General features: G+C 37.5%; 8 protein-coding genes across 10 annotated transcripts; 4 read left to right on the top strand and 4 right to left on the bottom strand.

Moving 5' to 3' along the window:
• Nucleotides 1–817: 817 nt before the first annotated feature.
• On the top strand, nucleotides 818–81,211 carry LOC6562545 (neural cell adhesion molecule 1-B). The gene is made up of 19 exons (XM_001987925.3): nucleotides 818–890; nucleotides 38,062–38,188; nucleotides 42,034–42,151; nucleotides 44,338–44,431; nucleotides 44,549–44,662; nucleotides 45,146–45,349; nucleotides 46,213–46,358; nucleotides 48,806–48,950; nucleotides 53,719–53,849; nucleotides 54,568–54,727; nucleotides 68,384–68,486; nucleotides 70,306–70,417; nucleotides 70,489–70,570; nucleotides 71,720–71,861; nucleotides 73,640–73,821; nucleotides 74,933–75,120; nucleotides 75,218–75,326; nucleotides 76,217–76,440; nucleotides 79,401–81,211. Exons 1-19 carry the CDS (start codon nucleotides 833–835, stop codon nucleotides 80,061–80,063), a joined length of 3,102 nt encoding a protein of 1,033 aa, XP_001987961.2. The 5' UTR covers nucleotides 818–832; the 3' UTR covers nucleotides 80,064–81,211.
• Nucleotides 25,568–26,478, bottom strand: LOC116805246. Its single transcript, XM_032735975.2, has 2 exons — nucleotides 26,413–26,478; nucleotides 25,568–26,350 (listed from the first exon to the last, which is right to left on the bottom strand). Exons 1-2 carry the CDS (start codon nucleotides 26,452–26,454, stop codon nucleotides 25,805–25,807), a joined length of 588 nt encoding a protein of 195 aa, XP_032591866.1. The 5' UTR covers nucleotides 26,455–26,478; the 3' UTR covers nucleotides 25,568–25,804.
• LOC6561386 (N-acetylgalactosaminyltransferase 4) lies at nucleotides 30,229–32,586 on the bottom strand. The gene is made up of 4 exons (XM_001987927.2): nucleotides 32,020–32,586; nucleotides 31,611–31,953; nucleotides 31,061–31,489; nucleotides 30,229–30,995 (listed from the first exon to the last, which is right to left on the bottom strand). Exons 1-4 carry the CDS (start codon nucleotides 32,550–32,552, stop codon nucleotides 30,342–30,344), a joined length of 1,959 nt encoding a protein of 652 aa, XP_001987963.2. The 5' UTR covers nucleotides 32,553–32,586; the 3' UTR covers nucleotides 30,229–30,341.
• LOC6561385 (N-acetylgalactosaminyltransferase 4) lies at nucleotides 33,537–36,044 on the bottom strand. Its single transcript, XM_032735974.2, has 5 exons — nucleotides 36,014–36,044; nucleotides 35,272–35,885; nucleotides 34,863–35,205; nucleotides 34,313–34,741; nucleotides 33,537–34,247 (listed from the first exon to the last, which is right to left on the bottom strand). Exons 1-5 carry the CDS (start codon nucleotides 36,026–36,028, stop codon nucleotides 33,594–33,596), a joined length of 2,055 nt encoding a protein of 684 aa, XP_032591865.2. The 5' UTR covers nucleotides 36,029–36,044; the 3' UTR covers nucleotides 33,537–33,593.
• On the bottom strand, nucleotides 57,815–59,851 carry LOC6562544. Its single transcript, XM_001987924.3, has 2 exons — nucleotides 59,500–59,851; nucleotides 57,815–59,439 (listed from the first exon to the last, which is right to left on the bottom strand). Exons 1-2 carry the CDS (start codon nucleotides 59,660–59,662, stop codon nucleotides 57,923–57,925), a joined length of 1,680 nt encoding a protein of 559 aa, XP_001987960.2. The 5' UTR covers nucleotides 59,663–59,851; the 3' UTR covers nucleotides 57,815–57,922.
• A 28,832-nt stretch (nucleotides 81,212–110,043) lies between the features above and the next one.
• On the top strand, nucleotides 110,044–110,919 carry LOC6571478 (protamine). Its single transcript, XM_001997639.2, has 3 exons — nucleotides 110,044–110,071; nucleotides 110,462–110,692; nucleotides 110,764–110,919. The coding sequence occupies exons 2-3, from the start codon at nucleotides 110,468–110,470 to the stop codon at nucleotides 110,818–110,820; spliced, it is 282 nt and encodes a 93-aa protein (XP_001997675.1). The 5' UTR covers nucleotides 110,044–110,071; nucleotides 110,462–110,467; the 3' UTR covers nucleotides 110,821–110,919.
• Nucleotides 110,920–121,730: 10,811 nt separating this feature from the next.
• On the top strand, nucleotides 121,731–123,134 carry LOC6562410. 2 transcript variants are annotated; one of them, XM_032736516.2, is made up of 5 exons: nucleotides 121,731–121,809; nucleotides 121,868–121,964; nucleotides 122,043–122,233; nucleotides 122,632–122,823; nucleotides 122,889–123,134. In XM_032736516.2, the coding sequence occupies exons 1-5, from the start codon at nucleotides 121,741–121,743 to the stop codon at nucleotides 122,910–122,912; spliced, it is 573 nt and encodes a 190-aa protein (XP_032592407.2). In that variant the 5' UTR covers nucleotides 121,731–121,740; the 3' UTR covers nucleotides 122,913–123,134. The 2 variants fall into 2 exon arrangements, with proteins under 2 accessions (XP_032592407.2, XP_043070512.1); XM_043214577.1 differs by lacking the exons at nucleotides 121,868–121,964; nucleotides 122,043–122,233 and having other exon boundaries at nucleotides 122,889–123,133.
• A 5,420-nt stretch (nucleotides 123,135–128,554) lies between these two features.
• On the top strand, nucleotides 128,555–130,125 carry LOC6562409 (protein rolling stone). 2 transcript variants are annotated; one of them, XM_032736359.1, is made up of 4 exons: nucleotides 128,555–128,725; nucleotides 128,784–128,997; nucleotides 129,506–129,813; nucleotides 129,871–130,125. In XM_032736359.1, exons 1-4 carry the CDS (start codon nucleotides 128,591–128,593, stop codon nucleotides 130,024–130,026), a joined length of 813 nt encoding a protein of 270 aa, XP_032592250.1. In that variant the 5' UTR covers nucleotides 128,555–128,590; the 3' UTR covers nucleotides 130,027–130,125. The 2 variants fall into 2 exon arrangements, with proteins under 2 accessions (XP_032592250.1, XP_001987953.1); XM_001987917.2 differs by having other exon boundaries at nucleotides 129,506–129,809.
• Nucleotides 130,126–144,179: the final 14,054 nt, after the last annotated feature.

Here is a 144,179-nt window from a genome sequence, read left to right on the forward strand (position 1 = left end):
TAAGAACATTTTCAACAGCTTGACAAACTGAACACTTACTTAAAAATTTGTTTTAGTCCAATGGGGCTTAGCTGGGAAACAGCACAACTGTGTGTGTGTGTGTGTGTGTAGGTGAGTCTGAGTGGGCGTATCTCGCCTTACAACTCGATAATTGTGGCTTCAATTTGACTTTAACAAAAACTTGAACAACTTTTTAACTAGCTACCCCCTCGAAAAAGTTTTCAACGCACTCACAACTGATGGCAATTTTTTTTCTCTGTGTTCTGCTTACTTTCAGCTGCTGACTGCGCGGCACCATCAAAATGTGCTTTCACTAGGCGGAAGAAGCTGGAGCTGCAGCAGGTGGAGCACTGGGGGAGAGCTGAAAGGGAGGAGAAGAGAGTGAGAAGTGAAGCATAAACTGGCAAACACAGAAGCACGGGGAAAACTACAGCGTCTGCAACTGGCGAAATCTGCAAACCAAATCCAACTTAAGTCACATCAAATTAAAATCAACAAGCGGCGAACAAAAAATATAGAAGAACGGGCCAACTGCTGCTTTTGGCCAAAAGAAATTACAAGAAAAACAAAAAAAAAAAGAATGAAAAAAGAAGAAGACATAGAAAAAAGTATATACTATAATCTCGAGAAAAGGCAGCGCATGAAAATGAAGTGCAATAAAAGTCAAATGGCCACGTTAACAATGTGGAAAATTTTTATGGCCCTGCTGGCCGTGGCGTTCGTAATGCCGGTCACATTAGCGCACCAGCACTCCATGCTCGGTGGAGGATCTGCAGGTGGCGGCGGCGGCAACGGTGGTGGTGGTGCTGCTGCTGCTGGACACGGCGGTGTCATGGGCATGGGCATGGGCGGGTCTGGACTTGGCTCTGGACTTGGCAAAGATGCACACGGTAAGTTTATTCTCTGCATTTCCTTCAACTATTTTCTAGTTGTTGTTGCTGTTTCCTGATTATTTTTAATGGGCGTTGTGGCCCTAGGCGCCTCTGCCTGTGAGGCACTTCGCCAATAAATAAATTTAAATATTTAACTAACTCGTATTCGGAGTTAGCCGAAACTTTAACACCTCGTTGCCAGCCAAGACAAAATGCAATGCTTGCAACTTGCAAGTGGAGCATGTGGCACGAGTCTCTGTGACTCCCATGGCGCTGGCACGGCACGTGTCCAGCCATTTATGATTTCATTTCGCTTGGTTGCACTCAGAGCTCTTTTATCGCACCACTCGCTCGCACAAAGCTCTCCAAACGCTTCTGGAATTTATAAAGGCATAACACCGTGCCGCGAAACTTGATTATACTAGTGACGCTATCACCATAATTCCGGTTAAATTAAATGCATTTCCGAGTGCTGCATATATTTGAGGATTCTTTTCATTTTAGTTTAATGTTCAATTGGCACAGTTGTAAAATTAGGTCGATAGATGAATAATTACTGGCAAGCACTCAGTTAAACTGTTGTCTCAAGTTTGGGATTATTATGGAAACGTGTTCGTGCAAAGTTGGAATATATCACAAGAAGTGAGCCATAACATGCCATTAACATACATTATCAAACTTATTGCCTGAATCCACTACCAAAGTATCTTTCATTCTCGAATATGAACAGTATGTACCTATCCCTTAATGCACAACATTCTATACATTCAACATTCGTAAAGTATGTTGCGAATTTGAAAATAGACACTCTGTTTTTTTTTTACGATAATATATTGAGTTTGTTTGGAAAGTTGGTCAATATCACAAACAGCGGATATTCTAAGATTGGTAAGCAATTATTATAAATTAAAATTATAATTTAATTAATCGGATTTTTTTTTGTGGATTTTTTATAATTTATTATAATTGATTTTCTTTTTAATTTTCAAGCTTGTTTCTTATTTACTGGGTTGTTTACAGGAAAATGGTTTATCGCCTGTCTTATAGTTGTATTTATTGTTTTATTATTAATTTAGCAAATAAGTAGCAGAGTTCAAGCTTAATACTGTTTTTGGAATGATTTATTAAAAGCCGAATTCCTGTTGAAGAATGTTTAAACTGTGTTAATCTTATGCATATTTAATATAACTGATTGAGGAGCATCAGTTAAGAATATTAAATGGGTCAGAGTTTGGTGGAAGTTGCTGTTTCTCAGATTGAGTATTAAATTACTTTCTAAACGTCATGCAAATTGTTTGGCTGACAAACTCGAGTGGTCCAAAAGAGCCACAACAGCAAAAGGCAACTAGATTGAAAAGTTGTTGGTCAACTGGTGGAGACTAGTTTAGTGTATAGAGGGGGGAAGAGCTGTAGGGGGAAGGGGTATACGATGGCTCTGGGTGTATTTTCTAACAGTTGGCTCTAAGCTCTACAGTTCCACTCTCTCTCTCTCTCTTTCTCTCTCTGTCTCTCTTTGTCTCGCTCTCTCTCTCTTTCCATCGCTCAGGTAACTTTTAGCAAAACACTTTGCACATGTTTTCAAGTCGATGCGAGCTATTTGACAAAAATGCCAGGCCAAAAGCTGGGCTATTTATTATGCTTGGCACTTTGGGACACACACACACACGAATACACACACACACACATACACACATATACAAGTGGGCAACTGCGTAAATCATTTCCACTTTATGCGCTCTGTAAGCCAGACAATGTCAACAAACTGCAAGGACAGAGGAAGCTGAGCGTGGGGGCAACATCAGCAAGAGACAAGCATTATAACGCATTAAAAAGTAGCTGCATGAGATGAAAGGGGATTGTGCGGGTTGTGGGATGCGGGTTGCGGGCTGCGGGTTGCCGGGTGGCAATGTGCAGCAAGCGACAATCTCTTCTGCTAGCCAAAAACTTTGGCCGTTTAGAAAAGTGTCAAGCATTTTATCACACCAAGCAAAATGCACAGCAACAAAAACATCAACAACATCAACAACAGCAACAAGAGCAACAACAGCAGCGAGAGATGAGGCAAGTAAGCAACGAGTGCCGTAATGCATTGCAGCTAAGCAGCCGCTTAAAAGTATGCAACGTAACGGTAAACAGCGACTGACTTACAGACTGCCTGACTGAATGACTGGGTGACTGAATGACTGGGTGACTGAATGACTGGGTGACTGAGTGAGTGGCCATTTGCTAAGTTTGTCCGCACAAGCCGAAAAACTTGTCAACATGTTGAGTGCAGCAGTTGGCAGTCGCTCTGGGCACACCGCAGTTGCCCGCACAAACTTTGTGGCAAGCAGCAAAAACCCAAACAAAATACACACAAAAAAAAAAAAAACAAACAAAAAAAATCTACTTAAAATAAATCAGTTGAGAGTTGAGAATGTTCGTCTGCGAGGTGCCCTACACAAAGACATCCAATAATGAATATCTACTGAAATTGATATGTTTATGGAATATTTGCAGTTCAGTGAATTCATTTTCGCTTAAGATCAGTATACACAGAATATTATCATGGATCTAAATGTAAAAAAAAGATCTATCTACAAACATAGACTGTTGCCTGCCCACGCACTGAATTAAATAATGAATCTAATTTGGTGGTGTCCCTTACAGCCGCAAGGAATATTTTAAGGGCCACTTTGAGTGTCTACAGGGTATTCACAAAAATTCACCAAAAAGGAAAAACTAATAAGAATAAACCAAACAAACAAAAAAAAACTGTCATCAAAAATGAGAGCGTGTTTGTTATTTGTTCGCTGGTAGCCCTTTTTTCATTCTTGTGGTTTTTGTTAGTGAGTGAATTGTTGATTTTTCCACATATAAAATGAAGAGCAACAACAACCACGCCTTGGGCACTAGCTAATTGCACATGTGAAACACAAATAGATCAAAATAAACATAAAATAAAAATAAAATAAAATAACACTCAAGTTTTTAAGATCTTGGAATTTATTTTCAATTCGTTAAGTTCGCTTTATTTTGCTTGACAGCTGATGGGTTACAACTATAAATCTTCGGCTAAATCTGGGCGTCAATCTCTGGCGAAGACGAAGCCTGTCCTAATGGCTAATAAAAAGAGTTGACGTTGAGGCTGTTGACGAATTTTCATTGAATTTTTAATTACCGCTGGGATGAATTGACAAGCGGTTGGCAGGTGTTTCATGTTGCCCACCTGCGGCCTTAATTAATTAAGACAGGAGCCTCGCATACCACGCAGAGGGAAAGAAAGTGAGAATGAGAAAGTGAGAGAGATTTGGGTGGAATGGGAGGAAGGATATCTACTTTCTTTAGGCTATTTTAAAATGCCAACAGATGCGTCGACAAACACCTGTAAGATATTAAAATGGCTTTGCGAATGAGTTGGAATTTAATAGGGCCATTAAATTGTGGTGAGGTGTAACTAGCTTTAATTAACAATTTCTGATACTCTTTAAAAGAGTATGCAAAATGATGAGAAATTTATGTTATAACTTGATTTTCTTAATTAACTTTTGATCATCTTTAATACTAAGGGAAAGTACGCAAAATTAAGAGAAATTGGGTAAAAGATTAAGTTTCTGAATTTTCGATTTTTAATGCACTTTAATAAATGTGTTCAGAGAAGTATGCAATATTTTGGTATAGTAAATAGGCAAAATAAATAAAAATAAGTTTTTACTCAGTATTTCAGTTTACCAATAACAATAGTCAAAAGAAATATGCCAATAGTCAGCTTAAACTATACGTTTAATAAATTATTTAAGGTTTAAATACCATCCATATTAATTATTATTTCTTAAGAACCTTATTTTTCTTCTTTAAAACCTTCTCCCCATTCAGTAAGCTTCAACTGGAAAAGTGTATTATCCGATACCGGCCTCATTTAATAAGTTACCCAAACTAAAGTGAGAAAAAGTGAATGCAAATTGCATGTTATAAATTATAAGGGGTGTCATACAGTTGATCATTGCCAACAGCTGGGTAATATAATTTTTGCACATTATTATGGCCGTTGCCGAGTTGGCGTGTCGAGACAAAAAGCAAATTGCGTTGCTTATCTGCACAATTTACGTGCCGGCGCACAAAGGACACTGTCCGCCGATCCTTTTGTCCTTTTGTCTGCAGCGACGCTGCTGCGCTGCATTTTTGGCGACGCGCAGCGCTTGGGAATTCGGCGTGAACAACATTAAATGCAGCGCGTGCCACAAATTCAAAGGATTCAAAGCGTTTGCCTTAAAACAAAAGCCTTTTGCCCGAAAATGCGAAAAACGACAAACGAGAAACGCCTCGAAGCCAGCCGACTTTGCCACAAGGATGCTAGCACCGTTATAAAGGACGCATCGCTGCAGCCGTTAGAAAAGCGCAGCTTGTTACCCAAAATCCATACAAAATGAAAGTATTCCGCTTTATATATATAAATATAAATATATACATATATATATATATACATATATATTTCCTGTACTTTTATTGTACTTGGGGTTCTATGCGGTGCCAGGCATAGAAATAGCGACTTATTGAGTGTGTGTGTGTATGTGTGTGTGTGTGTGCCTAAAAACATGCTACAAAATTGTAAAGAGCCAACTGAAACGAGTTCACAACTTCTGCCGTTGGCATCTGCGCCGTTGAGGCTAGGCCAATGAGTGTGAGCAGGGGGGTGGTATGGCTTGGCAGTGAGAGTGGTAGCCAGGCCGGCATTTTTGTGACTTTCATGTACCATAAATTATTTTATGTTATTATTACCTACAACATATAACGGATTGAGGAAAAGGCACCGAGTTGGGGACGACAAGCAACAAGCAAATGGTAAATTTTACTTTTATTGCCATTACGTTGACATCGTCTGTGTGTGCGCATTGTTTTTAATCATATGTGAGTCGGGGCGTGGGTAAATAAAAATGCGAAATTATTAAAACACAATGAGTAACATAAACTGAGAGCTGTACTTTCATCAAGCGCAATATAGATATTTTGTCACCAGCTATATAAAATCTACAACGAGCTATGTAAGGCACGCGCACATATACTTAATTATTAATTAGCCAGTCAAGAACTCTGCGCGCTTCGATTTAAGCAAATTTACTTTAAATTTCTTCAAAATATTCATTTCAATAAGATTGAATTAGAAAATCACTATACTTTTGACGACAAGGAAAGTTGTTTTAGTTAACGAATTCTATAAGTATATTCTTACAGTATATTCCTAAGCACTTAAACGGATTTGAAGCACTAGAATTTTCACATTTTAAATTTTTCCAAAATTGAGATCACATATCGAACTCTTACAGTATCCATTTTGGTATATAACTGTTTAATAAATGATTTTTTTATAGTTTCCAGCTATATTTTAAATAGTTTACAATTGCAAATAGATTAATATAAATAAAAAAGAAAAACGATTTACGAATATTTCTCTCTTATTATTTCCATTAATAATAATCACTGAATGCAATATGTTAATCAATTATAGTGCATTGAACATTATTAATGTTTTTAATTATGTTAAAAGCTAACTTTCATTGCCCATTGTCAGCCTTGAGCTAGTCTTGGGAGGTAAGTTCAAGTTATATTTATTCGCAAAGATTTCATTTGGATAATTAATCGAATTGTCTTGCCACTGGTAATTTGAACAAAAGTTGTTATTAAACCTGACCTGAAACCTTTAATGGCCAATTAACGTTTACGTTCTCAATTCTTTCGAATGAAGCAGTAACAGAAACCAGCAATTATAAGTGTATTTATAGGCAGCAATTGAAAAATATGCCGCGCCCAATCGAACTTTTTGTTCAGACCAACAATTTGTTATCGTCTCAGCCCAAAAAAATAAAAAAATAACAAACAAGCCGTAATATCCATTGAGTAACAGGAAATGTTGTTGCGGCTCAGACGGTCAACCCTTTTGTTGATTATTCGTGCTCGTGTTCATTTGTGTTTTTTTTTCTTCTTTTTTTGGTGTTTTGTTATTTTTGTTTTTAATTAATATTTATGGCTGGCAGCAACATCAAATAATGGCAGTAATATCCACCACTCATATAAATTTAAGCAGCGAGTCAATGCACCTGGAAGCGGTGCTCAGTGTTTGAGGACTGAGGCTTTGAGCGGTTCCCGTGTCGTGCGGACTAGTGATTATGTAATAATTAACTGTACATTAACTATTTGTAACCATGAAATTCCACACAAAAACCAGCTCACGTGGCCACAGGCCGAAAAAAAACACAACAGAACAAAAATAAAAATAGAGAAAAAACATACAATAAAATATTTGTACTTAGTTTTCTGACACGATAGCGAAAGCAAACAAAAGTTTAGCCAGTCATCACGTAACCGTTGTTAAAATACCCTCTAACCAGATGGGTATAATTTATTTCAAAGAAAATATTAATAGGGACATATTGCTGTATTTATTTAGTTCATAACTGTTGCTGTGAATCAGTTTAGTGCCACAGTTTATGACATAGTTCGCGTACTTCAGCCAAGTTGCATATTAGAAGCAGCTTTTAAGCCAATATTTATGTTTAATTTTTGGCACAATTTTTACGTTAAATTTAACACACATCGGAGGAAAAAAATAAGCAGCTGCGTAAATTGCGTATACGTAATGGCAGCTGGAATATGCTGGTGTGAGTGTGAGTGTGTGGGTGTGGGTGTGTTGGGCAACTATAACAATAAATCTTATTTATGTGTTTTTGTGCGATTTTTATGAGTTGATATTTGATATGAGAATATTATTGCCCGGGGGGGGTAGGGGGCGGATTGCCAAATAGTTTAAATAAATGGGCACACAAAAAATGAAAATAATGCTATAAAATACAAATACAGTCGGGAAACGGGAACGGGAACGGAAATGGCAAATGCGCTGGTCACGCTTCACACTCCAACTGTGTTACAAAAAAAAAAAAAAAAAAAAAAAAAAATATATGAAGAGAGGGAGAGAGAAATTCTCTAATCTAATTTAAGCTGCCATTAGTGTTTAACACTCGGCCAGACCCACAATTTCGGGTGGGGATGCCAAGTGCCGCCTCTCTCTCCAACTCTCCAACAACTTCATCAATCAAAGGCTACGCAACGCAGTTTGCATGCCCCAAGACCAGATGAGGGTAGTTGGAGGCGTGTGGTGGGGGTGGAGGGGGTGCTGTATGTGCGTGCCATCAGAACGCGTTCGTTGCGCTATTTAAGTTAAGAACTTGTTCAAAACACGCGCCGCTGCCTTCGGCGTATTCCAAAACGGAGCGAATGCCCAAAAGTAGACATTGAATTTCTCGAGGCACATCCATTTGTGGCAGGGTCGAAACATGCAGATACTTACGGCCAGTTGTGTTGTTCAATGAGTGATGTTGCAGATCTATCATTGTTTCCAGTGGAACTGCTGAACAGCACTGAATCATGCAACGGTTTAGTTAAACCTAATAGGCTGAAAGTTAACATGAACATTTTATATAGTTAGTTGGTTGATCAATCATGAACCCAAGCTTGCACTCATTTATGATTAGAATGATTATGTAATGAAATTGGGACATAATTAATATTTACATAGTATTTTCAATCTTTGACTATTTTTCAACTTTAATTTTAGCGAATTTAGGGAAATAGTTTAAGCTAAAAGTGGGCACACATTATAAATATATAACATCAAATTGTATGCAGTTACCATAAGGGGTTGCCAATTAAACTTGTAAAAGAGTAATCTATATATATGTGTATCTATAAAATATCTTAATTAAGGAACAATATATACGTATACGAAAAAAGCCCTTCAACTTTTTAACTTTTGACTTTACGTTGGCAGTTTTAATTACAAACACAAGTGCAGAGTAATCAGAATTTCTGAGAACAGCTTGAAATTGTTATCTATTGTTCAAACGATAGAAGCAGAGAGGGGCGTAAGTGGGTAAAAGAGGGTGGGTATTTGTCAATTGCAACACTTTCATCGATTGTCTGCGAATCGCGTTTCATGTTTACAAACATTTTCATCCTTTGTCGTACGGGGATACCAAGTTTTGACGGTTCTTGATTTGACGTTAAATGTAGCCTGCGTGTGGGGAGGAGAATGAGACTGGGATGGGGGGGATGGTTATCGGGGGTTGATTTCTTATTGTAATACTTTGGAGTAATTGATTTTTAAACTTGACACCTTGCGCTAAGAGGCTTAGGGATGGAAACGCGCGACCCTCGAGACCTGCCCAACACTGCTGAAGCTTTTGTTAGGTCTGATGACTGAAGGACGCCCCATTTTGTGTTTTTTCTTTTTTGTAATACCCTGTACACAATAAGCATAAGGCTAACGTGAAGTTGCCTAAATGTTGAATGAACCAAAAACCGAGAATCGAGACTATATTACCAGCTATAGCTTTAAACTTGTTTGCTTATTGATATTGTGCAGCTAATAAGTCTTAAGAAATTGTGTAGATAAATAACTGTGAACTTACGTAATGGCTGGGAACAGGGTACCTCCCAGTCAGGCACTCTCGACTAGAGCCAAACAATTCAAATGGCCAGATGCCGAATTTGTAATTGCCGTAACGTGATATGGCTCATTAGTGGATTTGGAGTGAAAAATTGAATGTCTATTCGCATTTGTAGGCGGTTGGGTTTATGTGTATTTGATTACAAAATGCTTTATGCAGCTCAAGCAAAGCGTAAGCAATTTAAATGGCAATTTCTGGTAAGGCTGTGTTGCAATTAGATTTTAGTGCGTTCCTCAACACTGCGAGCAGTGAGTAAATATGAACAGCAAAATGCTTTTAATTTATTGCGACACTAATATACATTAATGTCTTGGCCAACTTCAAAAGGCGATGCGCTGCCAGCAGCAGGTCAAAGCGACGGTCCCAAACTGAGACCCCCGACCCTTAGCCAGGCTCAGACTCAACCAGACAATTAAAAGTCCATGGCCCAGAGAAATGTTAATGACATTTCGCACCAGGCAACCAACGAACCACTTGGACAGCTCTGAAAGGAGCAAAAGAGCCACTGAGTAAGTGAGTAACTGGTGGCAACAAGGGGTGAAGCAGAAGTGAGTTTAAGTCGCGGCAGTCTGCACAAATTTGAAACTACCGTAATTTGCATATTTTAAGTTGACTTTTATTGCATTAAAAATGGCAGTGGCTTTGCCATTTTGGCCGCAGCTGTAAAACTGCCGTTGCCTACCAAGCCCCCATTTCCACAATGGGCTAAGGCGTTTCCAAACTATCCCACTCCCTGCACTGTGGTTAAAAATGCAATCAAATATCGAAAATCAAATTTCGACAAAATTCGATTCGACTGCTGATTGAAGCTAATAAGCCAAATAATCTTTGGGAACTCCATTTTAATCTAATCTAATAAATCTTTCTTAACGCTCTTATATTTTTTTTTTTTATAAATTCTGTTCTGTCTATTTCTAATATCTTCTGATATTTTAGGAGACGTATCATAAAACAGAATACAAATTTTGCATCTGTTCGATCTTCTCATTAGGATGCCGATATAAGTCTGAGTCAGTTCCAATGCAATCCATGAATTTCACATCATTTCTTATTAGCTGGATTATAAGTGGCAAGTCTATTTGTGTTGCAGCTATTTGTGTAGATTTTGTGCCACTGTTCATCAGTTTAGGGCGGCAACTGCTGTCGCCTGCTGGCTGCTCTGCTTGTTTGCCTTGGCCGCATGTAAAACTAGTAGAAGACAGATTACAAAAATACAATTAAAATGTTTTAGTGAAAATTAACTGCAGTTTAAATAAAATGCTACGTTGGCCGGAAAAGCATAGCATAGAATTCCAAAAGTCTCTATCTCTCTTACTACCTCTCTCTCCCTCTCTGTGTCTGGCTCTCTCAAGCCTCGAGCCCGTGCTTGTTTTCTTTAGTGGTTTTAGTGGTTAAGGGTTTTACGTTAAGTATACGCACGATGTGCGCTGTCAAGTTTCAAGGTGGTAGCAGCAAGAGTCGAGTAGTTTTAGTTGCTGCAGTCGAAGCTGTTTGCTCAAGGTGTGGCTTGGCGTGGATTTTGCAATTTGTTAGACTTCTCTTGGTCTGCTGCTTCTCCTGACTCTTGGCTCTTCAACGTCAACTCGTGCCGCTTGGACGCAGTCGCCAACAACAGCAACAACAGCAACAACATTATCATCATTATCATCATCATTATCAACATTATTAACAGCAGCTGCTTGTCTATTTTGTGGCTGTTCTTGCTGTTGTTGTTTGCGGCTGGCCTACAAACTTAATTGAAAATAGCAAACACAGGCTTTCTTAGGCACACCGAAGATTACATACCCTTGTCGACCTGAGTCAACTTTAAAATAGACGTAGAAGTGTTCTTCAGTGCATTACAAACTTTACAACAAAATTATAACACCCTCTGCAAGAGTATAAACTAACACACACACACATACAAGCGCTGGTTTGGAAAAAGGTTTAATTTAAATAAAGTACGTGCACCACCGTGGCTATATTACCAGCTAAATGGGCTTCGCTTCGAGCAGTTTGGGCCATATCTGGGGTTCAGGTGTTGCCAGTTGCTGCGGCTTAGTCGATTAGATCTTCTGGTGTCTTTTGGCCTGGTCATTTGTTGAGTCGACTCATGTCGCCTTAAGGGTCTTCTGGTCGACTGAACCAAACAGCTCAGCGTCTACTCAAAATTGCCTCTTTTTTTTGTGCTACGCATTGACAAAGAGTTAACAACGAGAAAAGGCATATGTGTATTTGCGTAATCAATAGTTGTAATCCTAAAATATAAATATCTATATACATGTGCTTAGTTTCTCACAGAGAGTGTTTGTTATTAAGAGTCAGTAAATATCACATATTACATGAGTTGCAGCATCATATAAAATATATTCCATCAATTTCCAATAAGCAAACAGCAAATAACATGTCAATCAATTTCCATAATGCAGTTAAAGTAATTTTCAATCAAATTACTTTCGCTTACTTATTTAACTTATTGCCTAAAACTTCAGTGTACAGGTTAAATGCCATTGTCCAATTCAATAAATGATAAGTAATATAAAATGAGTTTAAAATTAGCCAAAATTTATTTACATCTTAAGAATGAGACAAAAGTTTCAACAAATTCCGTATTCTGAATTCAACAACACTTTGGAATGCAGCACGTTGAACCAAGCTTAACATTCACATAGAGTCTCAACTTTGTTACATTTCAAGAGTGCTGAAGTCAAATCTTGTTTTAAATTCCGAGCATGACATTTTACAAGTGTTTCTGCAAAACGAAAAAGAATTTATTACACATTCGCTGGCCAAAACTTGTTGGCAAGTTATATATATATACATAAATCCATAACATATTTTTACTCTCGCCCCATTACGCAGAATCCACTTGATGAAACTGAACTCTTTGATCTAAAAACGCACACAGACACCCACAGATAACTTAACACAAATGCCAATGCCCTTGGCTGTCCAGAAATTGGGCACGCCCACTATAAATAGCCCATAAAAATGGTGGCATAACCAGAATCGTTGCCTACTTTGCAGGGCAGCTGTAAAATATGTATGTGCAAATGATGAAACTTTAAATTCAAAGGCGAAGCCAACATTAAGCTGGTATACATAAATTTTTAATAAAGTTTTTCAGATAGAAACTGTTATTTTTAGACAGACATCGAGAAGGAAGAAGGAACTAGCAGGACGAGGTTGGGGAGGTGTACAATGACGCAGCAGCAGCAGCAGCAGCAACAGCAACAGAAGCGGATAAAATATGACATTTATAGCGCCCAAATATGTAAAAGTTGAACGCACCCGTTGAGAAACAGCCACAGGAGCCACAGGAGCAGCGGCACTTTGAGTTTTATGTGGCTTATATAAGGACTGCTTGTGGGTAGCAAATCACAGAGGTTTGGGAAGGAAGGATGTGGTGGGTGGGACGGGGTGATAAGTCTAACTCCAGCTCAGCGGGTGCAAAACGCAAATGGCGTCGGTTTTGATTGAGGTTTCTATTGAAAGGGCAGGGGGAAGTGGATGCATTAGATTGGCAGCTGCTGCCTGCTCTGGGGTTGCGTTTTGTGCATATTTCTGGGAGTTTCTTTTTATTTTTGGAATAATGTGAAATATTTTGAAAATTATATAGTGTATATGAGCTGAGGGTCTGCAGGCCAATATATCGAATATATTGAACCAGTTGTAGCTCACTTTGAAAATCATTCTCGGAACTGCTCTGTATAAATGTATAAATTGCAACATATTTGAAGAGGATCCACTTACAAAAAAGTTATAATTGATTTCTGGAGAGCACATTTGGAACTGCTACATTAAGTAAATATTAATATATATACCAAGGTTTGTTCAAGTAAGTAGATTAAAATAAATTGGCGGAAGAAAACGGCTCAATTTAAAAATATTTCAGCAGGCAGAACTAAAAACAACTTTCTACTTAATCCTAAATGGTATAAAATTGGTAGACTTGACAAAATTATGCGATTGAGTTGATAAAATACTTATGAATAGCTTGGGCAACTGTATGCATATTAATATCAAAGACATCAAGGACACATTGAATCCTTACACAAATGACAGACTACACATTATGAAAGTATTATTAAATTTTTGGCGCCTGTTTGCCATAAAGCACTTGGTAAATGTAAATTACACATGAACGAATAGCACAAGGGCTGGAATAATATTTAAAGCACACACAAACACATACACTTATATATATATATGTATATATATGTTAAAATATATTTGTACATGTGTGCATAGACACACACACACAAAGGACACTTATGGCAACACCTTCTAATCAAGCAAAGAGCTTAAAATAAAGTAAAGCAAAGAATGAAATGAAAGATATTATGAAATTTCAAACACACCCTCCAAAAGACCGCACACAAAAGCAAGTGTGTATATATGCGAACACACACACACGCACGCACACACACACACACACACATACACATGTCAGCTAGACAAGGAAGAAAAAATATTACACACATAACTGTCAAGCAACGCTAAGGGTATCCAACTGGCCCTCATCCCCCCTCCGCCCGCCAGGCCTCCTCTCAACCCACTTTGTGCGTGCTTGTTAATGAAATGTTTGCCTTTCGCATTTAGTTACGCTAGGTTAGACACTTTTGCTTATTAGTGTAAAGCGCAACTTAAACGTTGAAAGACTGACAGAAAAACACAGAGAGAACAAGAGAGAGAGAGAGAGGGGGAGATGGAGAAATTCAGATAGGCAGATAGACTGGCAGACAGACAGACAGACAAACAGACAGAGAGGCCAGCAGGCAGGCAGAGAAAGCATCGCCTAGACAAGGCAAGGACAGTCGAGAGACAATGTCCTTGTCTTATTATTAAAAGAAGATATGGCAAATAATTGTACCCTCATACCCCACTGACAGCTGACAGCAGTCAAGGTTCAAGGTTAGAATTGTGGCTGCCTTCAATTTTGGATTAGAGTCTTCGGCTAACACATATATCCAAATGTCTGCCTCGCTCGCCTTCGTCTCACACTCCCTTCACTCTGTCTATATTTGCCAGCCCAGCTGAGAACTTTTTTGGGGCAATTAAAAAATTAAATTGTGCATATGTCACGTAGTAAATGGGCATCCCTTTAGACAGGCTAAACGGCGCCAGGCAGCCAGCACGACTTCTTGCCTTTTTAAGTTTAATTGGATTTTGAACACAGCGCTGCGAGGCGAGCCTTAACAACAATAATGTTTAATTGAGCACACACACACAATCTCTCTTACACACATTCACACAGTCCTGCACACAATAGACCAATTGTTGCCAAAGTTACAAAGGATTTCTTGTTTATATATATATATATACCCAATTTAAATGTGAGCCTTTTATGCATACACGTATATTAGAGCAGCCTTTAAGTCTATAAGAGTATAACAATAAAGTTGACGTTGAGCTACTCAAATAAATTCAATTAGTTCTAACTAAATTGAATAATGTTTATATTCTGTATTGAATAGACTCCAGAGTATCTTTCCAATCGTCTTGATAGCATTACTTTAAGTTTCCCGTCCTGAGCTCTCTTTAGAAGTATTTAAATGTGAATCCTGTAGGGATGTTGAAAAGGCATCTTCGGTCGGTTTAAGAAACTGTTGGATGGTTTCTCGACTATGGACAACGATTTTAAGGTGAAACTTTAACTGAGTCTGATTCAGGTTATAGAGTTGCATTTGGATCAAATTATTAATAATGAAACTTATATTTTCGATGGGATTTTCATTTTCTATTTCTTTTTATACTCTAAACTAATTAAAATGTATGAACACGCGAGTCTCAGAGACCGTAAGAGCTAGAGATCGATTTCATTGGAATATAGGTTATCGTATACCCTCTCGTATACTCTCAAATATCGATAAGCTTCGAGCTCACTCGACTACAGCATTCTTACTTATTTTCTATTCATTTTAACCAAACTTAAGCAGTATATAAAATATTTTCATTTTGTTAAGTTCACATTGCTTTTATGTTCTAAATGTAATAAGAGATTTTAATAAATAGTTTGCAATATGATATTTGATATACTCAAAGTGTCAAATGGCGAATTCCCATAATTATTATCCCAAAAATATGTGGCACCACAACTCCCCCAGCCCCCCGTAAGCCCGGTTCGAAGCAATATAACTTTCAGTCTGGCAAACAAAATGCCACAAAAGTGTTTGCATAGCGTCAAAGTAAAATATTTTATCGACACGCACATCCCGACACAATTCCAACCACAGATCCCGCACCCTTGGCCTTGTCTTGACTTGATTCGCATGTTAACAACAAGCAGTTGCTAAAAAGAAAAAAATACAATATATATGTATATATATATAGATATATATATGCATATACTACATCTATATGTATATATTGTGTTTTATCTTTAGACTTAACCTTTGTGCGACAAAAGCTTTTAATATGCAAATGACTAAATGAGCGGCCCTGTCGAGCAGTTTAAGGCTCCCATTCCCAGTGGAGGTTTTGGTTGTTGGTATGCGAAATGTGCCTCGGTCAATTGGTACATTTGCACATTTCATTAACGCGACCAGTTTAACATGACCTACCAGCCCCAAACACCACAACTGGCCCCACCCTGCTTGGTATGGCCTCAGTCTGCTCAACTCCACTCTACTCTTAACTAGCTGACGCAGCTGGAAAGGTCCTTGCTTTGATGTTCTTGCTTTAACTTCAGCAAATGGGCTATATGGAAATTCCTTAAATATGTATGGCTTCTTGTGTGTGTGTGTGTGTGTGTGTGGGGTTGTGTGAGTTTGGCTCGCTTACACACTTCAACACACTTATTCATGCACATTTGCATATCATTATGTGTATTTGGGCCAAGCCAAAGCCAAAGCCACCAACACCCACAGCAACAGCAGCCCAATTCTCATAGTTTTCTTGCTGTTCTTGCTTGCTTCTCTCTCACTTTCTTTCTCTCTCTATCTCTCTCTCTCTCTCTCTCTCTCTCTACCTGTCTCTGTCTCTCCATTTCTCTTTCTCTTATGCTCACTCATAACGCCTAGATTTAAGATTATGAGCTGGCTGTGTTTTGTGGCTCGCCGCTAAAACATGTTCGGTATGTCAGTTAGTTAGTAAATCTGTGTGTAGGCCAAGTTAGCAGTCACACTGGGCGCACAGGTGTTGTTTTGGGTTATTAACTTGGCATTCCAGCAGGTGACTTAGGTTGACTTAAAGACTTGACGGCCCTTAACGTATTGGCCACATTGTTGACTTTCCGTTGGGAGTTTCTGGAAAAATGCTGTATTAAATTTGAACATTTTGCAGCTACCTGCCTACAAATGACTCTGTTATTTATTTATTTATTTTTTTCCAATTATTCTTAACTTTATGGTGTATTTCATTATTCAATGAATATTTAAAGAAAATGTATATATACCTATGAAAACAAATGGATGCTTAAGTTGGACCCGAATGAGTTTTGTGAAACTTTTTTATAATATACACAAATACATATTTAATTACAAATTCTACCAACAAAATGTAACTCACCCTAATATTCAGAAAGTATATTTATAAAACGTAGATTGTATCTTCCTGCAAATCAGGGTTTTGGTTTTTTTTTTCTAAGAAATATATTTGTTTTATGTGTACACAGAACATAACCTTTTTTGTTGATTACTTTATTCTTAATTATTGTAATTTGCATTACCGGTATGTGGTAACGCTGACAGTCTTACCTACCACAATCATGAACTAGCTTAACTAATTAATCAAAAAATAAAAAATAAAAATTATATTGGTTAGCGAGATATCCTTGGATATTCTGTACATATTGAAGGTAGAGGTGCATATCAAGGACAAAACTTTGAATTGCTGGCTTCTACCAAAGTAACTGATGTGGAGATTAATAACAAGCCCCTTCTAGAAATCTGCAAACAAATTTCGCATTCAAGCTTATCTCAGATTTCACAAAACCCAAAAAACCTGATATCTTTATATCATCATCCATTAGATCCGATCCAATCCCAATCCAATCCGTACGTGACTTGTATTTTTCAATAATTTTCAATTCTAAAATGATTAACTAAATCCAACTAAACATAATTTAATAATTTCGTTTATATATAACCATGTCGCATAGCAAAACAAAATACTAATTATGAAAAATAATTATGAAAATATTGAGTTGTGGCAACACAATTAGAGGATTCTCTTTTCATATTCATTATGGAGGCCCTAATTATTATCAAATTATTTCGTACTAGCTATAATTATTATTCATTGGGCATTTAACTCTGATAAATGTAACAAAAGCAAGTATTATTTTATTGAATTAAAGTTTGTGGCTGGCGGACTAATAAGGGCGCGTTACCATTTCAATGCTGATGTGTGCCACATTTGCCACAATTGTTGTCAGCTAAAGCTATTTCAATGCCGCACACATACACACACACACGGACATCCACACGGACACACCCACAAACATGTACATGTATTCTATGCGGCTGAGCCGACTTAAAAGGCCGCAACAATCGGTGGCAGCTGCTGCCAGTCAAGGATGCTTAGCTCAGCATAACATAGCGAAATATATATATGTATATATATATATATATAAATATATATATACATATGAATATGTATATTGTATGAACATGTACATTGAGTAAACACATAAAGTTCAATAACTGCGCTTCCACGTCGGCTCCACGTCGTCGCCTCTCTGCTGACAGCTGCGAGCTGTGTTGATATGATGAGCGATTTTAACACTTGTGCGATGACATTTTTAAAGCAAAATGTTGCAATATTCAACCTATTTTTATATGGCCAACAACAGCACCAGCAACAACAACAACAAGAACAACAACCACCACAGTCAGTGTGTAGTTATGACATTTGCCCATTGCGGCTTATGGCAACTTGGTGGCAATAGCAAAACGAAATGGAACAACATTGTTGAGAGCGAGCTGGAGGATAGGAAGTTGGGTTAAAGCCAAGTCATTTTGTATGCCAGCTTTGATATACACTCTATTTTTTTTTTTTTTTAATTATGTTTGTCCTAAATACAAATATGTCGCAGTAACAAGTTGTTCAGCCTTCAAGCTGATATATAATTTTACAATGAATTAAAAATAAAAGTACAGAAAAATATATGAATCATACATTTTTCATTAATTTTCTTTTTTGTATGCGAAAATAAAACAAATTATTAGTAAATTAAATTATGGTTGTTATCTTTTTATTTTACTTCATATTTAAGTTATTATTAATAGCCGGATTCACAATGTCTAACACTTAATTCATTCACATTCTTAGCATTTCGCGATTCCATTATTGATTTAAATAAAACATTGCCTTGCTGTTGTTTTTCTTTGCGAAATGAATAATAAACTAACGAGTTAAGATATAAGAGAGGCGAAGAGCTCTATTCTGCAAACAATATAAATAAATGTTCGATAATGAAAGAAATGTTGTTGTACTGGAATGAGGCTATAAGCTTAGTTTGGATATTGAGGATTCAAATAAATTGTCACAAGCATTTAACCCGATGGAACTGAAGTATTATATACTGAAGTATTTATGCTTGCCTCGCTGCCACACTCAGATGGGGTATTATATATGTACTTGCCTAGCTGCCACACCGATAGGGTATTTCAAATAGTAATCAAATATAAATGCTACTATTTCATTGTTATATGTTGGCGCTGTTGTTGTTGTTGGCGCTGCTGCGTGTTGATCCAAAAGCCACATAACCAACTGGCAATGACATTTGACAGACACAAACAGACACACCCTAACACACACACACACACGCACACACACATACATGTGGGGTATACTTTGTGTACACTCGCTCACATAAGTATACATACATTGATAAGCGCGTGTTTACATTTACACTGGGGAACCACCGAAAACGAAAACGAGGCACAGAAAATGTTATTTATATAAAAAGAAAAAAAATCAAGGAAAAAAAAACGACAGAAGAGATAGCAAGTTATATTATTTTGTTGATGTTATTTTGCTGGTTTATGTTGTGCGTCCTTGGGGGACTTGGCGATAGTCCTGTAGAAATATCATACGCGTTGATTTGCAGCTCGCATTGAAACGAACGGTAATGGAGCGCATGGCTCGCACAACAGGGCGTATGCTTCATATTTGCAACCACACTACCAACACACACACACACACACACACACGCACACACAGTCGCACACACAATCAGTTTTAATTTATTTGCATGCCCTGCTGCAGTAACTAGGTCGGAATCCTTTTAAAATCTGCCACGCAGAGAAAACGAAATGTAATTTAAATTTAATTAGCTCAACGCGAAGCGATCTCGAGAGTAAAATGAAGCGCGGGGAACAGCGGGAGCAGAGCGGGGGAATAGTTGTCAGTGCAATAATTCTTTTAAAGAGAAAAAAATGAAGAAAAAGTAAAGAAATAAAGAGAAAGCGATGCGTCGACTCCAAGAAATAATTACAATACTTAATATTTATCAGCGTGATGTGCGTAAAGAGCAAAATGGCCTTCACCATTATATATATATATATATATATATATATATATATATATATATATATATATATATATATGTATGCATATATCTGCTTCTCACTCGCACTCACTGTGAGATTCTGTGCTCTTTCGCATTGCGTAATTGGATCAGCATTAGCAAAGCCAACACAGGCAGCTTCCTCACTCGAGAACACATGAGAAAGCAGGAAATGATATAGTCAACAGAGGTCACGCCACTAATACGACTACCAACGAGTCGGCTTAGTGCAAGACAAAGCGGGACAGCAGACAGGAGAGTGAGACTGAGTGACTTGCACGGTCAGAGTCCATAAAGCGGCATGTATATGCGACAGCGGCTAACGAGGTCAATTGTAAGTTATTTCCTTCTCCTCGTCAATGAGAACAACAAAAGAGCAGCAGGGAAAAAAGACGAGTGCATAGAATCTTGTGAAGCAGACCAGGAAATAACCAGCATGAATATCATTAATGGCTAAGGAGAACGTTAAAAGTTGTTATGCCTGTAGCCACAAAAGAAAGAGTATGCATGTAGCACATTGTAGTGGAGTATGCAGTATAGAAGCCTAACAATTCAAAATTAGTTTCTATCATACAAACCTTTAGATGTAGTATCCTAGGAAAGATGCTTTAAGCTCGGAGGGCATCAAATCCCTCAAATCTACAAGAATTTTCGCATTCGTCCACGAATTAGGTTTGATGGAAGTGTTATAGGCTGAGAAGGGGGACAATAGATCTGACAGGTCGCATTAATGAATGAATGAGGACCGCCAATAAAAATAAATTTGAAATTACAAAATTATTTCCTCGAACCTCAAAATTGCGCAAAATTTATTTATTTATTTAATGTAATGCTCAATTTTAAACCCAAAATTTTGTTTTTAAAGAATTGAAATCAATTTTTAATGAATCTCATTGTTATTCAACTTTTAACCAATAAAAGGCTTAAATCATTTTTTACACTCACAATTTATAACTCAATTTTTGTTTAAAATATTTTATATCACCTGTTAAAAAATCTTGTTTTTATTTCATTTTTAACCAAATTCTATGCAAGCGTTCATCGATCTACATTAATTTGATATTCATTTAAATGAATTGCGGTTCATTTGGCGTATGAAATGTGTGTTTGTGGATGCCGTTGTATATCATTATAAATAAAGAACCACCTCAGCTGTTATTTTTCGAAATACATCAACATATTCATGCCACATTTAATGTATGCACAATAATTTACGCTCCTGCATGTCTAACGAGACTCATTTAAAATGCTATCAACCGAAATGCATTGTAAATTCCAACAATAAGTTAACTAAAAGCAAAAAAAAAAAAGACGCAAAAATTAAATTGTTAAAAAATGTGAAATTGTGTCACCTAATTTTACAACAGCTCTCAGCCACGCATCATTGCAGAGACACACATACACACACACACAAACACACATTTGTTCTGTCAAACAATTACGCATACGTCAGGTATGCCAGTGTGCAATACAAATATGCAGATATAGAAATATGTGTGCTAAGCATCCAGAACAACAACTGAGCATTTTTGTTTTTTTACCTTTTTTTTTTGGTTTTGTTTTGCACCTAAAGCGAGTTTCAGTCTTGCTTTCAATGCACTTTTGCCTCCATCGCCTCTCTCTGTTGGCTTTGTTTTCACCGCTTCCGCTGTGGGGCACACAGACTGTGAAACAATTGTATGCATATAGCATAATTCATAAGTTTTCGAGTTCAAAAAATATGAATATTCAGCAAAAGAAAGAAAGAAGAAAGGGAAGGCATGAAATAATAAAAAATAAAGTATAAATGTCTGCGAAATCGTTACACGCCAACTCACTCCCCTCGCAGTTTGTTGGTATGCGATATTCCCTAACTGTCAGGTTTAATATCACACGATATTCTCACATTTCTCTCTCTCTCTCTCTCCTCCTGTGGCCCAAATACCGAATACATGTGCAGCCAAAAATGAAAAATGAAACTTGTCCTTTATTTTATGTTATTTGATTTGATTCTTTAAAGTTTCGATTGCATAAATTTGGGTCAATGTATGTGATCTTTTATTTTGTGCAGGTTTTTACTCAGCTCCTCGGCCTCCACCTCAACACAGTTGTTGAGAGCTCTTCTTATAGCTTTTTGTCTCCTGACGACAAACAAACAACAGGCAACAATGCACGGACAAAAGCACAACAAAGCCGCTTGGGAACCTAAAGGACATACTACGTGCTTTGTATGATTCAATAGTGTGGCTCACACACACACACACCAACAAACACACATGCGAAAAACCCAAAAACTTTTATTTTATGCAAAATAGTTATGTGTTTTTCGATGCACTATCTACAATGTACACAACTCTTGTTATTGTTGTATCTTGTTGGATTTCCACGCCTGTTTTTCTCTTCTTTTTTTCTTGTTGAGTGTTGCCTCGTATTGATTTTTTCATTTTTAGGTCGCACAAGTTGTGGATGGAGGAAGCTGTGAGGAAGATAGGAATTTGGAAAAGTTTGCAACACACTTAAACACACACGCATACACTCCAACTTAATGAAGCCGTTTTGTGGCTAGATTCATGGCCACATTTGTGGTCTTAACACGCTGTGTTTTCTAACTCATATGCAATTATATTCTTGAGTATTACACGAATCGAATTCGCTTAAATTTGCAAAAAAGAAATATAGTATATATATATATATATATATTAATAGTATTATATATGAAGCAGGCCAATAGTGTAGTATAAGACTGTAACATAACATCTAAAACTTAACATGCAATAAAGTAAAGTGAGTAGCCGTGCTTAGAAAAGATACATAATTTAGTTTTGACTGCTAACTATGTTATTTTAAATCATATTTATTGCGATCCATAAATTTGAGAAAATCTAAGGCCTTGTGCGAAATGTACATGTTATATATCTTATACATTATTATAATATAAATTTATTGAATTAATTTGGAAACATTTTAAATAGTCGCGTGCCACATAAATGTCAAATTCTGCAATTTGAATGAAAATAGACTTAAAAATATAATTTGTATTTCAATTCTGAATTTTATACCATAATTGTAAGAGTTGTAAACATTCTGACTTCTACATCAGACTTTAACTGGATTCAATATCAACCCTCGGCGCAAAACATTTAAGTTGGCAACATTTCGAATTCCCATAGGACACATAAATTGAATGTTGTGCTGCCAGAACCCACACACAAAACATAAACACACATAAACACACACACACTGAGTCTAGCAAAGTATAGAGTTGAGTTTTTATATGATATTTTGCTGCTGTAGAAAATGGAAGCTTTCAGCTTATTATGCTGTCATTTAAAACAAATTCAATATTCGCATCGCATTTTGCCAGAAACATGGTCAACACCTCTGAACTTTCTGACTGTTTTGCATAAAATTGAAGCAGCTCTAATGTAAGCCAGGAGCAGGAAAACAGCAACAGCTACAAAAGCAATAGCAACTTTTATATAGCCTTGCCACAAAAGTTCAGTGGGTCAGTTCAGTGGTTCAGGGGTTGCTGGCAGTGGGTTCAGCTGTGCACAGATTTCGCATTTTTGTTACTTTATTATAAAACTGGGCTTATTTGTCTGCCTGCCTGCTGACTGCTGCCTGCTGGCCTTGCTGCCACTATCCTTCCAGCTGCTGTTGCATTTGAACCTCATTGTATGCTAAACTCAAGTTTATCCCCTGCTTTGTCAGTTTCTTGTTTTCTGCTTATTGATTGTTATCTCATCTCGCTCAACTCTCTAGGGCCTGCAGCTCCTGCAGCAAGCAAGCAAGACAAAAAAAAAGAAGAAAAAAACATAAAATAAGTAAATAAAGAAATCATTGCTGAGTCCTTTGACTTTTGGCTCCTGCTAGTTGCCGATGCCCTGCAGCGTTACATAGGCGAATAGGGATTACATATTCATATGAACTTCACATGTTACTCTTTGAATTAAAAAGTTGGACTTGCAAGAGTTTAAATGTTAAATGTACAATAACTAATTGCCAAACATACAGAGAAGCTAAGAAATATATATAGCTATGATATATTAACTTTATTATGATTATGGCTGTGCTAATTTAAAGCTAAAGAATTGAGTTAAAATGATTTTTGGTTTGCAATTAAGTTTAACAAGTAATGAGTTCTTCATTATAAATAAAATTATGTCAATACTTCAATTAATTATGCACGTTATTTTTACACACGTCAATTCATATACCAACGGTGGTTGGAGGCACAGAACAACCAAAATTGCCACAGGTCATTGTATAGTCGTTCAGTTGCATGCTTTATTGTATTCCTCTCAATGGCAATTTGCTGCTATCAGGATTTGTATTTAACTCCGCCGCATGACGTTTATCCCTTTTTGTACTTTTCTACGCCTCTCTGTCAATTTAATCGAATTTGATTATTCTGTGGGCATTATGTGATTCCGAAACGTTTTAGCAAGCAACACTTTTCCATAAACTGTTTTGCCCTTGTTGTTTGTGATTTTTCTTTATTTGGTTTAGTTGTCGTTGTTGCCTTGCTAAAGCCACATCAAATTTAGTTTTAATTCAGTTTTTGTGTTTTAATATATCAAACCAATTTCATTTCGGTGGCATCTGCAATTTTGTAATTTTCAGTCCCAGTCAACCGGTCGGGCTTGTTTTGCCAAATTGAAATTTGTTTAAATTTAAAATGCAATACAAAAAACATGAACATGTTGTGAATTTTTTATGCTCGTTTGCGGTTCGACTTTAGTTGGCTAAATTCAATTTTCAATACCGAAGACGAGGAATATAAAATGATTTTTTTGGGTTCAATTATGGTTATTTAAAGTGTGTAGGAAATTAAGCTTATTTCTGTTAATCTTAGTCATTAAATGACGCTTTTATTTTTTACCAATTGCCATTCGAGGGAATTCCAGATGATTTTTAAAAATATGACCTCAAAAACTTTTTAAGGTGATAAGTGTTCTAAACTACGGAAAATTTGAAGTCCGAAAGTCAGAGTCTTGATTGGGACGGCCGACATTCAAAAAGTATACAAATTCATTTTATATTGATAAGCCTAAAAGTAAACTTTATGTAGCTGAATAACAGGGTGAAATATATATTTTAGAAACCTTGACCAAAAGTATGCAATATAATAAATAAATATAAGGTTAGCTTTATCCGTCGCTATCTGTACAAACTCGTAATCGCAAAACTAACGAGATAAATTGGTGGCGAGCGATCAAATGCTCAGGTTCAGATTGACTAGCTCGGGCTTGCTTTGTTGAAAAGCTGTGTCAGTTCATGCATTTTCCGATTGAATATATCCATAATCATCAGTAAGAAATAAATTAGCTGGCTTCTAGGTATGCAATCGGAAAACACACCTGACAAACGCAATAAGGCCACAGCGAGTACTTCAAAGTTGGAAATGCTTCAAATATACCAAAGTACTAGTCTAAGAAACATTGCATGGGTATGTCAGGAACCTTAAAATCCATTTGGACTTAAAAAAGTTAGAGACGAAATGAGCAAATCATCTCAAAGATATTTAATTTATAATCATGAAATCCACATTTCAATTAATTTATTAGATAATAGTATAGACATGTTTTAGACCTTCCACATATATTTTAAATAATTGTATCAAATTAGTTAAGTATCATTTAATATTTATCCATGAAGCTCAGATGTCTTAGTGATCTGTAAAAACGGGTATTTCTCATGAGCAGTTACTTGTTTTCAAATTCTATTCAATAACTTATAAATGATTGGAGATTATAGAGTCAATGCGGTAGAGCAGATGATTCTTCAATTTAATAAATATGTACTTATACTTACAAGTTAGTAGTTGCAACTACACTTATGTTATCTATATTTTTGTATACATATATTTTGTACAAGTTAAATTCATTGATAACGCTAAACAAGTTGTGGCGGAACTCGATTAATCAAATTATATATAAATTATATATATATAAATTTTGAAGAAAACTTCCGGTTGAACTTTAATATTTTTTTAGAGCTGCTTCCAATTCATCTAAAGAATCTTCCTGCTGCACAAGACCAGCATATGCTACATTGTTAAAGGCCCTAATTAGTTCGTGTTCGCTTTGTTTGGTAGCATCGCTGAGCTCTTGTATCTTTGGATTGGCTAAAAGCGTAAACAACCGTATCTCTCTGCTCATTTTTTTTGCCGCATTGCTGATTAGATCATCTATAGCGTTATGTGTATACAGTGCTGAGCGAGCTTTTATTTGCTGCTTATTTAACTTATCGAACGATAGAATCTTCCACATCTCAATTCTAAGAGCATCCGTCTCCTCTTCAGACACATTGCCTCTCTCAAGCAGTGCTATTCCTCGGTTTACAATGTGGGTCTGTATTTGTCGTATTACAAGCTCGTCAACCACCCGAGCATTGATAATAGCTTCCCCTAACTCAATGACAAGCTTCGCTGAGTCCTGAAGTACTGTATGTTTCGTATTTTGGAGAACCTGTTTAACTTCAGCTATAAGTATCCGATCCTTTAAAGGCAGTGCATGCACGAGGCTCTAAAAAAATGTCAAATATGAATATATTTTAATATTTACATCTATAATATAAATATACTCACAAATGCTGCCAACATAATCACAGAAAAATATACGCAGCGCATCTTTCAAATGTGTTTTCATAGACTGATGAATACAATTATTGACTCGTAACTTATAAATGATTTCAATATGGCATTTAATCATTGAAATATGCACACATATATCGACTATTAGCATACCCTGCATATAAGAAATTAAGCAATTTACTAAATTACAAGTAACAATATTTTGCAAATCGAATCGAAATTAAAATGCGATTTATTTCTTAATAAGTGTTATTTTAGAAATGTTTAGTAAATAAGTCATATGGGGTAAATAGGTAATATGGGGTTGTGTTTTCATTTACTTTAAGGGCATCCAGTAGCCAGTTTGCTGTTGCATTATTTGACTTTCAAATGCAACCGGAATTATTCATGCAAAGCTATATGTACATGTTCATTGGGAATTTCTATACAGATTAGAATGTCAATATATATATACATATTTGCAAGCTGTGAAGGTATTTGACATTTTTATACATTGATACCGTATCATAGTATATTGGTTTTGTGCAGTGTCCGTCTGTATGAACCCAACTTTATTCGATAACTTGTAACTTGCTGGTAACCTTCTTCAAAGATCAGCATATACATTGTCGGACCGCATCTACACCGTCCCTAGGAACTTCGGTCCTAGAAATCTTCCATAATTTGTAAGCTATAGTAACAAAATTTTGAACGCGTTTTACTGGTAACTCTCCTAGAAGAAAATTGGATGGCCACGCTCACTCCGACTCCTCAAACTGATACAGCTGTTAGTTTAAATTCATAAAGCAAATGTCTCATATAATTTGATAGCGAGAGTCTCCCGTAATTTAAGAGGTACAGTTACCAAACTTGGAAGGAAAGTTACAAACTCTTCCAACATTTGTTTCGGCAACGCCCACTCCCGGCCCCCAATTTCACTAAAGTCTATATCTACCGCAATTTGAAAGGCAAACTTGGACGGTATATTACCAAAAATATCCTTCAAAGATCGGTATATCTTGGCTATACCCACCCTGCTCTTTGCTAATTGTTATCAGCTGGCATTATTTATGGTAACAAAGTATTTCGCAGTCGGTTACACCCGACTCCAACGTGCTTACAAATATATTTTGTAATTGAAAGGCACTGCTAAAAACAATAGTACGGAAATAAACTTAATTTATTCAATATATCAAAAATATTTGTTTTATAGTAGTAGTTTCAAATACTTCCAGAGTAGTTATATAGTTGAAAGCAATTTTTAACATTAAAACTTATTAATAATTTTTAAAAGGCACTTCTAAAAATAATTGTATATAAATGAATTTATATATTTTCCTGCTATTTTCAGTATGCATTTAAAGCTGCTGTCTGGCTAGTCTAGTTCTCTCGATCTTAATGACAAATCTTTTCAAACCGCACAACTTCAACACACACATATACTCATAGTCAGAGAGTAAATTATATTGACATGTAAATAGTTGAGAATGATTTCAATGCGTATTTAATGAATGCGCAACGCTGCGTTTTCCCAGCGGTCTTCATAAATATTTTCACCACTAATGAGCCCAACGATTAATCGCAAAGTGTCACACACACACAAACACACACACTCGCATCCAGAGGTATAGAGAGAGAGAGAATGAGAGGGAGACGTTCTCTGGTGGGTGTTTGGTGACATGTAATTGTCAGTGAAATATTTTTACATGAAATTAATGAATTTCATATGGGAGGCGAACTCATTGAGAGGGTTGGCTTCATGGGGATGGGCTGCTGATGAGGGTGTTGGGGCGTGGCACTAGCTTACGTCATGATAAATTGTATGGCTATGCTAATTGGAGGCCACAAGACGCTCCGGCAATTATACAAGCGAAGCAACAACTTCAACAACAGCGGCGCCCAGTAGCCGTACTTAAATATCAATTAAAATGCTTTACCAAAAATATGAGTTCTACTGTACAGTGAAGTCGAGTAAGTGTGCATACCATACACACATATAACGGTTGTCAGTGCTATAAAGTTGCACAACACTAATGTCGCAGCGGCACAAATTTCATTTAAGTTTTCCATTTGAAATTGCATGAACAAAGCTCAGGCGGTGAAGAGTGTATGGATGGGGAGGGGAGGAGGCAGTGACTGGGGAATTTGAGGCGATAACAAAGTGCGATACTTACAAATTACGTGTGTCTCCGTCTCTCTCTCTCTCTCTCTGCCACTCTCCCTCTCGCTTTGTTGGTATGTTTATCTTAGAGAGAACTATTTCATTGAATGTTAAGAGTAACAAAAATTGGAATTATCTTTTAGAATCTAAAATTGCTCTGTGGAAATGAACGAAACACATGATACAATTTTAGAACACTATAATCGATTATTTGTTCTATTTTTAAAATTACCTTTAACTTTGCCTTTCAACTTTATTTCGATTGAACTTTTTGTCTATTTCTGATTATAGTTGTATTTATAACTTCTTCCATAAATTTCCGTTCATCTCCGATTTTATTTCCATTTTACGCACTTTAGCAATTATAGGGTTAATTCATGCGAATATCCAGACAACATATCGACAGCCTTATCTACATATCTGCATTTTTGTGTTTGTATGTATATGTTGCAGCTTGGCTTTCGTCTTTTTGTGCAGCAAACGAAGTCAAGTCGAAAGCAATGCCAAAGCCAAAGCCAAAGCCAAAGCCAAAGCCAAAGCTACGGAAAAAGCAGTTGGGAGCGGAACAGAGTCTGGTTAGAAATGGTTAGGGTTGGCATGAAGCCAATCAAGGCATTCAAAGAGAGCATATTTAAATAGCTTTTAACATGCACGAGCTCTCGAGCAGTCAAGCTGTCGACCTGTCGTGGCTGCTATAGTTAAGTGAAGACCAACCAAAGGCGACACTAAAATGCAACCAAAAACCGAGCACGAAACTCAGGCACTAACAGTAAACATTTTTCAAAAGTGCCTGCTCATAGGGAGGTAGTAAGGAGGGATGCTGGATTTTTGCAGTCATCTTAAAGTCGTTTAGTAATGCAGTCAACGTAATGCATCTTTGCCTTTGACGCATTGGCATTTTTTTGGTAAGCTCCTTTACGGAAGACGCCTAACTGACTAAAACACAAGCACAAACTTCTATTTAACGTGTAAATGTAATTTTCGAGTTGGTCATTAAAAACAAACTCTTAAATACTGTTGGCTAAATGAGCTTTCTGCGATCTTTAGTGCCGCATCATGTTCACTAGTTTATATCAATTTTCAGCAACTAGAAACATAATTAACGAGCAGCCTAAACGAAAAGCTGAAAAGACTTGCTTAACTCTTTAGTTGGCCTAGCATAGCTCTGCAGTCAATCTGACGATTTATTCTAGACACTAAATGCAATAAAATAATGATGAGAACAAGATAACAGCGACAATTAACAGTCAAATACGCGTTAAGCAAGCTGTTAATCTTTAACAGAGTAAAATAACATAACTACATGGTTACAAAATTAAGATAGCGCCATCTATTAGAAGTTCTCATGATCCTCAAGGCACATAGCACCAATTGCAGTGCGCAATTAAGCTGGCGCCATCTATTGCAAAGTACTTGTGGAGTTTATTAGTGAGAACACTAACTGAGACTGCGTGCTGAGAGAGCGCCAACAAATGAAGAGAGCCAGTAGATCAGATTGGAGTTTGACAACTGGGTCAGTCTAATATTAATAGGTGATCGGAGCGGAAGATGAAGAGCTAATCATTAAATACAGAAACATCCTAAATATCCTAAATATACGGTGTCTTAATAGCAACTTTGCCACAACTTGGTCAGTCATTACTTGCCGTTAAAATTTACAGTTCTAATGAGTTACAGTTGTCTTGATTTTATTCAGCTCCTCCAACTATTTAAAATAAACTAGACATTTTTGAAATGCCATCTCCAATTCAATCCAATGAAAATCTTACAAGCTTAGTTTATGTTACAAGCCCTCAAAGAAGTGATCGAGCATTGTGTTATTGACCATGCCAAAGTTCCAGCGTTGTCGCACATTACCCTCCTCGCAAGCATTGGTGCACACTTTGGCCACATTGTTCTCCACGAAGGCCTCCATACATTGCTTGCCGTGCAGGCCATGAACGATCCAATATTTCTCGCGATCATAATACCAGAACTGATTGCCGCCCTGATTATGGCAGGTCCACATCCAGACGGTGGCATTCACATGGCTATCCTGCACGTCCAGACACTCATGATCGATGCGGCGCAGTTCGCGATGTATGCTGAGCACCCAATTCTGAGAATCCTGGGGAGATTCTTTATCCTCAGCACAAGAGAACATGCCCACCGCATTATTCGAGCCCAATCCCATGCTATCCAGGCAGTAGTTCGGATAGGCAACACTCTGTATGGCACCCGATGCATAGGGGGGCGGCTCAACAGGCGGAAAGTGGACAAGGAAATCGGGCGCCACTTCCTTCATGAACCAGTCAAAGGACTTGCACTGCAAACGCTCTCGCACTGCACGCTGCCGAGTCAAATCGCCAGCATCAATTTTGTCATAGGTTGTCCGATCCCGTCTATACACATGCTCCTTGTACTCATCCATCCAAACCTCGGCGACGCGTTTGTGATTCTATCAAATATTGAAAAAAGTGAGCAAGATGTGACATGCCGAATCCGACAATTCTAACTAATTACCCTTGCCAAAAAGTTATAATTGAGCGGATTGGGACGCGGATCCATTTGACCTCGGAAAATGTGTGCGACACGGGAACACGGCACATCGAGCAGCATGCCACCGCACATCCAGATCTTGAAGCTCAGTTCGTACTGCTCCCCACCCCAAATTTGAAGACCATCATCGTAGCCACCCAGATCCCAGAAGAATTCGCTGGCAATGGCAAATAGGCCGCCCATCATCACTGGATTGCGATACGGTAGAGATTTGTCCACACTATCCTCGGGTAGCACCGCCAGCTGTTTGTAGAAGAAGCGCCAATCGAAGCCACCGCGACTTCCTTCTTGATAGCCGCCATTATACGCGAAGTTGTTGTGATCAATGATGTCCACAATGGGGCACGTGGCTATCTTATTGTTGATGGCAATGGGCTCCAATAGCGGTGGCAACTATAAATAGATTAACGCTTGTTTACCTTGCCTATTGTCGTCTTACTCTGAATCGTTGTTAAGCCAGCTTGTGCTTTTAAGACTCTTTTCACTCATCATTGAGTTTATTGCCTGGGCTTACCCAATTGTAGTTGACCTCAATGTGGGAGTCAAAGAAGACGATGGCTTCACCCATAGACACCTTGGCACCAGCTAGACGTGCACCAATCAGGCCTTGTCGCTCGGGACTGTGCACCACGTCAACTAGATGGGGCCAGTGTTGGGCCACATAGTCGTCCAACTGTTGCTTTAGCGTCTCCCATTCGCTGCCATCGTCCACGAGTACAATCTGCTGCAGTAGCTCCGTCGGAGTGCGATTAATAATGCTGTAAACGGTGCGCAGAAGCGTCTGAAAGTGTTCATTGTAGAAGATGATGACCACGCTCACTCTGGGCAGCTTGGCCAGGTATTTGCGCGTCTTGCATCTGGGCCGGTAGAGAGGGGAAGTTGTGTTAACACATAAAAATATATCAAACACAAATCACACTTACTCCTCGCGTCGCACATCCGGCACAGAGCGATTCACTGAGATTCTGTCGGAGATGAACCCATTAAAGCCATTCCTTCGGTACTCCTTCTGCTCGAGCTCTTTCTCAGCGGCATCCTCGATCTGTACGGGCAGTCCGTGCTCCCCAAAGCCTACTCGCAACTTATCCGCTTCCATTGCTTTATAGTCATGCCAATCTCTGCGCTCGCCCTCTGGCGTTGGTAGCGTAAACATTTTGACTATCTCTGTCTTCTCCAGTTTCTCCATTTGTGGCTCACTCGGCAACGGATCACGTACTAAATTCCGATCCTGAAAGGGCGGTCTCGCCTGTCGACGTGTTGGCGGTACATGTGCCGCACGAAATGGTGGCGTTATGGGATCGCCATTTATATCCAAATCGCTCTCGTCCGGCTCTGTCGTTGAATTCAGACGCTTCTCGACGATTAATGTGGTTACTAGCGAGATGAAGGCTATGAATAAGATGAGAAATATGAACTTGCGCAACAGGCGCTTCACTTGACGCTTCTTTATGGCCATGGCCAGAACGTCATGTAGCTGCGAGTCTTGGCTTGAGAATGGTTTCATGCATCCAACACGTTGAACCGGTGTCCGCTGCAACGCGTGGCATGACGAATGTCCATTAATTTAATTGCCATTTGATTTGTGTGATAAGCGTGATAAGGTGGAGGGCAACTTCATTTCGCTTATTGTGTACATCATTCTGCAATATCAATCAGAGCTATCAGTTTTTGTGCCTTGGCCCGACTACTCAACTTACAAACATTTTCGAAGTTCCACTCTCCCGCTTCAACTTCAGCGTGAGTGCTCTCAGTGTAGCTCAGTGAGTGCTCTCCGATTTTACAAATACGACGCTCTGATCGTCGTTTTCGTCGTGCTGATAATAGTTACGTTCCACATTTTGTAGCAACATTTACAAAACTATAAACAAGACAGAACCCCTGCAGGCCGGCGATTATCGGCGGATATTAATATTTTAGTCTGGACTTAGAAATATAATTATGTTTTTGTTCGTTTTCAATAAATTGTATTTATAAGTTTTCTGTTTCTGATGAAAGTTCAATATTCCTCATTTTTGTATTTATATTGTATCAGCATTAGTTAAATGTAGATCGATTTCACATTTGCTGTGTGGGTGAGTGAAATTTAGTGAGATTCTTTCTTTCTTCTTCGCTTTCTTTTCTTTTTTCTCTCTTGAAATTTGAGAGAGTGAAACTTGTATGCAAAAATAACTCCTGCTGGGGACGAAGATTACGTCTGGGAGAAATTAAGGGTCACCTGTCAGTGAATCTACTCGTGAAGCTGTGCCAAAAGTCCAGCTTTTATGGCCCGTATGTCGACCCGTTTGGAACTGACGCCCCAGCCGATCCACAGTAGGCATGCTAATTTGTTTAATTAGTTGTTAAAATTTTCAGTTCTGAAGGGTCAGTTAATTTTGTCTTAATTTTATTTAGCAACTTTAATTAGTTAAATTAAACTATAAAATAGTTAAATTACGTTAGAAATACCATACAATAGCTCCAATTCAATCCAATGAAAATCTTACAAGCTTAGTTTGTGTTACAAGCCCTCAAAGAAGTGATCGAGCATTGTGTTATTGACCAGGCCAAAGTTCCAGCGTTGTCGCACATTACCCTCCTCGCAAGCATTGGTGCACACTTTGGCCACATTGTTCTCCACGATGGCCTCCATACATTGCTTGCCGTGCAGGCGATGAACGATCCAATATTTCTCGCGATCGTAATACCAGAACTGATTGCCGCCCTGACGATGGCAGGTCCACATCCAGACGGTGGCATTCACATGGCTATCCTGTACTTCCAGGCACTCATGATCGATGCGTCGCAGGTCGCGGTGCATGCTGAGCACCCAGTTCTGAGAATCCTGGGGAGATTTTTTATTCTGAGCACAAGTGAACAGACCCACTGCATGCTTCCAGCCCTTGCCCATGCTGTCCAGGCAATAGTTTGGATAGGCTACACTCTGAATGGCACCCGATGCATAGGGGGGCGGCTCAACAGGCGGAAAGTGAACAAGGAAATCGGGCGCCACTTCCTTCATGAACCAGTCAAAGGACTTGCACTGCAAACGCTCTCGCACTGCACGCTGCCGAGTCAAATCGCCAGCATCAATGTTGTCATAGGTTGTCCGATCCCGTCTATACACATGCTCCTTGTACTCATCCATCCAAACCTCGGCGACGCGTTTGTGATTCTATCAAATATTGAACAAAGTGAGCAAGATGTGACATGCCGAATCCGACAATTCTAACTAATTACCCTTGCCAAAAAGTTATAATTGAGCGGATTGGGACGCGGATCCATTTGACCTCGGAAAATATGTGCGACACGGGAGCAGGGCACATCGAGCAGCATGCCACCGCACATCCAGATCTTGAAGCTCAGTTCGTACTGCTCACCACCCCAAATTTGAAGACCATCATCGTAGCCACCCAGATCCCAGAAGAATTCGCTGGCAATGGCAAATAGGCCACCTATCATCACTGGATTGCGATACGGCAGAGATTTGTCCACACTATCCTCGGGTAGCACCGCCAGCTGTTTGTAGAAGAAGCGCCAATCGAAGCCACCGCGACTTCCTTCTTGATAGCCGCCATTATACGCGAAGTTGTTGTGATCAATGATGTCCACAATGGGGCACGTGGCTATCTTATTGTTGATGGCAATGGGCTCCAATAGCGGTGGCAACTATAAATAGATTAACGCTTGTTTACCTTGCCTATTGTCGTCTTACTCTGAATCGTTGTTAAGCCAGCTTGTGCTTTTAAGACTCTTTTCACTCATCATTGAGTTTATTGCCTTGGCTTACCCAATTGTAGTTGACCTCAATGTGGGAGTCAAAGAAGACCATGGCTTCACCCATAGACACCTTGGCACCAGCTAGACGTGCACCAATCAGGCCTTGTCGCTCGGGACTGTGCACCACGTCAACTAGATGGGGCCAGTGTTGGGCCACATAGTCGTCCAACTGTTGCTTTAGCGTCTCCCATTCGCTGCCATCGTCCACGAGTACAATCTGCTGCAGTAGCTCCGTCGGAGTGCGATTAATAATGCTGTAAACGGTGCGCAGAAGCGTCTGAAAGTGTTCATTGTAGAAGATGATGACCACGCTCACTCTGGGCAGCTTGGCCAGGTATTTGCGTGTCTTGCATCTGGGCCGGTAGAGAGGGGAAGTTGTGTTAACACATAAAAATATATCAGCCACAAATCACACTTACTCCTCGCGTCGGACATCCGGCACGGAGCGATTCACTGAGATTCTGTCGGAGATGAACCCATTGAAGCCATTCCTTCGGTACTCCTTCTGCTCGAGCTCTTTCTCAGCGGCATCCTCGATCTGTACGGGCAGTCCGTGCTCCCCAAAACCTACTCGCAACTTGTCCGCTTCCATTGCTTTATAGTCATGCCAATCTCTGCGCTCGCCCTCTGTCGATGGCAGTGTAAACATTTTGACTATCTCTGGCTTCTCCAGTTTCTCCATTTGTGGCTCACTCGGCAACGGATCACGTACTGAAGTCCGGTGCTGAAAGGGCGGCCGTGCGTGCCAACGTATCGTCGGCACATGTGCCGTACGGGATGCCGGGGTTATGGGACCACCATTTACATCCAAATCGCTCTCGTCCGGATCATTCGTCGAATTCAGACGTTTCTCGACGATCAATGTGATTAGTAGCGATGCAAAGGTGATGATTAAGATCAGTAATATGAACTTGCGCAATAGGCGCTTCACTTGACGCTTCTTTATGGTCGTGACCAGAACGTTCTGCAGATGAGAACATCCGATTTGTTTCTTGGTCATTTGGGTTAGCGCAACACGTTGAATTTGTAACGGCTGCAATAAGTATCATTGTTGATAAGTGTGATAAGATTTAAGGCAACTTCATTTTTAGTTCAGAGCTATTAGTTCTCGGGTCCACCTATTCCGCTAATAAACTCTTAACTGTTCCAAGTTCCACTCACCCGAGTCAAGTTCATCGTGAATGCTTTTCGCTGTCTCAATCTGGGATCTAATCGAATTTCGTCGTGCTGATAATGTTTTTGTTCCAACTTTTCTAGCAACAGAAATTATACTGAAGTAAAATTTTTAATTTTTTGAAAAAGTATATATTTTTTATTTAATATTTAATATTACAGTTGAAGTTAATTCTTGCTATATATCTTTGGTTAAATAGATAAAGACATTTTATTTGTGCAGTCCGTAGACCCCATATGATCTCCGCACATGCTGCAATTTAAACTCTACTCTTGGCAGCTGTGTCTATATTTCTGTACGAACAATTCTAGGCAAACACACAACCCACAAACAATTGTTTGGCATGGAAGCGCATATTTATTATTCAGCGCTGCATATTCGCAATGAATTGACACCAAATTTCGACGAATTGTGGCAATGAAATGAAATATTTTCATATTTGCACATAAAGTCAATGGCAAAAACCTTGACGTAAAGTACCCAGCCAGGGTTGTGTTAGAGAGTCACATATTTTATTGCCTTTACTTTCATGTGATACGAAATATTATCAACGCAGACACATTTATTTAGACCAAAGATTTATGCATATGTATTTGTTCTTTGTTCTTCATTTGAACGCTGATGTGTGTTACCAAGTCAACAAGCCAAAAATCGTTGGCTTTTCGAAATATATAATTTTTGTGCAATTTGTGCTTGCAAAGTTTAGTAAAAATATATTTTACGGTCACAAATAATTTGTATACAACTCAACCTATTTCACACTGATTTAATATTTTCATTTTTAGAGGGTATTCAAAAGAACAGTAACCTCTTTTGATAGCTGTTGGTGCTTGACTGTTTCAACTGTCAAAATGTTGTTGCGGCTAAAAGTGCAGCCATCTATAACAGATAAAAAAATAACAAATATTGCGAATAAAAGAGAGCTGTGCATATTAAATATATAAATGTTACTGCATAAATATTTTCTTTTTCAGTAAGCAATTCTGAGATATTTGTATTTGAATGCAAATAAATTTTCATAAATGCCGTATTAGCCCTTTCGTTTTATTTAAAATATACGCTCACTTAGTAAATTCAAATGGAATAACTAAGATTGCATTTTATTAAATATTTGTGGTACTTTCAGTTATTTATCATGGTAATGAGCATTCTTAATTTTCAAGAATAATTAAGTACAAAGACGTTAGTCTAAAAAAAAATGAGTGAGATATATGGTTTTATCGACTGCAGACTTCACATTTTTATAAATGTGACTCTAAACTACTTATAAAATGTAAATTCATATAGAAAAAAACCACGATACTTTGCATGTAAGCTATAGACACAAATAAATTTTAACAACTTGTGTGTAACATTTACATATTTATAAATTCAAAAAGTTTTTTATTTGCCCCAAAAGTGTAGCAAGCTGAAGCTTAGTAAATTGTTTGGCATAACGCACATTTTGATTATGCTTGGCTTTCGGGCTTGTTTTCAAACAGATTTTGTGCGAAAAGGGCTTAAATGCGTTGTGCTCGCTCAAGCTGGTCGTTGTCCCCGTCGGATCGGATCGGTTGGGCGTGTGGTGGGCGAAATGGTGGGCGTGGCTTAAAAGTATTTCGCAGGCATTTGCACATGCATAATAAATAAATAAAGCGGGCTCTAAGCAGCGCGTTTGTAATTACGTTGAAATTAAGCCGGCATCAACATTTAATTGCGAAAAGCCCCAGACTGCAGCTGCAGAAGGCTTTATATATACATATACATTTAGATGTGTATATGTGTATGAGAGAACGGCCACGCATGCCAAAAAGGAACCAGCATTTAATTAACAAATTTTACGCATTTATTTTCTATTTTCATGTGAACATCCGAACCGGGCAACGATGCTGACCACCAACCAACATAAACCGTGACAACATAATTTTCCTGGCCCCCAAAATAAAATGGCGGCAACTTTGTTCAACCACAACAACACAAACAACAACAACAACAACAACGACAATGACAACAACTACTAAATGGCAAACACATCCACAAACCACAATCGGTACAGTGAAAACGAAGGACATTGATGCCGTCGAGGGTAAATCAGTGTCGCTACCCTGCCCCATTGCCGAGCCCCTGCATGATGTTTATATGGTCTTATGGTTTCGTGATAATGCGGGAATACCTTTATATAGGTGAGTACTATCTCTATCTTGCTCTCTTCTCTCTTCTTATTGTTATTGTGTATTAGTGCGTGGGGACTGCCTCATTTGGCTTATTGTCCTTCTCACTCACTCTTTAAGTGTGTGTGTCTCTCTTTTTATACGCATTTAATTAAATGCAAACGAGCCTTGAGAGCAGCTGCCCTTTAAATTGTGTGGCCCAACGTCGCACATAAGTATGCTACAATATTTTTGCATATACCCTATAAATACCTGCAAAGCGGCATTGTTTGAGAAAGGAAAACACATTTTGATCTAACTTAACATATTCATTTATTTATAAAATATAGACTGACAGATTCTTGCAAATACAAAAAAATACTATGAATGCTATCAGTATCAATAATAAAATATTTCTTAGATTACTACAAATGTGAATGAATTCCATCAAGGGGTATTTTCAGGCCCTCTATATGCATTACCTGTAATTAAAGTTGTGCTGTGTGGATGTGTGTGTATGTGTAAGTTTCTTCTTTTTTTTTGCACCTGACTGCCAACTGATAAGTGTGCCTTTTGTTTGGATGTGCGCTTTAACTTTTGTGTGTGTTTTTGTTGTCACAGGCGTACAGTAAATTAACTTAATTATGTTTACCTAATTTACTAATTAACCTCAGACGAAAAGCCGCAAGAATTATGTGGATAAATGGCGTTGAATGTCTTTTACATATATGGATTTAGCCATTAAGCTGCTGCTAAGCTTGACCAAGACTCTTGTGGTTGTTGCTACTATGCCCAACGGCAACTCTATAACTGCAAAGTGCATGAGTCAAGACAAAGCCCTGTCTGGAATATGGCAGTAGTCTCGGGGGTCTGAGCCAGCATAATAAATTACTAATTACGTATTACGCATTTCAACGTCAGGGTAGGCATTTCATTTTGTCAAATTTGTCTACACAGAATAATAGTTAATACTGAACAACAAAAATATTTAATTATATTTGTGCAGTGGCTTTGGCTTACCTAATTCAGCTCGAGCTCTTTCTCTGCATCATCTTCAATGTAGACGGGCAGTCTCTGCTCCATTTCAATTTCCACTTTTCTAGTCGATGGCTTCTCAATTGCGACGTTATGGAATCGCCATTTATATCCAAATTGCTCTAGTCCGGACAACCCGGATGAGAGCAATTTGAATGTAAATGACGATCCCGAAAGCAATGATTAATATCAATAATATGAACTTGAGCAAACAGGCGCTTCAATCATCATTCTCCATATCATATATCAATATATCAATCAAAGATATCAGTTCTAGTGCTTTGCCAAACAAATACGTAGCAGTTGTGTTGTTGTTCCAACTTTTCTAGCAACACAAATTATACTGAAGTGCAATTTTTAATTTAAAAAAACAAAAGTATATGTTCCACATATAAAATTTAATATTACAGCTGGAAATTCTGGCCATATATCTTGCCATATACCTCAAGTGTTAAGTGCTGCTAGCAAGTTAACTAGATAAGAATATCTTATTTCTGCAGTCCGTTGACCCTATATGATCTATGTTCATACTTCACAATCCAGATGTTGCACAGTCTACACTCCGAGACAGCTGTGTCCAACAATTTTAAGTAAATACATGTACCACAAACAATTGTTTGGCAGGGCCAATATTTATAAAACGTATATTTATTATACAGCGCTGCATATTCACAAAAAATGTACTCAAAATTTTAACACATTGTGCCAATAAAATGAAAATTGTCATATTTTATACTTTATGTTCACTCGCTTAGGGCTCTATACTCAGACCACTTAAATTAAGAATCGTTTAAGAGCTAATCCATGCATAAATATCATTTAAGAGAACTACAAATACTAATTTAAATGCTATATAAAATAGCTACAATTCCCGATTTAAGCAAGCAAAACCGTTTTTCTTTTTTTTTTTCATTTTTAACCATAATGAACAAAAGCAATCAAACTCAAAAGTGGCAACCTCAGTACCCAAATGATTTTCTTTCGACTTTTGACCATTTTTATTACACTCAATTTACTTGGGTTCACGTAGCATATTATTTGGTCATAAACATTTGCTGCATAGGCCCCAAAGAACAGTTATTAAACTTAGCCACCACTCGCCCGACACATGCGTCCCTCCCCTTTCTCGCCTCCCAAGAGCATTTCACTTTCTCGAGCCCCGGGCTCTGCAGCCAAGTGCAACAGTTTTTTTTTTGTTTTTTATTTTTATACATTTTTTTAGTTTTTAATTAAAATGGCAGCGCAGTGGGCTACACAAAATTGGATCAACGTTGCCTTCGTTCTTTCTCTCTCTCTCTCTCTCTCTCATACACTCTCTATCTCTATCGTTCTCATGCTTGCTTGCGTTGCACTTGAGTTGGCGCCCGCTTGGCACGCAGCAATTAAGTTGTTGCATTTTGCGACGCCGACGTCGACGTCGACGCCGAGGCAGAAGCTGGCAGCATTTGCCGTTGGTTGCCCGCATAAATTATTGCGTGTTGCATACAAAAGGGCGCTTAACGCGCCACTTGCCGCAACGGCTCACGAAAAGTGGCTGCCACAATAAAAACAACAAACACAATGGGCCCCGGACCCTTGACTTTGCTCTCGCAACTCAACGCCGATGCGAACTTTGCTCCACCAGTCTTTAAACAACTGTCAGCTGTCAGAAATTGAGAAACAATCAAAGTGCTCTCATAGGATTTCAATGCAGTACTTATACTATATGGAAACTAGTATAATTAACCTATAGTTTCTGTAGTTTATTTAAGAAATATACATTGAATAACTTCATTTCACAACAATATCTTACAGTTTGTAGAAGTAAACAACTATATATCTAAGCTTGCTTATTTTTAAAGATATTCTGACTTTAGTATGTTACTATAAAATTAAATTATTATTATTATACAATGAATAAAATTATAATTATTTCTTGGGGACTTCATGCACTGCAACCGAGTTTGATCTATTGTACTCCTTTCTGAGCCTTGTCGGGATGCATAAGACATGTTTCCCTAGGATAATTTATCTTCATCTGACCGACACGACACAATAAGCACAAAATCGACAGATTCCGCTACTGATAATAAATTGTTTGCATTTCAAGTGAATCAAATCAATCAATATATATTAAGAAATTCCGATAGTGACTAACATATGCAAACCATTTGTTAATTTTTTTTTTTTAAATAGCTTTTGGCTTTGTACAGTTACACGATATGAAATGGATTGTGTGTTTTTTTAAACTTATTTCGATTTGAAGCTATAGTTATTTTTAAAGCAAATAGCAAATAAGGTTGAATGTGTGTGAAGAGAATATATTTATCTTTAGCAAGTTCGAGTTTCAGGCGAAACATTGCCAGAAACTTTTATAGTCATCTTAATGGTGCCCACTGCAAAGCAAACTGCAGCACTCAGCATTTAGCCAGGTCTGAAGTGTTATGGTTATGGCCTTCTCTGTATTTGCGTGAGTATTGCAGCTGTTAGGTAAAACTTGGCGCATTAAATGCACTCCAGCATAATAAGAAAAAGGAAATTTAAAAAAGTGGTTATCTGCGAGCCCATAAATTTAATTTTGGCAGCCAAAGGGGCTTTTTTTTTGTCTGGGTCACCTCTCGTCTAATGAGCAGGCTAAAATGGATGGGGCTAATTTTCGAGCACAATTTTCAAATGAAAATAAAAACGAGCAGTGAATTATGTGGCCTATGGATTTCATTAGTTTTTGCTGTGTGCTTAAGAATTTATCTCAACTTGATTTAATTTCGCCTCACTGAAATATTTATAAGACAGCATAATAATAATAATTCTTAGCAGAAATTTATTTAAGCCCTCTTTCTATCTCTCTTTTTTTTCTTTTCCAGCTTTGATGTGCGCGATAATATGGCCATTGAGCAGCCCCGACATTGGTCAGCTCCGGAGGTTTTTGGCTCACGTGCCAAATTTCATTTTGACTCCCAGCCAGCAACTTTGGAAATTAAGGTAAGATCTCAAATGGTTGCCCAAGACATACACACACACACATTCACATCCGCAGTCCATTTATTTTGAACGCGTTTGTGTGTAAGCACTTCAAGGCCTCAACTTTAATCAAATCCTCAAACATTGCATTAAATTTGAGTGAACTTGAAGAAAGTGCAGAAAAATCAATGAATGAAAAAATAGCAGTGCACATTTTAAATAAATAAACAAATGCGAAATGCAAATACAAGTGCTGAAATGTTAAACAATTGAATAGAAAATTTTGCGTGCAGCGTAAATAAATGCTGCATAAAATAACGAAAATTCTAGAGCAAAATATACTCCAAACCAAAATGGTATGCCATATTCCATGTGCTTTTTTTCTTCGTTTTTAAATTTTTGCCAAAATTCTCGAATGCATTGCAAGTGCTTTCAATTTGCTGAAAATGGCAACTGGAATTGCGAATGCGTGCCAAAAAAATTAAGTCTGCGGCAATAGCAGTCAACATATTGCAAAAAAAGGCGAAAGAGGAGAAGAGGCAAACACATATTGGTAGCAAAAGGAATGCTAAATAATGGTAGAAAGCTACGGCTGCCACAACTGCGACTGAGACGGCGACAGCGACTGCGACTGCGACTTCGGCTGAGGCATTGCGAAAACAAATTTAGATATCAAAAGTTGTTAAATTGCCTCGCGCACGCGAAATGTTTATTAATGTCTTGCATGTTTACAGATAACTTGATTTACCGTTATTGTCATGCAATGCACACACACACACACACACACACACACACACAGACACCCACACACGCAGAGACACTTACACACACCCACATGTGTAGACACAGTGTGGCAGATACTTGAACTAACGCCTCGTCGCGCAAACAGACTTGACTTTTAAAGGGCAAGTTGGCTTGGCTCCGCGTTCAAGTTACATCGTCTGTTGTGTGAATCCTTGGACAATTTCCAGTTTGTGGCGGGCTGTGGGTGTTCTTCTGTCTGCACGTTAACGAGGTGCATGTACAGACACAAACACCCGCACCAACATTTGAAAATGGATGTGAAGTGCACACGCAGAGGCAGGCCAAACACTCACATGAATTTGCCACTCGCGGTTGCATCAACTTAATAATGCCAGCCAGGCACATATATATATATATATATATATATATATATATATACATATATGTATATATATATATGTATGTAACTCACTTGAATTATGAGCGACAAATTAAGTTGACCTTATAAATTAATTTTAAATGCATTTCAATTGTCTGACAATTTGCATTTATAGGCGATTGTATAATATACGTTTGATTTAAATGCCATTAGATTTATTGGTTGCTTATTAATGCTAAACAGTTCAATGGGCAGTTTATATATAAGTTTGATTTAAATGCATTCGATTTATTGTTTGCTTATTAATGCGTAACACTTCAATGGGCAGTTTAATTTTCATCTTCAAGTTTATTGTAATTATTGTGAAAATAAGACTAAGCAATATATGTATAAATTATATTCAAGAAAGTTCTTTATATATACGATATATATTTTTGTAGAGTGTCAAATAAAATTGGTTTAATAGGAATTTCAAAACGTTTTCGTGAAGCAATTCAATAATTAACAAAATTACAATCTTTTATTTATTTAATTATTATATTATGTTTCTCCAATTTAATTTTTATAATAATCATTAATTGTATGAATATGCATATGTTTTTTTTGGCCCGTTTGGGTTAAGTAAAATGATTAAACAATAAATACAAATTACAAGTTGGCTGCAAAGCTGTGTGAAACTTGTTTGGGATCGTAACGGAATTGTCATCTGGCAAATGACACATTGAAATCTTCATAAAAGAAATAAATTGGCAAATTGGCAACTGCTTAGCCACAATGAACTGAACCGAGAGTGAACTGGGCTACAACAGCTTGGTCGCATAATTGCCTGGCTAACGATTCGATATAGTTGGCCACACGGCTCAGACCACAGAGTTGTAGGACTTAGGTGACATGCAATAATTGAATGTTACATGGCCAGAACGAGACTCGCATGTTTTGTGGGTGTTGCTGTGCTTGTGTGTGTGTGTTCGTGTGTGTCTGTTTTGTGTGTGTTTGTGCGTGCGTGTGAGTATGCTAATCATCTGTTTCCTCTCACACACTCGCACACAATCCAATAATATACAATGTCTATGATATTTTGCAGGATATCAAACGTCATGATCAAGGCATTTACCGTTGTCGTGTGGATTTTCGCACAGCTCAAACGCAAAGCTTCCGTTTCAATTTGTCGGTAATAAGTGAGTATCGAGAATGGTGAAGAGTAGTAATACTCGCAATGCCAAATCTACCGTACATATAGACCTATACCGATACCTATATCTATCAATCTGCCATTGTATTGTTGTCGTTTCCAGTACTTCCGGAGCAGCCCCTCATACTGGATCGTTGGGGTCGTCAACTAAATGGCACACAATTGGGTCCCAAGCAGGAGGGCGACGATATTGTTATCACTTGTCGTGTAGTGGGCGGTAAGTAAATCCCCAACTAGCTAACTTAACCCCATTGCAACCTTCCCCAATACCCACGTACCGTACCACCGTACAATACCGTACCACCCAATCTTTTTTGCTATTGCTACACACATGGCTATATCCGTTCGACCGGCTAGACAATTTCCTGTTAATTTCCTTAAAAGCTTTGGCCGAAAAAACAACAGAGAGCAACAGAAGAAAGAGAGAATGCTCAATCGCAAAAAAACTACAAAAAAAAAGAGAAAATAAAAGATAAACCTCAAGCCGCACTTTGACCGAGAATGAAAATATCACAAAGTTTGCTTATGCTTTGCTTTGGTCTTCCTTTTGCGCCAGCTTGACTTTTTAATTTGCACTCCCTCTCGCCCTTTACTCTCCCTCTGCATACATTATACATACATACATACACACGCACACACACATACACCCATGCATATGTGTATAACTATTGTTTTTCTTTTATCGTACTGCATTTCATAGGTCGACCACAACCACAGGTCCGCTGGCTCGTAAATGGACTACTTGTCGACAATCAAAACGAGCACAATTCCGGCGATGTTATCGAGAATCGACTGTTGTGGCCATCGGTGCAGCGAAACGATTTGAATTCCGTATTCACATGTCAGGCATTGAATACGCAATTAGATAAGCCCAAGGAGAAGAGCTTCATACTCGATATGCACCGTAAGTCCCCATTCAACCCAATCCCCTAATCAATTTGCTATTTACTTACCCACTTGACCTGAAAAAACCAATAGGCCCAATTCGATTTTGGTTCGTTCGTCACCAAAATTAAGTTATGTGTTGTGGAAATCACCGTTAATTAAATTTATATTCAATAACCATAGTACAAGCATTGGGTAAACAACTAGCATGCTCTGTAAACATAAACATGTCCCATTGAATATTTTCTATGATAAAACATTCCCGATATTGTCGGCATTAAGCACCACTCATGGCTCACAGCATAACCCGCTAAATAATTATATGTTTACAAAAATCGAATGAATTGCGGGGCGTTACTCCCAACGATAACCTCGCTCCATTTAACTGCACTCTTGGGGAGTTGACTCAGCAAAAACAGCAACTGCAATGTTTGCACGGTCATTAAACGTCATTATTTAAGTCATATATATTTAAGCGCCTCAAAGCTGTTGAAACGGCCGTTAGTCCTGAGTAATATATATATAGACAGAAGCAGAGCAAAGTATCAAGTATTTAAAAAGTTAAACGAGTAGCAAACAGGGCATTATGAATAGTGACCATAAATTATTTCATGTGAAAGTTTTCTGAGACGTTCTTTTTTTTTTACATAGCTAATGTGTTCAGTTAAAAAACGAAATTAAATTACAATCGATAAAAGTGATATAGGTAATTTTAAAATTTTATTTTCTACAAAACTTGTTGGAAACAACATAATATGAAAATGTTCCGTTCCTCGCATTTGCACTTTGGCTAAAACCTATATTTAAGAGAAAACATTATATCATTTTTATTCAATATGCAATATTAAAATGGCTAATGTGATTGCTTTTGTTTTTTCGCAGTAAAACCATTAACCGTAAAAATTCTGGAACCACCCAGTTCAATGATTGCCGATCGACGCTATGAAGTCACGTGCGAATCGTCGGGTTCCCGTCCCAATGCCATCATCACGTGGTATAAGGGAAAACGTCAACTGCGACGCACAAAAGTGAGTAGGGGAGAGTGGCGAAAGAGGCGAGATATGGGGGGAAAGGGGACTGGGAGACAGACTGCAGACAGTCGGAGGTGACATCCACTGCAATGGACTCGCACATGACCGCAATTGACGTAACTTGCCCAACACTTTTCTTTTGACTACCACACACACACACACATACACCAGCTCGATAAGTTATTGTGTTTGCACAGTCTGCCACACACATACAATAAACCGTTGCTTTATCAGGGTAGGAGAGTTTGGCAACACCCACTTGTTGTCCCTGGGTGTGGCTAACACTCGCCACTCGCCGCTCGTCGTTCTACACTCGACATTCACCGTTAGAATAAACACAGATAATGTGATATAAACTCCACAATATACAATCCCCCACACCGCCCACTAACATATTCAGACGTCCCTCTTGGTTTTTTTTACTCCATTTGCCACGCTTTTCCTTAGCTATATTCGTTTTTCTTTTTTTTGCTTTTGTTTTCTGTGCTTTTGTTTCTTGTTTCAACTTTATACAAATTTATGGGAGTTTTAGCGCAATTTTGTTGCAATTCATTTTTGCGCCGATCCGTTGTCGTCGCCCCTCCACCATGCCAACTCTAAGCTCGTTCCCGCTCCGGAACCGAAAACTGTTGTTGTTTATGTCCATGTCTGTCCGCCTTACATACACATACTCACATACATACCTACATAGATACATATGTGCATTTAGTCGCTTATGCATACCGTCGCTGATTGCTTTGCCGTTTGCAGCTACACTCCTTTAAAGGCCGGAAATGTTTTTCAGTAGTTTTTCACGTTGCCTAAAGTTGCCGTAATGCGGCAAAATGTCTGCCCAGTCCACAGCCCACACACCAAACAGTTAGACAGTCAGACAGTGAGAGAGTCAGCCACCCAGACAGACTGGCCTTTAGATATGTTCAACATGCCTTTTGGTGCCTTAGTTTCCCTCTAATGTGTGGGCGTTGTGGGTGCTATCTGTGTGTGTGTGTATGTGTCCGTATTGCCAGACATGCAGATATTTCGAATATAAGCTAAAGCCTAGAACACTTCAAATGGGGCACAGCATTAATTAACGCTTGAGGCCAACGACACACCAAACTGTGCCGAGTTTCTCGCTCCGAATTGCTGCTAATGAGTGTAGCCCAGACGAGAGCAAGTGCCTCAACATGTTATTCCAAGAACAGTGTTAAGCTAAATTTAAGTAAGTCACTACTTGATGACAGTTTTAAGAGACAAATATATCTGTTAAAGTGAGCAAGTAAAGTATTTTAGTGTTGAAACTATAAAAGATATTTATTCTATATCTACTATTAGAATAAACCCTTCTACGAAAGCCCAGTTCTTAGTCTAGCCTAATCTCAGAAAAAAATCGTCCTGAAATTTACAGAATCGCCATCATTTTCTGTTTATTTTCTAAAGTATATACTTTTACTTTGCAGGTTGATAGCCGCGTTAGTTTAATCCTAGTTAATTTTATAATAGTGCTTAATTATTAATGCTTTCCAACTATCAAGTTTTTCTATTATTATTTTCCTACTATTATTTTTGTTTATTTCAGTTCAATTCCATTCGATTGGGTAATTTTTTTCAAAGTATATTCCACTTAAACTCTAGGGATTTGTCTGATTTACTTACTTTATCGTGTTCCATCTTTAATATACTTTGCATATGGCCTTCCAGGCAGTAAGAGACACCTCGTAAATATAGAGTTTTTACATAATCCCCTGTGAGCTTAATGTATGTTTTGTTTGTTTCTTTTTAGTTACAATTTCATTTCGACTATTTGACGTGGCAGCTATATGAATATTTACTTTTTGTTGCTTGCAGTATATATTTGTTGTTCGAAAAATTAGGTTGCTACGATGGCAGAGCAAGCCGCCAATTGTTCGCCATTCAACACCTACGAACGATACCACTTAAAATCGAAGCACCAACACACCCACGAACAAGTGTTCTCCGTTCCCAGGGAATGTGTTTGTGTGTGTGCATATATCACGCCTTTTACATTCGCAAGTTTGGCGTCTGGCCGCCAGGGAGGACACAAAAACACACACTGTTAAAAATGAACAATTTTATGACCCGTTCAACTAACAGCAAGAATTACGACTACAAAGCACAACTAATTATGTGCTGTTGTTGTAGTTGTTGCTGCTGTTGCTTGTCGCTATAAAATTTATAATACCCACACAAGTCACATAAAACCCAAAGTATGCAGCAATAAATTTTAAATTGCAAACATAAAATATTTCGACAAATTTGCAAAAAAAAGAAGCACACACTCACACTTTCACACATACCGACATACAAAGAAAACAAAGAACGATACGAAGAACTGCGCCTCAGGACACTTTCGACGGGGAAAGTGGAGAATGTGGGATGTGGGGATGGGAGGTTCTCACTCGTCTAGGGCCGAAACTTAATTAATGCAGAAACACATTTTCCAGGACGACATATCAAAGAACTCGACACGCTCAGAACTGAGCTTTGTGCCTACCACAGACGACGATGGCAAATCGATAACATGCCGTGCGGAAAATCCAAATGTGAACGGCCTCTATTTGGAGACCATGTGGAAATTGAATGTCGTTTGTAAGTATTACAAATTGTGTTTAAGTCTAAAATATATACACAAACACACACACATATATCTGCCATGTATATACTTAGCTAAAAATATAAAATAAAAAAAAACAAATAAAATAAAATAAAATAAGAGTAAGAAAACGCAACAGCAAAAATAAGCATTTGCCGACAGCTAGCAAAAGGTAGACAGCCAGCTAAATTTATTACGTCGGCGTTGTCGACGTCGCCGTTGAAAGCCTTTAAAATGCAAATAAATCAAAGACAAATGACAAATTGTGAATAATTTGCCATGGGCCAGAAGGTAGCTACCGTCCTCCGCTGCCCCTCTGCCTCTTCCACATACCTCCCCCCCTCCCCCACCCCTCTATTTATCATTGCTCCCCGTAGCGGGCAACGCTGCAGCGCCCAAGTGAAATATGTGGGCTAACAAAATGTATGGCAGGCGCTTAAATTAAATGAAGCACTTTTTGTGTACGTAGCCATCAAACCTCACTCCATCCTTCAGAAATGAAAAAAACAAAAAATTAAAATAACCAAACAACAATATCAAAGTAGGTAGAACTGTAACTCTATAAATGGCAGAGTTATTAGAATCTTCTTCCTTTTTTTTTTAAATTAAAGTTTTGATACGGAATATTTTGCTACTATATCTATCTATCTACTCTTCGGTTAAGACATTAGCTTGAAGGTTCAATGTCTTTTTAAGACTTCAGAGCACTTTCAATTTGAATTTCCTAAATCCTTGGGAGCTTAGTTCCAATTCGTCTTTAAGAAAATGATGTTATTGAATTATGTCACATTTTGGTCACCAACTAAATATTTAAAATCTCTTCTTATGGTCTACATAATTATTATTTGTATTTATATGCATTATGCTTAACATTAAGAAGTAAGTAAATAATGCTAAGTACTAAATAAAATAATGTTCATCGGCTAATAAACGTTATCAATTAGGAGATGAAAATCAAATGAATTGAATATGTTTCCAAATATTTACAGTTACTTTGAACTGGTGATAACAAAAGCTTCGGTTATTTATAAGTCGCGGTCAAACTTATAATCATAGCCAAAATACAAATACCAACATTTACAAAATTGTTTGGGCAAATTGAATGGGTCAATAGCCGCAAAGTAAGTACTGCGGACATCGTAAAGTGCCAAAGTCACCGTTGAGTTTACAGTTGCTCGGCGTTACGTATACGTCCCGTTTGCGGCTGTAAATGTATTTTATTATTTCGACTGTTTGTATATTGTGCAAACACACACACACACACTTGTGCTCACACTAACATATGCATGTGTGTGTGTGTGTGTGTGTGTGCATATGCGGCACATCACGTAATGTTGTTTCTTTGCTTTTCACTTCCTCAAATATTAAATTTTACTGCAATCTGCTGACGTACCGACAGAAAAGAAAACACAAATACGTATGAAGAAAATACACAGAAAGAAAAACATGCTGCTGTTTAGGTTTTATGTTAAGAAATAAGGTGTTATTATTATATTTTTATGCGCCACACATACTTGTTGGCTTCATATTTTATACTTCGGAATATTATTTTTTATTTGTTTGTTTTGCTTCTGGCTCCGTCGATGCTGCCTACGCCCTTTGCTACATTGACGGAAATAAACTTTATGATCGGCACGTAACGCAACATTTTCATTTACATACGTGCACACGTACATTATATACATATACATATGTATTGCGGTGTTGCAGGCAAACGCTTGACTTTAAGCAAAGTTACAAAAAATACATGTACTATACAAATTATGCTTTTTAATTTGAGCATGTGTAATACCCTACAGTCATTTTGGGCCTGGCCTTGGGCTGGCAAATACGCAAATAAAATTATTATGCACTGAATTCGTAAAGTCTTCTAAAGCATATGAGAATTTACGTCTATCTTAAAAGAGCAGCTTTGCTAAATGGTATTAACTTTTCAAATTGAGATATATGAGTCTGATTCAAGTTCCAGATTCCCCAATGTCCTTTCAAGTTCATTCAGTCAAATAGTTATGTAATCATATCATAACCAAAATATTAAATACGAATACAAATTAATTAAAATTATAATCAATGCAACTTTCAAAATAATAAACAGTTTTTTCGTCCTTTTTTAATTTTTTATTCATTCCATAAAACTGCTAACTAACATTTGGTCATTATTTTACCCATTTAATTAATTTCTTACTACTTTTGAAGTTTTTTTTTAATATTATATTTATGGTTTTCTTCATAGCGAATTTTATATTCGTCTATGGCCATTTCAATTATTTGCTGGTGTTTTTAATTTGAACACACATGGCAAATATGTTTTGCATCGTTTCACATTTGTTGTTATTGCTACTGTTTTTGTTGTTTCTGTGTCCTTCTTGTTGTCCTTTCTGTACGATATCTCTATTCAGCATCATGCCTGAGTTATTATGCCAACTTCGTTTTGGCATCTTAGGCACGGCATTTGGCAAGGCCATTTGCCATACTTTATGTGAACGAGGTTGAGTTGTGGGGGTGGGCAGGGCACGGCAGCTGCTGCATTCCTTGCGTATAATTTTGTTTATGTCTGTGTATGTGACACGCTCGTTTTAAAATTTATAATGTGGCCCCGGCGAACAGAGAAGCAGAACAGCAACAAGGAAGGAACATGCAATGCAATCACAGACCTAGAGAGAATCCCATGAGCGCACTACACACGCTGTCTACTACAATGTCTGTGGGTCTATGTGTGTGTGTGTGTGTGTGTGTGTGTGTGTGTGTGTGTGTGTGTGTGTGTGCATGCCCCTTAGCCGTTGTTTATGACTGGGCTACATTGGCGCTTGTGCTGTGTGCGTGCCTGGCATTTTGGAGAAGCGAAAGCATCGCGATATTTTTCTCAATGCCGCAATCTGAGTTGATATTTTTAAAGTGGGCGCACAATGCAGCATAGCAATAGGACTTATATATATATGTATATATACAAACATGTATGTAAGTTAGATGATGTATATGCTAGCCAGCCAACCAACTATTATTGTAGCTCAGGCAGAGATCAAATCCATGGAAGTCCCTATGAACAGTTGTTGGACCAAGTATGATTGACATATCTATACAATTTAAGGCAAATCTCTAGTTATATCTTTATATACACATATGCAATCCCCCCTCTTCCTTCTGAAACATCCTTTCGGTTGAGAAACTTTTTAGTTTTTCAAATATAGTGCATTAAACATAGCAGACATTAAACAATACAAAAGAAAAACAAATAAATAATTAAATAAAATTCAGCATTATTAAATAACTTTGAGCAAATATTGTTTTATAATTAACTTTTAGATTATGGTGAATTGTGAATCTAAACGAGAATATTGACTCAAATATTCATTGAGCTGGGCTTATTACTAAAACTATTGCTATCATTTAATAATACATAAAAAAATAATTTATTGAGTTTTGATAGTTATCTTGTAAGATATATTTTAAAAGTTGACAACTTAGCAGCTTAATCACAGAGCAGCATATATTAAATGATGTTATTATTCAAAACTTTAGCTTGCACATAAATTACCCCAGATATATATATATATATATCTATATATATATATAGACAGAGAGAGAGAGAGAGGAAGTGCAAAATATTAGGAAACTCTCGATCGATGGCCGCCCCAAAATATGGTGATGGGAGTGTGGGTAGCCGCATATATTTTTCGGGCGATTTCAGCTGTTGGCAGTTTGGGTAGCTAACGGTAAATGATAATCACAAAAATGGCCCGCAACATGTGTGCGGAAATACAGCGACGCGACTTTTGGCGCAAGACTTTTTGCACTGGGGCCCTTTTGGAGCACTTTTGCTGATTGGCGGGGCGACTGCTGTCTGCTGTCTGCTGCCAAGTTAGACCTTTTTGGGTCGGGCAGGAAAGGGGCAGAGTGGGATAGGGTAAAGCAAACTTTGCGAGGCCATTCTAAAGTGAGCAAACTTTTGGCCTCGCTCGTCGACGTCGTCATCGTCGTCGTTGTCGTTGTCGTCTAACTCTTGACTGGCGCCGTTTGGCTTTGGCCGCCAATAACTCAACAATATTAAGGTTAGCACGTGCGCCCTTCCTTCAACGTCCTGTGTGCTGTGTTTGTCGCAAAGTTTGTGGCTCGTTAAGCAAATTCAAACGACTTAAGCGGCAACACATGTTCACAAGCAACGCCAGACCTGGGGCTCAACTTTAGAGCCAGCCAGCTAGTGGAAAGCTATTGCGATTCAAAGTTCTACTTATTACCAGTTGTCATTAGATTTCTGTTCCCATAACTCTTTGCTGGGGCGCCTGTCGTTGCAAAAAATCGCCCATATCTGTCAACCACTATTAAACCAAATAGATCACTCCACTTACTGTTGTAGCTGATGACGGAAAGGAAACCAAAATAAAAAAACAAAATCGCTTGTCATATAGGGATTTGAATGTCGTTGTAAGTTTTAAGCATCTTGTGCATGACGAGTAGTAGGACAACAATAATAGTAAAATAATTGAATTGGACATCTGTACACAGCCAATACAAATTGTTAGTTTTGACCATATTTAATGAGTATATTGGAAATAAATGAATTCTGATCAAACACGTTCCAATTAGCTAAAGTTTTGAATCTCCTTCAAAATTTGGTGTTAAGATAATAATCAAGCAATAAGTATTTAATTATAGTTGTGCTTATAAATACACATTTGATAATAGATGTCAATGGAATTTATATTCAATTATTAAATAAACTTACTCTAATTCCACGCTTTACACGTAATTTTCAATTCTTTGCAGATCCCCCATTGGTTACGCTGCGCCTGGGCTCCACACTGTCACCGGATGATATCAAGGAAGGCGACGATGTTTACTTCGAGTGTCACGTACAATCGAATCCTCAATGGCGGAAGCTGCTGTGGTTACATAATGTAGGTCGCGTCAAGTCAGCTGGAAGTGAGCTTCTGTTGCACAACCATCCTTTCCCCTCCAACCCGGTCTACTGTCATATCTGCTGCCAGGCACACACTGAAACCCCAAAAGCCAAAAACCGAAATCCCCAATTGACAACGGCGGCATCAGGAACTGGGTACCCAGGTCGTCCTGCGTCTACTCTAGGGCCGGCTGTCTGCTTGGTTGGCTTCCATTCATTTCTGTTTAAGTGTCAATAACATTGGCAAGTTGCGTATGCTCCCAATTTCAGCATCCGCTCCTCCTCACTTCGGCTTGAGGTTGCATTGCGCTGCATTTGCGCATTTCAATTCATTTCACACCAAGAATGGCAGTTGGTTGGGCAGGTGGACAAATGATGGTGTGCCTTCTAGTCTCCAATGTACGGTTGTGGGGAACAAAATAGTTTCGTAATTTGGGGCATTGATTTTGCGGTAACTGTCGCAGCTGCAGTCGCTGTCGCTCAATCAATCAGCGAAGAACACATGCCAAGTCTGGCACCTAGCATAGACCTATCAACATAATTTATTCACAAATAGTATTGAAAAAAAACCACAATTGAATTGGGTGCATATGACAAAGTTCACTTGCCCATTATTATTGTTTTTAATTATTTAATGCAGACCATTATTTACTTTTAAATTCGCATAAACATATTAACATATTCTCTTTTTCTCTAAATGCTTACCCACTTTGTAGGGCATCCACTTGGAGCACAACACGTCGGCTCGTGTCATCCGGTCGAATCAGAGTCTGGTGCTGCAGAAGATAACCAAACACTATGCCGGAAATTATGCGTGTAGCGCCATCAATGATGAGGGGGAAACGGTCAGCAATCAATTGCCGCTGCGGGTTAAATGTGAGTAAACAAACACAATCTGTACAAAGGGAATAATGGTAAATAGTGTAAAAGAGCAATCTGATACAATCAATTTATGTATACAGTTGTGGTCAATATAAGCAGATTTGTCAAAATTATGTTAATAATAATTGAAATCTGCAAAAAAAGCTAGCTCAGTTTTAAATTATTTAAATTTGTATTTGATTTATAGCTAAAACAGCTCACAGAACCTATATGAAAGGACTAGGTTATCTGATAAGTATCCCCTTCTTGACTACGAGATACTCTGGAAATGTGGCTGCAGCGACTTGGCTTTCGATCTTGGTCAAGAATACATATTACATAAAGGATATGAAAATAAAATGAGACGAAGAGAAGCAGCATTGCTATTACGTTGACTGCAGCTATATCTATATACCCATCACATACATTCAAGCGACTGTAGTCTGTAATTTCAACAGCGACTGCTGTTGTGCTGATGATGCAGCGAGTTTTGTGTTTAGTGTGCATCAGTTGGCATTACGAGCAATACGGCTGGCATTTGGTTTGAATGCATCATATATCTGGCTGTGGGGAGAGATAGTCGAGCCAAGCCCAACCAAGCCAAGCCAAGCCAAGCCAAACGCAACACAAGTCCCCTCATCGTATACAGCTCCCTTTCGCATGTTTCCTTATCATAAAGTCAGACAGCGACGTTGTCAAGTTGCATTCCTCTTTCTCGCTTTCTTTGCCTCATTTGATGTATTGCATTTTTCGTTCTCTATTTTCTTTTTCTCATATTCTTCTTTCTTTTTTTTTTTGCTACGCGCTTGGTCCTTTTCATTTCACAAGTCGAGCTGGCACTCTCGCTGTGGCGCAGTTGCGAGTCAAGGATGTGAAAATATTTTTCATTCCGCTTTTTGCATAAATACAACATTTTGCCATCTCACACTGCCTCCCCTTTGTCATCTCGCTTCTTATCTGGCAAATCCAGTCGCTTTTCATATGCTTGCCACATGCGCTGCATCATATTTCATTGCTGATGCTGCTGTTGCTGTTGCTGCAGTTGCAGCTGCTGCGGAATTATGCATCAATTTAACCGGCCGCGCAATGCTGCCAACTCTTTTGCTGCTGCTTATTTCTCAGAAGGAGCTCTCAGAGGCAGCTGCGTTTAAATTCACGCAATTTGACAAGCGCCTCTGCTCTCTGATGATCGCTCTCATCATGTGCTCTGCAACCGAATTTGCTAGTAGTATTGTTGCCCCTTAGCCTCTTAGCGATACACTTGTTTCAACAATAAGCATTGCAAATTCTCACTTTAAGACTCAACTGCTTGCCCATCTCTCCTTTCATGCAGCTAAAATGATGCATTGCTCCTGGCCATAAATTTAATGGCTTGGATTTTACACAGCGCGCTAAAGATTTTCAGACTTGGTAAAGCTTATATAAACAGAAGTTTAATACTTGAATAATATTTTAAACTGGACAATAGCAATAAAAGAATTCTCACAAAAATAAGTAATGTTATTAAAAAATCGATGAATAAATCATTTAACTATTTTTACCTTCACATAAACTCTGTTTAATTTAATTTCATCTTCATCTAACACACCAGTTACAAACTAATAATAAATAAAAAAAATATTGATTGACGGAATAAATAAATTCAGTGACCATGACCTTTCGTGCTTAAGCTTAGGCTTAAGCTTAATCAATCTAATTATTACTGGCACGAATAAACAATTATATTTATCTTTTGGGTACAAGCAATTTTCTACAATTACCGTCAAGCCCAACATATACCAACCACTTTCTAAAAATGAAAATACAAGGCTAAATTCTTTCTCCACGTGATTCCAATTCGTTTACGTAACCTTTTTCCAACTTTCCACTTTTTGTTTGATGTCATTCAACTTTGCTGTTTGCACAACAAAGAGCAACAAGTGGCATTCGAGGGCTGTCTCAAGTCCTGCCTAATTAGCTGACGACTGATCAAACAGCCCTCGTGAACTTGCAATTTAAATAAGCAACAGCATAACAAAAACCCAACAAAAAGGTGAGCGAAGCGGGGGTTGACTGAATGATGAAGGCTGAGGGACTGTTTTTGGCTAATTAATTACGCCCTTTTGTAAATTTTTAAGACAAACAATTCATCAAAAACTCAACTGGGCTGACTGCTAATGCGTTTGGTTTGTAGGTTTGTGTGGAGGAGGTGGGTCCCGTTTGACGACAACGTAATGCGAAATTGCGTATACGCCACGTGTGCTGTCAGCTAATAATCCTTTAACATTTATGAACGCCTTATTTACCTGCGAGTACTAAATCATGTTGCCACATTAATTAATTTCAAGTAAACAAGAACGTCGCGTCGCCACTCGACGATTTTCCTTGTTGCCACTGCCATTGCCATTGCCTTTGACACTGACTGACTGCCTCAGCTAGCTCCTCCTCCCCTCTCTTCTCTATCTGTCTCCCTCTCTTTTTCCAACTTTTTGCCCAGCTCTTACGCTAACTGATGACTGGGCCGCCCTGCTGTCGAAATCACTTTTGTGCGTTTGCCTTGTGCTCAACGCCCCAGCAACTCTCTTATAAACAACCAAATGCGTTGCCTCATTTTTCAGCGCTTTCTCTCCTCTCTCTCTATCCCTCTCTGATTTTTTTTCACAATATTTACGTTTACTTTTATGCCACCCAGCCGTAGTTAGCTTGCAGCTACAGCTATAGATGTTTTTGGCTGAGGACGTTACACAATATAGTATAAAAGATTTATTGTATTAAAGTTATTTTCCCAAGTATAGTTGGGCTCATATATCTTGTTGATTTAATCAAAACCTACATATTTAACGTCAATTGCTTTATAAGCGTTAGAATATTCCTCAAAAGGTAATAAGACTGAAAAATATTGAATAACTAAGAAATATGTGTTTAACTTTACTTATATTGTAAACTGCATATATATCCTGATTTCTGATTTCTGTATGTAAGTATTTCTGGGTTTTAAAGGACAGTTCTGGATAAAGGTACTGATCAATTGGTTTGGAAGAAAATGAGGTCAAAGCCAGTTTTAAGGAAGCACACCAAAAAGACCGATTCGAACCTCGAACTTAAGAAAAAATGTATAAGAAATTTTATGTTAATGTTACAAATTTTCTTTTTAATTTAATAAGGCAAAAATAAAGTGCCTTTAATCGAATTTCACAGAGTATATGTACATGATATTAGGTCTACTATTATCTATGCCTTAGAGATAGCTTCGTGTAGTTTTTGCTCATCGTCTTTACGACGTCGATTCTCCGCGTCAATCAATTGTTGAATGTCGGGCAAAAACCCGAGCTTCTCATATTGGGAATAGACACGCTGCTGCAACTGCGGCTGGAAACGCCAGATATTGTCATCCACAACGGGATTGAGGAGGTGCGTCTTATTGTCCGGCTCCCGATAATGGTGCAGCTGGGCGAACTCAATGGGCACAGATTTTGGATCGCATTCACCATTTTGTGCATGAAAGAGTGGAAAGTGATTATGTAGACCAACCACAAATTGCGTGGAGTGCAAACATTTTGTGGCTGAATAGCGATCACTGTGTTCCGCAACGCGTTCCACATGCTGCAGCATATAATAGAAGCTGGGAAGGTTCCTGTAGAACTTTGGCCTCTCCGGATAAAGGGGAAAGTAAACGTTGCGAAAGCAGAAGGAAGCCCATGCCGTGCATTTCGTCGCATCTCGTTCATAGTCGGGCACCTTGTGCGCCAGCTCGATCAGATCCGACAATTTGGTAATATTGCCCAGCGGCATGATGACTTCATCGATATCGAAGACGCCTACATAGTCGAACTTGTACATGTTGCGGTAGAAGCAGTCGTTGTATGGTATCATCTCGTTGAGTATGCGATTTAAGAAGTCTGCACCCATCGCATAGTGATGAAAATTTCTTCCCGTGTGCGGTTCTCCCCGACCCATCGACAAGGGGCGCAGTTCGACAAAGCCCGGACTGCTGGTTACATAATCGTTTATCACACGCGTCATATTCGGATGAATCTGGCCATCGTAGAAGACCACCTTGCTGACACCCATCAGCCGCATTAGTTCAAGCCATTCAACCAGACGCCAAGACTTGTCCTTGTAGGGGAAGTCTAAACCTTTTACGCACACCATAAAGCGCAGGGGCTTTCTTGAGTTATCTTGATCCTTCATCGCCTGATCCTTCTGTTGTGGCATGGCGACCGTTTTGACATCAGGTTCGTAAATGACCCGCAGCAGATTTCTCGCTTTGTCACAGCGCTGGGCTACCAGGGACACCATTTCGGGTACCTCCTTTTCCGTTTTGGGCAGGGGGCAGCTGATAAGCGTCGGGAAGACATGCCTTTCCCCGCTACCGCCCCACCACCAAATAATCTTATGATCACTTACATTAGCAATTACTGGATCCACGCGATTCTTGAACCACATTTGACAATAGGAGTCGGGATACTTGACCTTGTCCCAAGCGCCATAATTATTGATCATGGATAAAACTCGGACAAGCGGCGCCTCTGTAATCTTCTCCCTGTTGTCATAGTACGCACCAAAGAGATGATATGTCAGGTTCTCAATGTGAACCGTCTGCCAATAGTCATTGCTGAAATCAATGTCCAAAGAATTGGGAACTTTTCCGCAATTGGGCTCAGTAGAGGGTCTTCGCAGCAGTTCCTCCAGCGGGAACGAGGGCATCTCCTCTCGTATGAATTTCAATCTCTGCTCCCAGCTGGGCTCTAAAACGATAGTATTCAGGTTAAAATTAAAGTGATGAAAATATATAATTAGTTTCTTACCATTTTTTTTGTCAATCAACAACTCATTGATAAAAACGATTCGTTTAGATCGCCGACTGGGCTCATCAGAATCGTAGTAGCTGATGAATATGAGTAGTAAAAATATTTTTATGGATATGATCAAGAGTAAAATCTTGACAAATCTCGCCCTAATTAACTGCATATTGAGCTCTGATCTGTTCAGCTATTCAGAAACACTTCAATTTTTAATTTCAAAACTGCGCCTCTCAACGATGTTTGATGTTTGACAACTTCTTCTAGAATACCTGCAGCAGCACGGTTCCGATTTAGTATAGCCGTCAACCAGTGCTATCTTGGTGCGTTGACGTCGACGTAGACGTTTTATTGGTACAAATGTTTTCTTTTTGACAGAGACGTTATCTGTCAGAGCAATATTCTTACTTACTCTAGTATATTTACAATATCTTTGTGTTTTGTTCTCCTCTTAAATAATTTTGAATTCTATCTATAAATTTAAGTAAATTAGTCATTTTGAGTTGCGCGTCTTTTTCGTGACAGCAGAATTCCAATTGAAGTTATCAGAGCACATAACTTCTTAACGAGGTCAAGCGATAATCTTGAGGTTTGTTCATAAATTATTTAAGTCTTACATAAGCACATTGTTGATCGAGTAGTATAGAATTTCAGACAAATTAAATAGGCAGATATGTCATCTTGACATAGTTACAATAACATTAATAACCAATTAAGTAACCTAATATAAAAATATATATTATTATTTAGTATTAATATAATGGTTACAAATATATTACAGTGAAATATAAGTATAGGATTTTCAACCAAATTTTCGACTTTTAAAAATATTATTTGCACACATTCGTTTACTTTGATTATCGGAGTCTGACCCAGATGACATCCATTCCTCGTATGCATTCGCTTATTTTCAAAGCTTCATGTTACAAGAGCTTGGGCTTGGGTTGAGTTCAACGTCCGTACACCAGTCACTTGTTATTATCAGCCCTACCTGAACGATGTAACAGAGTGATTCTTCAAATTTACCTCGTGCTATAACAATGTGATCGGCATATTGACACTGAAGACCTCTGTTGGCTCAACTAGCAAACTCCAGAGTAGCGAAGACAATACTCCCCCTTGGGGACATCCTATAGTGGTTATGACTGTTACAGTTCTGTCATGCGCTGATGCCGCGGCTTGTCTGGACCCTAGAAGTGGGAGTATCCACCTGCTAGTAGTTGGGTCCAGGCCCCTACCTACTTGCAATTTCGATAGCATTTTCGTATTGACCTCTCCTTGCTGCGCCAGTGGCACACTCCTATTTGTTGCTTGAGTAGTACGATGTGGAGGATGGTCTACCACATGTGAAAACCTTACCCCATCCAGGGTTCTGTCCTTCATTTGTCTTGCGACATTCTTAACAACTGTATTTTAAAAGAGAGATACTCGGGTAAGGCTAATTAGAACAGGCGGCTGCCATTTGCCTGAGCCAATCGTTCGAGACTGAGCTATTTGATCCGTGCCCTCAGCCAGGTTGACTCTCGGTATGGTTCCAGTGACATCTTAGTTCGGCCCGGAGTGAGATGTGGAGGTAGATTGTGGTTCTGGAAAGATTGGATGGTGTGTGAGGCTATGATTTTAAAGATGGCGCCTTGTCTATACGATTGCCGTTTACAACGTAATGTTCGATTTTATAAAATAACGACTTATTTCCTCGACGCACCGACAACCTTACAACTTTAGGTACTAGGGACTTTGTCGACTTCTTATGACGATCTATTCACGAACTCGGCTGTCTCGTTCTGCTGTTTTTCTTTGATTAATATAATAAAATAACTGTCTTGTTTCCCTGTACTTGTGTTGTTGTTACTGTTTCTGTCTATGCTTTGCTCATTTTGAGTTTTCTGTCAGCAATCTCCCTGATTAGCAAATCATAAAAGTTTTTTTTCGTAAATATTTACAGTGCGCGGTTAACAGATGAGTTTTGCTTTTGTGTGTGCTTTATTCTCTCGCTCTCTTAGTAGCGTGGAACGTTTTAATATAAAAAGTAACTTGCTTATACACATTGCAGTCTCGATCGCGGTGTATTGTTGTTGGTATTGTGATTTTTATCTGCTCTCCTAACTGTGTTTATGCGTGTTGTTGATTTAGCTGTCGAACGATTTTGTCTTCATATTTTATCTTGCTGTGCCATTTTAGTGTTTGTTAAATTCTCTGTGCAGTGCCGAATCTTTCGTATCTTCTTTTCCGAGCATATTAATTTTTTCATCAAATATGTCGTGATACTTAAAAAACTGCAAGAACTATGTAACAACGTAGTACACGTAAAATGTGCTGGTTTCACGCAACGGGTAAGGAATATAATTGGCAGCAAGTCGGGGTTAAAGTGGTGATGCGAGCGATGCCGTGATGCGGAGTCCGATATCCAGGTTTTTATGAGGCAAACTAGACGGGGCTTCAATGATCTTCGTCGAGCATTCAGTAGGCTCAGAGCTGATTTTGATGCATTGGAGAATCAGTTTAAAAGTGTAAAACTCTCTAAAAACGCGCTTAAGCAGAAACGATCAACTGAGCCTGCTTTTAAACTGCTCTAAGTGAAAGCTCATGTCATTTTATCGTATCTCTCCTCATATTGTTAGTTACACGCTCAATGGGAGGCCACTTGATAGACTGAATGAAGTAAATGATTTAGGTTTACTTGTTGATCATCGGTTCAAAATTGATAGGCATATTAAATTCACTGTCAACAAAGCATTTCCAGTTCTTGGTTTTATTAAGCGTTGGTGAATTTGGAATTTGATGACCCTTATACGACTCAGATACTCATCACTTCTCTTGTACGTCTAATTCTGGAATACGTATCTTGTATGTGGTCTCCACAATATCATAATCATTAAAGTAGATTGGAATCTGTGCAGAAGAGCTTTTTACTTTTTTCTTTTCGTCGCTTTGGCTAGGGCGTATTGCCTTCTTATACCAATAGACTGCTCCTTATTAACCCTCCCTCTTTAACTAATCGTCGTGTTATGCGAGGTGTTACGTTTGTAGTTGAATTACTTAATGGTGAAATCGATTCAGCTGCGTTGATGAGCCAAATACATTTTCTGTTCCCTCTAGACCGTCACTTTTCCCCACTTTCTCTTAGTCGTTGTACTACCAATTATTCCTTGCATCAACCGTTGCGATTAATCTGTAATGATTACAACAGACTCTATCACGTAATCAATTCAGAGTTCTAAATTTCTAAAATTGAGAACTCAATTTTACACATCTTGTCTCGTGAATAACTTTTTCGCATGTACCTGTGGTGGGATTTAGCTAATTGATACTAATTATTTTTTGGTCTGATTGGGTTTTTTTTCTGAGTTTTCCGCAATTCACGCAACAAATCTTGGACCATTTTGCATATCAATACCCCCACAAATATTATAAATATTTCTTATTTTTTAATTTATACATATAGTTTTAAATTTGATCATACATTTAATTTAGTTTAAATTTTTCTTACTTTTTGTAAATAAATAAATAAAAAAATTAATAAATACATTTTTTGATATATGTACATAGCTGCAAAATGAATCATCGATAGGCAAACGGGCACACTCTCAAATACAACTATGTTAGTTAACAGTTGTCGGCTCTCAAATACAACTCTGTTAGTTAACAGTTGTCGGCTCTGCAGTTGTGTTTCGGTTTCTACATGTAATTTTAAATTAATTAGCACTGCCTTTAATCGAATTTCGCATAAAAACATGTATACAAAAAGTTATGTTAATGTTACAAATATATTTCCTTTTTTAATTCACATATATTTAAAACAGCTAACTTCAGTGGAACAACAGAAATTGTTTAATTGTTATTTGCAAAGTGCCTTTAATCGAATTTCGCAGATTGCGCGTACATGATATGAGTATTCTATAATCTATGTCTTAAAGATAGCTTCGTGTAGTTGTTGTTCATCGTCTTTACGACGTCGATTCTCCGCGTCGATCCATTGTTGAATGTCGGGCAAAAACCCGAGCTTCTCATATTTGGAATAGACACGCTGCTGCAACTGCGGCTGGAAACGCCAGATATTGTCATCCACAACGGGATTGAGGAGGCGCGTCTTATTGTCCGGCTCCCGATAATGGTGCAGCTGGGCGAACTCAATGGGCACAGATTTTGGATCGCATTCACCATTTTGTGCACGAAAGAATGGAAGGTGATTATGTAGACCAACAACAAATTGCGTGGAGTGAAAACATTTTGTGGCCGAAAAGCGATTACAGGGTTCCACCACGCGTTCCACATGCTGCAGCATATAATAGAAGCTGGGAAGGTTCCTGTAGATTTTTGGCCTCTCCGGATAAAGGGGAAAGTAAACGTTGCGAAAGCAGAAGGAAGCCCATGTCGTGCAATTCGTCGCATTTCGTTCATAGTCGGGCACCTTGTGCGCCAGCTCGATCAGATTCGAAAATTTGGTAATATTGCCCAGCGGCATGATGACTTCATCGATATCGAAGACGCCTACATAGTCGAACTTGTACATGTTGCGGTAGAAGCAGTCGTTGTATGGTATCATCTCGTTGAGTATGCGATTGAAGTCGTCTGCAGCCATCGCATAGTGATGAAAATTTCTTCCCGTGTGCGGTTCACCCCGACCCATCGACAATGGGCGCAGTTCAACAAAGCCCGGACTGCTGGTTACATAGTCGTTTATCACACGCGTCATATTCGGATGAATCTGGCCATCGTAGAAGACCACCTTGCTGACACCCATCAGCCGCATTAGTTCAAGCCATTCAATCAGACGCCAAGACATGTCCTTGTAGGGGAAGTCTAAACCTTTTACGCACACCATAAAGCGCAGAGGCTTTCTTGAGTTATCTTGATCCTTCATCGCCTGATCCTTCTGTTGTGGCATGGCGACCGTTTTGACATCAGGTTCGTAAATGACCCGCAGCAGATTTCTCGCTTTGTCACAGCGCTGGGCTACCACGGACACCATTTCGGGTACCTCCTTTTCCGTTTTGGGCAGGGGGCAGCTGATAAGCGTCGGGAAGACATGCCTTTCCTCGCTACCGCCAAACCGCCAAATAATCTTATGATCACTTACATTAGCAATTACTGGATCCACGCGATTCTTGAACCACATTTGACAATAGGAGTCGGGATACTTGACCTTGTCCCGAGCGCCATAATTATTGATCATGGATAAAACTCGGACAAGCGGCGCCTCTGTAATCTTCTCCCTGTTGTCATAGTACGCACCAAAGAGATGATATGTCAGGTTCTCTATGTGAACCGTCTGCCAATAGTCATTGCTGAAATCAATGGCCAAAAATTTGGGAACTTTTCCGCAATTGGGCTCAGTAGAGCAGTTCCTCCGCAGCAGTTCCTCCAGCGGAAACGAGGGCATCTCCTCTCGTATGAATTTCAATCTCTGCTCCCAGCTGGGCTCTAAAACGATAGTATTTAGGTTAATATCAAAGTGATGAAATTAGGTAATTGGTTTCTTACCATTTCTCTTGTCAATCAACAACTCATTGATAAGAACGATTCGTTTAGATCGCCGACTGGGCTGATCAGAATCGTAGTAGCTGATGAATATGAGTAGTAAAAATATTTTTATGGATATGATCAAGAGTAAAATCTTGACAAATCTCGCCCTAATTAACAGCATATTGAGCTCTGATCTGTTCAGCTATTCAGAAGCACTCCAATTTTTAATTACAAAACTGCGCCTCTCAACGATGTTTGATGTTTGACAATTTTTTCTAGAATACCTGCAGCAGCACCGTTCCATTTTAGTGTAGCCCGCAACCTATGCTATCTTGGTGCGTTGACGTCGATGTACAAGTTTTATTGATACAAGTGTTTTCTGTTAACACTGATCTCTGTCAAAGTAATAGTTTTACTTACTCTAGTACACTTAACTTCTTTACTAGGTCAAGCGATAATCTTGAGTTTTGTTTATAAATTATTTAACTCTGGCTTACGCACATTGTTGCTCGAGTAGTAAAGAATTTCACAGAAATCAAATAAGCAGATATGTAATTTTAAGAACAAATTTTATTATATATATATATATGTGGATCATGTCATTTTTATCATATATATATAATGGTCATAAGTATATTACAGTGAAGGGTAAGTATTGGATTTACAACGTAATGTTCGACTTTATAAAATAACGACTTATTTCCTCGACGCACCGACAACTTTACCACTTTAGGTACTAGGGACTTTGTCGATTTTTTATTAACGATCTTAACGCTGCCCTTCACTCGCTATATTTTTGGATATACATATGTATGTGCATAGCTGCAAAATCAATCATCGATGGGCAAACTCTCAAATACAACTCTGTTAGTTAACAGTTGTCGGCTCTGCAGTTGTGTATATGTTTCTACAAATTATATTAATTTTACTAGCACTACCGTTAAACGAATTTATCGTTAAAAAAATGAATAAAACAAATTATGTTAATGTTACAAAATTAATTACTTTTTTAATTGACATTTATTTAAAACAGCCAACTTTAGTGGAACAGAAAATAAAATGTTATTTTCCATTTTATTAGGAAAAAATAAAGTGCCTTTAATCGAGTTTCGTAGAGTGTATGCAGATGATATGAGGTCTAGTATATCTATGTCTTAAAAATTGCTGCGTGAAGTTGTTGCTCATCGTCTTTACGACGTCGATTCTCCGCGTCGATCCATTGTTGAATGTCAGGCAAAAACCCGAGCTTCTCATATTTGGAATAGACACGCTGCTGCAACTGCGGCTGGAAACGCCAGATATTGTCATCCACAACGGGATTGAGGAGGCGCGTCTTATTGTCCGGCTCCCGATAATGGTGCAGCTGGGCGAACTCAATTGGCACAGATTTTGGATCGCATTCACCATTTTGTGCATAAAAGATCGGAAAGTGGTTATGTAGACCAACAACAAATTGCGTGGAGTGAAAACATTTTGTGGCCGAATAGCGATCACAGTGTTCCGCAACGCGTTCCACATGCTGCAGCATGTAATAGAAGCTGGGAAGGTTCCTGTAGAACTTTGGCCTCTCCGGATAAAGGGGAAAGTAAACGTTGCGAAAGCAGAAGGAAGCCCATGTCGTGCAATTCGTCGCATCTCGTTCATAGTCGGGCACCTTGTGTGCCAGCTCGATCAGATCCGACAATTTGGTAATATTGCCCAGCGGCATGATGACTTCGTCGGTATCGAAGACGCCTACATAGTCGAACTTGTACATGTTGCGGTAGAAGCAGTCGTTGTATGGTATCATCTCGTTGAGTATGCGATTGAAGGCGTCTGCAGCCATCGCATAGTGATGAAAATTTCTTCCCGTGTGCGGTTCTCCCCGACCCATCGACAAGGGGCGCAGTTCGACAAAGCCCGGACTGCTGGTTACATAATCGTTTATCACACGCGTCATATTCGGATGAATCTGGCCATCGTAGAAGACCACCTTACTGACACCCATCAGCCGCATTAGTTCAAGCCATTCAATCAGACGCCAAGACATGTCCTTGTAGGGGAAGTCCAAAGTTTTTACGCACACCATAAAGCGCAGGGGCTTTCTTGAGTTATCTTGATCCTTCATCTCCTGATCCTTCTGTTGTGGCATGGCGACCGTTTTGACATCAGGTTCGTAAATGACCCGCAGCAGATTTCTCGCCTTGTCACAGCGCTGGGCTACCAGGGACACCATTTCGGGTACCTCCTTTTCCGTTTTGGGCAGGGGGCAGCTGATAAGCGTCGGGAAGACATGCCTTTCCGCGGTACCGTAAAAATACCAAATAATCTTATGATCACTTACATTAGCAATTACTGGATCCACGCGATTCTTGAACCACATTTGACAATAGGAGTCGGGATACTTGACCTTATCCCGATCGCCATAATTATTAATCATGGATAAAACTCGGACAAGCGGCGCCTCTGTAATCTTCTCCCTGTTGTCATAGTACGCACCAAAGAGATGATATGTCAGGTTCTCTATGTGAACCGTCTGCCAATAGTCGTTGCTGAAATCAATGGCCAAAGAACTGGGAACTTTTCCGCAATTGGGCTCAGTAGAGGGTCTACGCAGCAGTTCCTCCAGCGGGAACGAGGGCATCTCCTCTCGTGTGAATTTCAATTTCTGCTCCCAGCTGGGCTCTAAAACGATAGTATTTAGGTTAATATCAAAGTGATGAAATTAGGTAATTGGTTTCTTACCATTTCTCTTGTCAATCAACAACTCATTGATAAGAACGATTCGTTTAGATCGCCGACTGGGCTGATCAGAATCGTAGTAGCTGATGAATATGAGTAGTAAAAATATTTTTATGGATATGATAAAGAGTAAAATCTTGACAAATCTCGCCCTAATTAACTGCATATTGAGCTCTGATCTGTTCAGCTATTCAGAAACACTCCAATTTTTAATTACAAAACTGCGCCTCTCAACGATGTTTGATGTTTGACAATTTTTTCTAGAATACCTGCAGCAGCACCGTTCCATTTTAGTGTAGCCCGCAATCAATGTACAAGTTTTATTGATACAAATGTTATTCTTTTAGGCCATTCTTAGCTAACAGTTGTCGGCTCTGCAGTTGGCTTCTGTTGCATGCACGGGAACGACAATTTGTGTTTGTGGCGCTGATAGTAGACAGTGTGTCAGTCGCCCGTTGAGTGCCACCACTAAGCAGACAGTGTATTGTATGTATACAATATACAATGCAGTACATTGTATACATACAATATATTGTATTGTCTGCTTAGTGATTATATAGAAGCATTAAAATTCGAGTTGATCACATAGATTACAGCTTTAGTTTTTACGACATTCTTAGTATATTATTTTGGGGGTATTTCTTAATTTATCATGCTTAATCGATTAATTGTATTTTCTTTCATTTTTCCACCCTTTCTTAAGACACGCCTGTTTGCAAGCACACGGATCGAGTTATACTAATTGGTGCCTCCAAGGATGAGACTGTTGAGGTCATATGTGAAATACAAGCGGATCCACCGCCACGGTAAGAGCCAACACAAAAGAAACCATTAAAAAAAAAACAAAATAAAAAAATAGGTGGTGACAGGCCTCGTAGACCTGTGTAGGCGCTTCCCCTTTGCTGTTGGCAATTGCTTCCGGTTTCCTGTTGAATGGAAGTTTGCTAAATTGACAAATGAGTGTAATTGTGTGTGCATGTGTATGTGTAACGGAAAATGCTGTTTATATGTTAGGAAATGTGCTGAAATTCAACAACATTTTTGATTTGGCGGCACTTCAAAGAGTCGCCTCAGTCCACATCCTCCATTTGAGCACTTTAATTTATATTTTAAATGCACAGCTGATGTTGCTGCTAAGGGATTCTGGGGGAGGCTTTTATGGCTGTGTGGGTATGTGTGTGTTCACTGCTGGACTCTGTTAATTCACATTGCCACATTTGCTCCACTTTAATGTTTTTTTAATGAGCCACCTCCCGCCGCTGTAGCCACTACAGCGACTTTATGCTTTTCTCTGTCTGTCTGTCCAACTCAATCCCCCTGTCTCTTTCTCTATCTCTCTCTCTCTCGCACTCTCTGTCTCTCTCCTCTCTTCCTATCTGAGTGTCTGTCCAGCTGGCTTGTCTCGTATTTAATTTGGTTTTTTTTTCCTGCTGTTGTTGTTATTGTCTGTGGCTGCGTCTTGAGTTGACGCTTTATGCTAAAATAATTAATCATTAGCTGGCACAAAATATGCGCGTTGTTGCCGTTGGCAGCGCAGCTGCGTCGTGTAATTGTTGTGGTAGCAAAGTGAGGGGCGCGGCAGAGCAGAGGGGCGTTGCGCAGCGTGAACATTAAAAAGCTGCTGGTTGCTTTAAAGGGGGAATAGGAGCCACAAACTGGTCCGGCTTGCCCGTGAGGGCGGCTTCAAGTTAATTTATCAGCATTTAACTGCTTGACAGCGATGCTAGATATTTTTTTCCTTTGATTTTCGTATTTTTTGTACGCTTTTAAATTAAAGTATCATGTTGCGAAAAATGCAAATCAATTACTGCTTGCGCCACCAAAGTATTTAAAAAAAAAATAAGTGAAAAATCTGGTAAATTATTGGAAAAAAGTGAAAGTGCAAGAAAGATCCATTTACGATTGGGAAGAGCAAATTGATTTTAAAAGCAGCTAACCAAATTGGCTCAATTTTTTATATGCAGTACCTTTTGTACTTTTATAATTTTCAATAACATAAAAAAATAAAATATATAATTATTAATCTATTTGATAATAAATACTTTGAAACGATTTTTCTGTCATATTTAAACAGGTTTTTTCATGAGCAGAGAATTATTGATTTCATTTAGTTAATATGCAGTTTGATAACACGTTGTTGTTGTCATATATGTCGGCATATGTACAAGCATTAGTTATTTATCAGCATTTTCAATTTACTGTAGGCAGCGAGAAAAACGAACGCGTTCAACCGAATGTGCCAGAGATAATTAACCTTTTAATAGGCTTTCCGTGTGCGAGAGAACTTGACTCTTTAACTCTGCCAGTCGACTGTGCCACTGTGCGACTGTGACGTTGTGTGTGCGGGTGTGTGTGCGGGTGTGTGTGCGGGTGTCAGTGCTTGTTTGTGCTTGTATGGGTGTGTTTAACCTTTAATATTTTAACGAGGTGTTTTAAAAATTTAAAACTTTCCAAACATGTCTCACTTGCTGCCTGTCTCTGGTCCGATATGCCTTTCGTCTGGACTGATGTTTCTGCCTTCTGCACGCGTGTCCCACTGACAACGTAACTGTCAAAATGTCAACGCAACGCAAACAACAACCATAAAAAACAAACAAAAAATTAAAAAACAACAAACATGTGCAGAACATTCCGCTGGAAATTCAACAATTCGGGTGAAACTCTGGACGTGGGCAGCGAACGATTCAGCGTGAATGGAAGCCGCAGCATTTTAAAGTACACTCCGGTCACAGATCAGGTAAATAACTACATCCAACCAATTAAGCGACACACAGCGCCGACAATACATATGCATTTATGTACTTCCAGGATTACGGCACACTATCCTGCTGGGCGGCCAACGAGGTGGGCACCCAACAGCAGCCCTGTCTCTTTCAAGTGGTTTTAGCAGGTAACCGCACAGAAGACTTATCCATTTTAATTAGTATTCGTCTCATAGCCAACGATGTAGACACCTACTTGGGTCATGTATTCATTTAATATACTATTATAAAATATACAATTATTTCTTTGGTTCCTCCTTTATTTGATAAGTAAAAAAAGAATGTAGTATACTATTTTTTTTTTTAATAAAGTTATTTACTAATAAGGATAAGGTAGGAAATTGACTTCACTTTGTTTCTTAATCGGTTAATTAATTAACCAATGAATATATGAGATAGTATATTATTTAAATAAAGAACTCTGTTCAAGCGTATCCTTTTTATTGAGTACTCACCTCATGTATTAATCTGCGTAGGTCTTGCATTCACTTTAGTTTCTGACATTCAAGAAAATTCAATTATTTGTATGATACATAATTAAAATCGTGTTTTATTTTCTTTTACAAAAACTCTTTATTATATTAAGTAAAGTAATACAATTGCATATAAGATAAGGAATTTGAATAACTTTTTTATTTTAACATTAATTAATTAACATTAATTTCGTTTGAGACATTTTCTCTGATATAATAAATATTTAATTAATTGTATGTTACCTGATTATAGGTTATTTAATATGCACATCAAATAATTCATTTCGTTATTATGTTTTCTCTTTCAAGTTCAGTACTGTAATTACCAATAAGAAGGCTTATTTAATTTTAGCAATTACTTCACCAATGAATAAGTGAAGAAATTTATTAATAATATACAGATCCTTTTATTTTGTTTACTTAGTTGTTTTTTAAGTTGTTTAGTGGCCAAGGCTCTGGCAAATAAATACCAGTACGATTTAATTGCTTGACAGAATAACTACCTTTAAGTGAACTGTTCAACTGGCTGTGTAACTGTGCGTGTTTACCATTTAACCTCAACAAGTTAAGGACACATGCAAACACTCAGAGTCGCACTCAGAGATAGCATGAAACAAACAGGCTACTTGCTTGATTATACCAACAACAACAAAAGTAAAATAAAATATTACAAACATTTAAATCTCTCTCTCCCTCTCTCTCTCTCTCCCTCTGTCTCTCGCGCTTTCTTTTCTCTTCCTGCAAAAATTGGACAATTTAAATCCGAATCCGATCACTGGCACACTTTCATACATACATACACAGCTTTGCCCAATTGTGTCAGCAATTGCAGCATCTTCAATCGGACTGAACTGAATGTTGACATACAATGCATACCCGGCTATGATGGCGGCCTGCCCCAAATATTTGTACTCGAAATGTATTCAACACGCACCGGCATTACCAGGTAAGCATATTAATCAGCTACATACACGATATAATCCGAAAACTGGACACACACACACACTGACACACTTAATCGGATTATATTTGTTGCAGAACTTTGCTTAGCCTCCAGTCTCAGATTTTCAGCATATGCCAAATAAGAGATGTAAAATTACCTTGGTTAACCAAAGTGAATCGGAAATTCGCTTTTCCAAGCTGGCTACCCATTTGCTGTAGTTAAATTTAGTGTTCAGGATTTAGTACAGTTATTAATAGTTAAAAAGATAATTTCATTAGGATAGTGACATATCTATAGATTTGGGTATAGATTAGTAACAGGTATATATATTATGGTACGGATTAATGAATTAAAGGCGATGAAGATAATCATTTAAGAGCTTAATGTTTGCTGATCCTGCATATTCCTTATATTTCGACCTATTGTGCTTCTTAAATACATAATATACAGTAGGTTAATGTGCATGTACATACATTATGTGCATTTACATACATATGTATGTTCACACACCCACACATCCACACACACGCACACACATTCCGAAGTAAACATCTACTATCTGCATGTGACAGCTGCCTCAAGGAGATACCAGCAGCATAATATTCAATATCAGTTTCAGTCGGACGGACATTGGTAGACAGACTACCTGTGATTGTGTGTGTGTGCTTAACTCATAAGCATAATTATGGACTTCTGCACAGTCCTTGAGCAGGGAGCGTGCAATTAGGCGTGAAAGAGGACGCTTTAGGTCAAGTTTCTGTTCTCTCCCCCTAATAAAATTGCCAGCGCAAATCAACCATTTATATGCATGTCAAATGGGTGTTTAAAAAATGCGCATTTTATTGGGGCCCAAACCCGAAATCAAATCGGATTCATATGCACACATAGCATTATGCGACCGCATTGTATAAATTTGGCAAGGAAAACACAACCAGCAACATTTAATAAATATTACTTATTAATACAATGCTCAGACCCAGGGGAGAATACTTGGCAGTTGTCGCCCAAAAACGAAAAAAAAAAAATAATAATATCAAAGGACCCTCATTCAAAAAGATTGCGCCAAAACGCAACAAACGTCGTCATCAATGCTCAAAGTGTTTGTTAAACCAAATGGCATCTGGGGAATAAGAAAACAGAGTTCGCATTGGCATGACGAAGTTCAAATACTCTCTATGTTAAATATAGGGAAGAAAGATATATACCATGATTTAATAACTTGGTCCAACTGAGAGACTACTTCGAATAAATAGTCAGATATTTATTTCAACTCAGCATAATTCCCATCTTACTTCTGCTTATAAAAAAACTCTTTCTCAATGAGTTACATATCAGAGCACAGAATTCAAACATTCGTAGCAAGGGCATCTTTTGGATGGAAAAAATGATGTTAAATTTATATAGACATTGAACCCTAATATTTCAGAGCTTGGCACACCAGAAACAAAAGCGAACGATAGACAAGAGACAGGAGACGAAAGACAAGTGAAAGCCGCAACAAGGCAAAAGGCATCAAATTTAAATTGAGGTCATGATTGGAGAAATGCTTCGGTTTTGTTTGAGTTGAGCTGAAGTTGGGGTTGGGTCCATAGTCCAAGGCGAAAATACAAAAGGCGTAAGCTGTCAAAAATACGAATATTTTGGAAAAAAGGGGTTTTGTGACAAGCTGACATTTGATTGCACATGATTAAAGGCTCAGATCTATTGATTTGGCATACTACACAAATAAATATAATAATATTCTGCGGTCCCTCTATTTTTGTTTTGGTTTTTTTTTATAGATTTAATTTAAGCAATGCAGAGGAGGCGCTCTTTTCACTAGAGAATCTGGATACGCTCACCTCGATGATGATGCAGGAAAATAACTCGCTGAGGCTGCGCATTTACTCCTACAATCAAAAGGGACGCAGTGCGGCATATCTGTTGCCCGATTTCATAATTGGCTCAACAGCTTACAAGACAGGTGAGTGGCACACACACACACTGGCGCACGCAGACACACATACACATACACACATTGGCCATAGCAGGATAGGCTTGATTGATGGATGGAAATTGTAGGGCTGCTGCTTGCATTTGACACATGACGTCTGGTAGTGAGAGCAGCCTTGGGCCACCCTCTTCCAACATCCCACATCCTTGCATACAGCTGCTTTTCACTGATTTCATGTTTTAATCCCAAGTCAGGGCTTCATACTTGCCTTGACTTCCACATCCTTCACATATGGTGGCGACATTTGACAGGTACCAGAGTCATCCGCAGTACTTACAAAATCAACATGTCTGCCTTATGGCCTGACTCTCGCTGCTGCAAAATACATATTTGTAAACTTACTTTCTGACGTGCCAGCTGCTTTGCAGCAGCGAATGTTATCTGACACATTGATTTCACGCAGCTCAACAAATCTACACATTTTGATCATTCCAAATACATTTTCTCACCGTTGAGAGACAATAATCGTACTCAATGGTTTAGTAACTTATAAGTTGAACAAGTAAATACGAATTCTAAAATATTACAGTTTCCTTTTGAAGCCACCATTCCATTAATTTCTCTTTTAGTATAATAATAAGTTTGAGATTATAATCAGAAAATATATTAAGAATATGCCACAAACTATGTTTGCCATTTTCTCCTATTAAAATGGAAATCTTTCTTTAAACGTTTACCAATTTAAACCTCATTCTAAATAGCTTAAACATATTAGTTTAAAATGTATCTCAAGCTTAGTTGTAAGTGGAGTATTCGCATTTAACTGCATATATTGAATGATTTGAACCACTGTGCAGTTGCACGTTATTTGTTGAAATAAACTCACGCCCACTTTTCCTGATTCCTCTCATTTGCATATCGTTAACACAACGCGCCTAAAAATAAAACTGTCGAACGACAAACTCCAACTCAAACTGAATGCAATCAAACAATCGTGATATATGTGGAATATTTGCGATATGTGATGACAATCTATCTAAAACCGACGACGACGACGACGACGGCTATGATTTATGACTGTCGATTGTCAACCTGTAATTACGACAATAACCGATGACAACAACAACGATAACAATAACAGATGACGATGTAACACTGGCCCTGTCGCCGGTGATTGTTGGCAGCGTTCTGACCATCATAATCATTGGGTTGGCCATCGCGATACGAATATTTGTGGTAACATTCGTGCACAATTTGCGACGCAATCGGCAGCATGGCAACAAGGCAACAGCTGCTGGTGTCGTCGTCCAAGCGGGTGATGTCTTTAAGGTGAGTGCACCAACTTGACCCACCTCACCTCCCCCTCATCTTTTTAGTTATCAGAGATTCAAATGCAATTAATAATGTTCCTGGCGGCACTTTGCAGAGTGGCAACCTGGAGAAACCGCGCTGGCAGCATACGGATATAAAAACGAAATCATCGGAGGATTTGGTTGAGGATGAACGTGATCCAGATGTTATACCCTCACAATATGGTAAGTCGTAACTTTCAAGTTATTTTTGTAATGCATAAAAAGTTTTTCCGATAGCTTTGCTGACTTTTATGTGCTTGACAGTGATGGATGAGAAAAATATCTGTTTAAAACTACAATTTATAAGAAATAGGCCAATTCGACAATTTACTTATAAAATTGTCAATGAATTATCATCAAAGATAGCATTAAAATATCAATTGTTAAAATTGGAATGCAGCAATAATTTAAATTCGATTAAGTTCTTTCTCTCTCACGAACATCAATCAAAGAGCGAAGATGATTGTGATGAATTCTTTTAGTCCCAGACTATTTAGGTTTCAATATAATCTACCAGTTGCATTATATGATAGCAATTGAGAATTTCAATTGAGGTAGGATAGGATGGGATATGATGTCTAAGCTTAAGAGTATTTAGGTTTCAGTATACGAATAAACAATTTTCCAGTTGTGAGATAACATTACTGTCGAGTTCGTCACAATCACACTGGTTTTTATAGTGAGGCAACGTGCACTTTGAGCATTAAACTTTAATCAAATTTTAATGGTCACTTTTCTGACATTTACTTTCATGTGTCTTGCTATCGCGCATCGTCGCTTCCTGCTGTTCGGGTGACCCGTAATCGTAATCAATCTCATCAACACAACAATACGACCGACAATCTGAACATGTTGCGAACCCTAACCAATCCAATTCGAACCCCGCCGAACCGCACCAAACCAAATGAAACCATTCCAATATAATCCAATCAACGGATGCAATTTTCTTTTAATCGTAAATATTTTTAACGATGGCATCCGCCAATCTAAAACGCAACCACATCATCGCATGGCCACCGGACTCTCACTCGGTCGCCCACTTGGACACTCATCAATAAATTTCAATCACACAGTTGGCGGCAGCAGCGCCGGCAGCAGTGGCAGCAATGCCTCCAATGTGGGCAGCACCACTGCCGGCACAGCCACCGGCAGCAGCACATCGACAGCGGTTGCCACAGCTGTGCCCCCAACGGACCGCGATGCTCATCCGTTTTCCACTGTTGCAACAGCAACAGCAGCGACGCCATCCGGCGTTGGACTCGTTGGCAGTATTTCCAAATGGTCACCCAATGGCAGTGTAAGTACGCCTCCAAAATGTAGTATTAGAGATGGGCAACAAAAAGAGTGTAATTATTTTTTTTTTTTTTTTGTTTATCACCGAACAACTAAATAAGAAGAAGAAGAAGTGTAAATAATTATTATATTTTATTATAAGCGGAAACGTTGCTTCTTTATTTTTTCTCTTGCTGTTTATTTGTTTTTACTTTAATTGTTCCTTATTTCGAAAGTTTAACCATTTTTATGTTGGCTAATTACGTATATTAATTACCAAGCTATCTCTTTTATTATTATGGACATTGCTTAGTGATTGAACTTAATAATTTCATAAACTTTAACAGTTCTATGTGAAAGGAATCAAAGTTTCAATACTATCAAACATTGCGAAATATAATTAAAAAGGCTTACCCAGTTTGAACAGTGGACGAGTGGGTAAAATAATAAATAAATTGTTAAAGAGGGATTGGCTCCACATTTGCATTGCCATTTGATTGGAAACGAGGAAACGATATCTGCTACTTGTCAATTTCGGTTATTATTAGCCACGTTGACAATTTTCATGTTTTCATTCTTTTTTATATTTTTGTTTTTGGACCGGTTTTTTTCTTTTATCTGGCATTCTGTTTTTCACACTAAAACCAATCAAATGCCGAAATTGCAAAATTGCTAAACAAAATTCTGGGTAACCATAGCACGGGTCTCAAATTCCAATTTGAATCGAAAACCCGCAGAACCCGCAAAACACAAACCCCAAAGCATACCAAAGGGGTGTTTATTAAAAAAAGCTTTTAAACTGTCAGAGCGCACGTCTTGTGGCACGACTGCTCCCCGACCAGCAGCAGTTATAAATAAAAGCCATTGGCTAAATCCGAGTATAATGCGGCAAGCACTTTTGTATTGCAACGAGCCAATATCCACCACCACAGAACCACAGCCACAGCCACATTCAGCGACAAGGTAATTGCAAGATTCCCTTTTCTCCTTTTAAGGGCAATACATCATGTCGAGCTACCCATAATCAATCAATATTTTCAGTATTTATATTGCTCAACATTCTTTGGCTGCTACGGTTAACAAGCTGGTGTTGTGGAATAGTGGAGATGTGTGGGAGGGGGGACACAGAATACGTCCGTGTCCTTAAATCAGTGAAGTGATTGAATATGCAACATGTGTGTGCCTCACGTTGTGTATAGAGGGAAGATGGAAACAACTGAGTTTCTTAATCCAACCTTAAAATACTTAAATTAGCATACAAAAGTGGGCGACAATTTAAAAAAAAAAACTTTATTTAAAAATATATTTATTTAAAATATAATAAAAATCGCAACTGTTCCAAGTTGCCACATATGGATATGTTTATATGCATATGACATCAGATATGGCATTGAAATAGCCACCATAAACATATCTGAATAAACTGAATTAATATAATAAGACTAGAATACTACATATATTGTATCACCGAGTTATTTGAAGTTCGATTCAGTTTGATAAAGGCTAAACCGCAAAATAAAGCTTTCGAAACAAACAAACAAAAAACAAGAATAAAAGACTTAAATATATTTACAATTATGATTTTAATAAATGCATAAATTAGATTCTCGACACCATTCATATTTGATTTGGAGTATAATTCGTGTCTGCATTGCATTATAAATGCCAGATAGGAGCATCTGTGGTCATTCTGTATTATTGCAATTAGAGTTCAATTATGGATTTTGCGACTACAGTCGAGATGCCTGGCATTAGCATAAGCTGTTCCGAGTGCGATTAGAGAACCGCTCCAAACCGTTTGCCACGAGCAGACACAGTTTAATTGAACATTTATATATTGTTCACATATTTCGCTAAATTGCCGAAAACCAACCACACAACACAATCCATTGACTTGACAATGAAAAATGCTTATTAACAAAAAATACAACCATAAAATATTTCAAAAAACCTTCGAATGTAGCCGTTTTCGATATTGCCTAGTTGGTCGAAGGATGATTTCAGTGCATACAGAAATAAAATTTGGTGCGCTGATTTTAATTAGATTTAAATCAGCATCAGGCAGTGGGTGCAGACCGTTGACCATAGACAGGAGCTGCAGCCATGGCCAGTGTCTGACGTAACTCAATTCGTTTATTAAATAATTTTAAATATTGCCAAACATAACACAAGCAGGCACAACGGCGCATCCACGCATGGCCAAAATCTGCAACTCGCTTCACAAAAACTGCAATTTGCAACGCAATTCAGCAATTCTTAATTGCATCGAGAGATTTTCAATTAGAATTTCAATTTTAACTGGCCGAAAAATACTTTTTTCGCAGGCTCTTGCGATGTTGCTTTAATTTCGACAGAGCGCCTGTAATTATCATCTTAAATAAATATTTTTTTCAACTTTACTTGTTAAAAACTTAAAGGAATTCGACTTTGGACTCGAACTAATCTTCAATTTAAATTTAAATTTTCCGATTTTTAGAAAAGATCTAAATCAAAAAATTAATTTATCTTGAAGAGGGCTGATCTGATTTAAGTCTGACTTCTTTTCAAATTTATAATTGATTGATTCAATTTAAAAAAAAAATTGTTTCATTTTCTTAACAATTCGCTTGCAATCTGCTGTAATTTTTTTTTTCAGATATACGAATAAATAATTCAATTTTAAGAATTTAGTATTTAAATGTTAAACATAATTTTGATTAAGTACAAACTTTATTTTATTGTTTTAACACTCCAAATTTATTTTTAAATAATTTTCTACCTGTTTTTGCTTAAACTTTTAATTGAGAGTGCCTTTACTCGTCGACTAGCTAAGCTCAACATAAAAGCTAACTGAAATTGTAAAATAAAATGCTAATTTCCGCCGTCAGTTTCAGATTTTGGTTGGTTTCAAAGGGGGTTTTAAGTTATTGCAGCTGACAATCTGAATACTTCTAGCTGAGTGGCTTTAATGCGTGTGCAACTTTTAACTGTCGCATCTGTTCACAGGCACCGGCCATGACGACGACAACGGCGCTGTCGTCCGGCGATCCCTCGACCCCGCCGATCACCTACAATCAGATCAATTCGCAGCGGGCGCAGCTGCTGGCCGCTGTTGCCGCCGTTGGTGGCGGGTGCAGCAGCACCGTTATTTCGCCCAGTAGCAGCATAATGGGCAGCCTGGGTGTGGGTGGTGCTGGTAAGCCGCTGACACTGGGTATGGGCGGCACCATCATTGGCTCGCCCACATCGCTCTCGTCGACAGCGACGCTGGCGGCGCATCTGCAGCCGGCGCACAGCAGCGGCGTTGGCACATTGCCGCCCGGACTGGGCAGCGGCGGTGGCTATATAATGAATGCCTATGGCAGTGGCAGTGGCAGGCTGCATCATCCGACGGGTCATACGGCCACCCTGAATCGTCATCATCATCATCAGCAACAGCAACAGCACCATCATCATCACCCGCAGCAGCAGCAGCAGGCGCACCATCATCATCAGCCCGGCTCGGGCTCAAGTCTGTTGCTGGGCAGCGTGGGCAGCGTTATGGGCGTGGGCGTTACCTCGACAACAACCACGTCCTGCAACTCGTCGCAGGACTTGGATGACAACATCAACATAAATGCAATTAAGGATTGCCTAATGACGCAACGCGTGCCCGAAAGCTGTGTCTAAGTTCTCAAAAACAATGTCTAGACTTGGTAACTAATATAGCTGTGGACTAAAATCCATACCTACATATATATATGTAGCTAGACCTAGACTAGACTAGATCGTCAGCTAAACCTTGCGTGTATGTATGTAGTTGAATGTACATATATACATATATCAATATATACATATGACAAAGTTGAATTCCCGTTAAGGTGCTGTGCATAACTAAATTCGATTCATGATGACAACTTGCAAATCTTCTGCATGTAGATTTCCAGACATATCCATTTCAATATCAAGTGAGAAATCATATTCTACAAATATATTACATCACAGAGCTTTCACATACCAGCTGAAACATATCTTTTTCAAATCATCAATACTCAACGATAAGCTATCGATAACTTCTGAAAGGTAAAAAAAACAGTAGTTCATTAAAAATAACACTAAACGATATTTATCGGTAGCAGAAATATAATCGAAGAGTGTTTTTTTAGTATAAATGCGTGGATTCCTTGTACAACGGGCAACATATCACAAAGCATTCAGAAAAGTATGTCGATTAGAATTCAGAAGCCATCAGCATGGTGATAAATAGTTCATCCATAAACTATCGATAATGTTTGAGGGACAGATAATTTTTATTTTTGTTCCATTTAATAACGGAATGCTGTTTATATGGCATCACAGTTCAAATATATTGTGTAGACATAGACAAAACACAACAAGCGATTTAGAAGATAGCGAAAAGTTGTCGATAACATTTGGGGATCTTCTTGTCCAATAATGCAGCTAAAACTGTAGGTAAAATATTGTCGCTTATCCCAATTCCTGAATAAACCAAGAAATTGAACAAATTTAAGTATTTCCAAAATGAAAAGCAAAGTAACGTCTCTTTAGAAAATCCTTCAAACTTTCATATGTTTAAAGCATAAGAATACCAATATATACAAATTAATACAACAACAAAAATACAAGAAAAAAGACAGTATAATAATTAAGATTAAGGCAACTTCAAAAAGACTCTGAATTTTAGTAGCAAAATATAATTTGTAGCAAAAATGTTCCCAAAACAAATACAAATAAATTATAAAAGAGATTGTAGATATATAAGTGAACATGGTCGAGTTGTAAATAAATAACTATATATGCATAGATATAAAAGTTGTATAAAGCAAATGTTTTTAGTTTTAGTTTTCGATTTTTGTGGTATTTGTATGTATGTATATTTATTTATTGAGAAACTGCAGATGCAGCTAAGTTGTGTGTGAGTGGCCCGATTCAAATCGGCAATGTCCTGCATAGTAAGAATAATTCTAGAAATGGTAAAGTTAATGCAAATTGTTAGAGCGCATTGCGCTTAAGCAGAATTTAATGACAGAGTTTAGTTAAAAATGTGTTAGGCTATTAAAATCGATACATAAATAATGATAAATCAATTAACTAAGTCATAGAAATTGTGACAAAAAATAAGAATATTAAGAACATGGTAAAATAAAAATAATTAATTATTACAAAATTGTGTGATCTTTTTGACAACGATTTTGAATTTAACTTGGATGATGTTACCGGCTTATAAGAAACAAGTTGCCATATCTCATTTATATGTGTTTGCTTTAAATATTCACTGATACTAAAGGTAAGTATTGGTTAATTTGTGTATTCGAATATAGGTGGAAGAACGATAGTATCAATTCTGTTCGGAATTCTTCTGCATCATCGGTTATGAAAACTTTCCATAGTCGAGAAGATGAAAAGAGAAAAAAAGTGCTTTATTTTTATTGTGTTCATTTTTATATTTTATATATTTTGTTGGACACTCCATTCCCTGCCGAACCAATTAAAACCGGTGCTCAAATACGAACCCATCTCTGGTGGTTCGCACTTGCAACCACAGTTACCACAGTGGCACAGTTGGCCAACACCCACTTGATAAGCCACAAAAGCTGCACGGAGGAAAAAACTATTTTAAATTTAATTTATAGTTCCGACTCGGCTCATTAGCAAATCAAATTTATACAGTATACAAGAGATATTTCTGGCAACTCAGCAGCAATCAGGCTGACACCCGAAAAATCACCCAAACACCGAGCCACCCAATGGTTGACCACATGAAACTTTGGACTGAAGCAAAATTGACAGGAAAAGTGAAACTTGCCTTTGATTTGTGGGCGTGGTATGCAAAAATGCTTCTGTATACAAGTTTTGGGATTCATTTGGGTTTTGGATAATTGGAAACCGCGCTGACAGCTGCCCCAACCACCAAAACTGCACAGGAGTCCAAATGTCCATTTTTAATGTGGGTCACACACATTCCACCTCCACAATTCTACACCAAGGCAGACATATGTTGCAACCTTGTCAATTTGTAACGACCGATTATTTGAATATCAAATAATTGTGAGAACTATAAACTTGCTACAATCGATATATATATATATATAAATCGACTATTAGCAATTTTAAATTGTAACTATGCAAGTATAAATAAATTTAAATCAATATTTATTGTTTTAATTTTCAAAAATGCAAATTGGGATATAGGTGTTTTGTTAGAAGAAAAAGTTATGAATGCTTTAAATTTTGGCGAAATAGCAGAAAAACTATAGCAACTCATACCAAATTTATCATTGAAATCTGAAATACATCATTTAAAGTGAAAGTTACCAAACTAAAACAAAGATTACAAGGAACTTTCTCCTTGAAAGGCAAACTTGGACGGTAGATTACTAATCATCTCCTTGAAAGATCGCTATTTCTTACTTGTGTTGTTTTTTTTTTTCATTATTCTGGCCGATCTACACTACATGGATGGACTTCAAACGATATATGCTGCTCTTCTGTTTCTCAGAAGATTATTATCTGTCTATGGTGTGAGCCAACACATGTTAGCCAATTAAGTTGTCAAGCGAGAATCGGGCAACTTAAGGTGGCTTCAATGTACCTTTTCTAGATACATATATCTATTACCCATCCCAGGCAGCGCAGCACTTCAATTCACTTCCGTTACGGTTTTGCTTACTTCCGTTTGCACATTTACGCCACTGGCATCGCGAGCATTCGCAGCCTAATAGAAAACTGTTCACACGTGCTGCAAATTACACTGTTTGAAAGCCTAACCATCCACCCACACAAGCAACCAACCAACTACCCAATACTGACCAGACAGAGCCCAGGAGACCCAAAACACAACCAGCCACAGACAGTCCGTGCGGTCAATAAATGTAAATAAAATGGACACGACCGCCTACCCAAAGGGCACGCCCCTTTTGTTGTTGGATGATGGTATCAGAGCAAAAAGTGGGCAACACAAAAAAAGGAAACCTTAATAGAAATTGCATAGCGAATATTGTAACGAAATTATGCAGGTAATTTATGTATTTGTTGTCGTCGCTCTTGCAGCTGCCCTTCGTTGTGGCTCCCACTTTGCCATTTATTGATTTTCACGTGTGAAAATTAAATTCCAATTTTAAGTTACTCCGGTACGAACATAAAGTTTTGTTAGTCGTGATTAGTAGCGGGAGTCTCGCCCCCCTTACTCACTCTTGCGCCCGTTGGCCCAAAATTGAATTGAAGCGCGCTGTGTAAATCAGCGGCTCAATAAAATCTAATAGTCTCGGGCAGATTGCGGCTCGACACGCACCCAAAGCTTACTGAAGCCCAGAAACGCAGGAACTTTGTGTACGAGCACATAAATTAACGCGGACTACGCTGGTGACTAAAACTTTTGGGAGTACAAGGACGTGAATGTCCTTGACAGTGGCAACCTTATGAAAACAAACGCAGGAACTAGACGAACCCAAAATATCTCTGATTAGCCGAAGCATTCATGCTCTTGAGACGTTAAATCCATATCATTGAGGTGTGAGATCCATATTCTTGAATAGATCTTTATTATTTCCGGAATATTGATGAACAAATGAATATAGATAGCTAACAGTTTTATATATTTTAGTCCGATTCATTTTGTTTGGTGACCTGAACTGGAGCCAGCGAAAAACCTATTTAAAATATATTTTAGTTCTTTTAATATATAAAATATCGCAAGTTCAATTCTACATACGCTAAGCTGACTAAATATATATTTTCTTAAGACGAATAGTAAATCAAACACAGAGAAGACTATTTAAGGTTATATCTATTAAATGTTCAAAATAAAAGCTTAAAATTGTTCATCATATTTATCCTACTCAAAATTCTTTGTCTTAAGATAGTCTCTACAAAATAATACTTAATTTGGCAACCCCTTTGCATCCTGTTAAGCACATCCAACAATCTATCTCGTTGTTAAATGAATGTGTTATGTTTTATATGCAAATACAAATGGAAGATTGAATGAAAAAATGACCAATCGATGATAAAATTGTCATGCTTGACAAACTTGATGAGGAATGCACAAGATCCTCTTTGGCGAGGGCACAAACCAACAGAAGCCATTTGGCAAATTAACTAATGACCCCATATTAGGTGCTAGGCATCTTAGCGGGCCAAAGCGTCGGAGGGAGAGGAGAAGGAATTGTTGCCGTCGCGTTTGTTTAATTGTCGTGCGACCAACCCGCTTTTTGCTCGTTTTAATGAGTCAATTTAAATTCCAATTTCGATTGTGGGACACACTCAGCTTTCAGCACAGAGCTCACCAGCAGCCCGATTGCCCGACTGCGGCCAAATCGATGTTCATTAACAGAAGGCGGTGCCACGCCCAACGCCAAACGGATGAGGTTTTTGTCGGTCGCATTGTCAACGCAATTAGCAGAAGTTTTTAAGTTAATATTGGCTTTTGTTTTAGCATTTAAATGATTTGAAACGTGCGTAAGGCCTATAAAATAGTCAAAAGTTAACGTTTTCATAGCAAATTTAAAAAATCAAATAAGTGACACTTTTTATAATATTTTATTTAATTTTTAATTAAAAACTGACCGCACTTTTTGTTGTCGAGGTTAATGAACGAAACTTGTCCCTTTTTAATACCATATCCTCATTAAAAAGGTCAAAGTGGGTAGGCAGGATTTCCGAAAGTGTTTGTATCGAAAAATAAAGTTCAATATTTTATGATTTTGCATTTAGAAGTACTTACTCTGATTTTATTTAAATAAAATTCTAGTGCTGACTACCTGTAATGAAATGAAAACACAACAAAAGCTGCAGCGATAGCAGTCAAATATTAATTTAAATAATTTAATAATTGCATGCAAAATGTGCAAAAATAGCCATCAGAAACAATGGGACTTGAATTGAAATACATTGTTAACTTAACTTACAACATGGAAAATATATCATAACACAACATTATTTAAATAAAATAAGAATTAAAATAATTACATATATTATTTGTTTACTTAAATTATATATTTAATGATAAGACTTGGACAGGGTATATCCTAGACGCACGCTACTCATTTTTAGTTTTTGCTATTTTATGTTTTGTAACAACTTTAATTAAAACATGTGCGTTTTATTATTTGATTTATTATAAGCATATGATGGCCAGCAGCAACATATAACAAACACATGTGTAATTGCATATTTGAACTCAATTAACAGGCGACTTGAACGCTCAAATTTACTAAGTGTGCTGGTGGTGTTGGGATGTGTTGGCAAAAGACCAAACTGTCACAGTAGCCGAAATGGAAAGGAACGGACGGAGGTGAGCGTGTGCCATAAATTCCCATCTACGCACTTACTCAACTTGACCCCGACTGCGACTATGGCGACGAGGACGAGGATGGGAATGGGGATGAGAACGACAAGGATATTTTGTGGAGCGCAGCGCTGCATGAAATGAAATTTAGCGCAACGGTCTGTTTTCATATGCTTTTTTATGCTGGCCGAAACAATTTATGGCTAAGCGCGCATGTTGGCCTAAAAATATATATAAACATATATAAAGCTTGCATGCATATATATGTATGTATATGTATATAATGTATATATATGCATGCATGTCCAAGTAAAAAATCGTTACATAGAAACACGTCAATAAATTACGTGCCCCAAACCTTAGACTTAACCAAGTTGAACTAATGGCAGCTCCTAAAACCCACTCAACTCAACAACAACACAGCGCATAAGCAGTTAGGAGCCTGATTCTTAAATGTAAAATGAAATTTAGATACCCTAGAGGAATAGACATATGACACAAGTAGCATAATGAAGTTTAGATTGGATAAGCCCAAGGGATAAGCTTTAGTTAAGAAACAAACAGAAAGGTAAAGTAACACACAGTAAGGAAGATGATCTGCATATTTATAGCATATATATATTTAGCAAATGGATATATTTGAAAAAAATAACATGATTAGATACACAAGCCAAAACGATTCCTGGAATGAATATACCCAAACCGTGTGCATAAACTTTGAAAGAAAAACAAGAAATATAAATTTAAATTCTGTGCCAACATGCAGCAGGACATTTAGAGACGGGCAGAGCGTATAAGGGGGGGTCGAGGATGATGGGGGAAGGAACGGGAGACGGCTCAGCAATTTATGCGAAAACGCGACAACATCAGAAACAACAACGGCAACAACGACAAATCGTAAGTGCATGCGTGAGTGCTGATTAGAATGCCTCAATTAAAATAATTTGAAATGATTCCAAGCGGCGACGGAGCGTGAGTTTCAAATTACAGACACTGTTATTGGGATCTAGAGAAAGAGAGAGAGAGAGAGAGATATGGATAGAGAGGGAGATCGAAAGACTGTAAAAGAGTCGGAATTTGTTTGCTTATTGACTGGCGCACAGATTGACAAGCATGACGAGGGGCATCTGGCACGCCCCCAAAGACCAATTCCGTTGGTCCCACACCATCCCTCATACATACACACACACACGCACACACACACACACACATACTCACGAGGGGATTGGATTTCCGTTTCGAACATATTAAAAACTTTACAATTTTGCAGTGTAGTCAAGTTTAATTTTTTGGTTGAGTTCATGCGAAAATTGCAAAAATCATATTCCAACTGTTTGGCAAGCCATCAAAGGTATGGACAGCAACAGGGTGCAAGCTGCAAGGGCGGCTTGCAAGCTGGACGGATCGGCAGCTTGATGGTGCAGGATGGCAGTGCAGCAAAGGTTTTAGACGGACATAGAACGAAATGACAGAAAAAGAAATGTAAAAGGAAATCTGCATTTTGTCAGAAGTGTTGCCAGGTGGGCAAGGGAGTGCAACATGTGTGTTGCATGTGCCCCTCATCTAGATTTATTTGCATTGGAAATTGAAAAGGTTCTATAAACAGTGTAGATTGAATTTTTCTCAGACACTGCTGGCTATTGTTGGTTGAGAACATCCCAAATCTACAGCCACCACTACAACCCCTTCTATTACCCCAACCACTTGCTTTAAGTATGCGAAACTTTTCTGTATTTCTTTTTTTTGTTTGTCTGTGGTATCTGTTTCTTTTTAATGTCTTATCTACGTGGGCTGCCTTTTCAAATTAAGCAACAAATTTAACACAAAACACACGCGCAGTGCATAAAAACCAAGCAGCGCGCAAAAAAATAAATATAAAAAAGAAAACGGAAGAAAGAAAGAAAGGAACACAAAACAAAATAAAAAAGAAAATACTCTTAACCGTTGCCATCTACCCAGCAACCCTGACAGATACCCCAGCAGGAGTCATAATTATACTCGGCCCATTGTGACTCTGCACGCGGCACGCAAAACATTTTTTGTAATTATCTCTCTAAAACTGAAAAAATCCTACAAAGCGAAAACACTTACAACAAAAAAATTATGTAAATGGTATAGAAAAAATCCTTAGATAGTCTCCGCTTAGATACTCTTTCAATAACAATAAAAAATAAGATAACTCTTGTAAATTAATTGAGTTTTTAGCTTACTTATCTTTTGCAATTTAAAAGACCGATTTTAAAAAGGATATATTTTTATTGAATTGCTAAGTTAGAAAAGAATTAAAAGTATTTTCAATATCAAATTATTGCCATAAATTTTGCAAATGGAAAAAGTATAATAATTATTCATGAATAAATATATGTCTTACATTTTATAATATAATATTAGTTATATTAATTAATATAAATATATATGTATGTAAATAGACATCTATAATATCCAATATGATTATTTTGTTTTCGCTTGCCTGCTCTAAATTAGCTTTTCTATTTCTCTACGTATATAATCTAGTGCATATGCTCCATTTGGGTAGAGTATGGCAAGGAAATAAAGTTCCTGCAGTGCACGTGTTGCAGTAGAGCTGGGAAGACTGTCAGAAATGAATGCACCTCATCCTTACCTCTCGCACCTCATCATGGCTTACAGTGTATATGCGTGTGTAATTAGCAGAAAAAGAAGTTTTGTCTGTTTTTTTTGTTGTTTAATATAATGCGTGCCAACTACTTTGTAGCAATTCGGTATAGTTTTGACAAGCTTGTGAATTTCTCTAAGTAGAGTATCTACTAGAGGTTGGGAAAGAAAGTTTCTCTGATTGCAGAATTCAAATTTGAAAAATAAAAATATATAATTTTTAATCAAATGTGAAAAAGATTAAGTAAAATTATATACCATGGAAAAAAAGAATTGATTATCAATTAAATGTTTTTTTTCTGTCGATATGTATTAAAGATATTTACTCGGACTAATAAGTTATGAGAAAAAACATACACTGTAGATTCATTTACAGCATCAGTCAAAATTATAAATGAATATCCCAAGAAATTCACACTCTTTCGACTGAGAGCTGGGCAAGATTAAATTCTGTGCAGAGCATTTGTCGTGAGTTGAGCAAGTTTTATATGTAGCTATAATTTTAAGTCCCTTAGAGTCGTACCTGCCATTTAACAAGTGAAATCAAACATGGGACAAGTGGCTGGCTGGCTGGTGGGTGGGCGTGCTGTCACGTCGAATGGAGGCGTGGCTTGCAACATTGTGAGTTTATGGGTCAACGGTTTCGCTGCACTTATTGCTGTTATTGTTATGGTTAGTGTTAGAGCTGTTACGGGTTGAGGGAATAGCGATAATAAAGCAAACATATGACGACAGTGACATAGTCGCTGCGCTTGTAAGCAACAAAAGCAACAAACATAGAAACTACACCAGCGGAAAACGACAACAAAGTTTTTCCGCCTGCAGCGAGCAGGCAGCCAATAAAGTCAAGAACACTGTCATGAAAAACGTTGCCAAAAATAAAGAGAGAGAGGAGCGCCAGATACGAGAGCCAAACGAGGCAGTTGTAAGTACATGTGTCTCTATGTATGTGTGTGTGTGAGTGAGCATATGTATATATATATGTATATGTACGTATGTGTGTGCCTGTTGTATGTTATTATTATTTTTACTGCAAGGCATTCGCATAAAGGACATAATCATATTTTTCATCAAAGTCAGCAATGGCGATAAAAACTACAACAAAAGCGCACACCGAGAGCAATAATACAGGCCACTATATGAAGCTGTAAGTGTGTGTGTGTATGTGTGCGAGTTTGTGTTAGTGTGTGTGAATGTTAGGCATTGACTGTCTCCCTCTGATGCGCAGCATATCCATTCTGCAGTTGCTGTCAACATTTTTCATATCATAAACACTTTTAGTGTTGATATTACCAACAATAACTTTTACCCAACACACACAGTGTGTGTGTGTGGTTGTATGTGTGTGTATGTGTATTTGACACGCCTCCCTGTCGCGTTATTGCGGGGGTCTCATCCGTTATTTTGCCTTTGACACGCTTCACGTTTTTTTTTTGCCCCACATCGGCCTTGTAAGAAGAAGAAGAAGCTTTGCGTGCTAGTTGTCTGAGTGGGTGTGTGTGTGTGTAAATGTGTGTGTATATCGATGGCTGTGCTTGGATAGTGTGCGTTAATGTGCGTGTGTATCCTTTTTAATATATACCCATACAGTTGAACCTTGAAAACTTTGAGAAAAGCGCTGACCAACTACTTGAATCACATTCGACAGCAGCTTTAAAATGCAATTTTTTGTATTTTTCATTTATTATTTTTATTTTCTGCATGGCTCACAGGAGTCCTAAAATCATAGTTAAAAATGTTGTAAATATTTTAAGTGTAATTAATTTTATTATTCATTTAGGAATATTTACTTTTTTTCATGCATATTTCTCTGTTCACTTTCAAACAATATTTGGTAGCATTTCATATCAAATAATATATATCAAATAATATATAAATAATATCAATTTGATAATGATTTCGTGGTCAATCCACTCACTTGGTCAGTTCTACTTATGGCACATTCGTAAACGTTTTAATTCCAGCATGCTTTCATATTAATAACAATTTTTACAAGCTCCCTTATGCAATATTTTATTGACATTGATATTGGACTAACTAATGGAGATCTGAATTGCTAAAGGATTTCCAATACAACTTGTGCACAATTTTAACTTAAGCATTTAGCATTTCATATTTTTCAATGATATACAATTGAGGTCAGAATGAAATGTTGACAAGAGCTTAAACTTAAGAGGCTTACAAATTAACAAATAAATATTTTATGTGTAAATAGCCAAGCAGCAGGCTGTCGAAAGACAAAGCCTACGATTGAATTTCGTCTGGTTGACCACAGTAGCTAATAACCGAGTCGAACACATCATATCAGTCTCGAGACTATCCCAACCGCAGGACATGCCAGAGAGGTGGTTGTTATGGCAACAGGATGAATCGCCAACTCAGTGGCAAGTTCTTGCTATTTACTCCCCCAAACACACACACACACACACACACATACACACACAATTATGTGTGCTGTATCTGGGGATCTCTAGCTATTTTGGTTGTGCTCGAATCTCCGCCTTAGTTATCTTTGCACAAAGATGACATTTGTGTTGAAACAGGCAAATTAGTATTTATTGCCTTTTGCTGCTGTTACTGACATATTATTTTATTTGTTTAATTAATTTACAAAAAACAGAAGAACAACAAGGGACCACAAAACAAAATCATCAACAACAACAACAGATGCTCCCACCCCCCCTAAGAGTCGCCCATTTGGCCCACCCCCTTTTATGTCATATGGCATATGGCAGCTGTAATAAATAAGCGTCTAGCAACAGATAACCAAAGACATTCCATATAAAGAGCTACTCCGACCATCCCGAAATGCTGGGCCTCGTAAATTTTATGCGTAGTTTGGGTTGATTTACCATTTTCCCTGCGCTCAGTCGCCGATTTCCCCCCTAAACTGTCCACATAATTAAATCAACTAAATATTTAACGGCACATTTATTTGGCTTTGCTTCGTCCAGCGTCCTTGACCATTTGCCAGGATTTTTATTACATTGCTGGGGCATTAAGTGGTCGAGAGTTCAAGTTCCACATTCCATTTCAGTCCATTCTCTAGGCCAGTATGTCCAGCACCCATAAATTAGCAATGGCTGGCCGAAATTGTATTAAGTAAATCATGTGGCAACGTCAAGAAGGTCCACGCCTACTGCCCATCGCCCACCGCCCACCTCCCCCAATCTCTTAACTCAAATACCCATTCTGGCCCATTTTGGCTCATTGTCCTGTTTTTGGTATTTAATTTCCTTTTGTTTGGCTTTCGCTCAATAATTATGAAGTGTTGATTTGACAAATGCCTTAAGATCCGCCAAATTTACTGGATGTATTTAGTTGATTAGGGTGCATGATAAAGCAGTTTATTCATATATGTAAACTTACATAAAAATAAAACAATGTACAAATTTGATTTATAAAAATACGGTAAGAACACTTTTATCCATCTGTGTATCTATACTTATTTTGTGCATTTTGATTTGGCTGTACGCCTAAAAAATATATGTTTTATTTAGTTCTTCACAATATAATTATTGTTATCGGACACCCATATCATATAGCTGTCATACGAATAATAAATCGAAAGACTTAAACTATAGAGTTGAGATAGATATAGACAAGCATCTAACTCTATCCGATACAAGAAAAATATGGAACATTTACTACACAACCAGTCGGTAAGCAGAACACATAATACTATTTCAGGCTCCTGAACTTTAGATATCCGATTAATTCTGTTTTACAAGGGCAATATTTTCTTGTTTCATGATATCTCTATTTAATTTGTTAACATTTTTCACGGCCCGCATTTCAATTGCCGTTTTGTTTCTAATAATAACAATAGCCAGGCCAGATAGAGATTTCAATGTACACACGAATAGAGATGGGAAACTGTTTGGACTGATGGACTGAAGGACATTTGCTGAAGGCCATTTGCTGCACTGTGCTACACAGTGTGCGAATTCTGGTTGGATTTATTTCACGGCACATTTAATATGGGCACGCGCTCGACGGCATAGCGAGAATATCCTTGACGATGCGACTGACAGCTTTGAGGACAATTCGACGACAGTCAAGTCAAGTCAATTCTTGTTTTTTTCTTTTTTTTTTTCTTTTTTTGTTGTTTGTTGTGGGCTGTGTTGTAATTTGTTTAATTTTAAGTAGCTGTAGGGGCACTATTCGGCTTGTCCGTGGGTTTCTTCAGCCGATGGCAATACGTATAATCGCAAAGCGAGGTCGCATTTTCCTATTCCCCCAGCTCACTTATCAACTGTCCAGAGAGTTGTTGCTGTTGTTGCTGTTGTTGCTGGCATGGCCATAAAAATCAAAAGAGCATAAAAATACATTTGATAACACAGCGAGTTCTGTTTGTTGTTTGCCTTTGCCTATGGCCCTTGGCGTATTTGCCTTAAGTGCTCATTTCAATGTCGCCAAGTGTCAGTCGCCAAGACGTGGTTCACAGCAGCACAAGGACCAAACGGTACTAGCCATGGCCCAGGAAATTGGCAATGTCAAAGCCAAGAAGACGAAGAGGGGAAAAAAAAAAAACAGAAGGCAACCGAGGCGACGGCTACGTCCAAAAGTGAATTAAAATAAATTTGCTAGCGGGGATTTGGGGATTTGTTGTGCTGCGCATTTTTAGTATAACACTAAGGACACCCTCGCTACGATTTTGACTCTGACACCCAGGGCTGGGCACATTGTTCCCTCAAGTGATTTACAATAGTTGCTCCAAACAACGCAAAGAATCAAATATTTGTCAGTGTGAAGAATGGAGTATCAAGCGTGAAGCTTGAATTGAACCACAATGAGCAAGTATTTGCATATTTATTTGAATTATTACTAGTTTGGATATATATATTGTTGGATATACATTTGTTTCAGTCAATTAACCTAACAGCTCTCAAATTAAGGGGATTCTTAATATTATTATATTTTTGTATTACATTTTTCAGTAATATAATTGCCAGCCCTGATTTCTTAAAAAACGCACCACTCCACACGCCTCATGGTTTTTTTTTAAGAAAACGTATCCGAAATAATAATTTGCTATTTTTGTGCCTCTGGCTATTATTTCAATAAAGAAAGAGAGAGAAAGAGGCAGTGAAGAAAAAGAGGGAGAGACTAAGCCGCTGGCCTTGTTATCGGCTCTGGTTGTTTGTCTATTGACATAAGCATACGGCATTTATATAATTGTTATATCAAATATCAGACATTGTTGAAAACGCACTTTAAACGCTCAAAATGCCATCAAATTGATGGCTTTAAAATTAGCGTAAACTTGGCGCCAGAATGGACCCCCAACGCGGAGCCAACGAAAGTGAAATGCGCCAAGTGCGAGCTTAAAATGAAAAGGCGATGGGTGTGCAAGGAAAAAGAGGCGGAGTTGTGGGGAATGTGCGGTTCCAAATGGGCTGCTACGCGAGTGCTTGAGGTTGGATAGGAAGTGCCCCGTCGCATTGATAATGACGGCATGGTGGATTGTGTCTTGGCTGTTTTTTGGGGCTTCTTTTGGCCCAGTTTACAAAACTTTACAATTAGATTTGCGCGCGGCTGAGCTGTCGTAAGACCTTTCGGTCAGAACGTGAATCTCTCCACTTTCCCCACTCCCAAGGCCCGATCCCCGCACCCGACCAGTGATTTATTGGCACATTGTTGGTTTGTTGTGGCTCGAACATAAATCAAGTAAATATGTTGCGACTCCGTTAAGAAAATTCAACAAATTACAGCATGGCTTTAATGCAAAAAATAAAAGAAAAAATATATTTAAAAAAAAAAATGGAAGTCGCAGCCACTAAAATAATTTTAAGCCTTTTTTGTGTTTTTATGTTCTTTGTTTTGGGTCGGTCAACGACTTGTCCTAATGATTACAACATAATCCAATTTTCATTACGTTTACATCAATTCAAGAAGATAAATGAAATGTTCAAATAATGAGACCAAAACTGAGACCATTTTACGTTAACCCTTTTCGCTTTCCAGCAGGCCCCTGACGTATTTTTACATTAACCAAATTTTCTGTGAGATGAGCTTAACTTCTCTAACGACAAAGGGTATAAGGACTTATTAGATTAGTTTGCCAAGAACAAAAGGAAGGGAAAGCGAATAATTTGAAAAACTAAAAGAGAATAATTATTTGCAATTTTAGAAATCTGTTAATGGATTTCAAGCAAAGAACACAAATTAATTTCTGACGCTGCTGAAAGTGTAGTGGAATATTGGGATGGCAATATGATTCCCTCAGTCCTTTCATCATCAGTTATTTTTTAACATTTGCATAATTTTCTACAGATTAAACTACAATTTATCATAATTTTTTTTTTCTTCTGACATGTTGTTGCTTTCCTTTTGAGTTACGGCTGAATGCTCAAAGTGATTTTTAATAGCGGGACAACGTTTTCGTTTTCTTGGCAAGCTTAAGCTTCCTAGTCCCATTACCCAAGCAATCATTTGTTTATGCTCACCAGGCGAGAACAGGATTGAGGATTTGCGCAGTTCTTTTGGTCCGAGCTGCATCTGAAATGGGGGGCAGCGAGAGATGATTTGAAAATACACAGTCAGCGAAAAGGGATAAGCATACATCAAAGGGGGCCATAAATCTGCAGACTAGTCCCGGAGTACCGAATGCGAAAATCACTTTGCAGTATTAACCAGAAGCGGGCGAGGAGCACATAAAGCGCCACGCACGATAACTTGACCAAACAATGAGCGAGAGAGACACAGATATAAATCCAACTTGGCAGCCGGCAGACACCGAGACAGATAGACAGATAGACAAAGATGGCGAGTGAGCGTCAGAGTGAGAGAGAACTTTTGAGTTGAAGTCAACACATTTTCACACACAATAAATTTTTGCCAACGTTTGCAGGAAAACCATATACCAGAATGAAACGGAAAAAGGAAACGTGCAATGTAGATGTTGTCAGGGGCGGCGTGAGGAGGCGTGTTCAGTTCGCTTGTTTGCCTATTGATTTTGTAAGCAACTTAAAGCAGAGTACCCGTGCCACATCACATGGCAATTTCACAATTTGAGAAACAAAAACCTTGACAGTAAATCGTATGCCAAGTATTTGCCTTCAATTGCAAGATTTATGAGAAAATGCCAAAGCGTTAATCCAAGTCAATTAGTTTCTTTGTTCATTTTGGGTTGCGCGCCAGCAGCGGCCAAGAATTTGTTCGCTACTTAACTTTATGGCAAAGTTTGGTCGTGACTGACGAAAAGTTTGACAACGACTTTGATGACCTTTGCACCTACGCGACCCTGATGGCCCAAGGGTGAATGCAAACCTGCGGGTTGAAAGGTCAATTATGACCACAAATTCCGACAGGTATGGCTTCAATTTGATGGGCTAAAGTTTAATTAATGGCTTGTCGTTTGAAGCAAAACTGGATTACAGTTAAGCTATACAATTAAGCTCACCGACTACTCTTAAAAAAAATAAATGTTCCATACGTATATGCAATATCTGCATATATCTAACAGACAAAATTGAATATAAGCACAAACTTAAACAATTTAACATTAAAAATCTAAAGAAAGTTACGTCTTTATTTTTGGGAAATTCGCAGCATGCAGCGTTTGCTTCATCCGATCGCCTACTGCTTTCTGACACTTGATGTCTTATTTGTAACATGCCATGAACCAAATTCCCCTCAAACAGCTCCAACACCCAACCCTTTTTATGGGGCTCTCTCGCCTACGCCTGATTTGCTGCCATTGAATTGAATGATTTTGTTTTTCAATTTATTGGGATTTGCTCGAATCGGCAGGAAGGCAGGCAGGCAGGCAGGCAGGCAAACTGGCTGCCTGGTTGGCTGGCAAGGCAGTCCGGAAGGAGTCCGTCCCAGCATCTAAGCATATAAAGCATTTTTATTATAAAAGGACGCACGATATTATCGAAGTTGATTTATTTGCCAGTTGGCCTGTGTGGGTCTTTGGGGGTTGTACCCTGGCTTAAATAGGCTGCTGACTTAAAGCCAACGTTATTTTCACATTATTTTTTTTTTCATTTGCAGACCAAAACACGTTTCATGAGTTTCCTCTTTTTTTTATACGCTCCGACACAATAAACACATTTTCAAATGCACCAAATTGCTTTTATTTAATTAAAATGCTTTTCATACCCCTCACGCAGCGACACTAAAAGCAACACACACCAACCAAAGTTTTGAAATATTTTCGAATGTGAATATAAAAAGAGTTTGACAAATAAACAATCCAGATAAATTTAGTTAAATTTATAGATGGGTTCCTTTTGCAATCCATACAACCAGTTGGCAATCGGAAAATATCGAAATTAGTTGAATTTCATTTCTATTTAAAACAATATGAAATTGAGAAAAAAAAGAGTGAAAATAAAAAACCTCTTTTGAAAAGTCTAAAATCGGAGTAAATTACTTAAAAGCGCAGTTTGCTTCCCAACGCCATAATTCGTTTACTCTAAAAAAAATGTTGTTATATATTTTTTGATGGATTTTTTTATTATTTTAAAAATCCGTTAACCGCAGAGCTGACGACCACAAGCGGCTGGCGGTTCGTTTTGCTATCTGACTGGTTATTAAAAATAAAACAAACGAAAAAAAGTGTAAGTAAAAGGAAAAACAAAACTTTAGCCAGAAGCCGTCCCAAAGTGTGCAGAAGGGGAGAGGAGGGGAATTACGCTGTAACTGTGAATACGCGGCGTCCATAAATCCCGCCGGCATTTCACATGTGTATACGTTTTTTATTGCCGCGTGTGTGTGTTGTTTGGACGGGGCCCGAAGGCAAAACGCTTGGCGCGGCTGTCTTTGCAATTGCCACGGTTTTGACCCCTTTGGATGGCAAAATGGGAAATAGAAACAGGGGTAGAGGGCGCAGTGTTCGGGAAGCTGGCGGCGAGCTTTGCGCTTAAGTCTAATGCGAAAAGTTGTGAATAGGCTCAGTAGGAAATCCTATTTTATGGCGCAAAGTTACTGCAGTCATAAAAACGTTGGCCAACTCAACCCCTCTCTCTCTCTCTCTCTCCCTCTCTCTCACGCAGAGCGAGTTGGCAAGCGCCATGACTGAAAGAAAGAGAGCGAGATGGAAAATGCGTTGAGCAATGTTGTTGCTTAGAAATTCGGTTTGTTTGTTTCTGCTTATGCAAATATTTATATTTTTTCTAGATGAAGCGAAATAAAGACAACAATACGAGCTGGCTCAGTGCGCTTGTGTGTGTCTGAGTAGGTGATGACGGCAGTTCAATTTTAAATTCATAATTGCATACAAAGTATTTGATATTCACAAACTGCACTTATTTTTAAAATCAAAAATACAAAAAAAAAAATAAACGAAAAGGAAAATAAATTCTAATTTTCTTTAGTTATTTTTTGAATCAAATATATAATTAGTAAACAACAAAATCAAATATAAATAATAAAAAAAATTGCAAAGTATTTTGTATAAATATTTTTAGAAGCGCAAAATGCGGCTTAGTATCGTGTGTTATTAATTTTTAAGCCTTACAGAAATTATACTGCAAACATATCATACTTAACAGAAATAAAATTGTAAGTGTTGCAATCAAAAAAAAAAAGGAGGGAACAACTTAGGCTTAGTTGGAATTATTAGTATTAGTGATTTTTTCTGATAACATAATATTGCTATGATTTAACAGCGGGTATAAAACTTTTATTTTGTTAAGCAATTGTAAAATTCAAAACAAATTTATGGCCACTTTATGTAAATTTGGCCAAAGTGGACACTATAACAGTTACCACTTATAATTACAGTTAGCAGTTGCATTTAATGTTTACACTTAGGTTAAATGCGCGAGTAAAAATTGTATTTTAAATTGGCAAAGAGGCGGACGTTCACAATTGCCATAATATGCAAATAATTTGATTAAAATGTTATTGCATTTGAATGCACATATTTTATTATGCATAAACATGAACAATAAATGATGATGGCCCGACTTCCACCCCTATAAGAGCTCGCACCTTTTGCAATATGCCCCAGTGCATGAGGCTGCGTGGCACGCAAATCTGACACGTAAAATAATAAGCGGAAATGTTGAAAAATTCAAAGCAGATTCCACCATCTGTCGCCTCAATGTCCCCGTCTCCACATTCGTCTCAATCTCCAAGCACCTGCTCCTCCTGCTTCTGCTGCTGCTTCCATTATCGCATTGACGTTAGCTGAAAGTCAAGATTTGTGCGCATTAATGGCAGCGATTCAATTTTCAATATCTACGGCACGTGACTGCCGTCCGCGGCATCGATGTCATTGAAACCTGACGTGCCCAACATGTTTAATTGCCACAGAAACTCACGGCGCAATATATTTAAAGTACTTACGAATCAGCAGGTTTGTCTGAGTGATTGAGTGAAAAATGAATAAATCAGCAAATCATTTAGTTGACCACATATAATTGAAGACTATAAAGACCCACTCACCTATTAGATCTACTAGGCTGAATTCAATGTCAACATTTCTTAATGAATCTAAAGTAGATTTCCTGTGTATATTCCTATTAGGTTCAATATTTTGCATTTGATATATTCGTAAAATATGTTTTTAAGTATTGAATGGAGTATTTTGTGTGTTCCTCGAATATTTATATAATATCGTATCGTATCGCATTTCAAAATACACTTATAATGAATTTAATTTGTATACCTTATAATGAACGCAAAGTACTAATGAAATCATTTTTAGCTTTTAAATTTGTTTCTTATTTAGTTGGTTGTTTGCAGATAGAAAATTATAGTTTAATTATTTATTTTATTTATTTATTTCGACAAATAAAAATCCGTCGATTATTCGATTATTTAAATCCAACATTAATTTTATCAGTCACACGTTAACGACAATGGAGGCTCCTAGTGGAATCGCGAAATGTCAAAAATGTGAATGTTAGAAATGTTGAGCAAAATATCATCAGGCTTTACAAAAAAATTGTGCTTTGATTGCAATCTGAAATGGATTTGTATGTATATTGGAAAGACTGGCGAAGCTATCATGCGACAACTTCCATTCCATTATACACAAAGAAATAACAATAGAACTTTAATCTATTTACGTATAGAAGTACACAGTAACACTGTCATCAGGTATACTGTTACATGGTACATTGTCATAGTCATAGCAACCTAACCACATTGAAGTGTCGTCTAAACAGGCCCAAGAACACACCCAAAACAAACTCCTGATGATGGGCATTTGGCAGATCATAAGTTAGGCGGAGATTAATAGCCGCACTGAGTGCTTGGCACCTATCAAATTCAATCAAGGACATTCATCAATTTTCAATTTGGCATTTGGACAGGGCCAATAGCAACGAAGATACAAACTAAAATAAAAATAAAAAAGAAGCGGAATAGCGGATTGCTATGTGCTGGCTGCGACTTGGGTGCGATTTCTTGCCAACGACAGCAGACATCAAAAGCGAATTGCCAACCGGGTCGAGACCAAAAGGCAAAGCGCAAAAAGTAAAAAAAAAACGAAGAATATAAAAAACTGCACAAAATATGAAAAATCGTTGCTGACCGCAAGGAACAAAAAAAAAAACAACACAGAGAGCATATACTTACACTCTCTCACACACACACACACACACTTGAAATAGATTCAATGTCATAAATTAGATTTGAAATACTCAAAAGCATTGGCAAAACGCTTGCAAAGGCGTCCACAAAGAAGTGTGAGACGTTTTCTTTTGTTTTTTATGTCGTTTGACATTTTTGCACGCTTACGACCAGAGAGTGTTGTACAAGGGGCAGAAACCAATGAAGCGCCACACAAAATGTGAAAGTAAATGATATTCACGTGTATTTTGCATAGCAATTGCGATGGGTTTTGATTTTGTTTTCGTCATTTTGTGTCCTTTTTGAGTATACATTCTTTTTTCCATGTGCCACATGGCGTATGCGCAACTTTTTTGTTTACACTTCACTACATTACCGAAATGTTTTTGGGCAGCAGATGAGCGGGTCGGCGCGTGCCTTATAAATGATGTACAATCAATTAATTTGCGGCCTGTTTACAAAGCGACTAGGCACTGCTGCTGACCAGGGAAGGGGACTGCTGGTGCAGGGGAGTGGGGGGTCACTAATAGCGCCAAAGCAATAACAAACACACAAAGCGCGTGAATGGGTGGGTGGGTGGTGGTTGGTGGTTGGGGAGTAGCGCCACAAATATTTTGCGCAATTTGGCAGCAGTTTTTGTACATTTATCACACTTGAAGGCAAAGTGTTTTAGCTAATGATGCCCAAATGGTTTTTGTGTGCGGCGGCAAATTGTTTGAATTCTGATTCGAATCCAATTGGCATGTCTCAAATTTGCATTGAGAGCAATGAAAAAATCACAGTTGTGGTTTGAAAATAACGCACAAGTTGCACATAAATCGTTGAATTTTATAAGACAAGACTAAACCTGTACATATCATATAAAGTAATTATATAACAATAAGTAATTGTATATTTATTAATATCAATTTTTATTCAATTTAAGAAATGTATTACACTTTTTTAAAAGAAAATCCCTGCTAATAACAGCAGGCAAAGAACAGGTTGGTCGTAGAACAACAATTTTACCATTTACCATTTGCCATATTTTGGAGGAGGTTCCTAGTAATCTAACTTTCAAGTTTGGTAACGTCAGATCTGAAATTGCTGAAGATATGCGTATTTGCTGATTTTAAAGTTAATCCGTCTTTATAATTGTGGCGATTATGGAGGCTTTCATGTCTGAAGCTTAAATCTTGCTGGAGATGTGGAGATGGATTTATCGATTTTTAATTATCGATTCCTTCCAATTGCAAACATTGCACTGCACTTTTAACATTTTGTCTGTCGGGAAGATATGTTCAAGTCTCAAGTCTCTAGCTCTGAGGGTATCGAACCAAATTGCGGTCATACGAAAGGACAGAAATACGGACATTGCTCAACGCCAATATATTCTTGTACCTTCGGTATCAAGGCATAAAAATACACTGTATGCAGCAAGTCGCAGTTGAGTGTGATGTATCCCTCGATTGCCAGCAGGACAGGCGTGTCCTTTTGGCTGCAATCAACAAGCAATCAATCACTCAAGTTGTCCACTGCTCTGCTTCGAGCAGCGCTAAGCAGCAACATGTGACGACAGCTGCTTGGCTCAATGCCGAGTCGAGTTGTCGGCTAGCAAATGCTGAAATGTCTTTGACATTTGGGTGTCACTTTAATTAGTGAGCAAACGAGGAGGGGAAGGGAGCGAGCGGCAAGCTGCGAATATCAAGTATTGGGTATACATTAGAGGAGAGCGTAGCTTCCACCAAATGGGGCATCCATCACTTGGGAGCAATCAGTATGATTTTAATGCGAAACGTTGCACAAATCACAGAATCGTGGCATGAAAGTGGATGAAATCATATCATCAGTTATGACTTTGATTAATCATGCAGACAAAACGGGGCCAGACAGGTGGCAATAGGAGGGAGGGAGGCTCACCCCTAATGGGCGTTGCATGCATTTTTAATGTGTTGCGACAGCGGCTGTTGCAGCTGTTTTGGGTAGCATTCAAATGATTTCAGTGTAAAGTCGGGGAGTTCATTTTGTATGCCAACTTTTACGAGTTGAAACTTTTGACCTTTTTATTTTGCGGGAGCACAACAACAACAATAACAATAACAAGGACAACGACAACAACAACAACAATAACAAATACGACAATAAAATCAACACGTTTCGACAATCGATCGATTTCATGAGCAATCAAACGTTGTCACATGCGGAAACAGCATCCAGCTGGGTAGTGGAAGGGGGCAAACCAGCAACCTTCTACCAGAAAGTTGTGGCAAGCTCAAAGTTCTTAACCCCCAAAGGCGATTGGTGGCTGTGGATACGCTGGAGTGGCACTGAAAATATACACAATGCAGGACCACAGCAGCCATAAAAGAAAATCCATTTACCACCCACACACACCATCAACCTCTCTCTCTCACACACACACACACACACACACTCTCCCACACTAACTTTCTCACTTTCTCTTTCTTGCCGCTCGCAGACAGCAGATTGGTGACAAAAGCACAAGGCCAAAAGTAAGTTAAAATTAAATTTGCGCCAGTTCAAAAACTTTCTGTTCACACTGTTTCTGAGCTTGCTGCTTCCATCAATATTTTAAGCAGCACAATAAATACGTTCATCATTTCAAAAGTTTGAAATGCAAAATAAGTACACAAAGGCAAATTAAATTTGAATAAGTTGCCAGAACATCCTTACAAATGTGGCCAGACCAGCCAGTCCAAATAAAGAATTATCGATAAGTCCATTAAATAATTGTTCTAATAATTAAGTAAATCTAAGATAACTTTTTTTTTAATTCACACATTCTAAAAATTAAATAAATGTTTTGAATTTGTATTAAATAAATATTACAAAAATAAATAAGCATAACATGTCAATCAATTCAAAAATAATAAGTACAATATTTAAATTAATAAACAAGTTTACCAGTTTGATGCCTTAGTTTATTTTAACTGGCTTAATTCGTCATTCATCACAGTTGTTTCTTCTGGTTAGAGTAGTGTAAAAATAATTCGGCTTACTATAAACTGGATGATAAACTAATTATATGCAAGTCAGAAATAGAACCCAACAGTCGAGGTACACGTCTTAAAAGCTAAGCTTCCTCTGTGGAAGACGAAGGCGCAGTTAAAGAAGTCGCTTATACCTTGGCTGGAATGCCTGGTAAAAGTTAACAAGAACACGTACTAAAGATTTTGCCGTTTAGGTTTTAATGCGATTAGAATGGCAGAGAACAGAAGCATCAGCATCAGCATCAGCAGCAGCAACCAAACCGGAGAACAGACTGGTAGCTAGTGCCACAACCGGAGTCATAGACGCAGTCGGAGTCGGAGTCGTTTTGGGTCTGTGATTTATGGGCAGCTACAATCAATGCTGAGAGGTTGCTTGGATGGAGGCCAAGTTGTTGCTGTTGCCGTTGCCGTTGCCATATTTAACTTAAAAAATTTATCAATTGGATTTGCAAACTGCTTTGTCATAAGTTCTGTGGCCTTTTTATGCCCCCAACGAGACGAAAGCAACTCGCAAGTTTTCTGATTAAGCCCAGGTCAAGGCAACTTGCCTCGAAAAGCTGTGACTATCGCAGCACGTGCCGGTATTTTGTATTTGATTTACTGTTGAGAGCCCAGATTCCATGCGGAAAGCTCGCTGGCATGACGGGTGGAGGGCTAAGCCCGTGGGAATCTAGTTTTTCTGGCTTGACTAAACATTTCGAGTGTCGAAGTTCATATCTTAGTGAACGTGGGAATAACGCATTGCCACAACAAATGTTAACTTTTGGGATTGACACGAGAGGCCACCAAACTGGCAACTGTTGATTAAATCAGTCCATAAATTGCAACTTGACACACTAGATAAACTTGATAAAAAAAAATAATATTTGCATTTGTTTATACTGCACATGAATGGAATGAAGTTCTTTCTATACCCAATTGATTTAAGCTAACTTAAACCTTTTCACTCCATAAGCATTATGTAAGTCTAACCGATATAGCTGCGAAGTACTATATGTTCAAGATAAGTGCTTAACCTGAGCCCAACACTGCAGAGTTCTTTAAACTGATTCAAAGAGGTGGATTCCAGGACGAAATTCCCATTCTACTGGCACTCAGCTGCATAATGTCTCTTAATCATCATATGAAAATGCAAGCAGACTGATTTTTACAGGTATTCGTTAATGTTTTCAATGATTTCAATTAAGCTGAATTATTCAACTTCATGCAATGAAATTACGTTAATACAGCAGTTACAACGACAACGACGTGACTTTTGTTCGACTGTCAATAATTTTTTATATCGTTTTTTTTTTTCCTTTTTATATTATTATTTTTTTGTTTCTGCTGTTGCACTAAATATTTCAATTAAAGAAATAATTATATTTGATGCATCGACTATATATGTACTTTATATATATATATATATATATACTTTTAATACCCTTACCAGCGATGCTGTGCTTATGCTATGCAAACTGTGATAGAGTATATTTGTATGAATCAATATATAGTATATTAAGATGAATCAATACACAACTGTCACATATTATTCAATATTGAAGCAGATTTTATTTGTTGTGTTCACAAATCTGAAAAGAATTCAAAATACTAAATCGCAACTTCATCTTAAGAGTATTTAGACAGCAGCATCTCTTTTCATAGTTAATCTTTCTTTTGAATACATTTTTTGTTCAACGACACTCCCTTTTTTTTATTGTAAAACTTCATTAAGCGAATTTATTGCTAGGCAATCGAGGAAAATGTAATTAAAATGCAAAAAAAAAATGTGCAAAAAATACAAATGTAAGTGTGTGTGTGTGTGTGTTTGTGTGTGTGTCATCAATGAAATGTGCACCTTTGACATTTTCGCTTGTTTAATTATTTCAATTATAGCTACAAATTTATTATGTGCTTATAAATATAAAGTGTGCATTATTTTAGGTATGTATGCATCCGGAATTTTACACGCACTAAGAAAAAATATGGTTGACACAAATAAAATTTTAATTTGGTAGAAAAATTGAAAAAAAATTTAAAAAAACAACTATTGATTTCAGAGAACTGTACAAAATATCATTCTTATTCCTGTAAGACCGTGAAGGTATTTGTTCATAGACACAGACGAGCAACAACAAAATCTATTAATTCACGTACCAATATACAATATCAGCTAGCGAACTTTGATTCAATCAAAATATATCTGACCGCGATAGACTAGATACGACGAACATGCGGACTTCTGTTTACAATTTGGTCAGTGGAAAATAATTTAGAAAAATATATTTTTATCAATAAACTATTTACATTTTTAATACAATATTTCAAGACATTAATCCTTTTCGTTTTGAAAAACAAGACCAAACTCAAAATCAAAATAATTGCCTTTCGCAGATGCAAAATCACTAAATTTTCCCTCAACGAATTCGATTATTTCGTCTAGTTATAAATTTCTATCTAGCATTGTTTTCCCTACAAATATGTCCGAATGCTAAAAGCATCCTGAGTGTTTGTCATTTTATGCTGAAATATATGTTTCCTTACAATACAATAAAAAAAAATGCATACAATTTTCACATAAGATTTTTAAGACTAGAATTTTGGAAGAAATTTTACTCGAGCTGTCCCTCTCAATTATTTAATAAGAACGCATTAGGATGCGACACATTTGCAGTCAAGTCAACAAATTGCCGACAGCAAATCCAGCGCTGTGCGTTCCAACAATTTTTCAGAAACCCAGCTCCCACCTCTCCCAGAAGCTGAAGCTCCACCTCTCCCTACATCACTTATTTTGAAACTGGCAACCTGGCGACGTGAACGCTTTAATCTTGTATAAAAATGCGCAGCTGTAATAACAATAACAACAGCATTCAACACCCAAACGTGGCAGGGAGGAAGGGAGGGGAGAGAGTTGCGTGACTGTGCGTAAAAAGACGAAACACACAACACACACACAGTACACACACAACCGCACACAAAGTGGAAAAGAGAAAATGTTGTTGCCTGCATTTAGGCGAGCTGCCATGTCAAATCTGTGTTGTGAGCATTCTAATGAGAAGTGCTTGCCAGCTTCCTTAACTTTCGCCAGCTTACAAGGACAGGAACAACAAGAACAACAACATGCCCCTATCACAGCCACATAATCAAAGAGCGTGGGGCATAGGGCGTGGCGCGCACTCGTCTTCCACTTGCGCCTTGTACCTCTCGCTTGTGTTGTTGTTGTTGTTGTTGCTACTGATGCTCCTTCTGCTGGTACTTTTTTATGCGCCATATATAATTTCATATTTTCCTTTTTTTTAAGATAATTATGTCGATAAGTCGGAAAAGGCAACGCACACCAGTTAAATAAAAAAAACAGGTAGAGTGCTGTTGCCCTGCCGCAAGGCATAAACAAAATGTAGACAACCAAAAATTGGTAGCGACCGTGAATATAAAACGCAAACTCATTGTAATACCCTGCTTTCTTTAAATTAAATCCCTGACAAGGGTATATCAGCTGAGTGTGTTAAGAAGCGCAATTTTAAACGAAACCATACACAAGGAAAGATGCTTGAAGTAGGTTGGTAAACTTTTGTTATATTCAAAAAACTGAAAGATGTCTCATATTTTGGCAAGTCTCTTCCTAAGTAACTGCACAGCAAAAGTTTTACTCGGAAAAATCTGACAACTGATAAAAATAAAGTAAATTCTATTCCAAAAAAACCAAAATTTTAGTTTAATCTTAGATATAGTAATACACAACTGGATATTCATTAGTTAAGTAGCTAACTGCAGGAAAATACATGAAAATGTTTCTAAATTATGAAGTATGTTTCGAATTTAGCAAAGTTACTTCCATTTTCTATGTAACCAGCACTGCAATAAATAGTCAAATTGTTAAAAATAAAGCAAATCTTTAAAAAAACTAGTGAATGCAATATTTAAGTTTGCTTAAAATCATATATACATATATATATACATATATATATATATATATTAATGAAACCAACCACCTTATTTGATTTATTTTTATTTTTTTTGCATTTACCATACTCTTGTGAAACCCAGAATATCCGATTTACAGACAAAGCTAAATCTTCTTGTTTTCTGACCCAAAATACGTTGCCAATCAGCTAAACAAGTTGCGTACTACAAAAATACCAAGAACAGCAATGAGAACAAAGCCTGGGGAGGCTTAAATCCTTGCCCGTTCGGTCTTTTATCTGTTCATGCTCCTTGAGCTGTTGCATAAAAAGCGGACTCGAATTGACTTTTTCCATTAAGGCGAGCTAAATTTACCATAGCTGGTATATAGTCTGTGGGCAGCATGTGCAGATGCATTCAGTAAAGACTGAACATAATCGACTTATGGAAACAGCATTATTGCTGCTGTCTACGTTCTGCTTATACAGCCCAATTGGTAGTCAGTTCATTAAATCATTCAATTTGAGAATTCTTCAACGGTCTGGACTTAAAATGCCACGTTATGAGAAGAGCCAGGCATGTGTTCTTGACTAACATTATTGGCCGATTCGATGCAACCATATCAGTCTGTCTAAATTTGCTGATCTCTGGAAGTAAGTGAGTTGGTAAGCAACTTAGTTTCTCAGTTGCTAATTACAATATCGTTCATTTTAAGATCAATTAAAATGTATAAATAAAAAATATATTAAAGTCTAAGCAATTCACCCGCTCAATTATACCTCATTTTATATTTTAACTTTTCGCATTAAAAAAATAAATATATAAACAAGGAAGTATTTTAATTTTTGTTTTGTTTTTTTCAAGTTTTGCAATAAATAAGATTCCCAATTATATAATCACAAAAAAAACTTCTTTTATTATAATAGTTTACGCATTATGCATTCATTCACTCGATTTCAATTTCAATTTCCTAGTGAAATCATATAGAAAAATTCGTTTTCTTTCTTTCTCATGGGGCATATCATCACATTCGTAAGCCTCTCATTCAAGTGCAAAGAGCTCTCTGTATGCGAGTGTTCGCAACGGCACCCAATTCCCAGTTTGCAAACACACACCAACACACACACACACACCCACACACACTCTTGCCTACTAGCCAACTGCTCATCCACCTTGTGCAGCTGCTTCCTCTTGCTTGGTGTAATAACTTAAAAATCCCATAATAAAGCTACTTACTGCTGCCAACTTGGGTTGGGATATGCTTTCCCCTTTCTTCTCCTCTGCCTAACAATAAGTATTTTTCTTTGGATTTGGCTCCGGCTCCAATTGACTTCAAGACTTGCAGCCTTCGCCACAAATGTGCAAGTCAAGTCAAGTGCATACGTCACCGCTCCCATTCATATATACTAGACCACCATTCCTCCCCCCACCCTTCTCCTCTAGCTATGAAACAGGTCTAAGTGTAAGGCATACATTTTTTCCATTGGATTTTGATTACTCTCGACGTAAGGATATTATGATTTTCTGATGAGATGTGAATATTTGATCAGCTCTATGCGATAAATATATAGATATATATTAATATATATATTGGTAAGCAATAATTCGATTTTTTGACTCCAATGTGCTCCCAATATGAAATTTTAGCTTGCATAACATTAGAATATAAGCCGAGTTGCACACAGCAGTCTTTTTTTTGCAAAGCTCAAGGGCAACGCAACACAATATTCTTTTTAATATAGCCCCCAAATATTTATCAAGTATTTAGTAAAGATAATTTTGCAAGTGCATTCAATCTTCGGCACTTCAAGTTCAGCCATTTTTTCTGTTTTTCATTTCTCTACATTTAGTTACCTTTCAGTCTGTGTGCATAAAAAAAAGTTGCTGCTGAGCGACTGGATTAAGATTGAATTTTTGTCGACATCGTTTTTTTTTCATACATATTTTTTTGTATCTTGTCGTCGTCAGGTGAAGAGTCGCTTCGATTTGTACATGCAGGCAGACACACACAAAAGGCTGATAAAAATATTTTCATGTTGCAATAGAAGTATTTCACCATTGAAATTGCAAGCGATTTTGCTATTGTGTGGCTCGACCGGATATTGTACAGTTAAAGGAATGTCCTCGCCTGACAACAGAAACCGACCTGCTACAACAATGGACCATTGCTCTTAGTTGGCTTTTTCTGGTACTTGCAGTTGTTGTTGTTGCTTTTTGGCTGCTGTCGACAGGAAATGGTAAACTTACTTCTTTTATTAATTTCTGTTGTGCAGCAGCAACTTCCTACAATATTGTCCCGCTAAATCAGCGAAGTAGATGTTGCTGTTCTAAACTACCCCACAACACCAATTGCAATTGTCTGTCGTCCAATATTCGCATAGTTACTTCCAAGAATTCATTCTGTAATTGCTCATAACTTAATTTATCTGATGTTAGTTAGAATGCTTTCGCGACAGACGGGTGGCAATTGTTAAATACTCGACTGCACTCATATTTGTCCTTGCATTGCATTCAAAAGGGAATTCTTCATAAACTTAATGTTGAATTGGGAATTTCGATAATAATTTAAATACTGCAAATATGCAACATAACTAGAGCACTAATTTCAAAAGAATTGTATGAAATTTGTCATGAAATAGACCAGAATATAATCTGTAAATATATGTAGATGAGGTCTGAGGGAAATATGAAATTTGGTATGAAATATCTAAGAAGATAATATATATAATATAATATAGAACTCATACGCTCTAATTAAATTGGCTTCAGAGTGTATAAGCAAAAGTACTTCATAATTAAATCAAATCAAATTAGCACCAATCAGATACTAATGCAACTTTTAGTGCCTAGATTAATGATGAAAGCACAAAAGTTAAACTACAAACATGCAATTGCAACCAAATAAATTATGACTCGATTGACGGCTAATTCAATTCATGACCTCGAATTTATTAGTTGGTTTTGGATAAAAATGTTGCAGCTGCTGGCCGAATGGGAATGATGCCTGCCACACTTCCATCCAATCTAAAATAAATATTTTGATTGCTTTGTTTTCATTTGAGTTGTGTTTTGTATTTTTGCAGACTTCGATCTCATATAAATGCATTATTGATCGGCCGATTCGCAATAATCGTATATGACTGTTGTATTCTTTTCTATGTATTCAAGACACATATTTTATTTACTCATATGTATATATAAAATTAGTAGGCGGATATTTATGAATCTCAAACTGGGATGCCGTCTCAACTCAACTCGTCGACTGTTCATTATATTTTCAGAGTGAGAACGTATAGTTGAATATTTAACAAATTTGAATTTTGTACTTTTCCTAAAATATACAAAAACCCGAGGTAAGTGTAAAAAGTACATAGGCCATCGTAAAGAAACTCTTTGGGGGAAAATTGGTAGCCCATATCCTGTGACGCTGCCAACAGCTGGCATCGTGCAGACAGTCGACATTGTTGCCACACCCCGTCGCATGTAATGACGCCATTTGCATGGTGCAACAACAGTCATTACAAGGACAGCAGGCGCCTAAGCCCTTGCCTATGTGGCCAAGGCATTGATATAACACGACTATTTTACATAAATCAAGACGAAGACCGTGCAACTTTTGAAGGTCCGAAGCAATTCCCTCAAAGATGCAATTGCTTACGGATATGCACTTTTATATTTTGAATACTTTAATTTGTCTAATAATTAAACAAATTCCTTTTCTGTCTGTCTGCTGTCCCGAACAGCTCAATATGAATTGTGCAAGGAAAAAACGAAAGACTCGGTGTGCAAAGAAGCCCAAATGCGCTACTTTTAAGTGCCAGAGATCCGGACCAGTTACCGCAAATGGGTTCTTAAACTTTCTGCGCTCTTATCGGCGCAAACACTGCGATCTCAGTCCCATTGAAATGCTCCGCAAGGGTGGAGCCGCCTGGCATAATTTGAGCGAACGTGAAAAAAATCGTTATCGCCGTCAGGTAAGCTCCCCAATCTCAAGATTCCACATTATGTAGCATTATGTAACATATTGTAAAACATTTTTCTCTAGGCTTGCAAAGTAACCACTAGCTGCCGCCACAAACGCCGACGTGTTTGTACCTCTTAATGACCAACAGCTGCATTGCTAAATAAAAAGTTTTATAAATTATGTTGTATTTAGTTTAGGACCTTAACTCAATAAATTTGAAATATTATTAAAAATTAAGAGTCGAATATGTCAAGTGGGACAAGTCGAAATGGAAAAGTGTATCACTGCGAAAAAATATTTATTTGTATATATATGCGCAGTGATTGAATCAACAGAAATGATGGATGAAAATAAAGTTAAACTATTAACAAGCAATCGTACTTTGGGAGGCACTAGCTAAGTCAATTATGACTTGATTGACGGCTAATTCAATGCATGACCACAAATTTGCCGTTGGTTTTGGGCCAAAATGATGCAGCTGCTAACCGAATGGCAACCAAAATATTCCATGTCACTTGAATTAGTTAATTTTGTGCATAAATGCAAAAATAATTGTATGCCTGCGGTGAGCATTGCAATTGCCCATTCCCCTTCCGCCCAATGCACCCCTTATCAGTGGATGGCCTCATAATTATTATTCCGTTTTTCAATATTTAATTTGTTGCTGCCTCAGTTTCAGTGCTGCTCCCGGCTCATTTCGAATGTGGCAATATTTCTAATTAAAGGTTGTAAACGAAATCAAAACAACCGCGAACCAGTTACGCAGCACGACAACCAACCAATTTACATAGATGTGTGTGCGTGTGTCAATGGGTGTGTGTGCTCTGTTAAGTATACTATGATTTATGCATCGCTGCTAAATGTTGCTGAGGTTTTTGCGTTGATTTTGTGCAATTGGTTCTAACCGTGTCGCGTTGAGTCGCATTTCGCTTAGCTCCACTTCGCTGCGGCGTTGCCAGTGTGTGGCCAATGTCAACTATTTCGCATTCAAATTGCATATTCCATGCACGCATAATTTAAGCCATGAAACATGCAATACTCAACTTCTCCATAACCCCGCAGACAGCCCAACAATGGGCATGGCCGTTTTTGTGTTCAAACTCTGTGAAATTGTACCACAAGAGATGTGTTATTCCGCATACATTAAATCAAGGGGGGAAAGAAAGAATAAACAGCTGCATATTGTACATTTTCGTAATATATAAATAAACTTTAAACGGAAATATTAGATAACAATAAGTTCATTTTGCTTATATTAAAGAAATAGTAACGTATTATTTCAAAATAAATAGCTCATTTGATGGTCTGGTTTTGGCTGGGTTCAGACCATTGTGACTGCGGAAAATATAACTTAAATAATCTAAGTTTGCAATTAATGTTAAGCGTATTGACATTTCAGCTTTTAATTGTTATTAGCATTCGAGTATAAGAGAATAAAAATCATGTAAACAAAGAAGACCTGAAGACAGTACTTCTCTGACCTCTCCCCTCAACCAGGTCAGTTTCCAAGTTTGTGACTATTTTGGTATTAGGAAAACTAACTTCGCGTGCTTGTTTAATGTGTTGGCTACACTTTTGACCTAGTTAATAATTGAGTACAATAAATGGCTAAGATGAGTGTCAGCAGCATTTGGCGTGTCATATTTGACACCAAGACTAATTTTATGGAAAACCGTCAAGCTTACCTCACGTGTTTTTTTTTACCCATGTCTTTGTGCGCCAAAACTTTTCGGGCTGAAGGCGCGACAGGGCTCATGTATTTAATATTTAAAGTGACATATCTATTTATATGCAAATATCACGCCTCCCAGCCACTCAGCCCATATCGCAGTTGCCACCTGACCGCGAATTGTGTAGGGGCTGTGTGCGTGCCAAGGCGGAAACTTTCTTTTGGCTCAAAATTCCTCGCACAATAAATCACAACACATACGCGCCAGGGCAAACACACACACACACACACTATATGAGAGGGGAGTGAAGCGAAAAAAGAACTAATAAATCTAAAGCCAATTAATTGACTTAAGTGGGTGTGAGAGGCACTGTGGACAATGCCCTTTGTGCCCTTTTGGTGGGCCGCAATTTATTGCCCAAACATAAACTTGAACTCGCATGTAATAAATCATAACATTTTACAGATAATAGAAAGCCTCCTAGCATACATGAAGTCTCGAACACCGAACACTGAATACCAAATCCGGTCTTCTATATCCTTTTGCTGTGAACATCTTGTCTGTGTGTGTGTGTGAGTTTTAATCGCAGCGCCTGTGGCTGCAAAATTTTATAAATAGCTGCAAAAAATATCATAGTGTAGAATAAAATGTAAAATAAAAATTATTCAGACACATTACTTATGATGTTCTCCACTCCAGCCAGGACTAAATATAAGCTATACCAACAAACCACACACAGGATGTGCACCTTATATCCGCCGGCGCCGCATTGGTGCCTGCCACACTTCCATCCAATCAAAAATAATTATTCTGATTGCGTTGTTTTCTTTTGAGTGGGTTTTTGTACTTTTGCAGATAGACTCTTCGATCTCATATTGATTATTATTGATTAGCCGATTCGCTATAATCGAATACGACTGTTGTATCTTTTTCTATGTATACAAGACACATATTTTATTTACTCATATGTATATATGAAAATAGTCGGCGGATATTTATGATTCTCAAACGGGGATGTCTTCTCAGAGACCAGAGGGTCTCTCATATTGTAAAACATTTTTCTTTAGGCTTGAAAGTAACCACTAGCTGCCGCCACAAACGCCGACGTGTTTGTACCGCTTAATGACCAACAGCTGCATTACTAAATAAATAGTTTTCTAAATTATGTTGTATTTAGTTTAGGATTATAACTCAATAAATTATGATATATTATGGAACATTAATGTTGCTTATAAGAGTCGAATCTGTGAAGTGGGACAAGTCAATCGTGCAGGAATCGGCTTCTTAAAAGTGATGACCACTGCCACAAAATATGAATTTGTATATATATGCGCCGTGATTGAATCATCATTTAATCCACGCACGCACCAACAGCAATAAGAGGTGTAAAGGGGGGAGGGAGTTGTTCTGGGTAATGTCGGGGCAACCGCTCGTAAACATAAATCCAAGTGACGCTAATTGTTTGTTGCAATTACTGCTGCAGTTGCTGCCACTGTTCAGTTACGTGCAGCAGAACAGACAGCAGCAGTTGACAGTGCGGCAAGTATCAGGACTGCAACTGAGCATGGCTATGGGTATCGGTTGGGTTGTGGTGATAATAGGGTTGGGGTGCGGTGGAGTTGCTGTTGGTCCATGGATGCAAATTTTGTTGCAACTGTAGTTGTTGATGCTGCTGTTGCTACTGCTACTACTGCATTTGGTCGATGTTGCAGCAACAGCAAACAATTACTCAAACATTGTTGCAGCCGCACATTGTTGTCGTTGTTACTGGATGATGTTTTTGTTGTTGTTATTTTGGTTATTGTTGTTGCAGCTGCTCGTTGTGCGTGCTAAATGGCAACCATTCTGGCGGCTAATGATAATCACTCAACGCCCTCTGCACTTACCTTTTGTGTCGCAGACCCTCGCTACATCTGCCTCTCTCTCTCTCACTCCCTCTCTCTCTCTCTCTATCTATACTCTCAATCTTTCTCCTTCTGTATCTGACATCTTCAGCTTGAATGTTGGCTGCCGCCTGTCAATTTCTTAATCAAAGCTGCTACTCTTCGTTCTACTGCTTTTTTCCACTAATATTTGCAGGGCACGTGATTCTAGCACAAGTTGCTTTATTACAAAGCACTTTGCTTGGTGACTTCTCTGAAAGGAACAATGATGCTGGATGAACAGAAAACTAAGATGAGCAGGATGGGTGGAAAAAACGAGAGGATGCTTTAGAGCTTGGTAATATTACAGAAGAAGCAATTCATAAAGACAGTTGAGTAAAACATATAAGAAAATGTATAGTGAGCTCCAATGCGACATAAATATTAAATATATTATTACAGTTTTATTGCCAGATTCCCCGTTGCACACTGGAATGTAAGCAGGTGTGAAAGTGCTCTCATTTTTTATGAGCACCACAGTAGCTGGAGGGGAAGGGAAATTAAAGCATCGCATATTGTTATAAATGTATATATTATATATATTTATTCACACAAGAACAAAAGAACCGAGAGGTTTTATATAAAATTAGAAGCTTTTTGCTCTTGTAGTCCTGAGATCCGCGTGTTCACACACAGATGGCTATATGGACTTCGCTATTGATCCTGATCAAAAATATATATCAGATTTAGAATAGCTTTTGGTAAGTTTCATTTTAATATTTTTTTATATTTTATGCATCTTTCACAATTAGTAACTGAAAAAAAATATCAAACCTCAACTTCATATTTTGTTGGTTTGTTTTCGCAGATAAAATCATAAATTAAATAAAAAAGTGCCATAATGCCAATATTATTTACATTCCCTGCAAATACTAGGTATATAAAATATTATATTTAAAATAATTTTCGTTATCGCTCGTATGCAATTAAATCTACAAAATTAATATGAGTTAGACGTCGAAATTCTGTTTACAATTTCCATCAATATTATTTATATGCTTTAATGCCTTAATTGCATGCAAATATACTACTATTATTTTACAAATGGCTTTAGTTCTTACCTTCACAGAGAAAAAAATGCATTCTGAAAACCAAATTGCGTATCTTTATGGAATAATTCATTTATTTTAGAATGGAAACACTTAATATAAGAATTTCTTGACAATCTTTATAATTGATATGTTCTAAAAAAACAGTGAGCTTTTTATTTTTAAATATTTACCATTCATTTGTTCTTAAAAAAAGCAATCTGAAATCACAACTGCGAATCATAATTCAACATTTTTTTTATTTAGAATTTACAATAAATACAGATTTTTTTAAATTAGTCAACATAAATGTGTATTTAATAATATAATTTTGTAATCAAAATTGCGAATATTGATTCAAATATGCATTTATTTTTGAAAATAAATTCTTAAAGATAGTTTTTTTTTTTAAATTCTTTATTTCCAATGTGCAATTAATATTGATATGCCTTGTATCAAGGGGGCTTCTGGATTTAATTTTGTTTATGACTTTTGATGCTTTTTCAAACAACGTTTTTTTTCTAAATATAAGTTAGAGTCCCCACAGTGTAGATTCTCAAGTGTAGGTAAACAAGTCCCACACACACACACACACACACACACACACGCAGACAGCTGAGCTGAGTGGCTGTCTGTTGCAGTCGGGGTCGCAGTATATATGAACTTGCGTCAAGCATCCACTTCGTCGTGCATAGTGCCGCTGTCTGTTGCTTTGTTGCCTGTCAGCTGTCAGCAGTTCCATCAAATAGACCAGCGAATCCCCTGCCGACCAGAGCGTAATACCATTTATATGCCAGCATAATTGGCGCTGGGGCAATACTGCACTCTCCCCTCCTCTCCTCCCCAACAAACGAACTGCTAAACAGTCCGAGGATGGATTTCAACATTGCATGCAAAGTCAGAAATACACACACACACACACACACACACAGTGGCAATTAAGTGGGGCGCATAATGGCCAGAGAGTCCACAATTGCCATAGAGACAACAGGCGGCACAGCACACATCTGAGCATAAATCAGAATTAATGCATGGCCATAAGAAATAATATTAATATTTTTGGAAACACATTGGCAATACATAGAGCGTAGTATCGACAGTATGACAGAGCTTAGTTAAATTATTATTTATAAGTATATGCTGTTGAATTCGGAGCACATTTCAACAAATATAGTTATATGCAAATGAACTAACTTTGTGGGATATTCATAAGAGCTGGTGCGCTAACAAACTGAATTTTAAGTTATACTCATTTGAGCTTATTTAAAATTCATTAAACTGGTTGCAGCTCAGTCAAATCAGAGATGTATTAGCTCTTATAAGCACTGAAAACCCAACTGCACTCACTTTTTGAAAATTCCCATGTTTTGGCGCCAAGAATAATTCACCTTATTATTCAGAAAGTATATTTCTTAAACAGAATTTTGTGTCTTGCTAGAGGCCAATACTTTTCCGCTCTTAATTCCAGTGTACATTTTTCTAAAATTTAAAAAAATATGTTTAATATTAGTGTAAGCAGAACTCGTTGATTATATTAAACACGCTGACTCGAGTTGTAAATTCAAACTGTGTTCATTTCATTAAAAAATTCTTCTTTGGCAGATAGTACTTCAACTTTAAAATAGCAGCTGAGAGAGTTAATTTCATTACTATTTTTTAAACTTCATTTTTATATTCTCCATAGGAATAAAAATTTACATTGAAATTTACATGTCAGCAAGCAGTTTACAGTCAGCCCTTCGGTCTTTTAATACTTAGAATTATTTTTAAATGCAAATCATCGATATTACGGCTGCAACGAGCGGTTATTATGTCAACTCTGCCCAATTATATATTAATCATAGGTATTATGCATATGCCGTTCTATCCAGCACAACTGCAAAACCATATTATTAGTTATCGTGACAGGGTCCATAGGTGGCTTACAGCCTGCCAGTCAAAGCAGCCTCAACAATTAAATAAACAATTCGTAATGCTGCTGTTAAATCCCCATCTCTATCTCTCTCTCTCTCTCTATCTTGTAGCTGGCGGCTTTATCTTTGTGTTGTAACTGTAAAGTGATATTAATTATGAGCTTTTGTTGCAAGAAGCGACTGCACTCGACACAGTTGCCAGCCAACAGTGTTTGGAACTCCACGCTATCATTGATGTTGTTGTGCTTGTCCCTGTGTGTCATCTTCTTGTCACTGATTAAGTGAGTTTTGGTGCATGACTCAACTGTGTGGCTGGGGCTCATGTACATCAGCTAGATAAACAAAATTTGTTGCAATTAATGGTAAGCACTGTACACAAGCGCTTTGACAATCACTTTGTACCATGTGTGTGTGTGCGTCCATCGACTGACAACATGATTTTCATGGTTGTCATAGAAAATTGTGGTTGTCTTGTGAATGAATTGAATATAGATTAGATTACAAATGTATGACAATTTCCTATGTTTCAATTGCGTAAATTGTTGAATATTCAAATATATTTTGATTGTGTATGAGTAAATCGCTTACACGTCTTTTCCATCTCAGATTTTCTTATTAATGGTTACATATCGATGGAATGCATTTTAGTATTTAATTTTAATATGTGGTTTGGTTTATCGCAACAAGGACGAGCATGCGCATCAATTGAATATCGTAAGCAGCAACTAAAAGCTTGATTTCATTATCAATAATTCTTAAATACTCGAATGTCTGTGTTACTATAAGCGACCACTTTCTGAACATTAAACATTCGTGAATTATTTATCGATTTTCGCATCGATGTTATAAGTTGTAAGACAATATCAATGTCACAAAAAGCTGATATTAAAAGAAAAATGGGCGGATTTTAATTTGTATTAAATTTATTGAAAGAGCAGGAGGAATAATAAGAGACAAGAAAAAGACAACAAAGTAGATAAGGACTATTTTGATTTACAATACAAATAAAGTCGTAAAATTATAAATGCAATTATTTGATCATTATATCCAAAACAAGATATACCGTTCCATATCCATATGTGGATTTAATTATCATACATTCCGCGGCAACATCTGACGTAATTGTTTGGAAGCCCTCACCAAACCCTAATTCTGTGCTCAATCAGGTAACAGTTTAATGACTTTTCGCGAATCTCACATTAATGAGTTGGGTGGTGGCAAAAGCGAACTAACTATCGCGTGATAGTCAGTATCGTCAGTCTAGTGCCATGCGAGGCTTAGATACATTTGTATCTCACGGCAGACAGGCAGGTTGGTTGGCTGGCTGGCTGGCAGGTATGTAGCACGTTTAGCTACTTATGCATTTGTGCAGGCTTCTGGCCCAAATTCAATTTATTATTCCACCATATGAGCTTTCGCACTTAACTTGCATGAATATATAATGAGCTGGCAAGGCAAAATGGAGAGAGAAAGCGTTTCGCCAGCGGGTTGCGGGGTGCATTTTACGCATTGTGAATCGTTGCGTGTTTAAGCCTGCTGCGAGATGTCCAAATTGAATTATTAATAACACGCAGCGCGACTGAAACAATCTATAAATATGAGTGTGTGTGTGGTTGAGTGTGTATCTGTGTGTGTGTGTGTATGGTGTGGCCCCCAGACGAGAGAGAACAAAGTGAAAAGGCGACAACCTTGGGACACTTGGCCAGAAAAACTAATCGTGCCACTTATGACCATAATTTGTCAATTTTCTAAACAATTCCCCAAAGTCGCATAAAATGTCTCCATGTCTCTTTGGCCTTTGGCACCCATTACGCTCATTTCCCTCTCTCTCTCTCTCTTTTCTCTCTCTCTCTCTCTCTCTCTCTCCCTTTTGTGGCTTTCGCTTTTGTGAACGGGACACTTTGCTGCTGTGAAAAATGAAAGTGAACCCAAACTGCCAGCATTACTGTCTGCATTTTGACTGACTGACCGACAAACGGACAAACGGACTGACTGACTTGACTCGAGTCTTGAATTTTATCCCTTGACGATTTTTCTTACCCTTCGCCACTAAACGCATTTAAATGCCGTTGTATGCATAAATTACTCAGCATCCCGACAGTTTCAGCCAAAGACTGTAAATGAGTTTGTGGCTCTGCATTTCTATGGTAGAGACCATACATAATTGAAATAAATGCGAGCATGTTTTGGGGTAAAGGGAACCTGTTGCTAACGGTCGAGATGGCCCACTGAAATACACATGTGATCGGCTTAAGTGGAAATTGTGTGCACAGATTTGAGGTGCTCAGCAATCTACGATTGTCAAAACATGGAAAATTGCTTTCCCATAAATCAATTTTGGTTTGACGCAAATCGAATGTTTTTAATGCCTTTCAGAATCCTGCTCATTGTTCTTAGCATTAACCTTTTCGAATAATTTTAATGACTAAGCTACATTTTCATCAACTAGTATTCGTTTTATATTGAATAATAAAATAAGAATATTAAAAAATATTTGAGCAAATTACTTTTTAACTTGAAACATATTTTGCTCAACTGCAGACCCATTCCCAGTAATAACCAAAATCGAGCTCATAATAAAAATCCAATAAAAAGTAATAATGATAATCGAATCAAATCCATTTACTGCTTACAACAAAAATGTATCGAAATTAAATCAACGATGACTAAATGTTATTGCAAATACCAAAATCACTTAGCCAGGTCGAAAAGAAGCTAAAATGAAAAGAGCAGGAGGCAAAAGCGAACGTAAATGGAATTCAAGCATCTAAATTGCCAACCGGTCGGCCCTTTGTTTTAACGCCCCAAAATTACCGCCCCTTTGTGTATTTGGCCGCAGATAACTGCCAGCCAAATGATACACATTAGGCCAAGGTATACGACCATTGGTAATACATATACCCATATATATACACATATGTATATGGATTTGTGCGGGCAGTGTGTGCAAAATCAATTCAAGCTCAATTTCCTTTGATGAAATGAACAGCCGGTTCGGGGAACCGTGCCGAACGTGACAGTTGTGCTCAAAATATAACAGGAATGCTGAAAATTGCAAAAAAATAAAACAAGTAAGAACGGTGAATGCGAGTGAGTTCGACTACAAAATGCCCTAAACCCATCTGTTAATTATAAAAGTCAATATATTTAAGAATATAGAAAATGCTTCGCTTGATTACAGTTCAGAATTCAATAAGAAATTACATTTTGGGTTATTTCTTCGGTGTTTCCTATCCGATATAAATAAAATTAGTACAGTTGATCAATAATATGTCATTGTATATAATATACTACTTAGAACAGACTTGAGTAGATCGACTCGGCTGTTGATCCTGATAAAAATTATATACTAATGATAGCCAACATACTTTCGCTCAAAACCGTTATACCCTTCTTATTTATTTTTAATGGGTACAGGGTATACAAAATACTGTCAATATTGTGCTCTTTTCATCATACGGACATACATACATACCTAAATATATAGCCAAGTATGTATTTGGGCATTAAGTTGTACTTGTGTGGGGTTTGTTGATATCGTTCAATTAATAACGCAAATCCTTTATGACCCAGTTGCCAGAGTTGCCATCGTTAATTAATGCGCTCCACGCCAATTTAATGCACTCGTTGCCGCTGCTGTCACCGACGCTGCCTGGGTGCTATGATTAATGTTTAATTAAATTTTGTAGCATTTATAATAAATAAAAAAAATCAAAAACAAACAAACAAACAAAAAAACGACGAAAAATTCGAAAATGCGCCATCAGGATTACATCATAATTAATCGCAGCCATTATTTATAACGATATCAGCAAGCGAGCTTTATATAGTTGAACATGCAGTTTAATACGACTATATTTCAGTGATATCAAAGAGCATAAGGAGTATTAATGTTATGTATTGATACCAGCAAAGGTAAAACACAGCATATGATTTATTGCAGATGAGTCTCTCAATTCTAGTTTACTTATCCAACAAATACCAGTAGTCAAATTTTTGTTGTGTGCCAGCAGCTGCTTGAAACCGTGGCTGCTGCAAACTAAGTTAATGAAATATGTTAATGACTGTTTATTACCATATTGTGGCTAAAATGCTTTGCCCTGCAATGGTTGAGATAAATTTTACATTATTTACACACGCTGGCAAATTGAATTAGATGATTCTGTTTTGATTTATACCAATGAAATTTGTGCAGCTGAATTATTAGCAAAACGTAATAATCTGATAATTGATATTTGTAAATTTGTAAATCGGCAATCATAATGCTACCAGCTGCTCTATATTAAGACATTTCATAAATGAAATGGTAGACGTGCAGTAGAAAATTATGAATGCCTCAGGACATGGGTTACATAATGAAGAAGTTGCATAAGTAAAATAATACCTTCGAATAACTATGACAATAAATATTTAATTTAAAAATCTCAAAATAAAGCTAATTTTCATCGTACTCAACATTTCCAATTTAGTCACAAAAATTATATTTAAACTTGATCAAAATTCTCAAAATATCTTACTCAGCATTATGGTCGATAATATGCTCGAGTGCTTGGCAGCTCCAATTATATTTATTTATCAGTTATTTGCATACGTTGTGAGTACAGGTTGCAGTTTTGCAATGACCATATAGTAATTTATAAATACTTTTATAGCGTTTAATAAATCCCATGATGCGTGAAGCCATTTTGCTTGTCATTCACAATTTTTCGATGTACTATATTATAAATTGCTTTAAGCATTTGCTGCAAAGTGAGTTTGTTTTTCGATATTTGTACTATATAAAATATATGCGTATGTTGCTTGGTCCAACTTTCTAATTTCGCACAGCTTCAATAAACTCTTCTGGACCAGTAAATACATTTTATTACGTGCCCCTAGTCTATGAAGCTCCTGCTGTTCGTAGCACCTACGAAGATGTTCACGTTGTGTTAAGGTCCACAAGTTGGCATTTTCTTGAGACACTTTTCAGGCATCATTTGGCTCTGTTGCTGCCCTTTATAATGGCTCTATCAGTGCCAGTAAGTGATCAATTCCTTATGCATTGGATATTCGGTTTAGGGATGTCCAGCATAGATTTCAAATAATTTTAGAATAGTTTGTAGATTAATTTAAAAAATATTTTAGAGTTATTTAATCTGTTGTGACGGAATATGTTCGGGTTCAGGAAAATCCAGGGTAAATTTAATTTCATATTAAATAAATAAATGTTGTTGACGCATTTTAAAAATAATTGAAAGTATTTCCAGTCAGGAATTAGGAATAATCACGATAAGTTGCATTATAGAAATGTTTATTGAAGATTAAATATCAGTTAAAAAAAATATAATCTGTTTAGAAAGCGTTCAGCTTCCAGACAAAGAACTTTACTGATGTAAGCATATTGAATTAATGAGTAATTACAAACAAATATTTTTAGCGCTGCAAGCTGGTTTATGTGAGCAGCCTGGTTATTCTGTCAAACTTCACAATGTGCATGTGCTTCATCTACTCCATGTGGAAGTGGCTCGCCTTGAGCGGTTTCTCGGCAACCTTTCAACTGTTGCCCATCGTGTTAATGGGTCCCGTTCTGCAGCTGCTGCTCATGGTTCGATTCACGGGGCTTATGATGGTAAGTCGCATAACCAGATGCTGGACAGCATTTTGAGTATCGAACCAATGCATTTCCAATGTCAGCTCAACCTATGGACTGTTGTCTGAGGCATGAAATTGACTGTTCCAAGGGAACGAAGATGCCGGCGAGGGATTTGGAAAAGGGGCGAGAAAAGCAATGCAAAAGTTTGGCATCAAATCAAACCAATAAACTAACAAAACTGAGCAACTTCGGGCACTTGCACAAACCAGAAACACTTTCACTGCACACAACTGCCAAACTGCAGGCATTTATGACAGTCGCCCTTACTCGGAAGGATTTTGGGGTGTGGCAGGATGGTAGGGGGCAGGGAGGTAGACAGGCAGGCAGGCAAATCGTGTAACGAAATTGTTGCTGAAAAGTTTAACAAATATTGAGGTCAGCAACATTTTTGTGAGGCAACCCCTGCAGTCGTTTCTCTGTTGCAGTTGTTGTTGTTATCGTTGTGTAAACTGTTTTATAGCCTTTGGCTCAAACTTCAGACACGCTCAGCATACACACACACACACACACACATACACGCACATTGACTTGGGTTGGCTCGAGAGGCGAAAATATTCAATGAAAATCGTCGTCAGTCGCCCAGTCAACAGTTCTTCACTTCGTCAATAATAAAGAGCTTGCCCACTTGCCCGTTATTGTCCTGACTGTTACCCACTTGGTTGGGGCTCTGTAGTCAGCTTATGGCGCATTGCAGGCGTTCACTTTGACCCCCACCTCTACGCCGCCCAATCCCTTCTCGATGCTCATTGAGAAATTGACGCAAATGCCTTTCGATTTTTCGCTCTGCTTCTGCTTTTGTGTCCGTGGACAGGAGTTGGCTTTTCGCATTGCATAATTGATTGTCTCTCTGTGTGTGTGTGTGTCTGTCTGTCTGTCTGTCCATCTGCTTGCCCTCGTTTATGCTCATTTTTAATATAGTTGATTCAGTTTTGCCAGCACTGATATCACTCAATCGCTGAAGCTTAAAAGCTGCTCCATTAATAGTTTCACTTTTGTGGCTCTTAATTAAATTGCAGTCTTTGCAGTTAAACATTGTTTAACTGTCAAGCTGACAAGAATTTAAAAAAAAATTTATTTATAAAATTTAGCAAATATATCCCAAAGTTATTAGTTTGTTCAAAAATGTTTTCAAAGATTAGCCAATCAGGAAAACATATTTTTCATGCTAAAACCAATGCAATTGTGAAAAAGGATTTTACTCTATTGTTGTTTATTGCTTTTGACTTATTTTTATCATTTTATATATTTCGATTTTATTCTAAGGCAAAATCTATATTTTTAATAAAATCAAATTTAATTGAAATGCAAAATGAAATAATAATTGGCTTATATCTCAATTGTTCTATTCTCTTGACCAATTTTTGTGCTGCTAGTCTAATAATATTGAAATTTCTCTTTAAATTATTTATATATATATGCATATACATACTGTCGGATGCCCCAAGAGCTTTGCAGCATTTAGCCAGTCTTTTTATGATGGTAAAAAAATTCGTTATATTGCATTTATTTCACATTTTACGAGTTGATTTTGACAGCTCGGCGATGCAAGTGCAATAATAAAAGGACAAGTGCATAGCATACAAGAAGTGTGTGTGTGTGTTTGTGTATGTACATGAATTGGACACATCAGATGTCACACTTTGTTGATTTTTTCAAGTTTAAGCTTGCAAGTAGGAAATTTGAAATTCATGTGCAATAAAATTCTGCTATGCTCCACACACAAGCAGCGCAGAACCACAGTCCTCATTACGCCATACCCACATAACACCCACTCATTCGCACAGACAAAACTCATACAACACACAACACACACACACATAGATACTAGCTGCCGTGCTTTCATGTATTTATGTTTTCGTTTGATAAATATACTTATACAAAAACTGTCACAGCACACGCTCAGGGAAAGATTGCAAATTGCATGTGGGAACTCCCACGAGTCTAATAACAGAGTAAAAACAACAGCCTCAAATTGTCCAAATAAGCAAACCGACTCTGAGATACCCTGAAGTTGTTATTGCGTATACTAATATAATTTGTGAAATATAATTCTGCTCTTAAGATAGGAAATATTATGTCAAATTATATATTAATTTTTAAAATGTAATACATAAATATTTAATATCGTAGAGAAGAGCATATTAAATTAATATGTGCTTATATTTTTAAAATGTAATACAAAACTATTTAATATCGTAGAGAAGAGCATATTAAATTAATATGTGCTTATATGGAGAAAAATAAAATACTGCTGAAAACATCTTTAAGTGTCGCCAAAATTTGCAACATATTTGCATTTGGTTCACTTTCATTGTTATAAATTGCATGACACTAATGTATGCTTTAAAAATAAATGCTTTAGTTATTTTTTGTTTTTATTCTCATTTATTTATAGATTATTTTATTTTCTTGAATACTTCTCATAGTCTTGGCTTACAGCTGGCTAATGAGAAAGCGCATATTCCCTTTGGAAGGACGCGGGAGCACATGAGACGAATCTGAAGTCGTGATATTGCCATGCATAGTAACAAGTCACACACCGTGCCTGACTGTATAATGATGAGCAACGATATCGTCTTCTCTCCGCATGAAAAATATAATTTTTAGCCATACACCGCGCGTGCACACATAGACACACACACACACAAACACACCTACTGTGAACCACATAATTGTGTATTCAAGTAAGAGATATGGGAGTTGAGAGCAGCTCCATCGAAGCAAATGGGTGGGGGTTGTTTCTGGCTGTGGTTCTGGCTCTAGTTTTAGCTATGGTTCTGGTTCTGGTTCTTGGGCTGCCTTAAATTAAGATAATGACACTTGAGAGACGCAACGCTTGCGGGCACTGGGGAATGTTACCTTTTGCTTTAAAAGTAACCCTCGACTCCACTGTGTGTGTATCGCAATAAGTGTGTTAGAGGAAGCGCTTGGTAAATTGCGATAAGCCAAAATTGGCCCAGCACTGGGTCACATTTACACACTTAACCCTTCAGTTAGCTGCACGGCACAGGACGGCACGCACTTTAAAGACGCCAATCCGCCAATCTAGCAATTTGATGGCAAACTGCCAAAGTGCTGACAATGATGTCGATGATGATGACGTTGGCGACCTGCATGCCAATGCGCGCTACTTCCTTGGAAATTGAATTTTTTGCCTAGCTGGTGGGCGGCATGCCAGACATGTCCATTGTCCAATGTCCAATGTCCTCGATCCTATATGCTGTGTACCTCGTAACTAGCACAGATTACAAATCATTATTGGCTGCCATTGTCGGGGCTTAGGCCAATGGAATTGCAGCGAAAGCTCTGCTGGAATTTTTATCCAGTACAGGAATTTAATTATTTAAAAATGAAAGAAGCAAAAAATATACCAAGAAACAAAATACAATTTAATTTTATATGGGCTACAAAATAATTGAAAAAAGATTATACAAAAAATATGTAACGAATATGTACATAAATAAATTAAAGCAAAAGATGGAAAAAGAATTTTGAAGAAACACAAAAACAGAGATATTCAAAAGATTCAAGAAATTGTTCTTAACATATATGTAATAAATGTTTCCTAGCTTAAAAGTTAATATAAATAAGTATATTAATAAAAATTGTAAGCCTTTTAAGCTAAATTCTAAGAACGAGAAACAATATTAATGTATTTTATAGAAGAACGTATGAAAAAGTAATAATAGTAATAGAGAGTATCCGAATGTCAACAAATATATAAAACAAAAGAGTGAGCTTAACCAAGAAATACTGATCTTTGAAGGAGGTTCCTAGTAATCTTAACTCCAAGTTTGTCTCTAAAATTGCAGTAGATATGGGCTTTGGAGAATTTTTGAAGTGGGAGTGGGCTTAGTAATCTACCTTCCAAGTTTGCTAACTATAGCTCTTAAATTGCGGGAGATATAGTCTTTAAACGTTTTTGAGGGCGGGACTGGGGCGTGGTCCAATAATGATTTATGGGTTTTTGAAGGGTGTTTAAAATTGTGGAAGAAATGCGGATTTATCGACTTACACTTCCCGGAATACATCTTTTGTCGGTTACCAGTAATATACCTACCAAATTTGATGGCTATAAAGACGGTGGTGGGCGTGGCATGTCCCTATCTTTGAAGGACATCGCCAATAACCTACAATCCAAATTTGAATTTGAAAATATGAATGAAAGATGATGGCATTGAAGAGTTTCATGAGAAGAAGCATCCTTGAAGGCGCAAATTCTTTCGAAATTCAACCGTCGATGCCATCAATGACTGGCATGTGGACATGCAATTGACTGAGCTTTGAGAATTCCAACAAGCCGTGCAAAATTCAATGGAAAACGAAACACAAACTGTACGGCAAACATGGTCTCAATTCGTATTCCATTACAATGGGATGTCGAAAAATTCGAGAGGAAACCCAAACGAACACATGAAAGCAAACTTAGAGCGAAAATTTCTTTGATTGATGCGCAAATCAGCAAATCAATTGGAATGCCACAAAAATAAACTAACTTAGGAAAATTGAAGCAGCCACCGAGCAAAGGTAGATAGGTAGATGCAGAGAAATAAAGAGTGAATGAAACAAGCTGGCAGGTTGAACTTTTAACACTAAATTTGCATTTTCAAAGCCCGCAGGTGAATGGGCTTGTGGGCATGGGCGTGATGGTAACATGTGATTTTGATGGAGCTGCGTGATTTGTGCAATGCCAAGAAACAAAAAAAAAAAGGAGAAAAGTCTACCGGAAAAAGGGCAAACAAAATGTATGCAAAAAAATGTTGGCAGCGCTGACAAAGCATCGTTTGAAGCGCAAGGGGGAATCCGTGGTCGACAAATTGAGATATTCGTCGTCCAAGTAAATCACAACAAAGCAGCTACGGCTGAGCTGTGGAGTTGGAGGAAATGCTTGGCTGGCCCCAAGAGCGTCACAGGGATGCCATTTTTACTGCACGTACCTGACCGAGGCATCACTATGCCTGCTCATATATACGAGTACATATACACAGAAATCCTGTCCTCAGAATTTATTAAGATGCTGCACAGTGGGTAAAATAATAATTTATCTTTTATATTTCAACATATCAATTTCACAAACATTGCTTAACTAGTACAACAGAAAATAATTTTAAAATTACGACAACCATTTCGAATGAAAAAATTCAATAATTGGAAGTTGTTTAATATATTTAAATATGGTTTTATCATTGTTTAACATTAAACATATATTTTTGTATATGTATATTGACATTATATAAACTAAGCATATTTTTTTTTTTTTGAATATTTTGAAAATTTGCTGTATTTTTGGGAGTGCTTTGGCCACCGTGCCGGTGGCAGGGCTTGCGTTTTGTTTTTACATGTAATGGCATTTTAATTGCACGCTACAACTCAGCGAAGTGTCTCTCAATTAAAAGTGTCTGCTTGGCTCAAAAGGATGTCGTCGTCGTGGGATCTTCGTCGAATGCGGGGAAAGGGAATAGATGTCAGGCACATGTCGTAATTTGCCGCACAGCGCATCACAGCGCTGGTGGCCCAGACCAGGACCACAAGAAGGGCTAGGCTCAGGCCCACAGCCATGTAACTGTTAATTATGCAACGCAGATAAGAAGCTCTTCCAACCGGCTAAGTAGGAGTGGTAAAAACTGTGTGAATGCCACTTAAATTTAAACGTTTTACTAAAGCCTCAGCTTTGCCAGAGATATCAAATTAAAGTAAATTGTTCACAGTAAAAAAATAAAAAAAATAATAATAATAGTTATACATGACTGAAGCCAAGCACGCAGAGAGTGAACGACGGGAGGAATTGCGACAGGAACCTCTTAGTTTGCGTCATGAATTTCGATATAGGAATCTGGGACTTCACCATCATGCAGCCCAGGACTTTTATAGATCACAAGTAAGTTCATCAAATAACTTTCATTCAAAGCTCTTCAACTGTTCTATAACCCATCCAGTGGCAATCGGAAGCAAGGTCGTTTGGCTTTCTCATCTATCGTTGGATTTTGTGCACCTTCTTTGGCACTGCTTTATTCAGCTATTTCAAACTCTATTATCGCAAAGGACATTGGTTTATCTACTTAACTAATTGGGGTTTTGTGCTGTGTGCCGTTACTAGCATTAGTGGAGCAATTTTAGTTACTCTATATCACATAAATCCTGCACAAATATGTGAGTATAAATAAAATACAAGGCAGAGTACACCAGTTATCCAACTGAGTAATTTTGTGACTATATTTTGAACTGCGAGAATAAATACATCTTCGCCTTAGTTGGCCTATCACAGCAGTCTTAATTCTTTGAGAGACACTTATAATTTATCGTAATGCAATTCTGTAGTCTATATTTTTCATTAAACAGCAACACTTTTGTTGCACAAAACCAATATGCTTATCTGCCTTTGGTATATACATATTTACATAATAAATATTTTATCCTGATTGTATATAACTGGAACTATTGGAACTGAGATTAAGTAGTTGGCAGATTGAGGCAATTAAGAATTTTTGAATTGATGCGGTAGATAAACAATAGAGTTGTCAGATTCAGTAGATTCAATAATCACAACTAAGTAAATAACTAAATATGTTTTATATTTTTCAACATTTTATGTTATGACTGAATATGAAATGCTTTACTTTACCTCAAATAATGCATTTGCTTCTAACACTCTCCATAGTGAATCGAAGCTACTTGATGAGTTGTTATTGGGCCTGTTATTGGGTAAATTTGATCATTGCGCAAAAGATTTGTATAATCTATTGGACGTGTGTGTACCCCAGGGATCAGACGTCCAATAATCCGGTTAGGCTAAATGCCCTCTTCAACATATGGCTGCATGTCCTGCCATCCCTGCTATTCACCATAGATCACATGGTGGTCGCACAGCCATCGCGTCTGCTGCATGTCTTCTATCCATTAGTGTTTTCCGGGGCCTATATGGGATTTGCCTATGTTTACTATTTGTTAGGTGGCCTGGATCCGTATGTATATACTAATATAAACTAATAATAACTCAAATATTCTGCATCTCTCCGTTTACAGACGCGGACGTCCTTATATCTATCCCATTTTGAACTTTGCAAAGCCGTTAAGTGTGTTGAAATTCGTTGGGTGGACAACGATACTCCTGGTCTTCTGCTCAACTCTTCAGTACGGTTTGTATCGTCTGAGGGTCCTGATAGCGCGCAAGCTGGGTAAACTGCAGTAACTGGTGTCTCTACATACGTATATCATTTTCAGTGGGGGGTGGAAAATTATTCTAATTGCATAATATTAAAGCGTTCCAGTCCCCAGTGCCCACATTTGGTTCTTTGTGTCATTTTTGTGTTATTTAATCCGCTGGAACGTGATTCGAATGCGCAACGCAAATGCATTTCCCCAAAACTCCACCTTTATCCCACAAAACATCTACGCATTTCTATCTTTTCCACCCTGCCTCCCATTTATTATGCAAAGCAAATTGTTATGCTCAGCTTTGCTCTCGTTTATTACTGCGTATCACAAGTTCTATTTATTTATGTATTATTTTTTGTTGTTGTCTTCTTTTTGAATATGTAATTTGTTTTGATAATTTTATGACTTCTGGATACATGGCTGGAGGTTTCAGTGTGTATTTAGTTTTGAGACACACATCACAAAAATAAGTTTAAAGTATCAAATTGCAAAAGAGCAATATACTCAAATAATGTTGTTGAAATATTGTTAAGGCATTTCAAAATTTTAAAGTAACATGTATACAAGCAATAAATATTCTGTAAGAATAATTTCATGAATAACTTAAATGAATATTTTTTAGTTCCGCTGGAAAGAAATTGAAATAAACTCACAATTATTGAAATAATTAAGACAATATAAGACTCAGATAGTTAAGTGTGAAGTTTGATTCTTATTTGTTGGAATATTTGTATGGCAATTTGGCGGTAATTTTTTTCATTTCGCAGCAACATGTGTTGAAAGCAAAAAATATTTGCTTAAGAGCAAAAAAAAAAAGCAAACTCTATTTTTAGAAATAGCTTAGACAAATAAGTAAGCAGTTAATAATGCTTAGCTTAGCCTAAATCTTTCCTATTATTTATCAAACAACTTTGGCACCACTTGTCAGTCTTTGGCTCTGCTAGTTTTCTGTACAATTTATTTTTGCTAGCACATCAGCTGTGCACTCTTTCTTTACAATTAGCCACTTCATGGAGACAGTCTTAGCCACAAATGAGACTGCGTCGGCTAGCATAAAATTGACGTCAGTGTAAATGGCATTATTGAAATATTTATGCTGGCTTACAATACACAGGCTGAGCCTGCTGCAGAGTTGCCACAGTTGTCAGGCGACATGAAGTTACTTAAATAATTTCAATATGTGTGCGAAAGTTGATGGATACACAGATGGGTAGATGCAGGAATCGGCCTTTTGGAAGTCACTTTGTGGGCGTGTGTGTGTGTGTGTGGGTGAGGAAGTGGGGGCACTCCACCGGAGCGCATTTGGCAACACTGTTAGTGCAGCCACTTAGCCTTGTTAGTTGCAGCTGGCGGTAGTCGAAACATATCGAATGTTAACGTATTTATGGCTGCACTCTGCATGACAGCCGCCAAATCGTCCTGCCAAAATGGGGCGTGTCGCATATGTGTGTATGGGCGTGTGTGTGTGTGTGAGTTAAGTGTACGCTTAAAGCAGCATCTTAAATTGTTATCAGCAGTCGCCAGGGGGTGCCAGCAAGTGGAGCGTTCCGTTTCGTAGCTAACAAGGCGCAAAACATTTTAACATTTTTTAACATTTCCGCACTTTTGCATTCAATTTAATTTAACATAAACATTTATATGTTTATTATGGCACGCATATGCTGCAGCAGTGTTGTCGCTGACGTTGACGTTGACGACGATGCTGACGCTGCCGCTGACGTTGACGTTGACGTCGCTGCTGTTCATTGTGCATGAGAGTTTCATGCTTGAAATGCGCATACGTCGCGTATACGTAATATGCATTTTGTGGCAATACGTTGGCAACTTTAGTTGAGTGGCTCGAGCAGAGGGGAGGGGCAGCGGTCGGGGTTGAAAAAGTAACCACTATAAATTTGTGCACACACTTACAACTCGACGCTCGTCCGACAACAGCAACAGCAACAGCAACAACAAGAACAACAACAACTTAAATCTTAAGTAGCTCAACTTGTTTATTTATCGAAGCAGAAGTTAATGCCACATCGCGAGAGGGGTTGACAGGGTTGGCAGGGGACGAAATCCAACGAGCATAAAAATAGGGCAGATGAAAAAATAAATTGTGGGAATGCGTCGCAATAACATTGTTATAGGTTTGCCATTGTTGGTTTAATGGCCACTACAAGTACACCTAAAATATCACTGCAAATTTAATAAGAAATTAAAAATATTCTTACTAAAATAAGTTAAAATTAAATAAATAATGTTTATTCAACTTTTAAGAGAAAGTTTCATATTTTATATAACAAAAAATTAAAAATATTTTTGTTGCTTCAGGGATTGTACATATTATTATTATTATTATTATTAGATTACTTCATTTTGATTGTATGCAATCTATCTACAATATCTACACTTTTATATATTTATTATTTATTTATTTTTTAATTTAATATGTTATATTTTTGAACAACAGAAATAGCTTACACAAATCTTTTAGCAAACATTTTTATGAAAACTTCAAAAGTAATAATAAACAATTTATGAATCCAAAGTTACACCTCAAATTTCATCGTAATATATGAATGTAGATTATTTTTTGCGGTATTAAAAAATGGAAATAAAAGTAATGTGCGGAAAATAGGCCAAAACTATTTTGCATAATCAATCTATTGTTGTGATTTTCGTGAAATATTATTTAACTTGAGGGCTATCGAAGCGGTATGAAATTTGATTCTTTAGAGTGCATTCAAGTGTTAAAATATGTATATGAAATTGATTGGCTGATTAAACTCACACATCCACACGCACACAGACGCAGACGCAGACACAGACACAGATAGAGATTCACACGCTGTCATAGATGTATAAATTCCATTTAAAATCTACATATATGCTCTTGGTTGCCTTTAGGGGCTTTTGTAGTATTTTGTATTGTTTGTCCTTGGCATTTTGTGCTGTGTTGATTTACTACGGAAATGACGCAAATAACGCAGCAAATTTAAGCCACTCACACACACGCACACACACACACACACACACACGTATGCGATTTACGAACTCGAATGAATCTACACCTTTTCCTGGGTTATTTATGACAACAACAACAACAACCAGCTGGCTGCTAACCGGCAACAGGATGTTTAATATTATGCATGGAAAATAAAGGCAACACACAATCACACACACATCCGCTCACACACACACACACACACACACTTACTGCAGGGATTTGCTGTTTTAATATTTTGCATATATTTATATATTTGCTGTTGTTTGTGTGTGTGTGTGTTTTTTACCTCTTTTGTGTCACTTTGGAGAATGAAATTTAATTGTGGTGCTCATTAATGGCACGTCGTCTGGCTGTAGACTCAAAAAGCAAGCGGATATATGTGATTTCCGGCAATAAATACATCTACCATATAAAGCATTATATTTATATATATATATATATATATATATATATATATATATATATATATATATATATTGATAAATGAAGCGTTTGCTTTTGGAATTTACGAATGGAAAGAATGTTAAGGCAAAGTTTTCAGCTACAGTTAAAAAATATAATATTCTTACTCTTTCACGCACAATTTATGAGTTTCAATTTGAATTTATAACTTGATTATCACATTTGCATTTGATATGGGCGTTTCGTTCCCTTTGTTATGAGCATTCTTACCCTCAAAACATGGGGCCGAGAACAAACAATCATTTAAGCATAAAACCATAAATCTATGCGCCAATAAGAGGGATTTCAACCAAGTAATACAAAATACACGCTACCAAAATGAACAAGGAAAGCAAAATAAAAATAAAAGCAAACGTTGAGAAAAAGGGCCATGAACATGAGCCAGCAGAATTTGCAAAGGGACAGTTAGCAGCTTGAGTGGCATTTTTCTCTTGCATTACTAAGATGCTACTCTATAAAAAATTATTATGTACAAACTCTAAACTTACATTAATATATTTTTTAAAATCTATTTGATCTATAAGGTATAATTTAATTTAAATAATTTTTTTTCTAATATTTTATAAATATTCTATATCATCATAAAATATTCTCTGTCTTAAATCTAATATATTTTAATTTAATTGCCAATAATAATAATTGATATCTATTTACGAACTGAGTGGCGTTAAGTGCCAAACTTAAGCTGCAGATATGCCCAATTGATAGAGAGACTTCATAGTAAACGAAGCATTGGATATGCAAAGCCAAAGCCAAAGCCAAATAACAATATCGATGCCAAACCAAAGCCATGGCCAAAGCCCAAGCCAAAGTCGGAGTCGAAGCCAATCAAAGGCAAAACAATAAACAAGCATGACAATAAATATAAATAAATAAATAAATAAGCAGAAAGAAGCGTACGTCAGGCAAATGCGAAGATTGAGTTGGCCACAGCACAACACACCACACACTGCAGGCACCAGCACCAGGTCTCAGATCCTGGCACGCAGCGTCGTTTTGCTAGCGTAAAAAAAGGATAATGACGCGACTCGATTCGCAATGCAAGCGACACTATTAAACAGAAAGCAGAAGATGGAATGATGAAAAAAAAGGGTGAAACGAAGAAATTGATTGAACGGCGCATTAAATATAAACCACATAGCCACACCCACACACAAATATATGTATATATATATATGTATATATATGTATATATACACTCTGCTTGTTTGATGACTGAAGACCGCAGGTTGCGCCACGTCACGCTTCAGGCAAAAGCTGAAGTTTCTCTTGTTGTTGTGGTGCTCCTGATTTTTACCCACTTCAATTTAACGGCTACTTAAATCCATCATTTCAAATTATCTCTCTGAGCTCATTCCGAGTGCTCTGATCACTCGGATGTGCCATCAGTTTTGAGCATATTTGGCAGCCACCAAGCTATTTTAAGCTGGCATAAACTGTAATAAAATTAACATTCATCAACATTATTGAATATTACAAAATATCCTATTCCAGTCGAGACACCCAACCATAAGTATTCAGGAATACCTAAAGTATTTATTTATTAATTAAATGTGCCCACAAAAATTTGATTTAAAAATTGGTTTAATTAAAAACAAATGTTAATTTAAAATGAAAGTTAATTAAATAATATAATAGATAGAAAGTGACTAATTCATTTCAATTCAATTAAATTAATATATAAATCCATAAGACAATTCATTTATTTGCTCAACAAAGGCCATAGCTATTATGAAGATGTTTGAAAAAATAATAATGTAAATTACATGATATAAAAGTAAAAATACATACAACTAAAGGAATCAATCGAGAATAAGATTTACTTATCTAAATAAATCAAGGATAAACTTGCCAAACAACCAGAGATAAGTTAGTAAGATTCATAACACAGATGAAGAGTTACAAACAATGACAAGTTTCTGTTGTCTAAAATTTCTTTAACAATGGTCGAACTCACCGTTGCCACTACTTGGGCTATGCCATGAAATGCTTTCAATGTAGCTTCACTTCAATTTAATGGCTACTTAAATTCATCATTTTAAATTATTATCACTTGGTGCTGCAAGCTCGCCGAGTCCGAGCAACGAGCTCACTTGGCCACGCATCAAATGGCCTTCAATGGGCATTAACTGAAGAAAAGTGAAGAGAAGAGAAGAGGGTCAGAGAGAGAGAGAGAGAGAGAGAGAGGGAGAGGTGCAGATGCCAGGTGCAGGATGGTGCACAGACAGTTGGTCGATGGTGCGGCGGAGGCCCATTAAAAGGCTACCACAGAAAACTGCTGACATCACGACTGGCGATATAGCTGGCAGCGATGCGAATTAAAAAGTTGCCTTGATAATCCTTTTGCAAAATAGACGGGATTAAGTAAAAGGCTGCGCCGCAAATTTATGCAGCCGACTGTAGCCAGGTGGACGTTGGCCAGCAGGTGCCACAAGTCTCTGGTCCCACTTCCCCTTCCGCTTCACCCCTCTCACTCTTTGGAGCACTTAAAAAGTGCCACAGTGTTGCAATAATTACCGTTAAATGGTCGCTGTTTAAAACACTTAAGAGTTGTGCCGCAAAAAGGTTCAATCTGCCACCGTAACCGTCGACCGTTTAGACGTCTGTTATTATCCTTACCAGCAGATGGAGGAAGTCGAGCAGCAGTAGCAGGAGCATCATCCTCATCAGTTCTTCTGCGTTCGGACTGCGTTTTGGGCTCGTCCTTTGGGCGCTGATGTCCTGCTGATTGCGGTGATTTGTAATTTTAAGCAGCGTATGATTAACTTTTGCGCCAGAAACTGAGAACTGAGACCTGCCAACTGAAAAGTTGAACGCAATTCTCTGCGTGTGTTTGTTTCCTGAGTAATGATTGTGGCGTGTCCTTGACAGTCGCACCAACAACTTATCGTTTCCTAATGCGCTTACCTATTATTATATTGCTTAATGACCCCGCCGCACAAAGCGTTCCTAGTTGTTTTCTTTTGTGACTGGCAATTAGTGCTCGTTCGCCTATATGTCTGTATATAAATTGCTATTTACTGAGTAAATTGACGAAGCTTATTATTTTTCTATTACGCTGACATGGGAATTACGGTTTAGTCCCAATGGTTCGACAAATTAATAACTAATTAGAATATTAGTGGGGATAGTGATAATCAAACAGAAAGTCATCGAATATTTGAGAAGTGATTTACCAAGCTAGCCTTTTTTGCACAAAACCAAATCCAATTACTTTAAGATCAAGCGACGAAATTTAAGCAATATTCAATTACCACGAAATATGTATGCAATAATCGTTGCATAATAAGAACTAAAATATTTGCCCTCGTATAAATTGTATAATTTAATTCCCAAGCTTTTCATATTAAATGCATACACTGAATACATTCATAAACACACACTCCCGCACATCTATTTACTTATGAATATTTAATGCGGGGATTGTTGGTGGATGCCATCTGACCGCAGATTGCCTTGGCCACAAGTCATAAAAGTATTAATGCCATTTTAAGTACTTCCGTAACGAAAACTAAACACACACACACACACACTTGCATAGATAAACTCAACAAGCCACACATATGCATATTGGTGTAAAAGAGACACACACACACACACACACACATATGAGACTACAACGAACGGCGAAAAATGCAAAGCGCACTAATTCTAACTGCAGCATAAATTAAAGCGCTCATGAATAATAATTCAAGACATTCAACCAGCTAGGCGGTGCATGCCACCAACAACAGCAACAACACCAACAGCTGCAACAACATTAACAGAAAAACTATAACAGGAACAGCAACAGGAAACGCTGCGTCAAAAGCCACTTGAGTAAATGCGATTACATTAGCGAATGTTCCCAAAGCCGTTTTCGCATTCATTTCTCTTTTATATTTATTTCTTTATTATAAAGAGTACTTCAAGCACACGAAAGATATTAATATTTACCAAAAGGGTACAAGAAATAAAATGAAATAATAAAAAATATGTGAGTTTTACATTATTTTTTCCGGTTAAATGAAGAAAAAATCCACAGGTTATTATTTTAAAACAGGGAAATAAATATGAATAAATCACAATTATAAAAATATATCTTAAACTTACTTTCGAATACTTCCTTACTTTCCAAATATTATATCAGCAATATCAAGTCGAAAAACTAAATTTAAAAAAATGCAAGCCATCGCTTATGTTTGCTTTTGAAATATATTATTATCAATATAAAGTTGACAAAATTAATTAACTTACTGACAAGAGTTAATTAGAAAATTTCAACTTACAATATATTTTGACTTTAATTTAAGAAACTTATTTGTTTCGTGTATCTTGAATAATAATAAAATAAATATATAAAATTATGCAACGAATTCATTTAAAAAAAAAATATTACAGTTCACTTATCTGCCATTTGAATCTTCATAAAGAGATATATATCTCTATATAAGTCATATATATTTAGATTGTGGCACATTTTCTAATTTCTGGAATGCTGGCTTGGTTGGTTTTCAGCTAGCTTCTGTGTTTGTCGCAAAAAGCCAACTAAATTTTATAGCCGTTGTCATTATTTCATGTGCAGCGCAACGCCCACAGCTCGCAACTGCACACCTACATCAGTCGTAACGCTGTCTGCCTCATAGTACACCCCTGTATGCCACAAGCAGAACGTTGATCATACGCAGCGTTGTGCTTAAAATTTCAAATGCATGGCACTTTAGTACAGCGGGGCCGCGGGGTTGCGAGACCGTGGGGCATCTCGTGCTCGCACTCACACGACGACAATATTTTAGTGTGTGCTGCTGCTGTTGCTGTTGCTGCTGCTGGTGTTGCTGCTGCTGCTGTTGCTGTTGTTGCTTGTGTGTGATTTTCATTTTCATATTTATTTATATGTTTTACGCTGACTAAACTACAAGTACAAGTGCACACTTGTCTGCAGCAACAGCAACAGCCACAGCAACAGAAACTGAAACAGAAACAGCAGCAACAGTATTCAGAGGGGATTTAAAGTGGATGCAAGGGAGTTGAAGGGTTGGAGCTGTGCAACGAGGTCGAGCTCTGCGTTGGCTTTTAACGCTTCGCTTGGCATCGTCAGCGTAAGCGTCAGCCCCTCTCTGCACCCCACTCTCCACTCTCCACGCTCCCCCGCCCCTGCCTGATCGCTTGTGCATTAAATTGAATTTAGTTTGTTGGTTTTTTAGTCTTTTATTTTGTTTTTGCTTTGTTTCATCTTTTTTAGTGATTTTTGGGCGGCTTTTGCTAATGTTTTGGGCAAGCCGATTTAATGGCGGCACATTAGTCTAGTCTGGAGGTTCCTCTCCTCTGGTTCTGCGTTCTGTGGATGTGTCTGACTGGGCAATTCGTTGTGTGTATTTGTTTATATGTTTCTGACTACATTAACTGAACTGAATCCTTGTTTTAATGCAATTAACAACAAAGATCTTTTCACGGGTTTATTGAACTGAATAATTTTCAAGCAAAGTGCAAAAGTAGAGCTCAGAAATAGTTAAGTAAATTTATTCACTGAATAGTCAAAGTTAAGCAATATGCAACATATAGAAATTAATATCAATTGAATTCATCTTGAATATCTTCAATTTTTACTAATGAATATATTTACTGAATATGTTTAACTGTTCACTATTTTATACATATATATATATATTTATGTAAATGTAAGAATCAATTTAAAGTACATTTCGAATAATGCACTCACAAAATAATATTAACAAATTCCTAATTCCAAATTGTGTATAAAAAGTAAGAATGAAATATAGTTGGAGAATAGCCAAATGAAACTAAAGTTTATTTCGCACAAATAAAATAAAAATGTATTCCAGTTGGCAAATTGTCCACCACATTAACAAACATAAACTAATTAGTTTTTAGGGGCGATTATACATAGAGGGTACTGCAAATATTCAATATACCAGTTTAGATTGGCACAGACTGAATGCATCCGATAAATGGAGCATTGGCCAACATCGCTTAATTAAGGTTTAGCAGTTGGCACTTTGTGGCTGTGCGAAACGCAACTAAGTCAACCTATACCACACACACACGCACACACACACACACACTCACACACATACGCAGACACACATCCTCAACTCAATGTGATTATGTGATAAATGCTTCAGGCACGAGGCAAATCCATTCGACATCGCACAATAGCCATAGTTGCATTTGGGTAGCATCCAGCAGCGCCAGAACGTTAACCTGAGTGTGCCAGCTGCATATCAATTAGTCTATTATCATTATCGACTCGCCGATTCGCCAAAATGCTCAACTACCAATTGACACTACAATGGCCAACTGACAACTGCAACACGACTAGTTGCGTTTTGGTTGCCTTGGCATGTGAAATTTCAGCAATTAACAGCCAACGCTTAATTCATGGATCAATTCCAGGCAGCTAAATGCAAAGATAATGCGTAATTCATATGTACAACTCTTAAATGTGACGAATTACAGTCTTAATGCCATTTTAAAGTGGTATTGTAAATGTTAAAATATATCAATTTTTATTAGTTATACTTGATTGCCTCTGCTTATAACTCTTCTCGATCTCTGCAGATAACTCAATGTTAAACATAAGTTCTGCAGTTTGTAGTTTACAAACATATTTTCCACATAATATTGATGCAATTCATTCACATATAAAAATAAATTTCTTTGTTACTTAATGTTGTTATTGATATCTCAACAAAATTTAAAATGATGTCCTTTTGTTAATGGCTTTACTCATTCTAATAGTTTGGGCAGCACATATTTGAATCCACCTAATCTCTTTAAAACGAGCCAAGCGTTAAATAAAAATAGAATTTCAACCCCCAACACTTTGTCACAACACACAATTCCTTCAGCTCCATAGCAACTCCGGCAAATTATTTATAGATATGTATGTATACAGTATAAATGAAGGACAGCGCGTAGGTGTTCTCTCAGGATAACCAATTCGAAATGTCAATCAAAAAACTATTTTCGCCGAGCATCTTTTCATCCTTTTCCCTTTTCGTGCACATATATAAGCACTTTTATTTAGCAGCTCATCGAAATTGATTTTTAAAAATAGATTAGTACGTGCCACATGCGAGAGATGATAAATTTAGGGCCCTCAGATAAAAAAAAAAAAGTCAAAACAAAGAAAAGCAACTTTTGCTTCAGTGCGCAATGACGCACATCAAAAAAAGGAAGCAAAGATAAAACCAAGATAGACTGATCGATAAAATGTTATGTAAATAATAGATGCGATAATGTTGCCTCTTTTTAAAAACAAGAAATGTCAAAATAAATACAATAGGAATGCCAGCGGATGGAAATCCCACTTCCCCCACCCAATCAGTCCCTAATATAAATTTCTGCCTGTGCTTTTTGCCTTTTTGTTTGTTGCATGCATATTTGGGATATTTATTTGGACTTGCTGCGCTCACAGGACATTCGTGGGTATATTTCATAATTTAAACTTCAAGCCGAAACTTAATATGAGTTATGTAATGGTCAAGCATTTAATTTGCTACAATAATCAAACATGTATATCAATAAAAATGGATAAGATGAAATAGAAATTTTAATAGCCTCTCAAATTTATGTTTTACACTGCTCTGATTTACTGCAGGGTATGACAAAGCCCAGTTCTTGAACAGACAGCAATTCCTTTCTGTCTACTTTGTCTGCATGTCAATGTTAAAAATTTTATTTTTTACGTTTCAATGAACTTTTAGTGCGACATTAACAAAGCGTCGAGTAGCCAAAAAAAATAAAAATAAATAAAATGAAAAAAGAATAGAACGATTGCGACGAATTTTTGTACCCAATTCTTTTCATTGGATTTGTTTGTAGCGCTGCAGAAAAGTCGTTTTTCCTTCGCTTTCGCTGCCTGCCATTTTTTTTACGTTCAGCAACACAAGAACAGCAACAACAACAACCAGAACAAACGTAATTGTGGCCTTTCCCCTTGTCAATTTGACTTTTTATTTTAAATGCAACAAACGAAATCAAAAACAACTTGTTATCGATGTTGTCACAGTGCCATATTTTCAGACCCTAGCAAGGTGGAGCGTAAAAAAGGCATCATCATGAGTGGGGCGAGGGATGATGATGAGGGGGGCGGTGTAGGGGCGTTCAATAGCCATTGTCCTGCTGATGTTGTTCGTCAACATTTCGCTTGATTGACTTTTCGGGTTAAATTAATTAAGCGTGTGCGTTTTTATTGTTGATTGAATGCTTGTGCAAATGATTGAAAGGATAGCGAAGCTTAAAGCTTAAAACCAAAATAAAAGTATTTTGAGAGTTGAAAAGTATACATTTTCTTGGCATCTGCTTACTAAAATTCACACAAATTCGGCAAAGTAATAAAAACGATAATTACAGTCAGTCAAGTGACTGACAGACAGCCAAAAAAAAGTACAATAAAAGTCATTAATTGGATTGGCGTGATGTAACTTAATATATAAATTATACAATAAGTTCTCATGTCCGGCTTAAGCAGTAAGTTTGCCTTAAAATTTACTAATAATTTAATGTGGCAGGCAGACATTTATTTCAACGCTAATTACAAACAATTAAACTTTTAATTAGTTTCCAAACAAGCAGCAGTCCAACAATAACGACAAAATAAAACAAAAAACGATGTTTATGCATAAGGATAAACACAGTGAATGATAAATTGAGACATGGACTGAAGTTGCTGCAGGCTGTAGTTATTTTTTATGTTGTTATTCGTTTTGCTGCATATGCAAATTTTATAATTCTTTTTATCTAGCTGAAATGCAATCTCGCATTTCATTTATAGCTGCACAGGCAAAAACAAACAAATAAAAAATAGCAGCAAAAATAAGCATGAAAATGACATAAACAAATCCCAGCACTGATTGACACTCAACTCAGAAAAAAGCAAGGGAAAAAAAACGTTTGAAATGGAAATTGGCTAAAAGTGAATGGACATAAGCAGCTAACTAAATGAGATGCTTGGCAACGAAATCGGAGCTAATCAAATTTTTGTACATTGCACATCAAATGCCAAATGTTCTTGTTGTTGTTATTGTCTACATTTACTCGGACGGATGCTAATTGAAAAAGAAAAATACATTTGCTGTTGCCAATGCCAGGCAACTGTGCAAATAAGTTTTGGATAAGCTATTTAGTTGTCAGTGATGATGGGTAGTAAACCGACTAAATGAAGCCAACTCAAAAGAGAGCCCGAAATTACATTTAAGAACTAGTCATAAAAAAGGTCTGTGAATAAAGTGCTTGATTTAAGGTATACTCTGGATTCAAGACAGAAGTATTCCCAATATGCATAATATAAACATAGAAATTGTCAATATAATACAAATTCTTTACGTCGTACAAGAAACAAGCTATTGGCTCAGGAGCTGGGATGATAGATCTAACTAGTTCGCAGTGCTTCAATAATAATAATAATTTAGATTACAAACTTTTGTAAAATTAATAATAAGAAGCTAAAAGTAGTTTAACTTGAATTGTATTTGTTTGTCTTTCAATAATATGATAACTTAACTATTCATAACGATTTAGAATCCAGTCATATCGAAATATTTGATAGTTTTGCAATTATTTCTTTAGTTATGACCCGAAAGAACACTGGACATTTTTTTGTACTGAGAGGGAAACCAGAAAAAATTTGAAATGGTAGGTGAATCAATTTTTTTTTTTTTTTGATTTTTAGTTTACACAGTTTTTTTTTCGGAAATTAATAAATATTTTGGAGCTTATAATCACTTTTAAATATCTGCAAGCAACCAAAAATTTGACTTGGCAATAAACTTAATCGTAATACAAATTGAATTTAATAATTTTGATTTTTTGTTGTTAACAGCAGATACAGGCAACACAGTTTTAAGTTAACAAAACACCTCCCACTGCCCACAACCCTCGGCCCCCTCACCCACCCCAACCTGTTCAGAACGAAGTCGAAATCTGCGCTGGCTCAGCAGCAGGAGCAAGCTGCTGGCGGGTTAAATGTCGCTGTGTTGACCGGAAAAACGCGGGAAATTAAGGATAATGTAATTTATTGATGCATTGTAAAAGTTAAGCTCCAGTCGGCATTGCTGCTGTCTCGTATAAATTACAATTTGACAGCCTGGCGGCGGCGACACAGAGTCGACAAAGATACAACCCAAAAGAGAGTGAAAGAAACAAGAGTCAGAGAGTGAAAGAGACAGAAAGAGAGTGAGAGAGAGAGAGAGAGAGAAGGTGTCAGGGCAGGGTAAACTTTTGTAAAGTCATGCGGGTAGAACAAAATGTTCATAACTCTTTGTGCCCACAATTTTTCGCACAATTAGCAACTTTTTTGTTGCCAAACCCACCCACACACACACACACACACAAAACACACACGATTTACATAAAAGAATTGACAACAAAATTATATCAACTTTTGATATGATTCTGCACGTTCCAAAATATTTACACATTCAAAACAGGCAAACTGGCCAAAAGTCTAAACATCAACATGAACAGAAGCGATTGAATTTTTATTAAATTAATTAGGGAACATTTTGAGCATGAACTGATTCAAAAGGATCTGATTAATAATTAAATCATTAAGCTACTTCCAAGTAAATGAAATAATGTACATTTTCCCACACCACAGCTGACTAAATGTTGACGCTGTGAATCTCTCCGTGAAGGCGATGTGGGAGTACTGAACTAAACTGAATTGGAGCCAACAAAAAGCATGCTTAAAATGAACTTAATTTGTTAGTAAATCAATATTTCA

Source organism: Drosophila grimshawi, unplaced genomic scaffold (genome assembly GCF_018153295.1).
Source record: "Drosophila grimshawi isolate 15287-2541.00 unplaced genomic scaffold, ASM1815329v1 contig_1377, whole genome shotgun sequence".
NCBI lineage: Eukaryota > Metazoa > Arthropoda > Insecta > Diptera > Drosophilidae > Drosophila > Drosophila grimshawi.

Excerpts from the sequence above, each read along its gene's own strand:
- LOC6562410 (XM_032736516.2), top strand. The coding sequence starts at position 121,741 with ATGGTCGATAATATGCTCGAGTGCTTGGCAGCTCCAATTATATTTATT. Across the intron at positions 121,810-121,867 it reads ATCAGTTATTTGCATACGTT|CGTTTAATAAATCCCATGAT; the intron begins GTGAGTACAGGT and ends ATACTTTTATAG. Across the intron at positions 121,965-122,042 it reads CTTTAAGCATTTGCTGCAAA|CTTCAATAAACTCTTCTGGA; the intron begins GTGAGTTTGTTT and ends AATTTCGCACAG.
- LOC6562409 (XM_001987917.2), top strand. The coding sequence starts at position 128,591 with ATGACTGAAGCCAAGCACGCAGAGAGTGAACGACGGGAGGAATTGCGA. Across the intron at positions 128,726-128,783 it reads AGGACTTTTATAGATCACAA|TGGCAATCGGAAGCAAGGTC; the intron begins GTAAGTTCATCA and ends TAACCCATCCAG. Across the intron at positions 128,998-129,505 it reads CATAAATCCTGCACAAATAT|TGAATCGAAGCTACTTGATG; the intron begins GTGAGTATAAAT and ends CACTCTCCATAG.
- LOC6571478 (XM_001997639.2), top strand. The coding sequence starts at position 110,468 with ATGAATTGTGCAAGGAAAAAACGAAAGACTCGGTGTGCAAAGAAGCCC. Across the intron at positions 110,693-110,763 it reads AAAATCGTTATCGCCGTCAG|GCTTGCAAAGTAACCACTAG; the intron begins GTAAGCTCCCCA and ends ATTTTTCTCTAG.
- LOC116805246 (XM_032735975.2), bottom strand. The coding sequence starts at position 26,454 with ATGCGCTGCGTATATTTTTCTGTGATTATGTTGGCAGCATTT. Across the intron at positions 26,351-26,412 it reads TGATTATGTTGGCAGCATTT|AGCCTCGTGCATGCACTGCC; the intron begins GTGAGTATATTT and ends ACATTTTTTTAG.
- LOC6561386 (XM_001987927.2), bottom strand. The coding sequence starts at position 32,552 with ATGGCCATAAAGAAGCGTCAAGTGAAGCGCCTGTTGCGCAAGTTCATA. Across the intron at positions 31,490-31,610 it reads TTGAGGTCAACTACAATTGG|TTGCCACCGCTATTGGAGCC; the intron begins GTAAGCCCAGGC and ends ATCTATTTATAG. Across the intron at positions 30,996-31,060 it reads ATTATAACTTTTTGGCAAGG|AATCACAAACGCGTCGCCGA; the intron begins GTAATTAGTTAG and ends AATATTTGATAG.
- LOC6562545 (XM_001987925.3), top strand. The coding sequence starts at position 833 with ATGGGCATGGGCATGGGCGGGTCTGGACTTGGCTCTGGACTTGGCAAA. Across the intron at positions 44,663-45,145 it reads CACTTGTCGTGTAGTGGGCG|GTCGACCACAACCACAGGTC; the intron begins GTAAGTAAATCC and ends TGCATTTCATAG. Across the intron at positions 70,571-71,719 it reads CTTTCAAGTGGTTTTAGCAG|CTTTGCCCAATTGTGTCAGC; the intron begins GTAACCGCACAG and ends ATACATACACAG.
- LOC6561385 (XM_032735974.2), bottom strand. Across the intron at positions 35,206-35,271 it reads CCGGATGTCCGACGCGAGGA|ATGCAAGACACGCAAATACC; the intron begins GTAAGTGTGATT and ends CTACCGGCCCAG. Across the intron at positions 34,248-34,312 it reads ATTATAACTTTTTGGCAAGG|AATCACAAACGCGTCGCCGA; the intron begins GTAATTAGTTAG and ends AATATTTGATAG.
- LOC6562544 (XM_001987924.3), bottom strand. The coding sequence starts at position 59,662 with ATGCAGTTAATTAGGGCGAGATTTGTCAAGATTTTACTCTTGATCATA. Across the intron at positions 59,440-59,499 it reads GTTGATTGACAAAAAAAATG|AGCCCAGCTGGGAGCAGAGA; the intron begins GTAAGAAACTAA and ends CTATCGTTTTAG.